Source organism: Drosophila grimshawi, unplaced genomic scaffold (assembly GCF_018153295.1).
Source record: "Drosophila grimshawi isolate 15287-2541.00 unplaced genomic scaffold, ASM1815329v1 contig_44, whole genome shotgun sequence".
Taxonomy (NCBI): Eukaryota; Metazoa; Arthropoda; class Insecta; order Diptera; family Drosophilidae; genus Drosophila; species Drosophila grimshawi.
In genome coordinates this window covers 10,984,721-11,128,899 of record NW_025063240.1, presented here as the reverse complement: position 1 = coordinate 11,128,899, position 144,179 = coordinate 10,984,721, and the positions used below count along the sequence as shown (strand labels likewise).

Sequence of the window (144,179 nt, the reverse complement as noted above, 5' to 3'; positions counted from 1 at the left end):
TTTTATGAGCGAATGCATGGACCATAAACATTAAACGCACAACAATAATAAAGAGGAATAAAAAAAAGCTGTAGTCACTGAGTTGACATGTTAGTTTGATGCACTTGTTGCGGCATTATGTTACTAACGATATTTGCATCTGCCTATCTATAGCAACAAGTTCAATCAGTCGCCTTGCTGAGTTTGATTTGCCAGCTTGTTAGCTGATGCTGTTGCTGTAGCTGTTGCTGTTGCTGTTGTTGCTGATGATGTTGATGTTGTGATTGCTGTTGCTGCCTGTTATGCAAGCGGCAAAATGTCAGCCACTTGGCAACATGCGGATCGCCAATGAATGTCAAACATATTGGACTATTGCAAATGTCAGCAATTGACAGCCGAAACACACACACACAGTTGTGTATAGTTCATTTGTTGTTGTTGCTGCTGCTGCACTTGTTTATGTTGTGTTTGCTGCGGCAACATGTTGCTGCTGCCGGCCTGATTGGCCTGGCAAGCGACAAATTAGGCGCACAATCGCTTGACTTTTACCGTAGCAATGTTTATGGCCCATTAACTCGGCTTAAGCAGAGTTCAAGTCTGGCCAGGGAGCCAACGCCTTTAATAATATACGACCAATCGCAAACTCATAGATTAAGAAATTTAATATACAAGCTATTCATTAATAAAGGGTAGGCGGGTATCATGAAATGTGAATCGCGTTTTCAAACTCAAATGTAATATTACTTTAGGTGTCAACACACCATCAAAACGCCCATGCTTTTGAATATCGCTTGACTTTTGACAAAGTTATGGCAGTGGAAAATTTGGAGCCGTCCTCAAGCGTGATTTTTATTTTATATTGAAAGCATTAAAATTCGTAAATATGTGTAATAGGCCAGGACAGCAATTTTGAGCCCATAAGATATATTTATTTTGTATCAGCCAATTCGATTAGGCCAAGTTCGCCGGTTTAAATACGTGTACGATTTAGTGTTGAGGGTATCGCCTAGTCGTGCTTTCTAGACTACAGCACTCCTACTTGCCTTTTCCAATTTTTGGTCAGCGGACACAATTTTATGATAGGCAATTAATTTTAATGCATATGGTTGTCTATGGCCAGGCATCGCACAGATACGCCCCAACCAACTGCTCAAGTGCTGCGAGGGTCAGAAATTTTTTGATTAACCCCGGTCACGCTAATAACTTGCCCATCGGCTCACCGATGAAACCATTATCACTGACCACTTTTTGACCACTGACCGATAACTTTCTCAAGAGCCATTTGCGGATCTTTTCCTTGTTGTTTTGACCCATTTAGGAAAATCTCTGGCATTAGTTGTGTGCGCCTGATTCGAAAATTGCAATGCTCCAACTGTCTCTTCCACTCCCTCAATCGATCGATTGTGAATTATTGTCTTTGGCACCGTCTGATGGTTGCGGCCATATAATTTATGGTGCCCCCAAAAAGTCAATTGATATGGCCAATGCGATAACAGAAATTTAAGTGTTTTTCTATACCCCTTTGGGCTATGAGTGCCGAAGTTTGTCTAACTTGCTGATTGACCGATGGCAGATGGAGTTCGTTGTCCAGTGTCCAGAGTGTCCGATTCCTTAGCATTTGCCTACACGGAGACTGTCTACATCTTGAGCAGTATGTCCATGACTCTGACTATGACTAAGTGGACTGTGTGATAAAGTTGTAGACGTTTGGGCAAATTGATTTTACGGCTACAGTTTCAACTCTGACTGCAAAATAACTCAACTATTGCTTTGGGGCATACTTAGACTTTAAACAGATCGTTGGGTTATGATTCGAGACGGTTGTTGGGAGCGGCGAAGGGGTGTTCACAATGATGTGGCGATAAGTAATGCTAGATGATTGTTATTTTAATGTTTTGGCCAGTTTTTATGTGGTTGTGGGTGTCGAATTGTGTGGGCGTTACTAACGAATTGACAAGGAGCAAGGAAGAATTGATAGACAATAACCTTTTGAATGTAAGCATATTAAAAGCGGACCAACTGAAGTTTTCTACAATAAAAAGTTTATTAAAACAACAAACAAATTACATATTATTATGTTATTTAATGTAGAATATTAAAGAACAAATATATTTGTAGGTATTCATTTTATGACGCATGGCCCCTGGACGCATTCATTTCACTTTTCAATTGAATCTTCATTATTTAAATTATATGGTGCTCTTCATCATAAATGCTGCTCAGAAGAATTTCTACCCACACACAAATACAAGTTGAGCCAACCCAGCAAACAGCCCACAGCAGTATTTAAATCTCTAATCTCCTAACCTTGCGCCGATTTCTCAGCAACAATAACCTATACAATTAAGTGCATTATTGACGGCAAAAAAAAAAATTATAAATTAAGTACTAATCATATAAAATGCAACAACAATAAAATCAACTCGACAGTTGAGCCAAAGCAAATCAAACGAAGCCGCCTCCAAAAAAAAAAAATAAATAAGTAGAAATACTGAAAAAAAATAGAAATACTTTGAGAGAACGTGTGCGGATTGCGACCACGCCCACTTAATGTTAACTGCGTGGGCGTTACGCTAATGAACAAAACTTTTGCATATTGCAATGCTTGGATGGAAGGTTTGATTGTTGTCGTTGTTGTTGGTATTGGAGTAACTGCAATTGTGGCTGTTGCGTCTTGAATGGGTGATAAATTATTTCCCGCCATTTGCATAAATGCTTTGAATCCATTAATTAAAGTCCAAAGCTTGCAACGCCCTCGTCACGCCTGCCCCCACACCCCACATCCAGTTGCACAGCCTGTTGCTGTTGCGTGCTGCTGCAGTTGTCGATTTAATCAATGGCAGTTTATTGTTGGCCAGGCCCATAGAGAACCCATAGAGAGGCCCATTAGCCATATGTGTGTGCTACACTTGTATGCCATATATGTATGCACTCGATATCTGTATAACTATCATCTATCTATCTATCTGTATCTGCGTATCTGTATCTCAATATATTCGCCTCTTTAAGTGGCTGCCGCCTAATTGTTCATAAAAGTCAACAGTCAATAGCTCTTTATGTTTGCCGTTGAAATTTATATTTATTTATCGTCATTTTCAAATACAATCGCACATTGTTGTTGCTTCTACTATTGCGTTTTTGTTGGTGTTGTTGTGTTTCTTTAGATTTGTGTAGCTTCATAATTTTGCAAGACATTTGCTTAGCAGTAGCCATTGGCTGACTGAGCTGTTGATTTGAATTCAAGGTCTGCCATTCTTTACAATTAGTGACAGAATTTATGAGCGATTTCAATTTTAAGTTGTTTGCAATCGTTGCTGTTGTTTGCTGCTATTGCTGCTGTCGGCTAACGAGTTTCAAACAGTGCAGCAGCAGCAACAAAAGAACCTCTGATCATATCAAGCATACCATTCTTCAAACCATTCAATAGTTTTACCAACACATTTTTATTACAGGTAAAACATAAACATGTTAAAGTGGCTCTATATAATGTTCAAAACTAATTATATTGATCTTTAAAATGCAAATTAAAATGTGCAGTCTAAAAATTGTAGCATAGTTATTGTAAAAGTGTCATCTAGCTTACATAATTACCGCATACATCAGCTCTGCGATTAGCGTTCATCCATTGAATAATATATGCTTTTGAACTATGCAAAATGAAAATGATCAAGTTAGAGACCTCTCTCAACTAGCAGATGCCCTGAGCACTTCCAAATATTGCATACACATTAAAGGCATATGCTGATTGTCACTTGAAACTATTTCTTACATTTTAATGCGTACATGGTATATATATGTGAGAGGTGATTCTTGGCAATGCGGTAGTTATGTTAGAGCAGAAATAGCCAGACCCGTGGTCAAGGTGCTATTTAGTAGATGTTCGATAAGTTCAAATTAACTTTTCTTTGACTGGGTGTTGCAGCAACAGGGCATGATTTTATCTAGGATTTAAATATGGACTTGGCGACTATATTGGCTAAGTGTTATTTGCGTTACACCTGCTTATAATCAGCTGAACACATATAAGCTTAACTGACGCCTCTCTTTCATGTGTAGTGTGCTTTGCTCGTGCTTTGAGTCAAGACTGTTCTCAGCTTAATTCCCTGTAAGGCCCTCTAAGGAACAGATTTCGTTTGTTTGGAGCTGAGTGTTTTAACGGTTTTTAAAGAGCAAATAATATAAGATTATAATGCATTCGATTTTGCGATTTTTCTTACTTCTTCAATATTTTGGACGTCATGCTATTAATTCAGAACAAACTAAATCTTCTGGACTATCACAAGTATTAACACAGCTCAACACTGCCTACAACATAAACCTCAATATACTTATAAACTTGGACTATAACTCTCCGGATGCATTAGAGATACTTCAAATGGATACGCCAAAAATTCAGCTTGAGCTTTCAGCTAACTTTTCTACAAATTTTTCTCTACTTGGCCGATTTACCGAAAAGACTTTAACGGTGGTTTATATAAGGACGACACCCCTGGATGCTACTGTAGCCAATTTACTGTCATCAATGTTGACTGAACTACATGCACTTCATATAGTGTTTATAACGGCCTCGCAACCCAGTGCCTGGCAACAGGATCTCTATGCTTACTGTTTTCGGGAGGGGTTCATCAATGTGCTGCTCATCCATAAACTTAATCAAACATTGTCACTTTATAGTTACAATCCGTATCCGGAAATACGCATCACAAAACTGGGACAAGTTGGAGATTACCTCAATAGATGGCACCAACTACGAGACCTTCAGCAATATCCAATTCGCATAATTTCCTTTGAAAGTATACCACGAACTTTTCGGTACGTGAATCGTCGTGGACAGTTGGTCCAATCAGGGTATATGCATCATGTATTCTTGGAATTTGCCCGACGTCACAATGGTACAGTCATGATCCTAAAGGAGCTAAAATTTTCGGAAATATACGAAAATTATTTGGTCTACTTGAAAAATAAGACCATTGACGTTATCTACAAACCAATGGAGTCGGAGTTGGGTACATCAGGCACCACGTCACTGTATTTACTCAAAATGCATATTATGGTGCCTCATGCTCGACCCATTGCCAGCTATATTTACCTCACACGCCCTTTCACTTGGACTGTTTGGCTGGCAGTGATTGGTTCAATAGGATACGGGATGCTTATGCTTTGTAGAACCAATGGCAATAGAGGCCCTGAGATTGGGAGGCATTTTTTGCATAGCTGGTGTCATATATTGTATGTGGCTCAGCCAATGATCAACATCGCGAATTGGCAACAGTATGCGATACACTTTATACTGATCAGCAGTGGACTTATTTTGACAACCTCTTATCTGGCGCAGCTATCAAGTATGCTTACAGCGGGTCTGTTTGAGCCACAGTACAATACTCTCGAGGACTTAGCTCGTGCACCATATAAGCTTATAATGTCCGAATACTTTGCGAATTATTTAATGCATTCGGATTCTGTGCCACCTGTAGTCCGGAATCATATTCAAACTGTACCTTCAAGTGTTGTGGAAAATGCTCGCCTATCTCTGAATACTAGCTTTATGTATATTGGCTATTCTGATCGCATTAGAGGTATTCTGTATCAACAGCACTTGCTGAAAGTTCCACGGTTCAAAATGATGACGCAGAGCTTGTGCGATGGTCTCATGTCCTTTCCAGTCGCCCCTGGTTTGCCCTACCTGAATATACTTAATATTTATATCAGACGCATTTTTGAGAGTGGCATATTGAAAAAGATGAGGAGCGATTCTTGGCGAGATGTAGTTAAAAGCGGCATAACTAAGCTAATGAGAGGTGATGGAGTGGAAGAAAAACACTATGATTTGGAGTTCTACTTCTATGTGTTTGCCTTATGGGCTATCGGCTTGGGATTGTCTGTACTGTGTTTCATTCTAGAGTTACTCAGAAAGCGAATGACACTACAAAATAGTCAGACGAACGAGGGTCATTTCAATTGAATACCATTATAAATGAATATTAATCTATTGTTAAAATATGCATATTTATATGAATTATATCAGTTTCAGCGATCTCATGCTAACTACCGTATGGAATTTATAAGCTAATAAATGTGAATGTGTTATAACATATATTTTATTATTGTTATTGACTTACAGATAGTTCTAAGTTCACTATTAATAAAACCTTGCTAAGAATCTGAAAATGCCATCTGGCTGACATAATTTTTCACATGAGAGTTAACGTACGTATTAAATCAATTGCATTATATTTCCTCTGAGCCAGAAATAACTATGACACTTGACTTTGGGGCGGTCACGTTAAAGCAAGCCGACCCAGCCCCACCAACAAATCATTATGTGGTTGTGGTCAAGGGGTCGTTTGGTAGATGGGTGATAAGACCAAGCTTAGTAAACTTAACTTAACTGACTGGGAGTGTAGCAGTCGCGCACGACAACAACTTTAATGTAAATGTGAAATAGGCAAATGTTCTAGGTGGGCGTAATTGTCGTTAAAACTGATAATAATCAGCGGGAGGCATACAACTAAATTGTCAGTTCTCCAATAGGCATAGTTGAGACTGTTTCTTGCGTACGCCTAGAGTACAACTACAACCATCAACTAATTTATCCAATTATTTTCGAGTAATTGTTAAACGAATCCAAAGGTATTTTATGCAGTCATTCAATTAGGAAATGTTTAAGGTGCAATTGAGTATTAACCAAGATGAATAGTGAGAAAAACCAAACATGTGATAGGGAGTTAAGCTTAACATACAATTACAATTGTTTTGTTAATTAAGCACTTGAGTGTGATGTCTTAATGATGGGTCCTTCCACTAAAATGTTAAGTATAAAAGCAGACCGCCAAGAGATTCCTGGCTTAAATAGCTCCAATGGACTTACTGTATATGAACGTGATACAGAATCTAACATTGCTGCCGGGCAGCTATGTCAGTCAATGTATTGATCAGCTTAATGCCTTGTATAAATTAGAGTTGAATGTCTACGTTGCGTTTGGCAACAAGACTCTTTTCGAAAGTCTAATACCGGCTAGAGAATCTGAGCTACCAACAGTCCGCGTAACCAATACGACGCTGCAGCTCGTAATGAGTGGCAATTATAGTGAGCGTGCTTTGACCGTCATCTATTTGGAGGATGTGCATACCAGCAGCATGGTTGATTACCTCACCACATGGTTATGGCGAGCACAGCAGCTGCACGTGTTGATCATATATCCTGAAGCAACGACGGCTAAATTGTTTCAGCTCTTTACGCATTGTTGGCGTCAGGGCATGGTTCACATTTTGGTTGTGTTGCCGTTTACACAGAAACTGTTTAGTTATATGCCGTATCCGGAAGTGCGACTGTTAAAAATGGAGAATACGTTGCAGTATTTTCATCGAACTCGCGACTTGCTCTGGGACTTTCATGGCTATAATATAACTTGTGGCATCCTGATAAGTGCACCGCCGACAGCCTTTGTATTCAAAAATCATCGGGATCGGAATATATACGCTGGCTATATGCTGCGCATGGTTTTGGATTTTATCCATCACTTCAAGGGCAGTATTCGAACTCGCAGAGTGGACACCTTGAGTGAAGCTAACCAAGTGCTGAGCACTCGGGACGTCGACTTCTTACCCTATCTGTTGGCAAAGACACCGAATTTTACGAACAGCGTTGTTCTCTGGCTTGAGAATAGATTTCTGATGGCTCCATCGGCCAGACTCCTGCCAAGATATTTGTATCTGGTGAAACCCTACACTTCTTACACCTGGTTAGTTTTACTGGCCATGTTGATGTACTGCAGCGGAGCACTGTTTCTGCTCTCTCGGGGACGTCTAAATTTAAGTGGAGCCTTTCTGCAAATTTTTCGTCTATCGCTTTTTCTGCCGCCAGGTAGAGATTTGGTTGCCCTGCCGGGCCCGCGTCGTCTTTTCCTCTATATTATGATGACCATTGCTGGATTAATGCTGACTAATCTTTACCTGGCGGTGCTTTCCAGCAATTTGGCTGCGGGTATCTATGACAAGCAGCTGAACAATTTCGATGACTTGGAGGGCACTGATTACCAGTTGCCGGAAGAGGAGATCACGTTGAAGTTCTTACTCCAGCTGCCAGACATACATCCGCAGTTGGCCAAGCGGCTGGTGCTCACACCGGAACATCTGGTGGAACGTTATCGACATGAGCTCAATACCAGCATGGTGTACAGCGCCTTGGAGGATAAAATCGACTTTACATTTTATCAGCAAAAGTTTCTGCGTGTTCCCTTGTTTCGCAAGCTACCGAAGATCATCTACCAGCAACCCTTCTTCATGCCTGCCGCTTATGGTCGCCCTTATCTGAAGATCTTCAATTGGTATGTGCGACGTATGTTTGAGGCCGGCATTCTGCTTAAGATGAAAAACGATGGATTTGGCCATGGAATACAGAGCGGACGTTTGCATTTCATTAACCGCGCCACACTACAGGAGGTGAATTCCAATGATCTCGAGTACTATTATGTGGCAGCTGTAGTTTGGTTAGGTGGCATGCTGCTAGCTACTGCATGTTTTGGCTACGAGTGCTGCATGGGCTCAAGGATGGCCCGACAGAATAGAGAATGATAGTCACAGAACTTAATTAATTATGAATTGTGTGAATTCTTGATGAAATTATATATACAATTTTCTGTTGTCAATTTTAAAAATGGGAAAGTCAAATTGTTAATAAAAATTATTCATGAAAATTATTATAATATTATATTATTATTATTATTATGTGCTAAGGATTATTCATAAAAGTCAATCTCCTCATTTGATTCACAATGAAAGTCTCCTTAGAATATGAATGACTAACGAGACTGTGTTTCTTCTTTATTAAGTGTAAATTTAGATGAATACCTCAGTTATCTAAATTAATTATCTTAAACTTTAAGGTGTTCTTGGTTGCTTTAGACGTATCTTAAATACCTTATTGTTAAACTTATTTGAAATCAAGTTTAGTTTAGCTACAACCGTTTTTTAGTTATGAAATTATCATGAAACTAGTCGAGTGCTGTGAACTGTTTTTGTTGATTAATGATCGTATGAGATCCCTTTCTCGTAATCCCTCTTCTTCCTTCCACATTAATCTTTCAACTGTAGCCAACAATTATAAATGCCTCATTTGCATGACCACCACCGGCGCATGGCGCACTTGTCAAATCGACTTAGACGGTACCACAGTCGACCTGGCGATCAGCAACTGCCAACTGGCAGTTGGCAATTGGCAACTGGCGGCGCTGAAGGTGTCTTCGGTTATTGGCAAACATTAATTATTCGCTCGCGCGCGGCTTTCGGCTGTGCCACCTTCTGTGCGCTGTGATTGTTTTTGTTGCTGGTGGCTGGTTGTTGTTTGTTGTTTTTGTGAAAGGCTCAGGCAAGTGGTTCAAATGTTTATTTTGTGGTGTATCTTTGATTGCAGACAGCAGACTGGCTGCACAGAAACAGACGCAAGCACAGACATAGTCCGCCAAAATTTGCGCAATGTGCTCAGGCTCGGTCAGGCCGAGCTTGGTCTCTTCGAGCCTTTACTATTTATTTTTTTGGCCAAAATTGCACATTTTCCCATGCTGCTGTGGCTGTTGCTGCTGTTGGCTGTTGTAGTTGTTGCTGTTGTTGCTGTTGTAGTTGTTGCTGTTGTTGTCGTTACCGCGTCGCGTCTAATCAAGGAGCGGAGTCGTTGCTGCAGCTGCCTCTGCCACGGCCTCTATTCTCCATGCTCTGTCACAGTCTGAGCCTGGCCGGGGCCGCCCGTTGCCATTTAGACCCCGAGGCAGCCAAAACGATGAATATTGATTTAATTGAAAGTCATTGAAGCGCACGTACTCATAGACACAAAGACACAAAGCCGCAGCGACACATCGACACACACGCTGCGGCGCAAGTTTCCATTTGGCGTGGCTCCAACTCGAACTCCAACGGCAAAGGCATCGCTTTAACTCCAACGCCAATAACGCTTGCTGCCCTCCCACATGCCACCAACATCATCCACATCGACACACTACGCCCCAACATTTTGTTGTTGATGTTGGCACATTGACACAGTTTCTATGCAGCGTCACAGCCGGGCAGATGTGTCTCTCGTTCGCCCCCTTCCCTGCTCCCCGTGTCGTTCCCCGTCCCTGCCACCATGTTGGAATTTTGTCGACTTGTTTTTCTTTTGGTTGGCGACGCTGCTGCCAAATGTCAAGAGGTTAATACGTGAATTAACAGCAAATTTCTTTGACTTGTGTGTGCCTGCATGTTTGGTGTTGTTGTTATTGTTGTTGTTGCTGCTGCTGCTGCTGATGTTGCTTTTCGTGCAGCTGCTGGCGCTTTCATTGGAATGCGGGCGTTGCTCATTTTATTTTTTTATTTTTTCTTATAGTCAGAAAAGTTGAAAATGCATTAGGCAGACCCAGGCAAAACAGCATGTGGTCGAAGATGTTAAGCGATGGATTTTTACTATGTTTTTAAAGATATTACATTAACATTTTTGAAGCTTTTAGTACGCATAAATAGCCGCCAATAAATCAAATGGATTTTCACTGAATCGAATACTTGGCATTCGTTACAAGCAAAAGACAACTATAAATACATCCACTCAATATACATATGTATTTTAAAGTATTTTTCACTTTAGTTGAAATATGTGGCTGCATACTGATTTTTGGTTTTGTTCTTTAATTAATCAAGTTTTCCATTTTCATGAATAGCGCTTGCCTTAACCTCTTATTGTAATGGATCAAAGTATCTTATAGTTGGAATCATTCAAATGGAACATTGAAAGGTTTATAATATAGATAATCTGGTGAATTTCAGCTCCGTTTTAACTGTTATATACGAGCATTTAGTGATACCAGTCAAAGCTCAAAGTTTCATTGTCCTTGCTGGCATAGCCAAGTCATCAACCCTGCATCCTTATCAGGTACGCACCCGATGCGCAAGGTGGCGCCACAATCAGAAACCGGTGTGAGCGCGTTATTCGAAATGCAAAAATATAAATTGTAGAACTTAATTTTTGAATTACAAATTCCATGGCACACGGTCGTTCAGTCGTTTGGTTGCTAGTCATATCTAACCCACATAGATGACCAAAGTGCGATTAAACAATTACAAATATAAACACACAGACATAGCGAAAATAGAGTCGTACGTCTATGCAAATTTTCAGTCCGCAATTGCCGGCAAGTGCATAACTTTTATTAAATTTTTATATATTTTTCTAATATTTTTTTTTTTATTTTTGTGGCGCTTGGTCAAACTGTGCGGGACCGACCGACCACGCCAAACAGTGACAATCTTGAGGAGATCAAAAAGCGCAAAGCCTACAGAAAAACAGTGGCTGCCCACTGGGAAACTGGAGAACTGTAAAACTGGAACTGACACTGAGTCTGTGGGGGTCTGTGCGGTTCTGTTTGTCTGGCGATAGCGCAAAAAAATGCAATTCAATTCATTAACAGCGCACAGTAACTGATTAAATCGCTCCACATCTATATTTTATGCGCTGACAGAGAGTATTGCAATTTTGTCACGTACTGTGTAACGCAAAAAACTCACTTTATAACAATATTTTTAAAATTGAAACCAGTTTTGGCAAACAATAAATATTGCACGTTTATTAGTTGATAGATTAGTTGTATATTATACTGAATCGCAAGTGTATTTAATCTTCGATAAATTAAAGATAATTATTCTTTATTATTATTTTTTTTAAATTTTGAGGCTAATGGGGCAGTAAAGTTGCACATACGCTGCGTTGGCCGGCATAATAATAATCTCCTGACAATTTATTGGCATTTTCATGTAAATTATGTTATTTCAATAAATATGCATTTTTCTTTTATTGCCACTCTATAGACTTAATCTTGTGTGAAAAGTGGTTCAATCGCGATAACTTCATCTCAGTCGGTCGAGGCAATACTATTAACAGCAACCACTGAGCGAACACTTTTTGATCGACTTTGCATTTTAATTGATTCTTAATGGAAAACTCTCTTATCACGATTCAGAATTTATGAAATGTTAATTATAAATCGCATACTTTATAAGTACAGCGCCGGTAATTTGAGTTTATATATTTTATATATTTTTGAAAGTTGTCAAACTTTAAATTATTGCCAACCGATATTGAGCACTAATTGAACAGTTTCAAATATCGCATTCAGCCAGCAGGTGGTCGTAACTCATTTCAAGGCATTTCTTAATTCAATTAAGTGTGGCAATTGCGATCTGAGATGATAGTAGTCAGTTGAGTACTAAGTTTCGCATTGAATTATGGTGGATTGGAGATATTTAAATGGTGTAGTTTCCATATCCATCTACAACGTAGACTACTTAAATGAAGTCATTTGGCTAATGGCTAATTATGATAGTGGCATACTTTGAGTGCATTTGTCAAAGAGTTATCGCTTATGAGTTTAGATAAATTATGTGGATAAAAATTCAAAAATTCAAAAAAGAACAGCTTCAAGTACAATTACTTCTATTTGTTTACATTAAGTTTTGATTATTTATTTCTTTGTGTGCACGCACACTGAAATAAGTTTTTCCATTTTTCCCAGTTGCCAAGAATTTTTCATTGGGATGGTCGCAATAAATTTAATTATATTGCTCATATAAATGCCAGCTGTTGTTAAGTTGCTGTAGGATCCATTTCACTTGACTAAATTAAATATCATTATTTCGCTTCTACGGCATTTTAATGCACTTGGCTGAAATACTTTTCCAGTTGTCTATTTTATTAATGTGTCTTCCTTTGGCGTCTCCAACCAAAACAGCTGTCCCACATGATGTAGTTTTTTGAATGCATGTTTCTCCATTTGTTGTTGATGTTGCTGTTTGCTGTTGTTGTTGTTGTTGCTGTGTCGCTGTTTTGACGCCATTGTTGCACTGCGACAGCGGCGGCGTCTGCGATAGCAACAAACAAAATGAATTTTCATATTTTCATATTGCACAACAACAAAACAAAAAAAATTATATATATATATAAATGTTTTTTTTTTTTAGAAGCGCCGCCTCTGCCTGAGAGACGTAGACTTCATTTAATATACTCCATTCCCGAGGCCGTTGGATGAGTAGGAGAATGAGGTTAGGAGACAGGGTGCTGGTGCAGGACAGTCGCAATCGCAGACCATGCCCAGCAGCAACGTCGCATCCTTTTGGTCTGTGAAATCCTTTTTGTCTGCTGCGCGTCGCATCTCGTTTTGGGGCGTTAATATAAAAATGCATGCAAAAATGCAAATGTGGCAAGTGGGAGTTAAAATGGCGACGGAGAGAGGGGAGAGAGAGAAGCTGCATATGAGAGCAAAGCTGGTTGGTTGGGTGCATCGCCGCTATAAGAAATGATGATACGTTTAATTACCAAGCAGCCGACTGATGTGCAGCACGTGACTCGCATCACCCCTCCACGTGCCCCCCCTCGACCAAGCCACATTTCAACTCGTTCATTAACAGCTGTCAGCTTTTGGCAACACTTGGCTCCGCGTCGTGGTTCGTGGCATTCCCGACGCGCCATTCGGCGCGTCTTACAATTTGCACCTTTTTAATTAACGTGATTGCAGCAGCACACACACACACACACACACACACACACACACACACAGATAAAAACACATGAATGTTGATCTATGCATTACGTGCTGAATGCATCTCTCAGCTGGGTCGGGTGATGTTCAGTTTGGGGGCTTAGTTACCTGCGAGCATGGAGGAGTTGTCGCCATGTCTCAAGTATGCACTTGCACCAGCCTCGACAGCATCGCCCAAAAAAAACCTACCTCTAACGCCGAGCCAGCTGCAAAAGCAGAAACAGAAGCCACAGCTAAATTGGAATTCGGTGATGGGAATGGGGATTGGGGATAGAGCTGGAGGCGTTGCTTTGTCTTTTGCATAAAGCGAAAGTCGTCACGGCTTTTTGGCGCTTTGCCGCGTCATCTTCCAGCTCAATGATGTCACACAATGTCACGTGCTGATTTGACAGCTGCTCCAGAGCCAGAGCTCTGGTTTGAGAGGGATGGGTCCAACTCTCGATGGGGCATGTTCCCCATCTGTCGAGCTCTGTATACTTAACATTTACGCACTTCAGCGCGTTTCTTGCGCAAAGACCAAATCAGTTGAGAGGTGGCAAGGGAGGCTGCTTGAAATGTCAACAGAGCTGACAGCTTTAAAGATATGGGCAAAAGTTTTGCATTCGTATTAGTCAAAGTTATAGAGTTTGTTATGCGAGACACGAATTCACGATGTGTAATTCGTGATATGTGAATTATGCATATAAGCCGAAAATTATGAAAAATGGTTTAGATGATCGGAAAGGTGAATCGCCTTCTCAAAATCACGCTTTTCAAACTTTACGCACAGATTATGTGATTAGTTTGTAGCAATTGTTTTTCTTTTTTTGTTGGATAAGGACTGTGGTCGTAATTAAAAAAATTAATGTAAGTTTTGCTTAACACTTTCGTCATCTTAAGAAAAATGTATTTCTCGTTAAACCAATCTTATTCTATTGGTTTCGCTTGCGCATATTAAAAACACACTTTCAAGTTGTACATAGTGTCGAATCTTTAACACTTAACCTTACAGCTGGTCTCTGCAATATTTTGGCAATATTCAAGAAACCGACTCAATTTATTATCTATGCAATCTTAATTGACTGTCCCTAACTCAACACGAACAGTCTGAAAGGCCTGTTTGCCATATCGCCAGCCCAGTCAGGCTTTCAGCGATATTCGTGCTTGAACCTCTTGTGAACCCTTTCACACCTGATCAAATTGCCAAAAAAAAAAATTATACAACCGATCTACGTTGGGTACAGTTTCTTTCGCCTGCCAGCTCTCACAGTCTTTATCTCTCTCTCTCTCAATGGGGTTGCACTCAAAACAATTTATAATTTCAACGCCTTGAGTTAACAAATAGCCCGACAGAGCGCACGATTCGACAATTAATCACCGCGTCGCGTTTTCCTGTTTTGTTGCCTCGTGTTACTTTTTCGGGCATAATTACGGCAAATGCCGCACGGCACAAAAATGTTCCTAGTTTAGGCCAGCTCCAACTGCCAAGACAGTTAAAAATGACGACCAAACAAAACCGAACTGAAATGACAAAAAAAATAACATAAAAAACCAAGCAAGTCTAGTCGAGCAAAGACTATAGTCGAATGCAGCGAAAAACATGGCCCAGATGATCGATTAGCAATCCAAATGCAGTCCAAGTCCGAGCTTGAGCGAGTCATGCAAAACAATTGCGGCCACAAATATTGAGACAGCGAAATATTGGCCATGCTTTTGCCAGGCATAATTTGGCAATTGAATTGATTTCTGTTCGGCGTTTTACCTCCATCTGTCTCACTGACTGTGTCGCTCAGTCTATCTGTCTGTCCGTCTCTCTGTTTGGCTGCTCTCTGGCCAAGCCCTAGAGCAAATTTGGTTACGCTCACGTTTGTGCAGGAAATCGGAATCGTTAGACTAAACTTTATGTTCATGAAAAAGGGTTTGGCTGTGTGATATTTCATGTTTGCCGCCAACGCCATCGACAAAATCGATGCCGCTGCCGCTGCTGCTGCTGCTGCTGCCGTGCATTGATTGATTGAGCGTCGGCTTCGGCGTCGACGGCGGCGCCTGCAGCGGCCCCTTGGACGACACGTACTCCTAATGGCTGCACAGCTGCACTCTCACCACCCCACCAACCCCGCCAAGACGTTGCGGTTCAAAGGTGCCACTGTTTTCTCCCATAATGAACGATCATTCGATATGCCGCCAAATATAGAGATACGATTTATGATCATGTTGTTGCTTTTATTATTATTATTCTTATCGTTGTTTAATGTGCATTTCCAAAAACTGTTGACGAATTTCAATTTCGCCTGCTGGCCAACTTAAAGCGACAAACATTTTGTATTATGCATTGTTGTTCTTACTGTTGTTGGTGTGGTTGTGTATTCGTATTGTTCGCCCAGCTGCGTCCCCATATTTGTTCCATGTGCAATTTTTGCATACTTCAGCAAACGCGTCATATTTTCGAGTGGTTTCGCTAACATGCAAAGGACACTTGAGAGCCCAGGCACACAAGTGGATCCTTAAAGAGCATTTCTTCTGCTGCCGAGTTCTTGTTGCTGCTGTTATGTTGTTGTTCTTGTTCTTGTTGTTGTTGTTGTTGCTGCCGGCCAGGGGCTTGAGTGTAGCTACATTTTGAATGGAAACAATCCCGGTACCCAGTGCCTGCCTGATGGGCACGAAGATGTGATGACGATGACGATGATGATGATGATGTTGGGATGAGCCTCATACAGATGTATGTAAGTATGTGATGTATATCGAATGACTGCTGCTGAAACAGCAAATGTACCAAGTGTATTGAATGAGGCATTTAAATAGGGTGGCAAAACGTAACAAATCACTTTTAGAAAATATTACTTTTATATCGACGCTATTATGTAAAAAGCATAATCGGTTTTCTTTTGTGATTTTAAGAAATATGTAACAATTGCATATCACCGAGTTGACTAATTATAGTTGTAGTTGGCACTAAAGTATCAGAGAAACCGTAATTGAACAAGTGGAATTCATTAGATTGTCCAGTAAGAATGCAGGTGAAATACTTTCGGGCGAATCTCAGAGCACAATGCACTCAAGCACTTTCGGCATGTAACATGCAAACGCACACAATGCTTGCCATTTCCGTTTCCTGTTTACAGTGCAGCACATTCACACTGACAGCGACATATCCTGTACATAATGTACATATCATTTACGGTGTCAATCAGGACAGCCGCAGTCACCCGGCCGCAAAAATCAACAGCAATGCACTGGACACACTTCAAACAGACACGAGTATTTATGCGTGTGTGTGTGTGTATATGTGTGTGTGTGTGCGTGTGTGTGTGTGTGCGTGTGTGTGTGTGCTGTGCGTCTGCCATATCCTGTGCGGAATGTCCTAGGCTTCATTCGACCATTAAATGTATTGCGGTCATTTTAATATAAAATAATTAATTTCAATGCAAATATTTATAGCAGCAAAAATATGCCGCATAATTGATTCGTTGGCAGCTATAAGCGCGAGGGAGATGCACATTTACTCAGATTCAGATTCAGATTCAGAAAGAGAAGCAGTGCCAGTTGGCATTCAATTCAATCACAACAATAAAATAAACATAATAAAATACAGTATAAATACATTAAATGCCTTTCCTGCCAAACAGTTGGCATTTTCATACAGTTCCATTGAAATTATCGATTACGATGCCAAATTCTGCAATAAGCGACGCATTTTGTATTTGTGTTTGCTCGTACGTCCGCATGTGCGGTTGGACTGTGCCAAAAGCCATTTTGCAATTAAAAGCTTTAGACTTTGCAATCAATATATGAAATAATTAAATAAAATGACGTTTAATTAAATTGTCACGACCTTTTACGCAACAACAACAACACTAACAGAAACAACAACAACAGCAGCAGCAACCACAAATATTGTCGCCATGCTGATGATGATGCAAATGATAAGCAGCCAAGAGGCACTGCAAACCAAATAAAAAACGAGAATAACAAACGCAAAACCGAGGAATGCGCTTAATTTGTGTGATGAGCTTGTTGCAGATAGATACACTTACTTCGCAAGGTACTATGAAATATAAGCAACCTTTTGTAAACTGGTCAATAGTAAATCTCACTTATAAAAAAAAAAACAGCAGATTTATATCTCTGGATCATAACAGTGACAGATTTATTTGTGCGTCTTTCAGTTACCAGCAATAAGACAAAGTATATTTCTTAAGTTAGGAAAGTGTATTTCATACTCATTTGTGTTCTTATACATTTTGTGTTCTTTTTTTTTGCTGTACTTTTGTAAATTGAGTTTCTCTTCGCGCTCGCATCACAAAAATGTGACAGCTAGTTAATGACCCGCACTCTGCACACCCCCGCATTCCTTGCAACACTTGGGCACTAACCACTTACTCAACTGGCCTCATGTCCGACCGCCTTCAATTAAATTCAATTGGGTTTTGTGCCGCTTAAAACGCCTGCGCGCGTGCTCCAATTTAGTTAGCGAGTTGTGAGTTGTTTTTTCTTTAGTAGAGAAGATCATCAGCCATATCCATTGCCAGCTAACAAAATGCACTTTGCGGCTGCTGCTTGCGAGGCGATAGGCAAATGAGTTTGCGCATTAGAAGACACTCAAGACGACAAAAAGGAAAGCGGGGATAAGAAGGGGGAATGGCCCGCTGTGCGCCGCCTGTCAGCATATCAACGCAATTTGTGCACTAGCCAATAGACGTCGGCAAATTATGGCCAGCGATGCTCGGCGACTGCGCAAAGTGCCTCATAAATTCACGTCGCTGATGCAGTGATAGTGAACCAGAGTCAGTGCCAGACTCAGAGCTGGTGGCAGGAGCAACTGCAGCAACAAAATCAGCAACGACAGCAGCAAGTAGCAGCAACATCTGCGTTTCACGGCAGCTCCAAGCTCGAGTCTACAGATTGTTTATGGCAGCGGCGAAATTTGCTCAATGGCCCAACTAATGTGCTGCAGATAATAAGCCGGGAAGTGCTTGCAGTGCATGGCAATTAGAAAGTACCTACAAATAGATTGACAAAATCCAATGATTAGTATAAATACGTTAGTCCGCTGCATTTTGTAAATACTTTGCATCAAGTATTAAATTTGAGCAGTTGCTTTTTGGTTGACACAGTTTGCGTTTGGCGTAGTTGTTCTATTAACAACCAGCATCATCCAAAGCTTAAAACACTTCCGCATCGTCATTGTTGTGTGGCGCTGACCTACGTCTGGGCAACAGATACCGTCTGGACACATTCAAGGACAATGCCGTGTAATTGAAAGTCCGCGACTAAGTCGTAAAGCAAATTTAAGGACTTGAAGTGGTTGACAACGCCAACAAGGACTACAAGGAACACAAGTACCAGGCAAAAATATGTCGTAATAAAAAAAACTAAAGCTCGGCAGTCAAATCTACCAAGACGCTGCCATAAGCACAAAAACAAACTCTAGATAAAAAATTCAATAAGCTGCCCCAAGAGCGAGACAGGATACTCGCGAGGAGGGGGGGCATGACACGAACCGTGACCGCTAAGCTGTGGCTACAGCGGCGGCTGCGACGGCGGCTGAGAAAGAGGCCAATAAATAAAATTAATAGAAACTCACTCGAACAGCTTGACCAGGCATCTGCAGGGCCCAGAAGCAGGAGCAGAATTGGCTGGGGCTTTGCTAGGGCTTTTTTTTATTATTATTTTGTTGACTTGTTGAATGAGCCAAGCGATGGCAACTGTTGAATGGTACTTGGCTGCCCTGTAGATGCAGCTGTGCCTGGCAAATATCTCACTCAAGGCTCTTTAATGTTTAATACTTACAAAGAAGCATGTGAGATTATTTCGCTACATTATATTTATTGGGTGAATTTAGTTTTTGTATTATAATTTTAATTATTTTCTATTAACTCCTTTGTTCTTTTATTCCATTTCAATCAACTTTGTCATCAATCAATTAGCCATTTTCCTGAAATGACCGAATTTATTTACCTAGTATAGCATTAACCAACAGTTCGGTTGCATCTGCCAGTCATTTCCAATGTGCAATTCATACCACGTTGCTGACCTCGCATTGAACTGCCATAAGAAATCACTCTGCCAGTCTCAAAATTGCTGATGTGGTGGCATGGGAGGCAAAATGTCTGCCAGGTGGCGTAACGCCCACTTTCAACACTTGCCACAACAATGGCGCGCAAATATTTGCGGAACCCAGAGTCAGAGTTAGAGTTGAAGCCAGACTCTGCAGTCAGGAGATCAATGAGCGACTGTCTGACTAGCTAGCTGCCTGGCAGCCTCAATTTGAAATCCAATAAAATTTAATTGGAAACTTCATCACGGGTGCGAAAATTCACACTTGGCCAGCTGAGGCAAGGCGAGTCAACGATAGACTGGGCCAGGGCAGCGAGCAGTCACGGGCACGACTTGGCTGCCGTTTGCCGTAAATCTCATGCACCTGGCGGCGACTGGCGACTTCGACTTCGACTTTAACTTCGACTCCGAATCCAACTACGATTCTCTCTGCAGCGCATCGCGATAAGAAAATATTTTTCATATGAAAAGCGTTGCGCTTGCGCCATTTCAATGCTCCGTTTCGTTTCGTTCCGTTATTGGCCATGGCTTCAATGCTTTATTTATGCTTTTCCTTTAGCCATGCCATATCTTGTGCAATTGTCGACATTAATCGCTTTGTTGCGCCAAAAAGTATAACATGAAATTGGATTGATTTATGTTATAATTACAAAAGCTGGCGCATATCGCCATAGCAAACGAAGCAAAAGTTTTGCAGACGGTAAACACCAGATCGAAACACAAACACAACAATCCTAATAATGATGGTGAGTGAGTTAGGAGCTTTAAAGACAGAGGCTGTGCTCTCTAAAGTGTCGGGGAAAAGTCATTAAGATGCCAAACTCAGTAGATTACTGCGAAAGGCTTTGCGAACCATCAAATCATTTATACGGTGTCTATCCTTGGTACAAACAGCAAATGAGTAAATGATTTGAGAGGCTGATTATCACCCTATTATCGGAAAATTGCCTGAAAGGGAAGGAAGAGTTTATTAACTTATATCAACTAACCGCTTTTTGCCAATATACAGACACATGGTGAATTAAATAGGGTATAGACTCTTACCCCTGTAGGGTATACACTCTTTGCCAACTCAAGAGCTCATTCACAAGTTCACATCGTTTTTTTTTGTGGGCAATAAAGCCCACATTCAACTAAAATTGATTGCATTTCCAAGTTGAACTATGCTTTGAAATAAAACACATCGTAATTCCTATTACAATATATAACTGTAGAATTTTGATAGCTCTGGCAGATTAACAACACTCTACCAGAGAGGAAGCCAAAAGCTTTTGTGCCATTTTAATAGGTCGTCGAAAAGACAGTCAATCAAATTTAAATTCTTCAGAGAAATGTTGGATTCTTTGTATGTTAGAGAAATGTTGGATTCTTTGCGTGTTAATCATGGGAAGATTGTCTGTATTGCTGCTTAGAAAACGGGAATGAGGTTCCATCTATTCCATGAAATCCCACCAGTCCTTTTCGTAGCCCTCACGAACATGGCATAGGAGAACGGTGCGACGCTTCCGACAGTAGTGCGTTAAGTCAAGGACCTTTTGCTTCACCTCGTAGAGATTCTGTACGGTTATTTCGCGTTCCAGAAACTCGGATATCTTCTCCGTGGCCATCTCCATGTCACGCTGATTGTCCTCGAAGATGATCTTCTGGTTGTTGTTGCGCAAATAGAAGGCAAATACATAGCTGTACAAAAGCGTTGCCCGACAATGGCATAACACATCGACGGCCTCCTTGAGGAACTGCACTTCGATCCAGCTCATATTCTCCTGCATATCAGTCATTTTGGCCTGGACGCTGGCATACAGTTTGTGCTCCGCGCGCATGCTCATCATGTGATTCATATGGCGATTGTAATAGTGCAAATATCGAGCCATAGATGATCGACAGCGCTCCTGTGCCTGCCTCGCCTGTCTGCCCTCGTCCTCATCGAAGCGATTGCAGCTGTACCAGGACGAGCCATGTGGCTCCCACGAGCCAAGGCACACCCAGCAGAAGTCATACAGGCAATGGACATTCTTGCACACCATATGATTGCAGCCGCCATCCTTCTCGATGGTCGCGTTACATTTGGGACACTCCTTGGTATGCTGCGCTATCCAATTTGAGGTTTCCGAATCTTCGGCGTTCTTCTTCAGCCAACGCTTCAGAAAGGCACAGCTCACAGGCTCGTGCCAATTTTCGCCACAGCCAAAGCAAAACTCATGTCCACAGGTGCATCGCACGGCACGCGACTCACAGTAGCTGGCCTTGATGGCATTGGTGCAGCTGGGGGCCGAGCACCAGCGCATCAGTGGATTGCACTCCACAAAGGTGTTGGTGATCAGCTGCTGGTAGCGGGCAATCACTTCCATATTATCAGCCAGCTTGACGAACGATACATCATCGACCAAGATATCACAGTCACTGGCGGGGCAAGTGATGCTGTGAGCTAATCCCTCACTGCATGTCTTATTGGCCAAATACTGCTTCCAGCAGGCGGAACAGAATGTGTGACCACAATCCAGGCCCTTCATATCATCACAGGGGCAGTAGCAAATACCGCAGAGATTTTCAATCACACTCACAGTCGACGGTGACTTAATGCATTGCGTTGAGGGCGTGGAGAACGGATTCACTGCATGGGCGCGCTGAAAAAACTCCTTTGGAGTGCTCTCAAAGTACTTCTCGAAGAGCGTCTCCTTGTCCCATTTGAAGTGATTCAATATGATGCGTGTGAGCTGCGGCGATAAATGCAGCACATTATTGACCTCGTCGATGATATTACGCTGGTCCTGGACAATCTGATCTGCCGTGAGGACTGTGTAGGCGAACTCATCCAACTCGTCGAAGCGCCTGAGTCGATCAGGTAAATCGATTTCTGTGCAGATGTCCTCATCGCTATCTACACAAGTCATGAACGACGATTGGCTGTATATGGAACGCTGCGAATCTCCGTGATCTTGATCCGAGTATTCGTCGTCAGAGCTCATATTCGAATTGAAATAAGAAAAGTTCAAATACTCATAAACACAATGTGCTACGCCTACTTGGATGCACTGTGAAGTGTGTCGCTTATCAACACTGCAACCAAACTTTTTACATACTAATTTTAATCTGTCGATAAGTTTTAATCGAACTTTCAGAAATTTTGTGGAGGAGCAGAAATATATTTTGCCTAAATGTGACATTTTGATGCAGCAATAGATCCTTATAAGTTCCACAAGAGCAAGACAAGATGAAAGAACATCTCAAAAAACATATTTATTAGTGTTTCTTATACATTTTATAGACAAATTGTTATATCCATGGCTTGTTAAGATTTGCGGTTGGGAGTTTCTGTAGACTTTGAAAATGCATGGAATTTACTCTTTCAATCGGCACTCAGAACACTAAAAAAAAAAAAGCGCCTAAAAGCTTTTGGCGTATTCCATAACCATAACCCCTTCTTTGTGGAACATAACAGAACAGACCAGAGCTGAAGCAGAACAAAGCAATGTCTCAAGTGGCAAGGGTAAGGCACAAAAATTGCGATAACAACAACGAAATGCGATATAAAAGTACAGTGCACCACACACAATCTACACAACCAAGCGAATGAGTATGCGAAATGAAAGTGAACGAGCGCACAAGGATAATGGCGAATGGCGGTGCGGGTAATGAGTGTGCATAATGCATATGCAGCAGGAGCAGCAGCATCAGCAGCAGCAGCAGTAGCAGAAGTAGTGGCAGTAACAACCAGTCCCATTGAACGCGGCGAATGCCGCGAATGGATTCAATCTGCCGTGTTCTGCATATGCATGTACACACAAACAAATACAAATACAAATAAAAATAAAAATACATATGTATTTATGTGCTCTCGTACTACGAGCTGCTTTTTAAAACAAAAGCTGCCTGCTAACCCGCCAGCAGCAGCAGCAGCAGCGGCCGCAGTCAGCAACAAAAAAGCATTACAAATAAAAATGCAAAGTCGCCAAAAAGCAGCAGCAGCAGCAGCAGCAGCCACAAATCCCTTTCATCAGCATTGAGTTTGAGAGTCTGGGGCAGCAGCAGCAGCCAACCCTTTCCAGCTGCTTTTCAAGTCTCAGCCAAATTACAAGAAATCCTTTCGTGCGCGTGAATGCTTTGGTAAAATACAAAAAAAAAAGAATGAAAATATAAAAAAAAAATGGATCGAAAAACGTACCAAAAGCCGAGCAAAGAAATACGGAAAAGGAAATAATTTGACCATTTGCAGCAAATGCAGAAAAACAGCCGGCAAATGACAACAAAAGGCAGTCAGCCACATTGCCCACAAGGGTACTATGAGGACCAGCAGGGGTAACAGGGAGTAAGGAGGGAAGGGTAGGGGGCTAGAGCGTGTCATGTCATGTGTGGGCGGGCGGCTTTTGGGTCGCTTGAGCATTGCAAAAATTTCTACGCTGCCAATGCAAATGAGGACGCGCCACTTGTTGGCCACGACTTTTTATCATTGACAATCGGGCTAAGGCTCTTGGCTCTTGGCTCTTGGCTCTGGCTCCAACTGTAGCTAAAGCACAAGCTCGGACCACGTCCGGCATTTGCTGATGGTCAGCAACGATGGCCAAGTTCATGGCCCTGACGTGACCACGCCATGCCACGCCAAATGGCCAGGCCTGCCTGACTGCCTTTATGATGATGATGATAATGATGATGATAATGATGATGATGATGATGCCACTTGGCTGATAGGCGAACTTCAGCGAACATTGTCGCATTTTTGTGCGCCTACTTTGGCACACAACTATTTGCGGTAAAATTTCTTGAGAAATATTTTTTGCTAGTGTCTCTGCCACAGCTGCGTCCAGTTAGCAATGTTCAGTTGAGTCACAGCCCAGAATCAACTCGGCGTCATAGCTTGCACCTAAGGATGTTCACTCGAATCTCATGTAAATTAGCAAGCTAATTACAAGACCTTGCACACTGTGTACACAACTGAACACAACAAAATTATAATAGAACAGAACAGAACAGAACCGAACCGAACTGAACGGATGTGTGCTGATCGTGGCGATAAATGCGCCGGCATCGCATTATAATTACTGTCCATTGTGTGTAGTTCGTTTTCGAAATAGTTTTTTATGTGGCTGCGCAAAATTAGCTAGAAATCAACGAGCATGAAGCGCCACACACAAACAGAAACACACACAGAGTGAAGAAAATCATCGCTTGGAACTAATTTGATTTTGATGAGACGTTTAAAATGATATAGATAGAAATAAGTATGACTTAGTTTTAAGTTGCCAACCAAGATGAGTTACTACATTAACGGTTTCTCTAGACAACAAAAATTAATCTACTATGGCTCCATTCCATTCCATCCCGTTCTGCTCAATTTTATTCGGTTTTATGTTCCATTCTGACCTTGAGGTTCGGCTTAGCGGGTTTCTGGTTCCGGTAGCGGTTGCTTAGGCTCCGCTTCATATAATTAAAAAATTCATTTTAAATTTTTAACATTATGGCAGAGATTTATTATGCATGTATATTTTTTTTTTTGTTTTTTTTTTTTCTTCATCTTTTGACTTAAATTGCAATTAGATGGGATACGATCATTTATCAAATTGCGTTAGGAATTAGGGGAATATACAATTTAATATGCTATAAAATACACATACTATTTATATATTAATGTATATCTTAAGTCCAGCTTAAAGAATGGTTATTTATGATTTTATGTGTGATGTGTTTTTATTTCAATTTCTCTGAATATGTTCAATTGTCAGCCCATTTGTGTCTTGATTTGGCTGCCTTTTGATGTCGAAGTCAAACCTTTGTCAAATTTGCTTTGATACATCGCCATTGCTTGCTACCCCACCCTGGGGCATTCAGACCGAAAGAAACTCAGCCCACCCTCACCGACACTTCCAATCAAATGCCAACAACACAAATAAAATGCTACCAAAAAGAGAAAAAAAAGATGAAGAGGAAAAAAATCAATGCGACAAACACACAAAAGCCTTTGGCGCGAAGAAAAGTGAAAGTGCCCCTTGGATCCAAAGCAACCCCCGAAACAGAAAAAATAACACACCCCACATATGATATGCTTGCCTATCTATGTCCATCTCCCTCTCTCCACCTTATCTACTCTCTCTTTATCAACATGTGTGTGTTTTGCTGGTTGCGCGGCTTTTTGCCTTTGATATTTAAGCATTTCCGCCATCTTGAAGATGGTATGGGCACAGAGAGGAGGCAGCGGTGCCCCATGCATGGTGCCTAAGAAAGTGCGTTAAGAGGCAAAACTACGCCACTTCAAAAGCGAACAGTTTTTCGTATGAAAAGGCAAATCGGTTTTCGACGGCTCAGTTAGTTTGGGCCAGACATCAAAGCGGGGTTTTACATTTCGCCAATATTCTCGCGCTTTTGCGGCTTCTTTCTGTTGCGGCGTCACTTCTGACTTCTTCTGCCACCGCTGGGACAATGACTTTGGCGTCAGTTGGACGACATTGCCAGTTGCCGCTTACCAGTTACCAGTTACCAGTTTCCATATGGAATTATTTTAGTTTATACCTTGAGCAGTGAAAGTTCTACACAGTGGAATTTTGCGTGTTTAGTTGACATTTAGCCGGCTTGACATGTTCACACTCACATCTGAGGGCGGCTACATTTTTATGTTCTCCGTAATTATGAAAAAGACCTTATTAAATAGGGTATTTTTATGTACATACATTTATATATATATATATATATATTTTTTGGTAATTCAGTAGAGGAGTGGCAGAGTTCATTAACTGCTTATCAAAATGAATAGCAGCTTTGTAAAAGTCCAGGTGAATTTCAATACATTTGGCAACATGCCATAAAAAAGTTAATATGCGTAATTATGGTTAACCACAAAATTATTACTTATTAGGAGCTATCAAAGTTATTACTTTCTTGTTGCCCAACTTTTATTTATAACATGTGCATTCTTACATTGATGATAAAAATTACTTTACAACATTGCAAAAGGGACAATCTTGGTTAAATAAACGTTTACGCCACTGATTATAAGAAATTTATTTGCCGCTTATTCTCAGCTTATTTTGAGTTTTTTTTTAAATATTTTTTTTATTCCTTTTTGACGGCCTTTAATTGTTTGTCGTTTTGTGTTTTCGTTAGGTTTTTTGTTTGGACTGTGGCTGTCGTCTGGCACGTCTTGGTTGCCTCTCCCATTGTGTATGTGTGTGTGTGTGTGAATTTATGTTAGTGTGTGTTTCTAATGCATGTCACGTGACAAAATTGTATAATTTCCAAACGGGCAGCGGGCCGCACGTCGCCCATTGTGACATTTCCGGTTAATTTGGCGCCAGCTCAGCCCGGACTGCCTCTTGCCTGTGACCGGGAAAGGGACCGGAGACCGGGACAGGGACAGGGACGGAGACCGAGACCGGGATTGGAGCCGGTGGCTGGTGGAGGAGGGTCTGGGAACGTAGATTGTGACAGCGGCTCTCAGGCTACCTCAGTTGTTGGCACTCACACACACACACACACAGAAACACAATTTTGACACTTGGCCAAGCAAATCACGAGCTAAAAAATAAAAAAAAAAACCTTTTCCTTTCCCTTTTGCTTGCTTCAAAATGCAATTACCTTTCCCTCTAGTTAGCAGTAAAGTAACTCGACAAAGTCGTAACTTACTTTTCCTTTCATTTTGTGCCCACAAGCGAACAGTAAAACGCAAAGATCAATGCCAGTCGCAGTCAGTTGGCTCGGATAGCCAGAAATTAGTAAGTGCAACTAAGCAACCAGGGCGCCCACTCACAAGCCACTCACCTGGTTGGTGGTGGTGGTGCTGATGGTGGCATTGGGGCAAGCTGTCCCTCTCTCCCTCTCTCACTCTCTCACACTCTCTATCTCTGTCTCGCTCTTCCACTGAGCAGCAGCAGCAGCAGCAGCAGCAGCACAAGAGCAGCAGCTATGCCATGAGTAACTGACATTAATTCAAATTGTTAATTCATGCCTGTCACGCTTTGGTACAGCGGCGGTATCCCCACAACATTTCCTATAGACCCGGCTACGACTCTGGCTGTGGTTCGGTTAGGTTTGGTTCGGTTTACTCTATGTGTGTGGTGATTGTGTTGACGGCTACAGCTTGTTGTTGTTCGCTGTCGCTGTTGCTGTTGCTGTCGCTGGTATTCTTGTTGTTGGTGTTGCTATTATTGCTGCTGCTAATCCAGATCAGTGACCAGTTCCACTTAGTAAGTACAACGTAGAGGGGGAACACTGTCGCCCTGCTCCAACACACTGGGCACTCTAAGTCAATAATTTAATTTAATTATGCGACTTTAACTTAATTACAAAGACGGCTCCATTACAATTCCCCACCTCTCCTCTCAGCTAATTTCATTTTCAATTGGAAAATTAAAAATTAAGCATTCTTTTGGACTTAGTTCGCTTTGAGCTACGTTAATCAACTGTTCGCTTTTGGCATTGGCATCGGCAACGGTATCGGCATCGGCATCGGCATCGCATTGGTATCGCCATTAGTATCGGTATCGGTTTCTATTCGAGACAAGTACGAAATGAAAGTTGTTTTTAGAAGTTGTTTCTCGTTTATTATTCTTACAACAACAATCAAATTGCAAGTGCTGTGATTTTTGTTGTAACGCAAAACTTAGTCTAGTGGTATTTTGGCAGCTGTTTGTGCTGTTGTTGTTGTCGTCACTGACTTGACGTCATTCCTATTTGATTACTTAAAAGCACACACACATACATTTGTACAGATTTCTAATTTATACATATGTACGTATGTGCATATATATGTATGTATATTTCTGTATTGATTGCTATTTGCAGCCAAGCAATTTATGTGTACAGCTTGACTTTTTTAATAACATTTTAAATGCCATGGCATTTATTACCATATTGTGCTAGTCATGTTTTTCATTTTATAACTTTATCAAGCCCGCGAAAAATATACTTTTATCCATACTTCTGTATGTATGTACATATGAATGCAGAGATAACTGTGTCAATGCATAGAATTTATAATTGCACCGTTTAGATACAATAACAAGAGCCAAATGACTCAATTTAGCCATGACCGTGGTGACATATGCTATAATGCATACATAAATATGTGTATATTTATTATTTTATCTAATCGGGAGATAAATGGTAATATTGAATATTTATTGTTGACAATGGTGTGCAAACAACCTCAACAACAATTGTTAGCTGTTATAATTTAAATGTTAAAAACTGGCAATTTAATAGAATACTTTTCAAAAACTAATCGGCCCATTTGTGCTAAAGTTTCCTGTACTACATTTATACAAAATATAGAGAATTGTATTGCCTATTCAAGCTTTGAGAAAGAGAAAGACAGAGATGAGCCAGTAAGCAATTAAATGTGCTTTGAAGTTCTTTTTTTTTAAAGGTATTCTTCCTGTCTACATGGTTCTGAACTCTTCGCATTAACATTGCATATAAGGTAACCATTTCATCCAAAACCAGTGTTTTTTCTACAACCTCCACTCAATTGTTTTCTTCTTTTGCCCATTTTGCTAATTAGCAACAAGGCACAGCCCCCAAAGCCAAATAGCAGCAGCCTCATCATTGCAATCAGTCAAGAAACTGAACGCTACTTGATAATGAGCATGAAGACTTGGCAGAAGGCTGCAGCAGAGAACAAAAACAAAAAAAATAAAAATAAAAGAAGAAAAAGAGAAGGGCAAAAGAAAAACACTTCAACCAATAAATGCAACGCTGCGCGCTGCAAGCTAAATGAAGTGTAGGCTCAAGTAAAATGCAAAAGAAGAAAAAAAAAAAATGAGAAACAGAAGAAATTGCATATATTTTTTAACCCAAACCCAAAGTGCAAAAATATGCACACACAAAAAGGATAACCAGGCGGCAGCCTGCCTCCTGATGATGACGCAGCGGGCCGGTCGCAGCTCGCAGCTCGCAGCTTCTGCCTGAATGAGACACAAGTACAGCAGGCAGCACTTGAAAATGAATTTCTGCTTCATGCATGATACATCATCATCAGCGGCAACAGCAGCAGCAGTAGCAGCAACAACAACAACAACATCCCCACCACATTTTGGTAATGGAATTGTATGGGGCCAGGCGCTTGAATGGCTGCCAGCAAGCACGCATGACGCCAGCCAACACAGGTTCACTCTCTCTCTCTCTCTCTCTCTCTTTATCTCTCTCTTACTCTCGCTTCCCTCTCTGCTGCTTGGCATGCTGCATTGTCATCATGAGTGTCGTGATATCCCTGGCAGAGTCACAGTCACAGGCTTTGGCTGGGGGTGCACTTGCAGCATGTAATGCCCTGGCCATAAGTGTTGCTACGTGCTCAAAAGCGTTTCATATTAATACGTCAGACAGCGATTGTTGATGGCATATTCCATGACTGCTGCGGCTGCTGCTACTGCAACTGCTGCTTCTGCTGCTACTGCCGATGTTCTATGGAGACTGTGCAAGCAATCAAGCCATGTGATCCCTCTATTTAAGCGAGGGTAGAAAGTGACTTTAGCGCTAGCCCGAAATAACAAACACTTGCACCCAGTACCAGTACCAGTAGCAAAGCACCCCAGCACCATAACCAGCACGAGTAACAACATCTTGGCAGTGCATTCATATTCATTGCATATTCATATGACAGCTTGGCACCCAGCTTCCACCTACCGCCCATCACCACCCAGTTCCCCCCTCAACTAAGCCCATCTCAATACTCTCGTTGCGTTCGCCAAGTTTGTTGACTTTTCATTTTGTTTGGCTGGCTGGAAAATTCATTGCGCCTTGTTTACTTTTAGCGCTTGGCATGCTCAAAACAAAACGCTTTTCACTTCCTCCATCGCATCCATGGCGTATGAATAATTTAGTGAGTCATTAAAACGAACGACGCGTCCTCACACAGCTGTGATTGTTATGACACTTTTCATTTCGCTCACTCAATGGCCGCATTGATATCGTCTATCGCATATGCAATCCCAGAGAAAGCTCAGCTGCCATTCCTACACATATTTGTTCCAAGCAAATATGAAAACTATGGCTTGAGATTTATGTTTTTGGCTTTGACTTTTCATTTACAGCCACATTTCCTTCAGCGCACCCACTCAAATAATCTCACTAATTGCAGTGGACTCCGCCACGCGGATGGTCAACTTTTAGCATTTTGGCATTTACTTTATAAATCTTTATAAATATTCGGCAAATATGGTGTTTGGATTTGGATATTTGATGGGAATAGTGATAAGAAACTAGAAACGATGAATTTTTATTAGACTTAACAGTTGGTTCGCTGCAAGCTAAATTTGCCGATTATTTAAGGCCCGTTTAATGACAAACAGTTGACCACAATTAGTTGCATAACATTAAAGAAAGGGCTTGACTGCAGAGCATATACCAAATTTATGTTGTTTAGCGCTACATCCTCAGGTATAACTCACCTGTCCCCCCGTAACTCATCTCACTGCCATGTTAAAACTGCACAAATTGCTGCCTGTGCCAGACTGCGATGAGAGCTGAAGGCAAGCAAAGGTGTTGCTTTGTTAGAAAATTTCATTATTTTAGCTTAAGCCACACACACACACACACACAGACACAGAAACACGTCGACAATGTATTTATGTGGTAGATATGTGCACACATGCCATTTATAGCCAGGGATTAAAAGTCAAATCCTTTTGTTTAAGTGCCAAAATTAATTTGCATTTGACATGCAATGGGCTAGGGCCAAAAACACGTTGCCAGACATTGCCCTCCTCCTCAACTCTATCCGCTTCATAGTCTGGTTCTCTGGCTTTCGTCTTGGGAGGCGTTGCGGCTTAAATGCATATAGCAATAGCGGCAAAGTTGCAAAAATATTTGGCTAGCCACAAAATGCAATTGAATGCAAAAATCTCACTAATCTGTTGATTGCACTTAATTGACTTGGCCATAAGCGGGCAGGCGGAACGCGCAACGTTCACCCAGAGCCAAATATAATCAAATACCAATTTAAATTAACTCAACAGCAATTTAAGCCAACAGCCTCAGCAGCAGCAACACCAACAACAATAACAGCAACTATAAACTATTGGCAGAAAAATTAAATTAGTGCAAAAATGTAAACATGTTGTATGCTGTATGTGCTGAATGTGGACAACGAGGAAGGCGACTTGGACATGTAAATGACGCCCGGCACCAGTCCCAAACTTGTTGACGGCATGTAAAGTGGCTTAGACCAAGCCACGACCAGTTCTGACCAAGCCGGACTAGACCCAGATTCAGAGGAGTCTCCAAGCTGACGGTTTATTAATTTTTTGTTTGTATACAAAGCGTATGCACTCGACTGACTTTGGTTTCCTATTGCAAGGAATTTGGACATCAGGGGTCTTGGCTCTCTCTTTCTCTTGCGGTTATTCCCCAATAAAGTATCGCATTACAATTGAGTCTGGTAACATTTTTGTGCCTAAATTCATGTTAGTTCCATGGAATTATGATATTTTCTGCGTAATTTGAAACGCTTTTAATTGGCGCCTATGCCGCCCACTTTACTCAACTCCTCGATCCAGTTGCTCTCACAGTTGTTCTGCTCTCGACCTCTCGCTCTGTCCCTCTTGCTGTGTGTAGATTTGCAGAGCATGCACGTAATTTGATGCTAAGCAAATTTGAAATTTTATACAAAAATGTACGCCATAAAAATCAGTTAATTTTTTGGCTTACCGCTACGATAGCGGGCAGAGGGAAGCGACAAGAAGTTGGTGCCGTACGGAGAAATAAAAAATAAAACCAAAAAACTTGGCAGACAGGAAACTTAAGTTTTTTGTTAACTACACTGACTTGTGATATGGCAAAGCCGGCTAACGGTATTACATATTTTTGTTTACCCTTCGAATCGTATGGATTAGCCCCGAGACCCCCTGGACAGGGAGAATAGTGTAGGCGCCGCATTCTTATCGCGACAAATTAATCAGCTTAATCCGTCGAAAACTTGCCAAGTTTTGCATGGGTGTAGAGCTTCCTTCATTCTCCAACCAAAGAAGTCGGCACTGCTTTCATAGATAAGCGAAATGTTCGCAAGTTATTGTTGAAACAGTACCTATGGTTTCTGTTATTGTTGTTGTTGTTACTACAACTATTGCTGTGTGCAACATGCAACGTTCAACGTTCACATGTTAGGTGCCCATGTAATAATGGTCTTGTTCTCGGTCCTTGCTTTTGTTCTTCAGCTTCAGTTCCTTAAAGTTGGCGTGTTCTTACGGATTAATGCGCACTGCTTGAGGGTGAAATGCATATAATCTAATAAGCAGGTGAAATTTGTAAGCGACCTGATGGATTTGTGGGGGGCCTGTAATGGGCAAAGTTTAAAATTGCATTAGAAGACTGTATAAATAACAAGCGTATAACAAGCCAAATAAAAGTGACTAAAACAAACATAGCGATTTGACTTAAGATATATTTTAGCAATATGAACAAAAAATCTACAACTGAGCAAAGATACTCCAATCGTTATTAAATATTAAATGCATGGACTTTATTGAAAAAATAAAGCATTAATTTATTAATTTCTTATGCGCTGCATTTGACATTTTTATGTAAATTAGCTAAACTTAAAGTCATTTATTAACTTAACCGATATAATTTGATTTATTTAAACTGCAATTACTCACAACCCAACAAAATTAGCTTGAAAAGCAAGACCTACTTGTTGTTATAAATATACCCTCATTTGATTCTCACCCCTTATTCAATTTTTACATTGTTCGTCTTTAAAGCTTTGTGCGAAATCAATTTTCATATGATATTTTCAAAAAGCACAGGCAAAAAGGAAAGGAAAAATACTCTTCCTGTGACTGTGTTCTGTCAGTAGCATTAAAATGCATTTCGGGTTTGACAAACGCAATTGAACGAAATAAGAGCGTGTTGGCTTACGGCTTGCGGGAGTTGGAGTGGGAGTGGGAGTGCGACTGAGAGTGGGTGTAAGCACAGCAGCCAGAGGGCTGCTATTCAATTGTTGCCACAGTCCGTGTCTCTGTTCACATTCAGCTTGGACCACCATACCCCAGGCAATCGGGCGAACACATAACCATCGACATTGGCATCGGTCTGATCGTCTCTTGGTCTCCTGGTCTGCTGGTCTGGCTGTGCATATACAAACATATTTGTGAAACTACTCAACATAATGGCCATGGAGTGCCATTCAGACGCACCAAACATGGGGCGCACAGCTCGGTTGAGGGACTGGCGCAGCGGTGGTCATGACTAACAATAAACAAAACATTAAACTAATAGCGGAACATTGGGATGGTTTGACCAGAGGAGCAGCCACAGCAACAGCGGGGGTAGCAGCGGTTTGGGGATTGGTGTGCAGCAAAATAGCGACAGCGGATTTCATTTTGAATACTAGTCAAAAGTTTTTATGCCCACTTGTTTGTAATATTTTAAACAACTAACGGTTACTACCACGACCAGCAGCCACAGCAGTACCACAGATATACTTAGGCTGAAGCTGAAGCAGCAGAGTCAACCATGAAACCGCTGGACAGTGTGGATCACATCAACAGCCATCGACATCAGCCATGCAGAGGCTCATCAATGGAGGCAAATAAATAATGCAAACGGCAATTTGAGCGCAGGACGACGATGCACATTGTGTGGGTCTAAAGGGGGGCACAGGCACAGGCTCAGGGGCCCCGAGAGTAGGAACAGAGGAGGGGGCAGCCAGGCTGCTGCTCACACATTTGCCTGCTTCTTTTAAGTCAAAGGAATGTGTTTCATGAATTTTAAATTGCATACGAAATTGCAAAAAGATTGATATCCAATCTCACGCAAGGCGGCCAACCCGCCAACCCGCCAGCCCGTCAGACAGACAGGCCGACAGACAGATGGGTAGGCACAGACCACAGACAGGTTGCTTTTCCAGTGGCCAGTGGCCAGTGGCTAGCGGCTAGTGTCTGATGCAGGTGGGAGGCACAGAGAGGCGCGCCCATGTCGACTACCACAGGCACAGCCAGATACAGAGCCAGACCCAAAGCCAGAGCCACTTGGCGACAACAAACATGCGACAACGCGTCCGTGTGCGCGTCTGTCCAGCCACTTCGTGACCATACGGGGACCAGACGAGGCAGGCCTCCATTGATTGGCATTGGCCCGATACCCAGTCAGCATCCCGCAGGCTATTTGCTGATCATCCTCCCCATCTCCCCCAAATCAAGCAGCCAACTGATGGCCTTCCGTGCAGAAGCTTGCGCACACATTTAAAATGTATGCCTTCCGTTTGCTCATTTCAAGCGTCGGAAAATTGTGATTTGTGACTTAATGTATTTATATAAGTCAATGTGGCGGACAGAGGACAGCGGCAACCACCAAATGCTTTGTGGGGTTGTATTTACGATGCCGATGCCGGTGCTGAATGCAGTTAGTGGCTAGCCAGTTGCCCACTTGTCCATCTGTCCAACTGTCTAACTGTCCAAATCGTCCATCTGCTGTTGCAGTTGTACAAACTAATTTCATATGTAAGTGGTGTAAATATAATTTTCTGGATGTGTCTGTCCCACTCTATGGACTGGATTGTCTATGTGTGTGTGCTTGCCATTGGCATTAATTTGTAAAGGTTTTTTTTATTCAGCATCAGCATCAGCATCAGCTTCCTTCATCTTCTTGTTTCTGTTGTTTTTCTGCAGTGATTTTGAAATGGACAAATGCCAATATGTTGGCGTTGATGGTTGTCGCGTTGAATGTGATGACTGTGGGAAAGTACGGATTGGAATGACTTATTGTGGCAGATAAAGTTGATTTGAGTGACATGTGTTCCAATTAAAAGTATATGGGAATTAGGATTGAGAGCGGTTTTATTTAATCAAAGTTTGCAATTAATTTGCAAGTTAGAAATACCGAATTGTAATTAATGTTAACCGTACTTTAGTTCACTCAGCAACTAAGCTAACAATTATTGCAGATTTGTAGCATATTCATTTATATTTAATTATTCTTATCAGTAGACTCGACATTAGCAAAAAATTATAATGAGAAGATCACTAGAATTATGAATTCTAAAAGCATAGCAAAATTTCACGCTTTAAAGGAACTTTTCCTTTTACAACAGCTGTCATCTAATGATGTGATATGTGCCATAAAAGCAAGCTAGCACTTTGCTTTTAGCCGCATTCCAAAAAAATAGATATATAAATAAATAAAAAACCGTTTTCCACTTGTCTAAGTACGACAGAAACTCAAACTCAATATGCATAATTGTGTCTGCCAGGCATTACTAATTGATGTCTCGTTCTGGTCATGTCCAAACGGCAAACAAAGCGCAAATCAATCAGCTAACAAGCCAAAGTAGTCAGCACAGCAAACAAACAAACAACAACAGCAATACGACAATAACAACAACCTCAAGCCAAAAGTAAACATTATCGCTGAAATGAATCTCAAAGTAAGACTTCGACTTGGACTTGCGAGTGGTAGCGAGGCCTACTTGTATTGGCCATCATATTAATTATGTTTATAATTTTCACAACGGTTAACACGCTCTATTAATTCCGGCTGCAGTCGGCTGAGTTGGCTTGTTGGCCTGAACTGGGCCTTGGGGCGCAGGTAAAGCGCTTCGTCCTCGTGGCCAGGGCGATAAGCGCTAGCCGCAATTTACACACTTTATTAACGTATTAACGCATCAAGCACAAAAGTTAACAGTTGTTGTTGTTGTTGTTGTTGGCCAAGTTTGCAAAAACGTTAAACCAACCACCGACCGGATGTGAACTGACGAGGGTGGCTGCAAGGGGTGGAGGGTAAAGCGGAGAGGAGAGGAGTTGGGCGTCGGAGTGCAGCGCACGCTTAAATGCACTTCACTTCCTTTCATTGTAATTGCATTGTAATTGCAAAATAACGGTGCTGCGAGTCGAACAAATACCACCCATTCCCTCGCCCTCCATCTCACGCTGTCCTCTCGCATACTTACATCCTCAGCAATTTGCTCAGGCGCCGTGTAATATACACATTTGCTTTATAATATATTATAATCATGATTATATATGCATTTCATGCGATCTGCCGCGCCATAAATCGCACCCGAGAAGCCAAAGCAACTCCCCCACTATCCGATTATACCACAAAGCGACTATCCGACTATTCGTATCTCGGCATGCATAATTCATTGCAGATCAATGGGTAGCGGCTGCGGCTGCGACTGCGACTGCGACTGCAGCTGCTGCCTGGCCACACAAAATGCTTGGCAAATATGTTCAAGGCTGGGGGCCAAAATGGCACAACTGGCTACCAAGTTTGGTTTGTTGTTTTGTTGTTGGCCGGTGAGCACTTGCAAGATCAGGCCGTAACAAAAACGTGCCAAGAACTATGCAAAAATTATGGCTCATAGCGCACTTCAATGGAGCATGAGGATGTTCGACGCTGTTGGCACGCCCCCTCGCTTCCTCTATCCCTCTCTCTCTCTCTCTCCCATTCTATATCACCCTCTCTCTCTCTCTTTCTTTCGCTGTTTGCCATGGCATTTAGCCACACTAAAGAGGTTTCAATTACGGCCACAACGGCTACCGGCTACCGGCTGCCAAAGGCTGCCCAAAGACGCGTTATGAAGTCGGCCCGAATGGCCATCAAAGCGCTGCTGCAAAAATTACTGTAATTCACATCACTTAGAGCGCATATTAATGGCCATCGAATCGACCATCGAATGCTGTATGGCAGCACTGAGCGAACTATCGAAGTATTGAAGTATTTGCAACGCCGCACCGTTGCAAGCAGAATTTTTGCATACATGCCTAGGCTTGTATGTAGGTATTTATGTATGTTCATACATACACGCTGCTAGACCAAACGCTGCCTGCGGGCCACTTAAATCGACTTAAAGTTCAGCTGCGGCTAGAGATGGTCACGTGATTGTTGTTGAGCTCACGATGTCTAAATACGCACTTGCCTTTAAAGCTCAGCCAGACAGATATAGCAGAAACAAATTCCACTTATTGCTAATAAAACTTTAGCAGGTAGGCAACTATTTTTGCCAAATGCGTTATCTGCTTTTTGGAAACATATGTTGTTCTATTGTGTCTTGATTTTACCATTTTTATTTTGTAACTCCATTCTGCTCATATTTCTAACGAATGGTAAGACATCAAAGCCAAGTTAAAGCCGCCGCCAGTCATTCCTAATATCGATTGCATTTGAGGTTTAATTGATTGGATTTTTATTCATTTATTTATTTTTTAATTTGTTAAAGGAAACAATTTTAATCAATGCCTCGTTGAATGTTTTACATTTTAGCATGTTGACATGCCACGGCTGTCAGCAGTTGACAGGACGGCAACAGCTTGCAACTTTAGTTGCAGATACAGCTTTTGATCTGGCTGCCTCCACTAGCGACTCATTATGGCCCGTTGACGATGACCAACTTGGGAAAACGGAATGAGCTGCATAGTCAATGCAGGCGATGGTCAGTCTTTGCCTCTGGCTCAGTCTTCGTCTAAGTTTCGGTCTGAAACTACGACTTAAAACTCCAGAGATAGCTATGGTGCGGTGCTCCATTGGCGATACAGAGCGTGTTTCAAACATTTGCTGCTGCTTGGAAATTCCTGGAAAATGTGCACATTTCATCATCATTTTGAGACATGTGCTCCATTTTGCGTTGCAGGCTACAGCCTTAACTGACTGACATAACTAAGTGAAGATGAATGCGAGTTGCCTGCAGCGCACAGATATCAATCATATTTGAGATACAGTAGCGTTAGATACACCACACTGGCTGTGTGTGGACCAGTTGTTGGCCATGGCCACAACCGTGCCATACCGTCTGCCATGGAGCTGTGCACCGGACCATAATTGTATTTATGTGGCATGAATTATTAGACCATATTGGAGCTTGGCTAATGCGTTTCTGGGAAATGCGCTCCGGCCATACAGAGAGACCGGAGAGGCCTGAAAATGATATTGCCTTAATGATGATAATGACTGCATCGGTGGCAGCTCCATGCTTGCTGCCTTCTCTCTCTCTCTGTCTCTGTCTATATATATATATATATATATATTTATATATATAACTGACATACATACATCTATCTATCGTTCCTTGGCCTTTTTGTAGCACGACTCGAGCCCAAAATTGGTCAATATAACGTTAATTAAATCAAAGTGTAACTTTTGTACAGTGAACGTCATCAGGGGCAAGCAGATGGATATGGAGTAGGGGGAATAGGAGGCCAGGCATGACAAATAGATACAAATGGCTATTGGCACGTACATGTCGTTTGCCATTAGCCAGCGCGTCTGTTTTGCGCCACACTTGACCATAGACCATAGACCATAGACCTGCTAGGAGCGCAGAGCTCAGACAGTTTTCCATCAGCTGACGGCTAAGCAAACAAACCGCGTTCAAGGGGAGGTGGTTGGGCACTGACTGTTGCGCTCCGCCCTCAAATTACATGGAGCCATGACGAAGAAGATGTAGTCATTTATGTCGGGGTCGGAGTTAAGCCGCACGCAAAAAGCAAAGAGCAGAATTTGCATGAATCGTGATAATGACAAGAGTCTCGACTTCTACTTCGCCTCAAGCTTTGACTGCAGCTCCGTTAGGCATAATTAGATGCGTGTTGCATGCGTTATATGTGCGTGGCATGCGCAACAATCTAACGCAATATGAATGAAAATGATTATACGAATACGATTCTAGACACCAAATGGTGTTATAATTACCGTGCTGGCCTATGCCACAGGAGAAGAAAAAAATAAGTGCAAAAAGTTGTGCATACTGCCACAGTAACAAGGTTCAATATATATAGCAACCGAACTTATGCGGTTAAGGCTTCACAGACCAAGAAAATGTATAAAACAATGGAGAACATGTGTTTAGGAGTAAACGTGCCTATAACTCATGTTGCTCAATATTCCTCAGCGTTTCCTTGTGTGTTGCTGATACTGCAATGTAGAGATATACTTATTTTTATATCACTCACTCCACCTGCCACATAGTTGAAGGGTATTAAGAAAGATGCATCTCTGCTACATAAATGCACCTAGGCAACAATTTCACCTGTCAAGTTGCCAGACGGCTCGCTCGCTCGCTGTTGCGGGCCGCAGCTCGACCTCTCCCAGCCAGCAATCAGTACCAACAAATATGGCATGGTAGCATGGAAAATATTTATAAAATCCAACAATGCATTATAAAGCGGAAGTGCAATTATTCAACGTGCAACATTTTGCCGCAAACTGGGCAACGTTGCCACTGCCACTGCAGTTACATTTGCTGCTGCGTATAAAACCAGCAATTTCTAGCGTCAGCAGCAATCGCAAGAACAAAAACAACAACAACAACAGCAACATCAACAGGCCAAGGCTCTAATTAGTTTTGCAATTTCTACGCGTTCGCTGCAATTGCAAGCGTCCGATTGTTGCCGCGGACAGAGTCCGCTCCAAACTTTGCCCAAGCTTTAGCTACTTAGCGTCAGCAACAGTTGAGCAACTCCTGGGGACCCTAGACAAATATGCAATTAACAGCAGCGCTGCATAGCTGGTGCTTTGTTTTTGCACCATTTGTATTGAGGAAATCAAGGATTGAAATGCGGCAACAGCAGCCAATCGAGCAATCATGAAAGCAGACCAGCAATCTGCCAGTTGGCTACGTTGATTGCTAGTTACCAAAAGTGCCGGGCAAATATTTAAACATATAATTTGTGGGCGTTGCCAGCTGCATGAAGTCATTGTACTACTTATACTGCTATGCTACCCTAGCAAAAGAATTGCGACTTCAATTGCTATGTAAACTACTCAAATGTAACTGACAACAGCAGCGGCAGGCATAAAAGGTGCGTTTGCATTTCTAATGAACATGCTACGCACTTCCGCTTGCCGGCACCCCAAGAATGATGGTAGTCGTAGTCATAGGCCCAGCCCTGGTTGGTGTCAGCCCCAGCCCGAGTCCCAGTTCCAGTTCCACAGTTTGGCTCGCCTTATCTGTCATATTTTGCAATACCATAATTTTGACTTTTTGTTGGTTATGCGTGGCTGCAGATGACAATCGGTAGGGTAACGGGATCCCGAACTCTATCGTTAAGTACATGTTGCGAGCACAATTTTATTGCATAAATCTTTCAATCTAATTGCCCAAAATGTTAACCCACACCATACAAACTCTCAACTCTTCATCTGGCCGTAATCAATTATCAGCATAATTAAAGAGACAGAAGTCGCGACGTCTCTTTCTATGGTTGCCACCCTCATTCAAATTAATAAGCAGCAAAGCATGTTGCGATTACGGCAACAATTTACAAATTAGTGCCACATGAGGCACAGACAACAACGGGGCGAATAGAAACCGTCCCAGCAATTAGGCGCCACTTAATTTCTGGTGTCGCATGGCCCTTCCTCCCTCCCCAGCTCCCTTTCCCTCTCCCTCTCCCCACTCCTATTCGGGCCGGGCAACTCGATGACCCCCCAAACAGTCGGCAGCCGCATAAATAAGGCGTCGGCATTAGCGCCGACAGCGACGCTTAGCTGACCCCTTTAAATGCTCTCTGTTCGCCTTATATAGAGTCTGTTAGTTATGTCAATAAGAATGCGACTAGCACGATGCACATCAAATACTTCGATCTTAACAGGCGTAGATTAACACTTTCACAACATTTGAAAACTTCTCTTATAAAATGCATTAGATAAATTTACCAAGCACATAACCAAAACAAAAACTGAAAGCATTTTTATAGATTATCAGTAGTGGATAGATACATCGTTTTCTGAGTCATTAAACTGACTTTTCCATTTTAACGATGGCACACCAATCAAATTTTAAATTGCTAACTGAAGCTATTCACATAAAGACGACGGGCGTATGGAATTAAAAGTCGACTGTAAAGGCTCTCAACACTTTCATAAAAAGACACTCACACAGAAAACACATTTACACATGTCATTGACATTGGCTGGGAACGAAGCGCATTACAATAATTTTTAATAGCTCATAAAATGTCATTGTCTAAAATGGATAAGAGCAACAACAAAATGCAATATTTGTCAGCAATTAGGCGCGAAATCAACAAAATAAAATTTATATCATGTAATTTGTAGAATTTATTAGGGTGCTGGGATTGGGTACTGGGATTTTGGCTTCCGCGCATCTGAGTTTCGGCTTACTGCTATTTGGTCTGGTCTGGTTGTTGTAGGCGTTCATTGCGTTTAATTGTGGGTTCAGTAACCTTTCAAGAACAGCGGGAGAGCACTGTTTTTTAAGACCCAGTTCCATGGCAAAGCCAAAGCCTAGGGTCGTTTGGTCAACCCTCATCATGTGGCCGGCCACTCTCTTGCAACATGCGAAATCCCAACCGGGGCCCAAACAAGCGTTCATGTCATGCCTATGGCCAATATGTAGGAGTGGGAAGGGAGCAGAGAGGAGCGACCAGTTCTACTGACCAGCGGGCCGCGTCTAATGCGGAATGTCAAATGTCAAAATATATGGTGAAAATGTGTCAACTTTCTTATCTGATTTGGTCACGCTGCTACTTTATAACGCCAAATGTACGATTGTGTGTCAGTGTTGTTCTTGCTGCCGTTGCTCGTGCTGTTATTGTTGTTGCTGCTGCTGCTGGTGATGTTGTTGTTGCTGTGCGTGCTTCAGCGCACAATGAGCGATGGTGCAGATGGTGGTGGTCGGCGGTTGGTGGGTGATGGAGGGGCTATAGGTAGGAGGGGGACCCAGAGGCGTTGGCGGAGACCTGTTTAGAATTCAATTTTTATACAAACTAACCAACCACAGCACTGTTACACGTTACACGTTACCCGCTCCACAATCCGATTCTCATTCTCATTCCCAATCCGAAAAACCCACTCCCATTCCTTGTCCCAGTCGGAGCAGCTATATTGTGAGTACTTTGGCCTCGGATATAAGCACGCTTTAAGTTAGTAACACAAAAGGCTATAGAGAAGGTAAAAACTAACGACAGGAAGAGACGCACAAGTCTACGAAATTGAAATACTCTTTAAGTTTGGATTATTAATTGAACCATTATTCGTTAATTATATGATTATATGCTTGTAACAAAAAGGTTCGAGACGACATTGTAAAATTCTTCTTATTTCAAAAAAGAGTTGGCACTTTATTAGCTTTTTATTTGGTTTGAAAGTAAGTGCAACATTATTGACAATGTTGCTATTGCCTACGAAAAGTGTATACAAAACGCATTTGTTCCCAGTACAAGGCGGTTGGTCGACTGCAAATTAGAATATTTTTATGGGCGGCATTTGGTGGGGCGTTAAATTTATGTACGCAAGTGTTTTTCATTAACTGAAGAGCGACTTGGAACCGGGTGTTAGTGGTTGGCGGTCCATGCTTTGATCTTCGATGCCGTAAGCCAACCATACAATAAGTACTTCATGATAAAAACCTGTCCTTTCCAATGTACAACCTGGGGAGGGAATTAAAAAATTTGCTGTGTCTTGTTTAATGGCAATTAAAAGCAAAAATAATTGACAATAAATCTCTTTATTTTAAGCGTACTTCTGCAAGCAACTTAATCTATAGACAACATCAATTCAATTTCACCAAAAGATCAACGGGCAATGTTTCCATGGATTTAATATCTCGTTAGGTTGGCCAATGCCAATCACTCACTTCAGTTGACTGCTGGCGGCTGCCAAATTATGTAGTACCAAATGCGAGCTACTTACCAGAGATTGCCCAGCAATAGTATGGCTACAGTTCAGGCCACAGTTCAAGTTAAAGTCTCTGTCAGAGTCGAAGTTGCAGTTGCAGTCACAGATACTTGGGCATGCGCAACACGCGCCGCATCGGGGATAAACGTCAGAACTGCAACGGCGACATCGACCCAAATGAACTTTGCTTTAACCCCAAAACGTTTGACAAACAAAAACAGAGATCTCCGGCATCTAAAGCTGACAATCTGTACAACTGAGTCGGAGTTCGAGTTAGATTTAGATTCAGAGTCGAAGTTGGAGTTGGAGTTGGAGTCTGTGAGCCACTTTGTAAAATGATGTGAACCAGTTAAAGTGGCTGCTATCTGTGGTGGAGAAACCGCTAGCTGAGACAGACAACAGTCGAAACGACCATTTAAAGTATATTTTATCATTCATTCAGCTGCATCTGACTTGGACTTGGTCGAGCAGCTCATTATCATACAATGACATTTTGCTGTGGCAACTGTAAAAAACCGAACCCGAACTAACTGCAGACTTGCTTGCAGTGCTATCCATTTGTTTGTTTTGTTTGTTTCTTGGTGTTGTTGTTACTGTTGTTTTTGTTATTGTTGCTGGTGCCTGCAACTAAATTCCTTGCTAGCCGTTGCTGCTGCCATTTCCTAGTTAGGTTGTGTTTTGACTGCTTTTAAGTATCTGCAAAAATTTCGTATGCATCTGATGGACAGTAACCAGCAACAGTGCAAACGGGGCCAGCCAAAAGATCAGAGCGGTTTCTCTATAGCTAAGTATTTTTTTGTATTTGTATTTTCCCCATGGCTTTCCAGTTTCTCTAGAGTCGATCGCATGTGTGTGCCTCTGTGCGAGTACTTCTGCAAGTGCAAGCATTTGAAGCCCTTTTGAACCTTTGCATTGGCACGTAAGTAGCCGCAACAATCGCATACAGAGCAGCACAAATCGATTGTCATGTTGCTGGCGTCGTCGCCATCGTTGCTGGTACTTACATATATACCCTCATATACCTAGGGTATATCAGCAGTATTAAGTTGTTGCCTTTACTGAACTTGTTCTTGTTCATATATAATACATTTCGATCACCAAAATTAGAAAAAATATACATTAAAATCATCAATTAGAATTTGTATTTGATTCCATTCGATAATCCAATGAACATCTTAAGACGTTTGGGCTTGGCACAAACAACGTTCTCTGTTTGATTGCCAGATATAGCTGGCTGGTTGTCATATCGTCTTAAAGACTTTGTTTTTTAATAAGTTTGGCAAGCGAATAAAAGATTCGACTTGCCAAATATAGTTTGTGTTCGTTGGCTTGTTGTTGGACCAACGACATATCTGTCGTAGAGCGCTTTACAAATGATCAACACAGATACTGACTGACTGGCCGGCTGCTACTGGAACGGCAATGGCAACGGCAACGGCAAAGGCAAAAGCAGCTGTTACTGCCACAGGCAACACACAACAGCAACGTTGCAAGCGTGCAATATGCTAGCTGCTGCTGCTGCTGTTGCTGTTGCTGTTGTTATTGCTGTGGCTGTTGCTGTGGCTGTTGCAGTTGCTGCTCTTGGTGTGTTGCATTCGCTTTTCCCAGCGTAGCGTTGCTTCTTTTTCTGCAACGCGCGGATCTTAAGTAGTTCGTGAGTTGAATAACTATCAATTGAATTGTAAAGTAAACATTGTACGTCTCGGACACACCCCAGCAACAGGCAGCCGGCCAGCCTTTTGTTTTGCCCACAATTCCAGAAAGAAGAGCAGCACTGTCCGATAAAGAGAGAGATACACAAAGAGAGAGAGAGAGAGAGAGAGTGATAGTGAGTGCAAGAGAAGTGGACGAGTGGTGGGAGGCTGGAACATCGTGCTGGGACAAACAATTTAAGGATTGACCCATGTGTGTACGTTTACCCCATTTGGTCGTCCGTCTGAACGTCTTCTGGTTCGGCGGCAATCGTTTAATTGTCATGCATTTGGTGCATTTCTCAGTTGCCCGCATGCAACTTGCGTGAAACTTAATATGGTCTCAGCAATTTTGATAAGCATAAAATGCAAAACCTGCTGCATAAATATCGAATTTCAGCGCCGTCGTTCCGTCGCGACGACGATTGTCAATTGAACGCAGCCAGTTGCATAAACATGGCAAAGAAATTGTCATGATCAAAATGTGATATTAAACGTGGCGATACAAAGTAGGAGCTTACTGGCAACTGGTCACCTCATATCCCCCGCCCTCCATCGAGTGTATTTATATTTGATTTTATTTGCCTAGAAATTATCGTTGACTGTGTCGGTTCGCTTTGGGAATTGTTGTCAGTCTGTCTGTGGCCGACAGCCTGTCGCATAAATAGCAATTTTCTGGCATTTCATTTGACATTTAATTGAGATCGTAAAACTTTGTAAAGCTCTTTGTTGGACATTAACTGTCCCTGGCCAATGTTAGATCTTTTGCTGCTTATCAATGCTCTCGACTATAACAAATTTGTTTGTCTCTGGACTGAACCGGTCTCAATCCTATCCTCCTTTTCGCCGTGTCCTCCTTGGGGCGCCCTTGCTCATCAGTTGCCCATATTGAAAGCCGTATGGACTTTTACAAGAGTAAGTGGCTCACAGTAGCAACCACGCATCTGCGTGGACGTGGACGTGAACGAAAACAACAACAACAACAGCAAGAGCAACAAGTTGAAATAATGTTGATGTTGATGTGGTGTTCAGTGTTCCACAGTTGCCGCTTCGGCCCACACATCCATCGAAAGCGCCACAAGGCATAAACGTTTTGTTGTTTTTAATAGAGCCAAGCGATTACAGGCAGCAGCAAAGGCAACCTCAACGGCAGCAGCACCAATTGCCTCGGCCTTTTGCCTAGAACGCGACGAGCGCGCGTAATCAATAAATCTAAAAATAATTCTACCAATACATGTCAAAGCCGTAATAGGGAAACCATAAATTCTTTGTTGTGTCCAGCTAAAAATGTCCAAGGCACGACAGTAGCAGCCTGTTGCATGTTGCTGCCGAGCGGCTGCAACTATTACCAATTGTTGTTTTGCTGGCAACATGCTACGTATTGGCCATAAGTAACGCTGATTTGGCAGTTAAATGCCGCCGTTGTTGTTTCTCTTACTTGGTACTGTTGTTGTTGTTGTTGTTGCTGCTGTGGGCAGCCGGATATGCAGCGGCAAAATGTTGCTGGCAGCCAAAACTGTTAAATGTGACACTAATATCCGGCTGTGTTAGCCATTTGAAAATAGAGGCCACTCATAATGAGCAAATGTTGCTGCGGGTGCAACGACAGCAGCTTTAGTTGCAGGAAAATGCCACATTTATGCTAGCATTAAAAACACAGCAGCAACAGCAACTAGTAAAAATCTGTTCACAAAATCTCATAAAACGGTCTTTATCCAATTCTGCAAGAGCAACTAGTTCAACAGCAACATGTGGCACAGTGGCTGAACTTTACGTAGCCCTCAAGCTCAGCTTCAGCTTCAGCTGCTTGGACATTATCGGTTCTGATATCTGTAGAGCTGGGCCACATGTTGCCCACAAGTAGCAATCATTTGTCCCTTTGTTTGTCCTTAACAACTGCTCCGCATGGTTGCTGTTGTTGTTGTTGTTGCTGCTGCTGCTGTTGCGGCTGCTGGTCGAGCATGGCAGTTGCAATTGCAACACAATGACATTATTGGCAACTCCTACTGCTCTCCGTTTGGCTGGTCAGTTGGCTACATGCAAAGCGCCACACGGCGCTTGTTTTTCATGCCACGGCTGCCAATCCAGCAACACACAACGGCAACTGGCAACAAACAGCAAGCAGCATGCACATCCGAGTCTTAGTTTGGTTGTTGGTTCGTTGTTGATCTTGATACTGTGTCATGATTTATTTTTAATAGTTTGCGCTTAATATGCGCCAGCATCCGCCAGAGACGGAGTCTCTCTCTGCAACACAGCCTGCCTACCTATGGAAGTCATCGTCGACGTCGTCTAGTTGTAAACAACAACTGGCGTTGCAGCAACAACTTGGCCAACATTGCTTTTTGTCTTCATCTGTGAGGGAGCAGGCAGGCAGCCAGCCAGCCAGCCAGCCAGTCAGCCAGCCGTGTGCAAAGTAATTGTTGGTAACACCTGCTTCTTCGCGTCGGCGTTGGTGGCTAGGCCAACCAGGCTGATGTTGCGGCTGAAGCTGAGGCTGTGGCAGCCATTGAGCCAGAGCCGGCAGCAACCTTGGCACAGACAGGATGCATGTTTAATGCGCCGTCTGTTTTTTTTTAAATGTTTTTTTTTTTTGTATTTCAGCTAGTGCTGCTAACTGCTGCTTTGGAGCTGAGATACTCCACAGCGTGGTAGTTACATTGATTCGTTGTCAGCATGCCATTGTTTTTATGAAAGGTTGCACAGTTGCTTCAGCTTTAGAGTCAGAGCTGTAGCATTTGTGCTTTAAGAGATCTGTGGCTTACAGACAGAGCAGCTATGCCATTATTTTTCCATTATATTGACATCAATTTCTGTTGCTGTTGCTATTGCTATTGTTGTTGTTGTTATTGTTGTGTTGCTAGTGTTTTCGTTAATTGTTTCATAGACGTTAAGTTATGTTTAGTAGCTAAAGAACTGACGCTGTTATTTTTGCTGCCGCTGCCGCTGCTGCTGGTAATTTCAATAATAAAACTACAAAACGAAAAGCAGACAGTAACAGCAACAGCAACAACAATCACAACTGCAACACAGAGTAACGACAATTGCCTTGCATGGAGTGAAAGGCTTCAATCAAAGCGAGCAACACAATCAGACAGAGACGTAGACGGAGCGATTGCTGCTTGTGCTGCTTGTGTTGCTGCTGCTGAAAGCGGACGAAGCTGTACCGCTTTTATATACATTTATTTTTCTGCTGCTTTTTCGGCAGACAATGGCAATCAGTAATAGCAACTAGAACGGCCGGCAACAACAGCAACAGCAAACGGGCAATTGCACATAATAATGCCCAAGCGAGCAACAGCAACAACATCTGCAACAACAACAACAACAGCAACAACATCAGTCGCGTCATGTCATAGTCACGTCAGTTCAGTTTGTGTTAGTTGTTGGCCAAAGCCAAAACTCGGGCCGCATTTTGAGGCTGTGCAGGAAATCACAGCATGAATCATTCGCACAGCGCGAGCTCAACGAAAATAATAAAAATAAAATGCAAAAAATATATACAAACCAAAATAATCACACGATACTCAAACGGGAGTGTGCCCAACCACAACAGAAAACCTAACAACCAAAAGAGGGCGATCCAAGCTTTGACTGACTGACTGACTGAGTCTGTATGTGTTCGAGAGGGACGGATGTCTATTTGCCTTGTTCTGTGCTGTTTTTGCTTTCGATTATTTTGTTTTTTGGCGGCTCGCGCCGAGTGCAAAAGTCAGGCGCATGTCACGCGTATTTAAATCAATTTTTATTTGCAAAATTGGAGCTGTAGTGCCATATTATTAGAATGGCAAAATACATTTTTATTAAAATATTATAAAGAAAAATTCAAATCGTTTTTTAACTATTACAATCAGAGCCAAGAAATTGTAGAGAGGCAGTTGACTCGTTTTGAGTTTAGTTTTTAGTGGATTAATACCATATTAACCAGTGCTTCAGTTGCTTCAGTTATAAGAAAGTAATGGAATACCTATATATAAACAACTATTAGGGATCTTGAATGGCAAACTGTTGAAAATGTATACTTTACATACCTGGTAAGCAAAGTATATTTAATTGCGAAACGGAAAGATCTCAACTCGCATACAAATATGTGTACAGGAAGTCTTAGTTGTCCATATAATAAGATGTTTAATACTGTAGGTGAGTGTGTATTTCAGCAATTCGATTTTGCACATTTTGTGAGAAAAAGCAACAACGTTTTTGAGTTTTGCATGTTGATCTTGCTGTTGCTGTTGCCCGCCCGCATCCAAAAGGGGCAGAAGCGTTTCGTTTTTTTCCATTGCCCGTGGGTGTTTTTCTTGCATTAATCAACTTAATACGAATCAACTAAATGCGAAATGTTGTTGTTTTTTTTGGGCTACCTTCTTTGTTGTGAGTTGCTGCCGGTGTTGTTGTTAAAACAGCAATTAAATGGCCAAAAGCCAAACCCCTGCACGCCCGCACCTCAGCTAGCCAGAGCCATGCGAGCCAGCTCAGCCTGTGCATGGCAAATGAGTTGCAGCTAAAATTCAATTAGCTAACAAAATTCCATTTAGGACCACAACATGGACACAGTCAAAGCCGCAACAACAACAGCAACAACATCGGTAGCAATAACAACATTGGTTAAAAACTTATAAACACTTTGGTCTAGAGTGAAACGTCCTCTTCTCTCCGCCATCGCCAAGCAACCCCTTCCGGCCAGCAACGCATCAACGCAGTTTGGTCAACAGAATTTTGGGTTTTGAAAATTGAATTAGATGCAGCAGACCATGTGGCAGACAAACAGACAGAAAGAGACACAGACAGACAGACAGGCAGAATGATAGACAGGGGCTGACGGAGACAGAGACGTCATTCGAGCATTTCATCAAGCTTGTCAAACTTGCCAACTCCCACGCAGCATTACTTCTTCCTCTCCATCTCTCCATCTCCCTTACTCTCTTATTCTCTTACACTCACTCATACACTGATGCGACAGGCCGTCAATATTAACTGCATTATTGAGCATTGCGGCCTGCCACAAACATGTAATTGAATTGCAACCATCCGTCCACTCGTCCAATCGTCCGTTAGTCATCGCCCATCGTTCCCCAATCTGTTGTTGTATTTGGGGTTAACCCTTTTCGGGCTGTGGTGTGATGGGGTGGGTTTTGATGGCAATGGGGTGATAAGCCAGCCTTCGGGTGGCTGCTTGATTTGTGCTGCTGCGTTTTTGGGTTGCGGCAGTCGAAATGATTTGGTTATGCTTACGTTTGGCTCCCGCTTTTTACAGTCCCCAACCCGTTCTCTTCCACACAAAAATTAAATTGCTCATCGCAAAATTGTGCGGTTATAACGCTAAATTTAGAAATACTTTCGCGTAAATTGCACAGGCTAGCATAAATTTGAAGCAAAAGTTTTACAATTCCATTGCAGCTGCGTAAAGAAATTGCTATGAATTTTATGATACATATCTTATCTTGAGCTACACCAATAAACCGACTTTTATTCAATTTTGTACTTAAGTTCGTGGTAAAGAGATAAACACCAGCTAAAACCAGTTTCAAATATGATTTAAACTATTAAAAATATCATCAAACCGGTACTCTAAACGGGTACACATTCAATAGCTTTTGCAATCCATAAACTTTCCTATTCAAATATCTTAGTAATTTTATGAAGTTTGCATTTGGCTTTCTATTATAATAACTTTCGATTCTAGTAACATATTATCCACAAAATAAATATTTATAGTAAACAATATCACTAAATAAACAGAAACATGCATTACAGTGTTCACTTTTCGGCACAAATATTCCATTCACAATTGTGTTCATGAAAGTTTCTGTGTGCATGTGTTTCTCTATCTGTGTATGTGTTTTGGTATTCTGTGCCACTGCCACTGCCACAAATATGATATCGTATTTATGGCAATATTAAGCCAATTGTATTTGATGCATTTACCAAAAAACTAATTTCATTGTTGATTTATTGTTGGCTTGTTTGTTCTTGTTTTGTTTTGTGGATTTTGTTGGGCTCTTAGAGCCATTGGACGGCTGCTGTTTTCCATACGCTTTTATTTTGGCCAATGAAAATGTTTACGCCATTCAATTATTGTGGTTGTTGTTGCGGTTGATGCTGCTGTTGTTGGCTCAATTACGAAATACTCATATCAGAGTGTGGGCTGCAGAATTCCAGCTCCTCATTTAGTGCGTTGTTGTAATAATTCCTCATTGCTGGTGTTGTTTAATGATTGCAATTGTGACAACAATGAAATCATTTCAGTTTGCCATTAAGTCATCAATTCAAATAAATAGAAATTAAAATGAATAAATATTGTGTTCTGTGTGCGAGTGTTACTCGTTATTCTCAAATGTGACACGAACAATGCACCGCAATATTGATAAGCACGTGTTGGGGTTCAAGTTGTGGGGTCAACGAGGAAGCGAATGGGGCCCCCGGCTAATTCTATTGTTTAATGGCATTCAACTGATAAAAGTCTAAAGATTATTAAACACGTTCTTCGATAAGGCAAATGGCTACAACTAAGAATGACATTTCGTTAAAGATTAAGCATGACAAAAGCGCAGTTTAATTAAATACTTCCTTAATAAATTGCATACATTCCTTCAAAATACGTAACACATTATCCGACAAATAGAAAAAATATTGTTTTATATCAATTTTGATAGGGAAGCAGTTCGTTCTTATGTATATTGATATATGTATGCTTACATCTCAATTCATATAAGATATAATAGATTAACCAATGTAGTAGATTTTAGAAAAATATTCAAGATCAGTGTGCATTTTGATCTGGAAGTGAATACTTTAAAGTCCTGCCCAGCTACACAACTGGAAATTTATTGGGAAGCTTGTTTAGTTAACAGTGAAAAAAGGTTTGTTGAGTATCTGACTTAATTGACGGCTTCATGCACATATTAATTGGCCTTGCCAGGCTCTGCCGACTGTCAGACTTAATGACTTAATTTTAATTTGCAGCGGCAAATAATCAATTTGAAACTGTTTGTCCACAGTCTGACGCTTGATGACATGATGGCATTGCAGTGTTCACTGTCAGTCTCCAGTTGCCAGTGTCCAATGTCCACACGGGACACACATATGTCCACATATCCATCGCACATATCCCTCCGTACTCTGTGCTCGTAGAATTTATCAACTCTGCAACTCATCCGCTGACTATTTGCGGATATAAAAAAAAAGTGAATTGAACGTAGTACAACAAATGTTACTCAAGTAAAATGTTTGTTTTTGCATTCATTCTAAGTGCAGAGCACCATCACAGTCACATTTATGGGCACGAGTATGGGTGTGGGTTCGAGTACATTCACAGTCATGGGCATTCGAGGCAACTGTACTCAACTGATAGCGTAGGCTCATCGATAACACCAATCGCTGCTGCGGACCATTGGGGGCATTGGACTGGGACTGGGAATGGGAATGGGAATGGGACTGGGAGTGGGAGTGCAGACTGGGCACTCGGGATTGTGGAAATGTGGCGCAGGCCGCTGTCGTTCCACTGATAACATTTGGCAAACGCAAATGCAAACGCGTATTAAAAATGCCCAAAGAGGCGGCATCAACGGTTCGTAATGGCGATGGCATTGCAGGGTGCAATGCCCTCTGGCCATTGACTGACCAGCGGCAACCAACATCAGCAACAGCAACAGCATCAGCAGCAGCAGCAGCAGCAGCAGCAGCAGAAGAAGCAGCAACAGCAGCAGCAGCAGTTGGCGCTGTTTCTTCGTTCTCGGCCATTCATTTGGCCCGGCAAACATTTGCATTGGCCATTCTCGGTCAATATAGACAGATTTCCATGCAAATTTAATACGCAAACATTCGGGGCGGCCCTATCCAAATTGAAAATCTCATCTGTGCAAAGTGGCCGGCGGTCGGGGCTTGGGGGATTGGCTCTCGCTCACCTGCTTCCAATTGCCAACTGCCGTTTGCCGACTGCCGCTTGCCGCTTGCGCATTTTGAGCAGCTGCCTAACGGTAAGGCAATCAATTATTGGCCCGTAAGCGCGATTCGTGGACCTCACACTGCATCCACATCCACATCCACATCGACATCGACATCGACATTCACACTTACATCCACATTCGCATATATCGCATCTATCGCTTGGCGTTTCGCACCGGCGGATGTGCTAAGCGCGCTGCCAATTTAAAATACAAACAACATGGTCCAGAGAGACGCGTCAATAGTAGTGGGAATCGACTTCTCGACTGACTGCATCCGTTTCCGCCAAAAAGGCTTAAAGCTTCAACTCTCCAAGCAGTGGGTGCATCGATTGTGGGTGGGCTGACGTTGGTTGGTTCTAGAGCTGCCATTGCCCTTGGACTTGTGTCACTGTTTGCTGCTAAATTTGCATTCGCACTTAGAAAGGGGTTTCCATTCGCGAACTGCAGTTGAAACAGCAACTGAAATGAACTCGTAATTGCCACATAATTGGCGGTCTTGGAGAACGAAATTGATTTTATATGCAAGCTGATTTAACTTACTTTTTACAACTGACACATAATATTTTAATTAATCGGTTTTTTGACATCTTAGCTCCAGACAAATTCAAGCATTTACTGCAGCTGAAACAAGTAAGCTGCATGGTTACTTTTTACTTATTGTATAAGTCAAACTTACTCTTATCCTTATGGCCTTTAGGGGCCAATTGCATTAAGCCAACTGACAACAGCCTTGGGCGGGCATCAACGCTATTAGGCAACTGTTTTAACCCCTGACCTGTGCGACAGTTTCCCATACCCGAAAAATATACAAAAATCAATTAACGCATTTCATTGCCACTGCCTCAACTCCTTTCCTCACTCTCTCTCTCTCTCTCTCTCTCTCTCTCTCTCTCTCTCTCTCTCTCTCTCTCTCTCTCTTTCTCTTTCTCTCAGAGTCTCTCTCGTTTTGTCTGCAGCACTGCTGAAAACTTTTGCTGCCTACTCAAGCGCTATGCATTTAAATATGTTTCGTGTGAACACCAAAACGGTTACAGGACAGCCCCTACTTGACACCAGACGCAGACGCTGACGCTGACGCTGACGCTGACGCTGAAGCTGAAGCAGACGCTGAAGCAGACGCGACCCAGGGACCAACCACAATCAACAACAAGAACGATAACGACAACGACAACGACAACTTCCGGACTTCCTCTTTCTCGTCTTTGGTCGCGTACTCTACAAATTAAATGCAATGACAAATGCACTCCGTCAAATTGAAAAGGGATTTCTCTTATTAATTATGACGCCGCCGCAGCCAGGACCCCAGCAGTAAAAGGGTTGATGACGATGACAACATGTCGTATGAAGGACAGGGACAGGGGCAGGGAACGGCAACGGGACCGGGACCGGGACCGGGACTGGAACTGGGAATACGGCCAGCCAGCCAACTGTCGATTTTTTATAGCGAGAGGCATCTGTGTGTTAATTTCTGTATGTGGTTGTGTTTGTGTGTAATGCACATTTAAATAATAACTCTGCGGTCGGCCGCAGCATGGCCGCCTTTTGTTTTTTTCTGCCTTTTATGCATTTTTTATTATATATTTCCTTTATTTTTCTGTATATATTTTTTAAATACAATAAATGACATCAGCTGTAAGCGCCTGCGCAAATTGCTTGCCCAGTCTTAATCCTTTATTGCCATCCTATCGTTTTCAATTATTTAAAATGAATTGCCAGCAGAGGGGCTACTGCTCCTCTCCTCATATATGTGTACATATCAATATATATATATACATATGTACATATGTATGCATGTATATGCATAAAAAACGATTTTAATTCGAATTGACATTCATAGCCAACGGCTGGGAAACGCCTTCAAACAATTTTGCGTATGCTTTGCATTAAAGTCATTATTCAATAAAAAGACGAGTTCGCAACAGCTAAAAAGCTCTTGAATTGTTTGTAGTTGCTATATGATTGAAGCTGTTTTGTTAAATGCATTTGAATGCCACTCGAATATTGCTCCATCATTTGGATTATTCGCCCTCCGTCAACCTGTCATGTCAAATGTAATTAAGCGATTAAAAGTATATTCGTATTTTTCTTACTACTTCTTAACATGGGACTCATATCTTGCGTGCCGGTGAAAGACGAAAGTCTTTTTAAGGCCTCTGTGACAGCATAATTAAGCCCGATGTTGTGGATACTGTTTATGCTGTTGTTGCTGGTGTAGCTGTCTGTTTGCTACATTTTCTATTTAAGCGTTGAAAATGCTTTTAACAAATTTCTTCACCATATTATGCAGATGAGTAAAAGTTGTCGACAATGTTGCCGCTGGTCAAGTCGCATGTGGAGAAAGAAACTAAACACATTTGTTTGATAATTACACTGAAAACTATCATAATGTACAAAATCCATTCTAATCTAACTGAAAATTGTTTGCGATTGGCGCGTTGTTCAGTTCTTATACTCAGTATTTATTTTATGGCGTTGATAAGTGAAATTGTTGTACAAAAATATTTATCTATAAATATTTTCTGTGAAATCTCGTGAATAAATTCGCATTCAAATAAAAATTGACAACATGAGCGCACATAAAAGAAATATATGTAAATACAAATTGAAATGGCTATAAATATGAGGTTATAAAAACTAATAACTTAATAGCGCGATGTCGAATATTTTTAGAAATAAATATAATTACGACATGCCTCAAATGGAGGCCGGAATTTTCTATCTAAGCAATTCACACCAAAGATAAAATTTTGCAAATGAAATTATACAATATAAGAACTTAAGCAATTTTATTTACAACTCAAAATTTTAACACTCAAGCATTCCGATTGCTGTGTGAGCTTTTTGACTCCTTTAACTACTGTAAAATTTTGGCCAGTGCATAATTGCTATATTAACTGTGGCTGTCAGCGCCGCTTCCCCGGCACTTAATACCCGACTATACAAAATTTGCCTAATCCGCACTGTCCCCTACTGTTGCTGAATTTATTGTTGTGGTTGTTGCTATTGCTGTTGCTGTTACTGCTGTTCTGCGGTAGTCAACACGCCGACAGCTTTGGCTGTTGGTGTTGCCGTTGCTGTTGTTATTGGGCCGATGTCGTGATCAGGCAGCCAGTTACGAGTGTACTCATAGTCATTCACTCAGGCGAGTCAGCGAACAACGGCCAACGAACGACACAATTTTTGGGTGTCAAATTGATAATCGCGTGAGTTTTTATCACAACAACGTCCACAAACACAAACACACAAACACACACACACACACACACACACATCCACAGCAAGCGTATGTTGTGAAAAATGCATTAGCTGTCCGTCGCCACATTTTAATGCAATTTACAAGACGAGGGGTTGCTCAGTTTGGACACATTAGCGGCAAGTTGCCAAGTTGCCAAGTTGCGTGTATGTGTGTTGGCTTTTGTTATATCCCAAATATTGCATTATTGTGAAGTATAAAGAAAATGTACCGTTTGTTCGCATAATTTGCTATCGCTGCCCGTAAATCGCTGGACATGGCCAAAGCCCATTGAAGCGCGCTCGAGCCAAAAAAAAAAATAAAAAAATACTACAATCTAAAGCCGCCTTCTGACTGCCAATGGGTTTACTGGCAACTAGTGACTGGTTACTCTTTACCGGTTACTGTGGTCAGTTTTTACATTGTGCCACAAGGGGTTGGCCAAAATGCTATTGTTTAAGGGCGCTTTGCGTTAAGCGCGTTTGTTTGCTCACATGTCCGGATGAAAGGTGCAGATAAAACGCAATTACATGCGATTATCACGAAATATGTTGCGAAAATTATGAAATGTATAATTTACAGTTACAGAGCTGCTGCTGCTGCTGCTGCTACTGCTGCATGTGAGCATGCATGTCTGTCAGCCAGTCAGTCAGTCGGAGTGTCTGTGTGTCAGGTCTCTCCGTATGTCTGCCTGTCTCTCGCCTACCGATGCACTTTTCAAACATCGACAATTTTGCAGTTGTTGTTGTCTTTTGGCTTAGGGTGTGTGCCAAACCATAAAAATGTTGTTAAACACACGGCAAATGGGTAAACGGGCAACCAGGCCCGTACTCACCTTATGTGTATCTATAGATATGTTGCTGGGGAGAAAAGTGGCCGTGCGTGTGTCGCAGTTGTCGGTGTTCCTGTTGTTCCTGTTGTTGTTGTTGTGTATTGTGTGTTGTGTGCATTAAAAGTAAACAAAATTGATTTGAAAATTGCAGTGAACTTAAACCACAAGCCACGGGCCAAAACGGGCCAACAACAATAGCAACAGTAATGCACACATTATGATGACGACAGCAACAGCAACAACAGCAACAACAGCAACAGCAACAACAGCAAGAGCAACAATTTCAATACAAACATAAGAACAAGCGCAAACACTAACTCGAATACAAATACAAATATAAATACAAACACAAACACAAATACAAACAAACAAACATGTAAAGCATGCAGGCAACACACTAAAAATGTGAAACATACTCGAAAATGACTAGTTGCAAATTTCTTCATAGTGCCAACGATCGCCCAGTTACAATTCCAGCTCCAATCCCAGCACAGTACTACTTACACACACGCATAAGTATATACCATACGTGCCCATTTCCGTGTCCATGTCCGTGTCGTTCTGTTTTTTCCACGCTCGACATGTTTATTTTGGCTTAAATGTTTTGGGTGTTGTTAAAACGCAAAGTAATGTGCAAATAACGGTGACCGTGCCCTCGGCGCGCAATCTATCAAGTGTTAATAAGCGGGCCTCAGCTCCAGATAGTAGGTACTTGAGCGTAATGCATATGTTAACCAACCGGTTGTTAATATTATGCACTTGGTAGTACGAGTACATGAAAAATGTGCAACCGCCTCAAGTTGATGTCGTAGCAAAATAGATGTATGGCATTGGAGGAAATTGTTAAAAGCACAAAGTGTGCTTAAAGAATTTGCTTGAATACGCATTTATGTTAATTTAAATACGATATTTAAATAATCTAATAGCTCCGAATACACTTTAAGCTGTCTTTTTACAAGTTAACGTAAATCTTGGTTGAAGTTGAATCATCGGTTTATGAATTAGTTGTTGATTTTGCGATAAGGAATATTTGTTAGATGGAAGAGGCACTCCTTCAGTTTATTTAGCTGATTTCTTGATCTCTCACAGAATCACATGAGATAATTACAGCACTTCACTTGCTTTTTCGCATTCCTCTAGACACATTAATCTGTGTCGCCTGACCGCAATTAAATGTTAATTGCAACAACGTTTGCTGTTCTATTTTAAGAACTCAACTGATTTTATTGATATACGATAACATTGTCATGGCAGGGCCAATATATTTCATGGATCCACTTGGTATAGGGCATTAGCTATTTGGTATAGAATGTGCGCTTGTCTCCGCTAATCAGCTTAAGGGCAGGCAAATGAGAATTCGGAGTAACCCCTCGTCCAAGTCCAACTAGTGCAATGCGCTCAGCCGACTGCTAAATGGATTTGGCCGTTTTAATTAGCAAGAAAATGCGGCAAATGCAGAATAACATGGATTGGTATGCTAACTGACAGCATTGGCTTACAACATTCTCCTGTTAACGGTTCGGCCTGAAGCCAAATGACAGAAACATAAGCATTTCGGTAACTAATAATAGAGCTGATGGAAATCCATTCATGACTGCGTTTTATAATTTTTGGCTGGCAGTGTTTTTTTTTTCTTGTGCATTCTCCTTTTGGCAGTGTTGTCTCTCAAATAAATCAAGTTTTTGTCATGCAAATTCGCTAAATAAAATGCGACAGAGAATTTCGAAACATTTATGAACGGCATAGCATTGACCTCTGGCTCATAAATCACTTTGATTATGATTTAAGTTAAACCAAACAAAATGAAAAATTTAGTTGCTCTTTGCTTATCAGCACCAGCAGCTGCACAAGGTTTGATTTCAATATATGCACACATATATATACACTATATATAAATATATATATATATACATATGTCTATACATACATATATTACTATTATAAGTGTCATAAATATATGCAAACAGAAAGTAACAGCTGCAACCGATTTTCTTTAAATTTTTCTAATAAAACATAAGGCGGTCAAATTTGAGGAATGCTCTTGACTGTGGCGCTCTTTACCGCTAGACATATTCAATAAAGAGTGTCATAAAAACCGTTGGCTATTAAATAAAATAAACTATAAAAAAATCTTAAAAAATCACAAATAATTATGCATAGGGGAATCATTAACTATAAGGCAAATTTTTAAAAATAACTTGCATCTCTATCGCATGTTTTCTCTTATGCGATAAAAATATATGGTTGAAGTGAGTACTATTTGTTATAATTATTTATGTTCCATGAAATTTGTGGTTTTTTTTGCTGAATTTATAGATATTTCTTTATTTCTTTTGGAATGTCAAGTAATTTGAACTTGACCTTCATGATTTCAGCGTCTCATTTGTCGCTTGCTTGTAAAATGGTCTATTAAATATACATTATAAAGTACAAATACAAATGTATGTACATTCGCGGGGGGTTGCATCAAAAGTTTGCCAAAGTTGGATAAACGGCAGTTGAAAGATGCCAAGGCGAATGCCTTGAACACGCCACTAAAAAAAAATTTAAACCAAATGACTAATTTTTTATGATTGATGTCTAACATTATATATATATATATATATATTTATTGCTCCGTGTGCTGATAAAGCGTGTGTTGGTGTACAATCAAACACACAAACACTCACACAGAGGGAAAATCTAATCGTAGCGATTGGTCAGTATGAAAAAATGAGGATTTCCAATGTGCAAACTTATAGGCTATATGCCACTACATATGTATATGTATTAATTTATAGATCGCCTAAATGTGCCACACAGACATACTGTAATGCACACACACACACACTATATATAAATTATAAATCATAACTGTATGAATCTTAAACAGTCAGCTGGGAGCTTCATAATTTGCAATCAGTTTGTTTTCCAAGCAGATTTTTTTCTAAGAGGAATCGCAACAGCAACAGCAACAGCTCCCTTGTCAGCTTGTCGTCCAATGGATATGTGCGAATAATTTTTTTTATTTTATTTATAATATATAATATGTATATGTGTATTTCTAAAATATTTTTCCGCAGTTTTTATAGACGTTTAAATGAATAATGTTTGCGTTTGTTTCGCTGTCGTTTTTTTAATTTATTTTTTTTTCAGTGGGTTTTTTTTTTTTTTTGGTTTTTTCATTTTTAATTTTTGTTTTATTTCTTGCCTGGTTAATTTTGTTGAAGTGTTCATTTTGTTGTCATGTTGTTTCTATGCGCCGCGCTAAGGTGATTTAGTGCGCTCTGATGGCAAATCTTCCGCCTGCTCTGCCACTTATACTAAAGGTATCAAAGCGACAGAAATAAATTTATACAATAAACGTTCAGCTATGGAAGAGTTACAATTCTATATATAACATAATTGAAAGACCTTCTTCGAAATTATCAAAGTCGTGGTGCTTTTAATTGTATCAAATAAAACAATGTAAAAGTATCAGATGATTTATCTTTTCAGCTTCTTTTTAAATAGCCAATAACCTTTTTAAATCAGTATCTCATCGCATTACTTAACTAGTCACAATTTGCGAAATTCTCAATCTTTTTTCTTTCGATGACTATAATCTATAATCTCTTGAAATTTATGGCTGGGACCTTTTCACATTTAAAATCAAGATTCAATAGCCGCTTCCTCCATATGTGCTGTTCCCATGCCAAGATCGAACGCATCATCGAATTGGCCAACTCATTTTGTTTAGCACAACGCCAGCCATAAATAAAATTAATTAACAAACACAGTCAAGGAACGACAAATTCACAGATACAAATGAAAACAACATTGACTGCGACTTGCAGTTTTTAAAATCTATTTATTTAAATATCAATTTTTCAAACGTCTTCATAATAAAACGTTATCTGATTAAACAATTAATTAGCATGGCTTTGTATTGGATGTATCGCATTTATATATGACAAAACCACCATTTAGACTCGGCTGCAGCTGACAGCGTTTGACAAAAAAAAAAGCAGATACAGTCTTACTTTATTACAGTCAATACAAATACAAATCTGCATAGATAGCGATCAGCAGCATTAAACATTAAAAATGGCGTGATGATGTGGACAAGCGACACTTCATCATATCGCAGACAACTCTCAATCACAGTTTGAAAAATATGCCAAGATTCGCATCTATTTATTTATTTGTGATTTTGATATGTACAGGAGCCACGTTGAAGATGGAACTGGAACTATAAATAGCCGCTGGGGCACACATAAAAGAACCGTTGAACAGTTTTGACTAAACAAAACAAGACCCGCTTTTTGGAATCTAAGTGGTTCAGCGAGTTGACAATTTGACAATTTTATATGAATTTCAATAAAATCAAATTAAATACGCGACAAAAATGCTAATTACATGTGCGATGAGAGGAGCGTCCAAGTTATCTTCCACATAAACTGTCAAAGACGCACATTGGATGTAGTAGGTAGAGACTAAAAAACCTACTAACGAAATGATAAAAAAGCAACAAAAAAAAATTAATAATAATAATAAGCGACAAACTTGGTAGTAGGCGCAAAAAGAAAAAAAATTGTAGTTAGGTGTGGCATTTTAAATGGTTCGACGCCTCGAAAGTGACGCGGGTCTCTATTGTTGTTGTTGGCTGTTTGCCCGCAGTAGACCCAGTCCCCAGTCCCCAGTCCCAGTTCAAGTTGCTGGTTGCCCGCTAGGGAGAGATAGAGAAAGACCGCGAGTGAGACAGAGAGAGAGAGAGAGGGAGCGAGAGACTTCAACTTAAGGAAAGACTTGGATTATGAACGACTGAAATATGCAAATTTATCTACAAGTCTCACATATGAACTTATAAATACATATATGTACATATTAATATATATTTATACATGCATATATTGTAGACTCACATATGTATAAATTTATACAACTTCGTGTTTTTGTGGCGCTTGTTGTTGTTGCTGTTGCTGTTGCTGTTGTTGGTGTTGGTATTGTTGCTGTTGCTGTTCTTGTGTATATTTTTCACTCGTATTTTTTCTAAATTGCTTGAAAGCCGCATTTGCATAAAAGGGGTTGAGTAACTGAAGATTAACTGGCAGCAACAACAACAAAAACACACACAACCTACGACTACAAACACAAAAAATCGACAAGCGCCAACAACAACAGCAACAACAACAGAAGTAACCAGCTTCGGGCGAGGCTTCTTTTAATAGGGTGGGGCCCCAGGTGCTAGACGCAAAGTCCCCAGTGCATGAAAAGAACTGAAGCTTATTTGAGCAATCAGCATTTGATGAAATTAATAAATAAATTCAAACTAATAATGGAAGTGTTCCTTAACATTCATTTACCAACATTTGTATTCAATAGTTATCACACTCTTTCCAGATTAATGCATTGTTACCCAATATAATAGCAAAAAGCTGCTTATGGCATATAAATATGCTGAGTATTCAAAATATTTGGTATTTATGGTAAATTAAATAGTTAGCTCAAGATCTTTATTTGATATCTATACATAATTATGCAACAAATTCATCTACTGTTTGATTATAAATTCTGCATGCTTGAAAGGCTTGTGCCCGTTTTGTATTGTGAAATATTTACATATAAATTTAATATTTACTTTATTATGCAGATAAGCAATCACAATATTTATAGTGCAATCGCATCCACACACACACACACACACACACACACACACACACACACACTAGGATGCATTCAAGACCACTCAACAAAAGCGATAAATTTCTGTGCTAATGAAATCATCATTGGCGCCTGGCTAAAGTGCTTCTATTGATAAATAATGCATTGAGAGATTAATATAGGAGACGCAGACATAAATGCCGGACACCTGTTGTATTCGATGGCATTTGGTAGAACTTTGCTTCCTGGTTATGGGTTGTTGATTCTCGGTTGGTCGGCTTGAGTTCATTGGCACTGGTAAGCACGAATTTAGTCACATGTGGCGCACGTCCTGTGAGCTGCTGGCTGTCATCTGTTGCCAGCTAAAGACAAAAGGACGTTGTCAAAAGGTTGATGACACCAGCAACGAGGTAAGCGTTTTGCCAATTGCGTTTACAGTTGCTTGAACTAGTTCCCTTTTCAGGGCGGAGTCACAGTCAGCCAAAAGGGGCGCAAACATTTGTTGGCTGATTGCATAAGACTGGCAGCTGGCCAGCTAGCAGTTTGTTTCTTTGTTTTTTTCTTTTCTTATTCGACTGCTGTTGTTGTTGCTGCCTTGGCAAATCATAAAAATATTTATGTAAATTAATCATTTAACCCAAATGGACCGACAACTATTCGATGCCTGCTTGGAAATGCGCAACACGCGCTCTGCACGCTAAAAACTTACACACAAAAAAAAAAAGCAAAAAATAAATAAATAAATAAAATAAAAGAAAAGAAAAACAACAAAATAATAAACACACATACATACTACTCTTCAGCCTGGCCTGCCAGCAGTACAACAAAACAAATTATGGCGCACGGATTAGCATAAATTGTGAACAGGCCCAGGCTGAGGCCAACTCGGACACCAACTCGAAACCAGGTTCAGCCATAGGTTGTTTGACTTGCTGGTGTGTGTTTTATATTTGCTGACCTGCCAAGTGGTCGTCAGTTTGGCTGCCAATCCAGCTAGCTATCGGATCGATCCGATTGCGATCGACTATATATGGACCCGGCCTGATAAGCTCTCAATGCGCTCGCTATGCGCCCCAAACTTGGCACGAAATTCCAACTCATATTTATGTCAAAATCCATCAAAGCTTATGTCGCCGCTGCTGAACGGCAGACATATAGACATAGATGTAGACCGTTAGGCATATATGTAAAATTTGTTGTTACTGTTGTTGTTGTTGTTGTTGCCACATACGTGTATACGAGTATTTTGGTCTGCTACAGTTCTCGTGTGTGGCTTAAAATCGGCTTAGGTCGACGATGCCAAACAATGCGCAGCTTTGGCTGGCCAAATCCGACAGTGAAATAGTACAAGTCACATGTGAGACAACAAGATACAAATGTTTCTCTGGCGCGTGTAACAATGTGGCAAACATTCGATATAAGCACATTTTAATGAATTACAAAAGAGTTAAATGATTTCTTTGTGGCCCACATGTAGGCGTTCGCGCAACATTCGAGAAATATTCAGTTCACAATGCAGCCCAGATAATTTGCTTGTTTTTTCCACAATCTAAAGTTAGGTAAAGTCAAGTCGCTGCTGCTGCTGCTGGAGCTGCTGCTGCTGCTGCTGAGTCAACTTCCGACGTGACAGCCGGCAAGTTGCCGCAGGGGCTCTCGACTTACAACAGCGTCTAGTATATAATAATTGTATATAAATAAGTATATGTATTTACTTGTAAAACTGATAGATTGAAAATTGATTCTTGTATATAATTGCCGTGTCTGACGTCAGCGTTAATTACATATAAAATCTCTGTGGGACCAGCACGACTGCCAACTTGGAATTAAATTTGAGCTCGGACTGAATCACTCACTTGCACGTGGCTGATTTATTATAAGCCAAACACAAAATATGCACAATATACGAGTATATAGTGGCATGTGTGGATTGTGAGTGTGTTTTGAGTGTCGGCATCGTTTTGCGTTGACCATTTTGCACAGCTTTTGCCCAATAGCCTTGACCGTCGACACTCTTGTCGTTCACCGACTAACTGAATAACTGAACAACTGAACAACTGAACAACTGACTAACTGGCCGACTGCGCAGTGAACTAACCCAACTAACTGGGCCCCATTGGTAATTAGCATATTTTGTGCTGATATGGGTCAGCATTTGTGCTGAAACTGGGCTGGGCTGGCCTGGAGAATGGGAACGGGTATTGAATACAATACAACACAACACAACTCAACTTAACTTAACTCAACTCAGCTAAGAAGAATTGAATGCCTTGGGGGCATGAAATGAAACTTTATTGGAATGTAGGTATGCATGGGATGCTCTTAAATGGATTACATTGAATATTTCATTATCCTTCAAATAACTATAACAATTCCTGGCCCATTTTTGTAGTGTGGTTATTTTTTTAAATTAAAACAGTATTTAGTTTGGTTAGACATAGATAATATTTAATATTTATTTCGCTCTGCTAATAAAAATGATTACAATTAAGCTTATTAGTTAAATAATTAAGTCTCTATGCGTAAATGGATTTCTTGCAGTGTTCATTCTTAAACTATATCTCTCATGTGTTTGACCAGCCAGCACGTCTAGTATACATGGCTATGAGCGATACGCAAGTACGTTTGCCTATGTATATATATATATATTTTGTGTAGTTTGTTTGCTTTATAGAAGTTTACCGACGGCCATCGCCATCGCCATCAATATGACCATCGTCATCCGCTTCGAGTCACTGTCACTCTGTCCACTTACGATTGAAAGTGGACTTAGTCAGCATTTTGGTCGTGTCAACGATTAACATTTAACGAGTTTCGAGTATCGACTCTCAGTTCTCATTGTGCTCAGCCAGCGCCCCAATGCGCAATCAAAGGGTTAACAATTTGGCATCGAGAACACACCCAGTAAATATATATGTACACATGTGTGTGTGTGTGTGTGTTTCTGTGGGTGTATGTGTGTATATGTATATATATATATATAAGTTAGTTGCTGCCCAGCAATCTATCCAGTAGTTGTCATTTAGTTTACTATTTACTGTCACGCTCTCAAGTGCGCTTCAAGCGCCCGCTTGCGATGGGCATAAATAGCTGGGCTGGGCTGGGCCCACATGTGGGCTGGGCCAAACAAACCAGCCAGATCAATTGCTCAGCCATTGTGGCTGTTGTTCTTGTTGTTGTTGCTGTTTTTGCTTTTACTGTTGCCATGCAATTAGTCCAACAAAGAGTCTTCTATTTATCGAATTTACTTTGGCAATAAATTGAAAGCAAACTGAGAGTAAAATAGATTGCTATAAATCAACAGCATAAGCTGATAAATTTTTGTTCAGATTTAAATAGATTCAATGATAAATTTAACAAGTGTGAAATTTATGTAGATCTAAATTTGGTGTATTGTAGTCTCATCAAATTAATATTCGATCAAATTTGCTTCTAGTTAGTTACTTTAAGTTGACACCTTTCTATCTCTCTCTCTCTCTCTCTCGCTCTCTCTCTCTCTCTCTCTGTTTAAAAGATATCCATGCTCAGCTTTGAAATGCAGCTGCCTGCAATTTGTGAGTTTGCCAGCTGACCAACTTAAGCTGCAGAGTTTCAGCTCGTTTTATTTTTGGCTTTTGCCGTGGCTATTGTTTGTCAAACGTCAAGCGGCTGTAAAGTTGACAAACTTAACAGTTCCAGCCCCCAGTTCAGTCAGTATTCAGTTCCAAAACGAGGAGCAAAAAAAGAGCAGAACGAAATATTGTCTCGGCCTGGTGTGTGAGGCTGGCGACAAAAACGCCGCGTCAAAAGCAAACATTTTGCGCGGCACAGTTTTGATTTATGAGCTGAAATTAAATTAACTGCACCAGCAACAACAACAACAGCAACAGCAGCAGCAGCAACGACAACCAGAAGAATTTCCAAGCGTTGAAATGGACAACAAAATACAATGCCTCAAGTCCAAGTTGGTTGTCCAGTTCCAGTTGCTCCAACTGACAGCAAGAGAAGAAAAAGGAAAAAAACAACAAAAACAAAAACAAAATTACGAAAATAAAAAGAAAATAGCAGAAATTGTTATTATTTCTTGCCGTTTGTCGTTTGTCGTTTGCTGACGAGGCTGCTGCGAAAAATTGCAAGCGGCAACATTTTTGGGAACCACAAGGAAACCAATTCACATTGCCATTCTCATTCCCATTCCCATTCCCATTTCGTATACGATAAACTAAAGTATAGATAAAGTATCGTGAGTGTGTGTGTGTGCTCTTTGAGTGTATCTGTGTATTTCGCTGTTATTACTTATATTTTAGTGCGCCTGCTTATCGGCATGGCGCACAAAATAAAGTTGTATGCATTTTGCTTGCTTCATATCAGCAGCAGCAGCAGCAGCAGCAACAGCAGCAACAGCAGCAACAGCAACAGCAATAGCAACAACAACAGCTGCTCAACAGAGCCCCGTTCAACTTGAGGCGTATCTATAAAATGTATATCTTTGCTTATGTTTTTGGTTTAATTCTCTTTTTTATTATTATTTTTTTGTTTTTTTTTTTTTGGTTTGTTGTCGCTTTCTGCGGCAGCACATGTGCGATACACTGCACGCTCTCCGAGCCCACTCAAAGCCCCGAAAGCTGCAGAGTAAAAAAAAATGTGCGTGTGCAATTGCTGGGGACTGTCTCTCTGGCACTTGATGATGTTGTTGTTGTGGCTGCTGCAGTTGCTGAAGTTGAGGTTTCTGGAGTTTGTGAAACTGCTGCTGCTGCTGCTGCTGTTGTTGTTGTTGTGGTTGTTGTTGTGGTTGTTGTTGTTGTTGTTGTGCCCTGTGCCTGACTTCAGTTTTGCAGTTTTATTGTTGGGCCATTATCTTGAAACTGCGCTTGGGCATTGGCGCGTTGCACTTTTTGAAAGTCTCGCACTCGTATACAGCAATTTTTGCAGCATTTTTCTTATATGCTACAATTTATTTTTATTTTCCTCTTCTTTTTTTTTGTTCCTTTTTCATTTTGTCAAGCTGCCGCCTGCCTGACGACGCTGTGCCGAACCGAACGGTTTTTGACATTGCAACGTTCGAAGGTCTTTCGAATGGTATACAACAAATAGCAGCAACCGCAACATGCAGCACTCGTTGAGAATTGGGGAATGGATTTCTAGCAGCAAATTACTTTTTGAATTACTCTAAATGTTTGACAAGTAACGCAACAATTTTTCGTTGAAATATACAAATAAATGTATATCGGCTACTCAAATAGTTCTTCTTATCACGGTTCAATTGATAGCCACAACAAGATACTGTTACTTTTGACAATTGGTTTTTATTACATACATGTACGTATTGGCTTATCAGATACCAAATATCTTTTGAGCTTAACTAGCTGAAAGTCATTGCGTACTAGCAAGCTCTTATATATATAATTCTCTCCCTAACTTTTAACAGTGTTTGTATTAGATTCGCTCAGTCTCTTTCCCACTCGCTTAGTATATCTCTGTCTCTGTCTGTGTCGCTGTCTCCATATACTTAATTGAGAATGTAACCGTTGAGTGTAATTAAATAATTCTCTTGTTAATCAACCTTTCCCATTAACTGTTGTTTTTGCTGCTGCTGCTGCTGGTGTTGCTTCTGCTACTATAATAAATACTCTGCACGGCAACAGTCAACAAGCAGAGTGCTTTATGTACTAACTAAATAATATGATTTCGGCCACAAATTACACAATTCAAGCGTAGACAAATAACCCCAAAAGCGAAGTTTCTCTGACTCGCTGTGATCATTTCCAAGAAACTTTTTTGTTAGAATTCAGTTTTTTACTCCATACAGATATTCGCTCAAGTGTTTCTCTTTTATTCAACCCAAAGTTATCTCTTTCTATTATTCGGAACTCTATTTTTATTTTTATTTATTCTTTTTTTGCTTATTTTGATTAGCTTGTTCATTAATAAATTCATACTGAATTGCTAGGTAAGTTTTTTTTTTTTGTTGAAAAATAATGTAACTTTGCTGTGCTGATTGTGATTAGTCAAAATTGGGCAAATGAATTAAAATAGCATCAATTTTAGCTAAATGGCCATTATTTCTTTCTATGAAAATCACAATTTCATTTTTTTTTCGAGTTTTTCAACAGTTATTGGGTTTTTTTTTTGCCTATTTTGCTAGTGGCCCTTCCGTAAAACAGTCAACTTTTATTAATGATAATTCTTCACCATTTCAAACAAAACATATCATTTTTTGCCAATCTCCAGCTAAAGAACTTCTGGCGTTCTGTTTGCCAGTTTGAAGTTGAGCATTTTAGGTGTGTTGCACGAGTTGGAAAGTGTTTTAATGGTCGTTTAGCACTTGTTATTGGCACGTAATTTTATGATTTGCCAGCTATTTTGTGGCGATTTTGCACATCTCACGTATTTTTCGTAGTTTTCTGAATGCAAAAGAGTCGCTGGTGTTTCAAGTGCGTATTTGTTGATCGCATTCCGCTTAAGGTTGGGTTTCTTTGTTGTGTTTTGGTCTTCCAAGAGCACGGTATGAAGTTCCTATGAGTATTTAAATTTAACGTAGGAACTCTATACCTCGCTGATGGCAAAAACCAGGTAGCATATTTTTGAATTCTTCTTTTTGAGCAACATTTCCTCTTTTTTCCATCAAATCAAATAACAGCGTAAAAAAATCCAACTTTTTTTTGTTGCGTTTTTTCTTCTTTTTTTTTTTTGCTTTTTGGGCTCTTCTGCGCTTAGGGGAATTTCTGATGATGATCTTGCACTGCTTTTCGGCGTCCTTCTCCTTTTTTTTTTTTGGGTTGCTGTTACTTTTTTTCAGCATCGTGATATTGAAATTAATTTAATATTTTCGATGCGAAATATACGTTAAAAAGTTTATGAGTTAAAACTTCTTTAAAAATTGTACAAAAATTTATGAGGGAAAAATTTCATCATTTTATTAGCATATTTTTATGACTTTTTCAGAGTCTTTAATAGATTGTTGTTGAATTTTAATAGTTTTCTTTTCTTGTGGGCTTAATGGCATTTAATGGCTTTGAGCAAATGTTTGTGGAATTTATGAAAATGCATTAAATATTAATTAGACAATGTGTTTCATTGATTTTGGCGGCGTGTGTTGGATAAATTAGTCGTTTTTATTTTTATTTAATTTCTTTTGCTTTCCGTTTTCTGAGTCATAATTTAATTTTTTTTTGTTTTAAGCACACACGTCAGTTTATTTAAAAGTATGTTTTGCACTGCAAAAAGTTTTTAAATATATTTCAGTTTGATTTTGCCAATGGCAATGGAAATATTTGTATTTTATTTTTTAACTTAGATTTTGAAGCGAAATATTAAGAAAACACGCAAAACAAAGCGTCACGTCGGCAACACGGAGCGATTTGTAAACGTTTAGTGGCAGCTCCAAAAGCGAACTGAGACAAACATCACACAGTCGCACAGAAAATAACTCGTACAGCACGGCGTCGACTGCGGCTGCGCGGCGGCGTCGCTGTCGCTACTATGGCCGCGGGATCGCCATAAGTGTGTGTGTGTGTGTGTATATATATTAGTGTTTGCTGCCGTTGCAGCGGAGAGGTTGCTTATCTGGCTCTGTTGGTGCTGCTGCTGCTGCTGCTGTCGCTATCAATCGATAATCGTCAGATTAGAAAACGTCGACGTTCAGTTGGGCACGTAAGCAGAAGCAGTAGCAGCAGCAGCAGCGGGCCCCCAATCGCAGTCAACAGCAAACAGCAATAGCAGCGCTACAAGTGCAACTCACTCACACAAACGCACATACAGAATAACACACAGACACACACACACACACACGAAAGTGCGAGCGAACGAACGAACGATCAAGAAATTCCAGTTAAGCAGCAACAAACAATGTGCAGCAGTAGAGTACCGTTTTACCGTTAACACAACTGAACGCACTCGCCGTCAAAAAGCGACTGAGGCCACAAAGCTACAAAAAAAACCCGAAGCCTCAGCCGCTTGTCGGTTTGTCGCTCCCGCTGGTTGGTTGGTTGCTGCTGCTGCTGCGTCGCTGCGCTGCTACAGCTGCTGCTGCTGCTGCTGCTGCGACTGCGGCTCGTTTTTGTTGCTGCTGCTTCAGTTGCTGTTTGGTGGTGGTTTGTTGCCCTCAAAGAGTGTGTTGAGTTTGTTGCTGCTGCAGCGGCAGCAACATGCCGATGCAGCGGCTTCGTGTGCTTTGTAGCTTTGTCGCTCACGCAAACGCAAACGCAAATATGACGCAAGCGAAGGCAAACGGTGAAAGCTGTTTTTGGTTGTCGTTTTGAAGTTGGTGCTGCTGTTGCTGCTGCTGCTGCTGCTGCAGTCGCTGCCACTGCTGCCGTTTTGCGTGGGCGCCGCACGCTTTGCCAACTTAATTAATAGCAAAAAAACCAACAAAAAAAATAAATAAAGCAACTCTTAATTAATGAAAATGAAATGGTGACCAAAAATTAAAAAGCGCACACTTTTCAAGGCCAATCGCAGTAGCAGCAGCAGTAGGCTCAGTCGCAGTCGCAGCCGCTGCCGAGAAAGAGCAGCAACAACAAAAATGCTTTTGCGAAGGGAGTTCGATGATCTGTTTACGATTATTTTGCGCGGCATCTCGATTTCTTGCTGCTGCTGCTGCTGTTGTAGTTGTTGTTGTTGTTATTGGTCGTTGTCTTCACGAGCAGCCGCAGCAGCAGCAGCAGCAGCGTATGGCTACAAGAAGCTCGCCGCGCAGTCAACGTTCGCTGCCAGCGTTGCGTATGTACAGTAGCAGGCCTCAAGTGTATTTTCACACAGATAAGCACGCACACACTTGCGCACAAGCATATGTGTAACTGTATATGTGTAACTGTATGTGTGTGTGTGTGTGTGTAGTCATAGATATTTATCTAGATACGCGCGCGCGTTTGTCTGCGCCTTTTGGCGCTTTATTTTGTTTCGCTGTCGCCGCTAAAAAACAATTTTGTGGCGCCTTTTTTGTTTCTCTACGGCCGCTGATTAACACCTCAAAGCCGTTACTTTTTGATGATGTTGTTGTTGTTGTTGTTATACGCCTGGTCATTAGCAAATTTGGCACGTGTGCGTTGCAGGTGAGTGCAAAATATACATATATATATATGTATATATATGTATATATTTATCGACAGACTCTCCTTAAACCGATTTGCCGGAAAATATCTTTTGGGAAAAGGTGCATGTTTACACATGTTTATTTCTTTCTAGATATTTCTCTATTATGTCCGTAAGACACCCGCCAGCAGTCGGCGTGGGGAAAGCGTCCCGCCCTCCCCCTGCAAAAGTAAACACGCCCATTACGCACACCAGCTTCAAAGTTGCAACTACAGCTATAACGGATAAGAATTTAGTGCGACAATTCCACAAAAATAAACAACAAAAAAAAGGGGAAAAAAAATGTTTGGCGCCTTTTTTCAACTCGAGATTGTTGCTTTGCATTTATGAGTCTATTATTTAGCGAATTTGTCACGTGTGCGTTGCATTTATCGCTTTTGCTTAATACTCGAGAGGTGCAGCAATAAATCTTGTGAACTAATGTGTGAATAATACTTTGAAAAAGAAAAAAAAAAAACCATCAAATCAGTAATCTTTTGAAAGTCTATTTTATGGCTAAGTTGAGTGGAGCCGATTGTTCTCAAACATGAAAATTGGGAACCCTAGAGAATTACTTTCCCATACATCAGACAACGATTTCAAAATTGTAAGCTCATAGATATAGTTATTCAAAAGCTATTTTGAGGTTTGCATAAGGGGTATTTTGTGTGTTCAGCACGACCGAGGCTAAGAAAAACTGTATCTTTTGATGACATCACACACGTCACACACATCACACACATCACACACATCACACACACATTGCACAATTATTTTTAAGATTGTACAGAAATAATCATTCAAATTTAATTCAAATTAAAGTGCAATCACATTGTGTGTATCTTTTGTTTTCTACATGTTTGAGATACATATATTCGAGAATAGTATTGGCGCGGATTTGAGTCTCTTTGTTTGTTTCACTGCCTCTGTGTCACTTATGTGACTGTGTGTGTGTGCATGTGTGTGTGTGTGTATGTGTGTGCCGCTGTGTGCGTGTGTGTGCGAAAGTTTGCGTAGCTCTCAACTGTGAAAAAGCATAATGAAATAAATGTTAACAATAACACAAAAACTGACACAGACAACAACCTGTTTCCGAGCGAACAGCATCTATGGTATAATGTATGGACACACACTCACACACACACACTCTCACACTCGGACACTCACTCACACATTCATAAATTTATTTTTGTTGGGGTTTGATTTTCGCTTGGTTGAGTTGCTTTGTTGTTTTTGTAATTGTTGTTTGATTTCTGTGCGTTTTTGAAGGTCAATTTTTTTTTGTATTTCGTTTTTTTTTTCATTCTTTTTTTTTTTGTTGCTTTTTTCGGTTGTGTGTTTTTTTTTCAGTTTTGTCTGTGAGTTTAATGAGGCGTTTGCGTGGATAGGTGGGTTGAGTGTGTGAGAATTGGGCTCTCTCTGATGACTTGGCTAGTTAATGGTTATGTAACGGTCACTCTAGCCGCTAAATGAAAAACCTTTAGTCCACAAAGAATACCCAGAAATACCTGTCCTCTCTCTCTCTCACACACACACACACTCATTGACAGAACAAACTGTTGCAAATGTATTAGATTTAGCTGCGAAAGCTCATCACATGTTGCATGTTGCTGCCGCACAAAGTAATTAATTCTTTGAAATATATGTGGTGTCAGGCAATATTTTCGCATGGGGAAAAGTGTGTTTTGCTGGCTCTGACACAGAGACAAAGACAAATATGACTTGTCAACGTCTACAAGAGCACCGATTAGCGACAATTTTTGCCAAGTCATAACAGTGTGTGTGTGTGTGTGTGTGTGACTCTGAAGGGTTGGTGAGGGGGCCACAATGCCTCTAAATCCAATGAAATTAACGCCATAAGCGGGCCAATGTGTCAGTCGAAATGACGCAACTATCGCCGCACCATTTAATTGAAATTATTCGATTTTATGGCCAACGAAAACCCCTCTATCTTCATATATATATATATACATTTATAAATTTATACATATATATTTATATATATATATATAAATGTGTACATATAGCGAGCATTTTCTTTGTGCTTTTGTGCTTTGACCGAAAAGATGAACATAAATTTGAAATTTATGGCTGACACTTCAGCGCACACCTTGACGGGGTCCCATAGATTTATGATTATGCCCAAACGGTCGCATACTATTCATACATCAACAGTTCTTTTCATAATCTATGGACAGGTTTGTATTTATTATTATTAATATTATTATTTATACATAATATGCCTGCTCTTTCGACTCTTGCCCAGTAACAAAATCTAAAAAAAAAACAACAACTATATACATATCATATATAATATATATATATATATATATATGCATGTATAACATAAATTACAATTTGTTTTTTATGCTAAAGTGTAGGGCGTGATTATTATATATATATACATATGCTCTGTTGATTGTTTCCCCCATATATATATATATATATATATATATACATACATATATAAATCTTAAGCAACGCGTAGGTGCAGCCAAAGCCAAAACCAAAAGCCAAAGCCAAAGCCACAGCGGCCACACATTTTCATTGGTCGTAACACGCCCCGTTTTGGACGGTTTTCAATACCCTCTACAGACTGCAACTGATGGGTATGAACAACAATAAATAATGTGGCACCTACTGAAGGTATTTGAACAATGCTCTCCTTCTTTTGAGTACTATTTTTTCTTAATGCCTGAGAGCCTCAACTCTTCGATATTCGACTATAGTTTAGTACAGGGTATGTGTTTAGTTTGGCATGCTATGGCGATGTCATACTGACTTCATTTCATTTTTGAAAATTTGTTGTGTGCGTGGCTATTATGTTTTCACTTTGAGTATAATTCTTGTTGATCACTCATGAATTTCAATGGAACTTACGACATAAATCAGCTGTGAGGAATCCTACGCACAACCTAATGGCTTCTTTATGCAGATAGATTGTTTGGACTAGCGACTGAGGACTGAGGAGTGGGGCTGGGGCTGGTTATCAGTTATCAGTTATCAGCAACTGCACCATTCATTGCCGTCTGTAAGATGACATCATTTGAATTTCGCAATTGCTTCTCAATTGCTTATCGGGCTGCGTAGATGTGTGTGTGTGTGTGTGTGTGTGTGTTGTACGAGTGCCGATAAGATTGAAGCTCTCTGAACCGCGCTAAATATAAGTAACCCGCTAAAGTTGCGTTTACGATAAACCCCCAAACTGTGTGTGTAGAACATGTGCACATGTGTAACTGCTTAGCCAAAGAGTTTTTGTGTGCCAGTGGTTGTTGCCAAGTTCTTGGCCAAGTTTTTGGCACAGTTTTGTGTTTCTTTTTTCTTTTCTTCTTTTTTTTTGTTTTTTGCTATATGTGCAAGCGAGACGGCCACACGGTGACGCCTACAAATACGTGCATGTGTGCAAGGGGACAGAAACACAAATATGGCAGTTCAAGCAGTGAGTCCTTAGCTCTGGGCCAAAAGAAACCACCACAAACAGCCACGATAAAAAGTCACAAAAGTTATGAACTACCCACAAAAGTACACACACACGCACACACACACACACACACCCACACATGTATCCTGTGGTGGTGGGAATCACACATGCTCAACACACACACATCACACACACACACACACATCACACACACCACACGCATACAAATTCTTTGACGACTTTGCTCGTTTTTCTCCTTTTTTTTTTGTTGCTGTTGGTTTGTGCCCACATATGCAGTATTTTAGCTGTTCTTGTTCGGTTTTGGCCTATTGATTATTGTCTTCCATTAGCTGTGTGTGGCACAAATGCGTTGGAGCGAGCAAAGAAGCAAGTTGCCTTGACCTTATCGTTATCCTTTTCTAGCCTGCCAACCCTCCCCGTCTTCACTTCGGTTCGATTTGTGCTGCGTTTGCGTTGCGTGACTATTAAATATTCAGCTCTTGTTGTCATTGCTGCTTATTTTGGGGGGAAATGTCTCATAAAAATGATTTATGGCTAATTGCGTGTTTTTTTCTTTTTTTTTTTGGGCTTATTAAAGTCTTGCAACTATGCTTGAATAGTGCTGCCAAATGGCGGCTCAATGACACTAGTCAAAAGTGCGACTTATGCAAACCGATTTCAATTGAGAAACGGTTAAGCAAATAAAATGAGCTAGTTAGTCTAGATTCGGAGTTGTGACTTAAAATCGATTTAAATGGTTTAAGTGTCGAGTGTTAATTTCAGCCAGTCATTAAGCCACAACTTGAGACGCGGTAAGATGGAAGCCAACACGCCTTTTGTCCACTCGCCCATTGAGACAAGCGTGTGCACACTTCACATTCATAAATTTTATATCGCTGCCAAGTGCAATATTAACAAATTATGTTTTATTGGCAAATCTTTGAAAGAGCCGTATAAAAAGGCGCACAAAAATTGCAAAATAAACACTTGGCAGCCGCAAAGCTTCCACTTCCACTCCCAGGCGATCAATTGATCAGGCAACATGAGCATGTCAATCATATACATATCTATCTATATATATATATATATGAGCACTTGGAAATCAACATATCATATTCAAATGTACATACATCCAGGCCAAGCAGCAGCAGCAGCAGCAGCAACAGCAACAAAAGCAAAGCAACAACGATTTTCAAATAAATTCAGCTGCTTTTGTTTTGTTTTCTGTTTTTTGCTTTGTTTTTTTGCTGCTTTGTGTTGTGTTTGTTTTGCAATTGAAAGTCAATTGAGCGACATGGTAGTGACAAGGGAAGGGCGTTTGTGGGTTAGGGTGATACGGGGGAGGTGGTGGTGAGGCTGCATGGAACTTCTTGCTGCCATTAAGCGGGTTTGGCTTTCGGGGTTTGGGTTTGAGTTTATTTCATGTAAATGCAAATTCACGCTGCGCTGGCGGGCAAAAATGCCTTTTGAACTGATGGTCAGACTCAGAGAAAGGTGCACGGAGTGAGTGACTCCGAGAGAGAGAGAGAGAGAGAGAGAGAGAGAGAGAGAGAGATGAAGAGTGAGGGGGAGATGTGAGGAGCAGCTGCCTTCCTACGGTTTTGCTGTCATGCGTTTTAGCAATTTGCAAATTTACAAGTTCTACATACTGAGACGCATGTTTAATATCAAATTATGAAACGGCAGCCTCGCCAGCTGCTGCTGCTGTTGCTGCTGTTGCTGCTGCTGTTGTTGCTGTTGTTGTGCTCCGGTTGGGGGGACTTTGACGGCCTTTGCCTGCTTTCCTTCAGTGATTGCGATTGCAGTTTCATGTGCCGCACGGCAACATTTGTATGCAAATTGCTTGGGCGAGTGCACGAGTGCAACATGTTGCTGCTGTACAAGTTGCTGTTGTTGTTGTTGCTGTTGATATTGTTGCTGCTGCTTACTGTTGTCGTCGTAGTCGTTGCCTCAACTTTTGCTTGCGGTCGCCTGCAAATAAAGAACGCATGGAGTTTTTATTAGTTTTTGATGATGCTCATAAAACGACGATGATAAAAATCTGTTTGCTTAAGTAAAGTGAGGCATTTAAAGAAGGCACAGTCAGAGACAGAATCACACTTGGCACTCACAGAGACTGAGACTGAGACAGAGACTGAGACGGAGACAGAGACGGAGACTGAGACGGAGACAGAGACTCGTTCGAGTTGAATTGAATGACTCAATTGGTGGGGGGTAAGCGGCCTTGATTGTAAAATGTAACTAACCGTTGCTAAATGCAATAAAACGACGCAAGTGTTGAGTTCTTTTTTTTTTAAGTGCTTGACTTTTACGGCCAATGCCTGATTGTTGACTGTTGACTGTTGTCGTCTCGCCGTCCGTCCGTCCGTCTGGCTGTCGCTGACAAGCGAGAACATGTGGTGGGCAGTCAAAGAGTTATGATCATTTGCATTTCACACTCTTCAGCTCACGACTTTGGCTTTAATATATGCAAGCTGGCCAAGTCTACCCAATCTCTGCCATAATCTATAATATATTATATTCATATGAAAATGCATTACACAATCTAAAAATCTCTTTGCGTTTCGCTGTCGTTTAATGTTCTAAATAATCAATTAAGTAAACCACTTGCATAACTATCATATTCATATCAACAAAATCAGTTACAGAAGCTTACCACCACCATTCCTTGAGCCGCGTAATGATGATGACTGCTGCATGTCACACAACATAATAGTTACAACTATACAATTGTTATTGTTGAAGGTGTAAAAGTGCCCAATCAAGTGCAAGGCAAACAGAGACACAGACATAGCGAGAGAGAGAGAGATAGAGAGAGAGAGAGAGCGTACAGGCTGTCTTATAAACAATTACGTTAATAGTAGCAGGCTGGCAATGCAATAAGAACTAAGCATTAAATGGACTTTTAGCTAAATTAACAAACCAACATGCAACCAAAGAGAAATGGAGAGGGGCCGCTAAGGGAGAGGGAGAGAGGAAGAGAGACACAGGCTAATCGCAGGCAGTGACGACCTCAGCTAGACGTGCCCCTCTCAAATGTATATCAGTGAGTATTTGTATCTGTATCTGTATTTGTATCTGTATCTGTATCTGTATTTGTATCTGTATCTGTATTTGTATCTGTATCTCTATTTGTATCTGTATCTGTATTTGTATCTGTATCTGTATTTGTATCTGTATCTGTATCTGTATTTGTATCTGTATCTGTATTTGTATCTGTATCTGTATTTGTATCTGTATCTGTATTTGTGGCTGTATCTCTATTTGTATCTGTGTCTGGCGCTGTCGCTGTAGTTGTGTGTTTGTGTTCCGTTTTGCTCGTCTGATGACACATTTCATTAAAAGTAATTTCTTTAAACATTTGACGTATTACGTCCAATTGGCATTTCTAATGGCAAAGTCACACACACATTGATAGACGTTGCATAGAAATACACGTATTCATAATGGCAATAATCGTCAAATATGTATTTAGTATTGTTGGCGCGCTTGTTACACATTTGTATTTGTTATTGTTGTTTTTTTTTGTTTTTCTTCTATCTTATTGTTGTTGCATGAATGTAGTTTATTTTGTGTTACGTTGTTTTGGGGGCCTTTTTGTTTGGTATTGGTCTTATCAGTTTGTATCGCTGTTAAAACGTTTTTAATTTCCTATCGCCGGCCAACAATCATTTAATTATAGTGCTTGAAACGTATTTAGTTAGCTGCAACAAACACACACATGGGCGTCGAGTACGGGGGCACACAAATTGAGTGAAGCCTGCCAGCCTGGCTGACTCACAAATACAAGAATGATAAAGTGTGGAAACAGCTAAATTTGTTAGCTAACAAGTTAAAGTTACCCCTTTTGGCGACTAAGCCACTGGCATCTTATTGAGCTTTTTTTCAGTTGACTTTATTGTGTCCAGTGCCTGAGGGGAGACAGCGCTTGGACCAATATGTGATTCAAAATTGATTTTATTGTAGATCGCTATCTAATTGTGAGCTCATGTTTTCCCACTGATTAAATGGGCCACTCACACTGACACAATTGAAAACCAGTTGAAAAACTCTGGCTTGTTGGAACGGCGGCAAACTTCATGTAATTTAAACAAATATTGGAGCTCCATTAGACCATTCAGCATCATTCAGCAGACTTTAGTCGCGGCTGATTTTATTAAATGTCATCAGCATGCACCTCAGACCGAGAGAGAGAGAGAGAGAGAGAGAGGGAGAGAAACTGCAGCTAGCTCAAAAGGAGACATAAAGATACATTACTGCGGCCAGTTTGTTTGCTTATGCAGACGGCAGAGACATTATGGGCACCAAAGCATATACTATATAGATACTGAAATTTTACTATTTGCTGTCAATCAATGTCAGTGCAAATGCCGAGCCATAAACAATATCGGATTTCTGGCCACAGAATACTAATTAAATTACGCAAAAAAGGCAAAAGGCAGCTAGCTTCAACCAGCAGCAGCAGCAGCAGCAGCAACCAAGCTAAAAGTGAAGTGAAAAGCAAATGCGAGATTTTCAATGTTCAGATAAGCATACAATAACAACACACAAGTACAGCAACACCAACACAGACACAGACACGCACTCATGGAAAGGAAATGCTGTGAATGTATCTGTCAGATACAGCAACAGTTGCTGCTGCTGTTGCTGCTGTTGTTGCTGTAATGCTCATGTTGCTAATAATAATAATAATGATGTTGTTGCTGCTGTTGTTGCTGCTGTTGTTGCTGCTGTTGCTGCTGCTGCAGTTGGCAGTTGCAGTTGCTAATTTTAAATGGCAACAACAACTTTTGGACTGAAGTTTCTCTGCTGTGCTCTGCACTTGTTGTTTTGTTGCTTGTAATATATTTTAATTTATGCTTGGTTGGCAGTACTTTTGGCCAGCAACGCAACATTTCAGGCACGCTGTAAAATTGCGCGTAAATAAACATTAATTTTAATTTAATGAATTAAACACACATTCACATCGATGCATACACTCATATATATATATATATATCGTAATCAACACGCTGCACTTGCTGACCAATGGATAAAGACATCAGCAGTGGAATTTTTGCCTACCCACACCTACCACCGATGCCCCCTCAACCCATAAGATAGTACCACTCTCCCGGCTTGCTGAGTCACTCGCTCGTCGCCTTGGCACAATATATTACATGTGTACATTTATCTGCCCAACTACATATACATATATATATACATATATATGATATATGAAAAAGTTTTGTATGTTTGCCTTTACTTTTTCCTATTTTTGTGGTTTTTGGTCTATTATGCGAAATGTTTGCATTATTGTTCAGTCATACTATGTATATATTTATATATATTTGAGTGCGACTCGTCATTCATAGGAACCGCATTGCCCTACAAATGCGAAAGGAACTCATTGAGAAATGCACAAGCGATTGCTGAGTCTATAAAATAATTTATTACACTCTTAACAAGATGTTGACTTTACGCTGGCAACAATAATTCTCAACTGAAAATTGCATTACATCTTTGTTGTGTCTGGTTGTGAACATTTTGATTATTCACTTAAAATAGATTACTAGATATAAAAGATAATTACCTGAATGTGTGGACATACATATTATCTGCCTGTGCCAACAAACACACTTCAAATACCAACTGATTATTAGCCAAGGCTTTGATATGCATCACACAATAACAGCAACAACCACATGATAATAATAATAATAATAATAATCAACTGTCATCATGTTAACAACACAATTAAATATGCAACCAAAAACGATGTACAATTAAATTAGTCGGCGTTGGTATTTTTGTTGCAACTAGAAAGAGCGAGAGAGAGAGAGAGAGAGAGAGGGGGAACGTGTTGCCAGTCGAACAGTGGCTGTTTTTGGCAGCGGCTTTGGCTTTATCAGCCCATGCATCGCCAGTTGCCACATTGTCAGGTTGCCAGTTTGCCTGTCGGTTGCTTGTAGCTATTTCCTGTCAGATTTTGCATAAATAATTTTTGATAATCAGAGCTGTGCGACGGGCACATAAATTTAATTAGCAGCATATGCTGCATTTAATTAGCAGTTAGCTCATGACTCTCAGTGCGTCTAACTGTTGCAACAGTAATAGCAACAACAGCAACAGCAACAGCAGCAACAATTGCAACTGCAACTGCAACTACAACAACAGTTACCCACACTGCCTGCTGCAGTTTGCAGGTTTAATTGAAATTCACACGATGCGAATGTTGCCTCTCATTTGGTACGCCGTCTGCGTGATATTATTGTTGCTGTTTATGTTTTTCATTATTTTGTTGAAGCATTGTTATTATTATTATAATTCCTTTCTATTTTGTTGTAGTTGCACTTCTTGTTGTTGCTGTTGTTGTTGTTGTTGCATAAACAGCGAAGCCAACTGGCAGCCTGTTTGCCGCTGCTGTCGCTTCTAACGCAAAAGGAGGAGTGGGGAAGGGGTACAGGGTATCTGCTGCCTGTTGGCTCGCTGCCTCTGCATATGTGGCATGCATAATTAGCAGGCTAGAGTTGAGTCGCAGTCGAGTGGCGAGATATAAAGAATTTTCATTTTCATTTTTATTCATATTACCAACAATAAATTTGTAATCAAAACACAGATACTCACTGTGCGCTCATCTAAGTGTGTGTGCGTGTGTGTGTGTGTGTGTGTGCGTGTGTGTGTGTATGTGCCCCACTTGCTGGCTGTTTGGTTTTATCTGCTTCTTCTTCTTTTTATTTTATTCTTTTTAATGAGCCATTAAGCTTTAGATTTCTCTGCTTAGATACGCCCGAAGTTTGTCTATCTCGGCCTGAGGCAGAGCTACTGTGGCAATGTGTGGAAAATGCTTATGTGATATTGAATGCGTTTCCACGAAACGAATTAAGTTATTAGATACGCCTGAGCTGCAAAACTGTGTGGCAGCCCATAGAATCAATTTGTGAGATTATGCATATATATATATGCCTACAATGTACTCAGCAAGTTGTTAAAATGATAGATGATCTCTGGAATGGGGCACAGGCACGACGACTGCAACATGTTGCACTGATATCGCTAATGAGCCAAGAATGTTGCCGATTTTTCACATGGCATGCGCAAAAGGTAACTCATTCTTAAATAACTAACTCTTCGCCATGCTGTCTGCCAGTCAGTCAGTCAGTCAGTCAGTCAGTCCGTCAGATAGACAACTGGCAATGTCAACAGCAAGCGACTGTCGTTTTGACACAACAGACAGTTGAAAACTTTATTAAAATATTGCCCACAATTAGTACGGCCAGGCAACAACAGCAACAATAACAACATTTCGAGCCAGCAACAACAGCAACAATAACAAAAATGTGGCGGTTTTTATGTGTTGATTTCCAACTGTCAAAAGTTTGTTTATTTGTATTTACTATCTTTTATTTTTGTCATTTTTTTCTGGTTCTGGATACTCAAATATATATGTTGATTTAAGCTAATGTTATATATTGAAATGTGCAGGCCTTGTTTATAGAAAGACAGAGTGAGAGCCAAAGACAAAGAGACAGAAAGTTAGAGAGAGAGAGAGAGAGAGAGCGGGAGAGTAGCCAGTAGTGAAATTGGTTTTGTGGTTCGCATTGCATGTGAAAATTTGTTCAAATAATAATAAAAAATAATCAACAACACAAATATAACAACGAATCGTATTACAAAAGCAGTTAGACAAATAAACAAACAGAAGAAAAAAAAAAAAAAACACTGATAGGAGAGTGCAATTCACAGAGATAGAGAGAATGTGTGCGAGAGAGAGAGGGAGAGAGACAGAGAGAATATGTGACTCAGGCAGACGGCCTGACGACAACTGACGCTGAATTATGGAGCCGTGCATGAAAGTCATGCAAACTGACGGGCAGCTAGACAGACAGAGAGACAAAGCTGTCTATATTAGAGCGAGTGAAAAGGGCTGAAGAGTGGGTGTGGGCTAGAAAGGGGTGCGGGGTGTGGCAGGGCTCAGCACAACACAGCACAGCACAGCACAGCCAGACAAACAAATGGTAATAAAATAATAATTGTTTGTCAACATTCGTTTAGCATGTGCGTCGCTCATATGTCTGAATGATGTAAGTATGTTTGTACATGCATACATACATACATACATACAGTGTGTATGTACAATCTATCTATGCATCTATATGACTATCTATCTATATAGAATCGCACTCAAGTGCTTGCCAGTTGCGCTGGATAGCTGCTGCAAAAAGGGGTGTTTGATAGTTGTGCTGTTGCCGTTGCAGCCACAATTGACAATTGTCCACATTTTGGCATGAAATGTCAGACAATTGTAACAGTTACAAATATATATATATATATGATATATGTATAGCAGAGCGATTCCCATTTAAACTGCGTTTTGCGGTCTCCCGGCTGAGGTGAATGCCACACGGCAAGTATGTTAAAAAAAAAAGAAAAAAAAAAACACAACCAGAGAACTGTTTCAACTGGCATTCAGCACGTCATTTGCTTATTCAATTTCATGACACGATGTTGTCGCCACACACAACACACACACACAACGAGTTAGTCTCGCGTGCGTCACATAGCATAGTACAAAAATTTCTCAGCCAGGCAACAACTACAAGAACAACAATAACAACAACGACAGTACTGCGATAATTGATGATAAATGTTGTATAATTTGACAAAAACACCAGCTGAAGAACAAACGAACCTGAAAAGAAAAATGTGGAATTCAACGGAGCTCAAAAAAAAAAAAAAAAAATACAAAAAAAAAATATAACACAAAAAAATAGAAACAGAAACGGAAAAAAAAGTGGCACCCGCAATTATCGCTAGAAAGCATTTCCAAATAATTACAACACGTTTCCAACAATACACGTCACGTGATAATAGAGTATATGCAGTTTATAAAATATTATTCTTTCAAATATTTAGTGGGGCGTAACTGCGTAATTATGTAGCCAGTAATGGGCATATGAATACTATATGAATCCACCGATATGCATATGGGATGGCACACAAGAAACTGAACAGTTGGACGCGCGTGTTCACTGAGGAATTGTGTGAAAGACCGACCGATAGGTAAATAATATATACACTTAATTAGTTGTAGCACTGCAGACAACTATTTCGAATATTTAATCCGAACAATTACCAAAATATGTAATGCAAGTAATGCAGCAAATAGTACGTATACGACGAGTGTAGGCAGCAAACCTTTTGACTACATTGTGCTCAAAATCAAATAAAACAAATCAAAGGCAAAGTCTAAACAGAAACAACATATTCTATATACGTATATATATATTCAATATATATATATACTTTTTTAAGAGTGTTCATTGTTGTAATTGTTGTTGCTGCTGCATGGTGTCGATGAGTAATTGCCTCATAAAAATTATGTAGAAATTAACTTTTAGTGTGCTTGCTGTGCACGCTGCCTATCGTCACCGTTAGCGCTACTCGCCCGTGCTATTTATAAATATGAAGGAAAAAAAAAAACAAAAAAATTAACAACAAGAAATAAAAGCAAACGAGCAACAAAATATCGAAATTTGAATGCATTTGGGGCCGTTCCCGCCACCGACTTTGGGGCACTTGTCGTGGTTCCACCTGCCAAAAATTCAAAAATACACTCGCTATGCCGTCGCTTGACACTTTTGCCATGCACACCAGCCCCACCAACACTCCCCCTCCAATCCACCCCACTCCACACGGCTCACAGTCATTGCATTCGTGTGTTGGCTTTCTTTCTTGTTCATTTCACTTTGCGGCTATTTTTGGATTGATGCGCCTTCAAAGCCCGCGTGTTACGTATTAAAATTAGTATGCAATATTTTTGTTTCACAAAAAAAAAATACGAGAGAAAAACAACAAAAAGAAATTCATGTTGCGCTTTTTTTCACTCTCATGTTTATTTTTGATGCGTTGAAAATAAACCGTAAATAATCGCGTTGGACGGTCGGCCAGTTTTACAATCAATTCACTTGCATATATATACATATATATATATATGTATATATATATATATATACGTATATAGGTATTTCGATCTGTGGTTATATTTATAACGAGTTGCCTGCTTGCAATCGTCGCAACAAATTTAAAAATTATTGGTAATAAAAATCCACCTTCTCTCGGCTGCCTGACGTTGCCGGACGCCTTCCTCCCATGCCCCACCGCTGCCCCCCTTCAATGCCCCTCAGCTCGCATGATGCATCACAAAATCTTGATATTTAATATAGTATGTTTTGAGAGCTGTCTCTGCATCTGCGTTTACCGCACTCACCGCTTGTGTGATTTTAAATATTTAAAAATGAATTATATAAATATGCATAAGTTTAAGTTTAAGTGGGCACAGCTGACATTTAGGTGCTTGTTGGGGCTTTTGCTGCTGCTGTTGTTGTTCTTGTTGTTGTTGTTCTTATTATTATGGCAGTTTTTTTCTTTTTGGTTTTTGTTTCCATTTTTGGCTCTCTATATTGATGCAGACGGAAATTGTGTGGCGAACTCGCAGCAAGGGGCCCTCGCATTATAGAAAGACCACACATAGTGGTCCGGCAAATGCCATAGATGGTTTTTATATTCATGCAATTAGGCTTTCATTAAGCCACCCAAGATCTGCAGCGGTTAACAAAAAAAGTTAATGCATTAAAGATTACGCATACATGGGCAATAACAATTTGTGAAGTAGTTTCTCATACATACATTATTCTGGTTCTTCTATTTTGGTCATGGAAATATGATTACTTATCTCTCTCGTCAAGTAGATATTTCATTTTTGTTTTCTTCTGATTCATTCAACGTTATTATATTTGCAGCACAACTGAACCTTACATTTTAAACATATAATTTATTTTCGTACTCATTCTGCCCACTCATTCTATGCCAAGTGAGCGAGGTCTTTTATTAATTTAAAATATAGGACTACACATTGCATTTCTCTCTTTTTCTGTGTTTTTGATGACAAATTGTCACGAGTGCATTGATGCAAAAAACTTAAATGAAGCGACATGCTGTTGAAATGTGTGCACTGCCTTAATTCAGTACCCGCCCTCTCTTTGTCGGCCACCCCGCATCTGCCCCTATGCCCTGCGCCGGCCCTTTGCCCTCGGCTGTTTGTACTGCCCAAAGTTGGTTGCATGCATGTAGTAGAAGATACAAAACAAAGCACATTGCGTGCACTTGCAGATACTTGAGCGTCAGCGTCCATTGTCAAATTTTGGGCTCGTCTTTTCCAGCCATTTCAACTTGTTGTTGCTGTTGTTGCTGCTGTTGTTGCTGCTGTTGCTGCTGTTGTTGCTGCTGCTGTTGTTGCTGCTGCCAGTTGTTGGATGTTGTTTTGTTCTTTCGTGTTCGGTGGCTCATCATAATGAACAATGTGAATGTGAAGACTTGAAAACTAATATGCCGGGCCATGAAAGGAGCACCATCAGTCCAAGTAACGAGCAAACAACTGAGTGACTAAGCCCGCAGACCCCAGGCCCAGACCCAAACCCAGACCCAAACCCAGCCCCAAGCACCAAACAGCAACAACGACAATGGTTAGGTTATCTGGCTACCTCTTTAAGTTCTTGTTGTTATTGTAGTTCTGCCTGCTCTCGGATTACATCCCGAAAAAAAAGAACATGCGAGCGTCGCTGCTGCAATTGAAAACTGAGCTTGACATTTGTTGTTGTTGTTGCTGCTGCTGCTGCTGTTGCTGTTGCTGCTGTTGTTTTCGTGCTGTTTTTCTGGTTTATGGATTGCCCGAAAAATTGAACTTCGACTGGTTGGGGCTCCGGTTCTAGCAGGCTTTAGCTGGTTACCGTTAGAAGGCGGCATATCCTAAGTTTTCTCTCACTGTCTGAATTTGTTTTTTTTTTTCGTTGTTGTTTTTTTGTCGAGTCTGTGGCATTTTTAGGTCTTCCTGGAAACGTAAGCAATATGTCGCTGCGGGTGCGGATTCCGATTCGGTTCTAAATTTCTGCTCGTATCGAGAGAGGTAGTGGTCGAGGTAGAGGACAGTAAGAGGAAGAGTAGTGACCATTGAACGTGCTGGTTGTAATACAAGAAAACAAGACGTAGCGAAATCGAAATGAATTGAAAGCCATCGAAGCGAGTGTACTGCGGCAATAACTCAATTAGCAGTGTTTCGTTTCATAAAAGTATTAGTTGATTTTTTTTTAATTAATGTGCAGCTATCATGCAATCCGATTAAGAGGCGACTCCACACCACACCACACTACGCCATTCCACTCCACTCCACTCCACTCCAATTTATTCAATTCGACTCGAGTCGAGTCAAGTCGCCTCTGTTGTTCTCGTAATTGCAATGTGTTTGTTATTTGTAGTCCGAGCGAGCCAGCTAGTTGTTGCAGTCGTTGTTTGTTATCTGCCAAGAATGCTAATTATAAGATTAGTGGAGAGACCGAACTGTGAGGCATGAAGTAGCCATTATCTCTGCATCTCTAACTTGGCTGATAGCGCACACGCACGAGACAAAAGGCGGCGGCAAACTGTTGACAACAATGCTGAGTTTGACTTTGCATACCAGTCACCAGCTACAGAAACACAAAACCAACACAAACAGCATTAGCAATAGCAACAGTATCGGCAACAGCCACAGATACAGATACAGATACTGCTACAGATACAGCTACAGATACATGTACTTATGCGGCTAAGATTGCCCACTGAGTGGTCGAACGATTTAGTTTTGATTCGCATTTCGCATTTCGCTTTTCTCTGTTGATCTTGCAATATTTATTTCGTATTCGAATTCGAATTCGCGTTTTGTTTTATGCATGAAAATGCTTGGTGTGGAAATGCAATGTTTATTTAAGAAATATGTGCGCAATGTGTTAGATAATATGTTTGGTAACACGCTACAAATGAGTGTGTGTGTGTGTGTGTGTGTGTCTGTGTGTGTATCGAGTAACTAATGCGGTTGTCAGACAGCTTATAATTTATAGAGTTTGCCATTTTGAGATTGTCGATGGTGAATCAATAGAACTTTACGCCTGAAACCGGAAAGCTTTTCGATTTTATCCAACTATATTTAAATTACCAAATATAATTAATCTTGCCTTCAGCTTTTAAATGCTATTAATTTGGAAGTAATCTATTTAACCAGTTTAGTTTTAGACAAAAAGCAATAGGCTAATGAAGAGTATTTTAAAGGTTAATTTAAACAGTTATGAAAACAATCTTGTTAAAGCCATTTTTTTTTGTTGAACTCGCCTTTTCTCTCTTTCACATCGACCATAATTGAATAACAGTTTATTGCGGTTGGATTTTTTCGAATATTCTTTTTGGATTTCGATTGTTTCCCAGCGACTGCAATTCTATCTGAAATATTTATTATGCTTTTTTTTCTGTTACTGTGCCTGCAACAACAAGAACATCTTGGCACATATCAGCATCATCATCATCATCAGCCGGCGAAAGACCGCAGCAGCCGCAACAATAACAACAGCTTGTACTACTTCACCCAATGCAGCATGCAGTGCTCATGTGTGTGTGTGCGTGCATGTGAGTATGTGTGTTTGCCCCAACTGCCACGCCTCTATTATATAGCATCATATAAAGTTTTCAGTTTTCTCTCTGGCTGCTTCTTTTCGTATGTCTCTCTGGTATCTGTCGTGTGCATCTCTTGAACTATCAATTTAAATGTCAGTTTAAATTGTAGAATTTTTCATTTCGTGGACTTCGTGCATGAAAACTATAAAATGGATTTTATTGTTTTACGATTTTGTTATTTTTGTATTTTTTTTTTGTTTTGTTTTTTTTTTTTTTTCATTTCGAAAAGTTAGCTTAGAGAGTTTAAGAACGAGGCGAGGCTACAAGAATGTGTATAAATATACAGAAATGTATATACATACGTACATACATACATACATATGGATATACATATAGAGATGTTTCGCTGATATGAGATGGGTGAGAGGAACTTTGGGGGCACTTTAGGCCATGGCTGACACTGACTTGTTTTAGATTTCTGTATGTTTCTGTGCATAGTGTATGGGGCTGGCTGGCTGGCTGGCTGGCTGGCTTTCAACATTTGACAGCAGCTGTCAAAAAAAACTTGAAAGAGTTTTGCCGAGACGTAGAGCGAGTCCAAGACTTGCGACTTGGCTCTGAGCGTCCAAGAGCCAAAGCAAAACTTGCGATATATTTGTTCTCTTTGTTATTGCCACTTGGGGCGTTTGCCCCTTTTTTTTGGGCAAGTTACCAAGTTGTAATTTTGTCTTACCTTTTTGGTATATTCTATGGAGAGCGAGAGAGAGAGGGATAGATAGAGACATGCCAGTCAGCTGAAATGTAATCAAAACGAAAAAATGTTGTAAGAAATATGCATGTTATAAAGTATTTTATATGAATTTTGAGAAGAGCGAACAGATTTTAAATAAGACTTTGAGCAAACTTTACTGTTTTACACAATGTTTCAAATTTAAATATTATTTTAGTTCATTTAAAAATCGTATCATTTTAAACAAAGTTATGGCTGTGGGAATATTTTACAGATTCCAACAATCTCTTTAATGTTCACATAGTTAGCTTTGACTGTTGCTTAGTATAACTTTAACATTAAAAACGATCCAGAATCGCGTTTCCAACTTTGAATGCAGTGTTAAATTATGTCAAATCGCAGTATTTGAAAATCAGATCATTTTTGACAAAGTTATGACTATGGAAAATTTAGATCCGTTCCTCCAATATAACTATACAATTTTAATATGAATTTCGACAGCAAATTTAATTTTCAACTATAAATTTATTGATTGTGGGTCAAGCCATGCTCAAAAATCCCCGGCATTTCATTTTTGACAAAGTTATGGCAATGAAAATATTTGACCAATCGTGTTTTCATCTTTGAATATAGTATTGATCAAGAGGTCAAAGATTAAGCCGTTGCTTACATACACAATAGACGTGTATCTGTCATGGCTTGAAGTAATCTTCAACAAACTTATCGAGAGAGCGAATAAAAACAAATAAACACTATGAAATGCTAGACAAATCGATTTCATTTGCCAACAAGACGTGGGCTATTAATTTATCTGTTGTGTTAAAGTTTCTGATTTTTTTTTCCCCCGTTTTTAGCCCCGCAGCACCGGAAAAAACCAACAACCACAGCAACGGACAGTAAAGTCTCAATATGTGAGGCCAAAGTTTCAATTGGATTCCCTAATGGACAAGCGAGCTCCATTCGAATGGAAATTTTTTGCTTGCTTTGTGAATCAAAAATGTTTCTCATGATTGCAATTGAGAATCTTTGAAGCACTATTTATGGCTCAAATTGAAACCATGTCTGTATAATTTTTGTTTATGGATCATTTCATCATAATACGGTTCGTTTTAGTCTATGCAATGCATTTTTTTTGTTTTTTATAATTTCTGTGGATCTTTTGTTTGGTCGTTAAATGGCCGACACTAATTGCTGCCACCGTGCAGACAATAACAATATGGCAAAACACAAAACAAACACATTTATTTTTTTTTGGCAATTGCTGACCGTGAAGTCAACAAGTTATCATATTTGGCATTGATTGGAATTAGTTTTGACTGGCGGTTCAAAAATAACCACAATGAATTAATTAACTTGTTGTGTGCAATTAAAACGTCATTAAGCTATTATCGACTTGGCATTATGAGAGGTTTGTTGCCAAAATGCAATGCGCCCTTGACATAAACCGATTTACACACACACATTTTTCGCGACGAGGGTAAATGGGACGACGAGGGCAATGTGCCAAAGTCAAGCATTCAAACAATCAAACAGTGAAAGAGTCAAAAGCAACCCCGGGACACACGTAGCGCCTTTGTATGTTGTCTGTTGTCTGCTATTCTTGTTGTTGTCTCTTGTTGCTGTTGTTGCCATTTCAAATTGGCAATTATCGATGAATTTGCAAAAATACAAACAGACAGACAGAAAGGGGCGCGCCTGTTGGCAGCTTAAGCGGCTCACAGTCCTGTGCCCAGGACGCTTGCCTTGACCTGCCTGTCAATATTTTGCTAGTTGGTTTTTGGGTAGGGCTGAAAGAGCTGCCGGTTAGGGTTAGCTATCCCTACGTCCCGACCACCACAATACCGTCTCTGTCCTCGTCCATTTACTGAATGCTAGAATTATGCAAATCAAATGGCACATATCGATGTCAGTTGCAATATTATTGCTGCAATTCAGCATTTTGCCATTGAAGCAATCAACGTTTGCCAGCAGGGCGAACGCAGTAAAGGGGGCGTGGCTCTGCGTGTACAAGGACTTGGGCGTTGTCTCCTTTGAAAGGATATACAAAGCCGTATCAATTTGCTTGCAAAGAAATGCCAACAAAATGTTCTCCATCGTTTCATAAACGTTACAAATGACTAGTTTCTATTTTTTTTGAATATTTTTGTTTTCAGTAAATTTGACGAAATCTTGAGAAATTATTAATTGAAATCTGAACTAGACTGCAGCTGCTTTTTGGGCCACACCCTTTCTTCGGCTAGCCTTCTTCGGTTCTTTCTCAAGCATATATTTACATGAGACTGCGTCTGTCAAAAACTTTTAAGAAATACGAAAAAAAAAGGGTTTGCTTTTAATAGAGAAACCTAAGCAAACAGCAGCAAAGGAAAGGGTTTGCTTCTGCGATTTCCTTTACAAATCAATGTACAGAAAATGGAAAAGAAATGAAAATAAGAGTTGAAATTAATTCAGCAGTAAATACAATTTCAGACAGGCATAACCGAAGCAGCAACGCAAACAGGCTCCTGTCGCGACAGCGGCTGCTATTTAAAATTCAAATTACAAATCCTTAAGCTGTAGGGACCGGCAATAAGAGCAGGACCTGAATCTGGCAGACAGCCCTTTAATATTTGGTTGGTTTTAGTTGAAACTCGGCGCACTGACACAAATCGACCCCCTGTAAGCCCTCCGCCTGCTCTACTCGTTGACTTCATGCGCTCGAGCTGAACCCCTCGAACCTTGAGCTGATGTCATTGTCCTGGGCATGGGATGATGCGGCTGCCGCTTCTAATTTGAACATGTTTGTATCTCTGTGCGTGAGAAAATCGTCAGCATATTGATTCGATGATTATTAACAGTTATGCGCATATTTAATTGCTGTCTCTCTGCGTTATGTCAGTTATCTCAGTTGTTCCCAGTTGCATTTGTATTAAGTTGAAGTGCAAATATGCCAACGGCCGCAGAATTTGACAAATATTTGCACAGCACCCAAAATCCCCGAACTGATTGACAGGCAACAATGAAATGGTATTTAACTATTGCTCAGCTCACCCTCGCGTCACAGCTGCCGCGACCAATGCGCAACAGCAACTTCATTTACATGTCGCGCAGCTGACCCTTGTCCTCACTGGGGTCGGGGGTCAGTACTGCTGCTGCTGCTGCTGCTGTCACTGCTTCTGCTGCTGCTGCTGCTGCTGCTGCTGCTGCTGATTAGCTCAAAATAGAGGCGTAATTAGGCGACTGGCACAGCTCAGAAAAAAGGTCGACACACACACGCATAAAGACACTGAGGCGGTGCCGGTGAGCACAAAGGATCAAATGGCTTTTATAGCTACTATGCTCTCTACTATCTAATTTAACCTTGCCGCCTTTTATATGCTTTCCATACCCACACCAAATTTTCCTACCTATTTCCAATTCCATTTCCATTCGATGTCTATGGCTGGCTGGCTGCCCTGCTGTGCATTTGGCAGCGTTGGCAGCGTTGGCAGCGCACAGTTGCCGAGTCTTGTTTTGCATTTAGAGGGAATTTGTTGACGCCAGCGCTGATGAATGCCCCGCCATGGCAGTGAACGCAACTAGAACACACTAACTCCCAAACGCGTAAGCCAAATCCCCGAACCAAAGCCAGTGCCAGAACCAAAAAAACCAAACCAAAAACCTTCGAGCTGCTTAAATTCCAAACCAAGCCATCTGAATAAAAGTTGTTTTTGTGTTGGTGTTGCATGTGGCATGTTTGCTTGTTGCCTCTTTGGCTGCGGCATTAATCAGCCGGCTAGCCCTGTGTTGGGGGCTGGGTGCTTGGTGCTGGGGTTGGTGTCTGGGGTCTGGGGTCTGGGGTCGAGAGTTGGGCATAGACATGGGCCTTGCCTGTCTGTCTGGCTGCCAAACTATGCGCTATGCACATGAGCAGCTCGAGCTCCCATCTATCTCTATGCTGTTGCTGGTGGTGCTGCTGTTGCTGTTGCTTTTGCCTTATTATTTCACTGTAATTAATAAAGATTAAGCGTTGTGACACAGCCAGCAGCAGTGAAGGAGTAAACGGATAGCGGGGCAAGTTGGGGAAGACAAGTCAACAAAGTATAAGTAGACGAGAAGCAGCCAAGTTTTTGCTTGCAGTTCGGGTTAAATATTTCAAACATTTATATATAGTTGCCCTGTAATTTTGGCGTTGACTTGATGCTATTGTTGTTGTTGCTGTTGCTGTTGCTGCTGCTGTTGTATTGATGGTGTTGTTGGGTAGATGATTATGCACTTGACAGTTTCAATATTTAAAACATAACAAGCAACAAGAGAAAAGTAAGAAGATTAATGAAGCAAAGTTGCTAGCAGGCAGTCACAAAAGTATATATAAATGAAAGAAAAAAGTTCATTTATAAATATATTTTTACATATATGCATATATATATATATATATATATATATATATATATATATATATTCTGGTTGAAAAGTTAATTCATATATTTATCATTTATGATAGCCCTCAATATAAATCTATAAAATGTTCACAGCACAATTCATTTATGCTACTTCTGAATGTTGACAACTGAATATTATTCTTGTATCCAATGTGATTTTTTATTTACTTGTTAAAAATTTATAGCTGAATGAATCTTTAAATAGATTGCATTTCACTAATCACATCGATACCTTAAACTTAATGCTATATCATAAAAATGACATAAAATCGTATATAGTCAACATTAATCTCTATAACTAATTTTTTTTCGTTGTAAGTCATCGTGTTGCTATCGTGTTGCACATTTTGTATAAAACTAGATATCCACACGGCCATAACATGTGGGTAATAAACATAAACTAAGATTAATGCATTCATATATCACTCAATATAAGACTAAATGAACCATTAAAAGCGAAAGAAAAAAAACGTCGAGTTCTTAACGAGTGACTTACAAACAAAATTCGCTTTAATAACTGAAAGAAACTTATGAAAAATTCAAATTGGGTCACAAAGTGCACTTCGCCTTTGTATCTATGAGATGTGTGTACATACATACATACATATGTATGTATGTAGCTGTAGCTTCATTTAACCAAAATCGAAAACGAGGCGTCGTCTTCGTAGTTGTCGCCTTGTGGGCGCCCCGGTTCATCTGCTGTGCGTGTGTGTGTGTTTGTGTGCTGGTGCTGGTGTACTTATAGTTAATTGCACTGGTAATTAATAATGTTATTTATTAGACATACACACACAAACACAAATACAAACGCACACAGACACGGAAAGATAGACAAACGCTTTTATAGAGCGACGATGACCTCACCCAAATGTGCGCCGACTCGTGCCCATCTTTGAGATACATTTCGCTGGCTCGCTCTCTGCTCTGTTTGTGTGTCATTAAGTAAATTAAGTAAATAAACATATGCCAGCCACTGGCCCAACACTGAGCCATAATTAATTGCCAGTCAGCCGGTGCTCGTATTAGCTGGAACTTACCCCCAGCAAAGCTGACTCTGCCACACAGTGGCCAGCTGCCCCTTCACACTCGCTCATCTGCACCTCAAGCGCGTTAGTTCTTGCGCCCTTTAAGCTGGCACAAAACGCCTCAACTTTCGTGTCAGTCCCTTTTTTAGTATGTATGGTCGAGGCTTTTGATGTTGTTGTGCATTTCAACGCCTTCATTTGCATGCGTTTTATGGCTTAATAGGTGCAAGGACCAAAAGCCAACAAGAGAAAGACAGATAGTAGCCGCTGCTTGTTATCTGTTCAACATTTTCGGACAATAGATTGCTGATAAGCCGCCAAGTAACAACAAGCATTTGCATTGCATTGACGCCCAAGAAAGGGTCTGTGTTTTTGTGTTTTTATTTATTTTTTTGTTTTTTTTAGCCCTTGAGGCCGCCAAACCAACAAAGAGTAGAAAGTTGGCTTTTCGTTTTTCGGTATTTTTTTCTTAATTTTTTTTTTTTTTGGTTCACCAGAGCAGCTTCCACGTAATTGCGTGAAGAGCTCAAGTTGTTGTTCGGCTGCTTGTTCCTCCTTGGGCCACGTTCGCGCACTTAACTTACGCATATTGCGGCACCTCATCAGATCTGGCCACTGGCATTTGGGCACTCTGACCGGTCCGGCAAATTGAGACACAACTCGACAGAAGCGGCAGCCGAGGCAACCAAACCGTTTAATTTACTTTTATTGTACTTGCACGATTTATTGAAATTGCTTATCGATTGTTGTTGCTGTGCGACCTGCGAGTCATAAACTGAACTGAATACTCTTTATTGGTGCATAAATGCTACGAAAAGAGAAAGTCTTACTTTCGACTCATTGAATTGGTATTCTTGATCACCATTTAGACTCCTTTGCATATATTAAGCACTATGTCATTTATCTTAACGAATTTTAGCATTGAATATAGTATAGGGTATTTGAAAGTCGAGTACTTCTGCCGGGTGATCTTTTCAGCTTAATGCATCGAAATGACTTAGACTTGTGGTAAGGCCTTAGATTAAAAACTGTTTTGACTTTAATGGACACTTTGTTTAGTTAATGATTTGGCATTCGACAGCGAAATTCGAATACATAATAATACTTATTTATGATCGTATTGTATAGAAGTTTATTGACATGTTTATGATCTGAATTGCCGTTAGAATAAATGCTTAGTGAATATGATATTTATGATAATATCGATTTCTTTTTATTTATTTTTTGTTCTCTTTATTTTTGGTCTGATTTGTTAACCTGATTGCAGAACCGGCTGTTAGGATCAAATCATGTTCTATATTATAATTTTTTAGTTGACACAGACGGTATTGCATGATAATATATTTTATTAGAGCCAATATACGCTAACCTTTAGTTTTTATGGCTTTCGTGGCATTTGAAAATGATTTCCAATTATGCAAATCATACAATTAAGTAGCCTGCCAACTCATTATTTGGGAATCATATAAGCCACATATGGATGTGCACACACACACACACACACACACACACACACTGTGGCGCCCTCTGGCAAGTGTCTGGTCTGCCATTTAGCTAAACACGTCAGCATAGTTGTCAGCTAAATGTCGACGCTCGTGCCGGCTCCACAAAACTGTATATCAATAACAAAAATTGCCAATAGATAGGCGAGTGTTATAAAATCGGCGATATCTGCTCTGATCGAGGTATTGCATTGCATTGAACACTCGCCCGTTTGTAATCTGAACTATTTGCATATTTATAAGTATTTGCTCTTGTGTGTTGCAGCATGGTAGATACGTCAGTACGTTTATCCACTCCACTCCGTCCGTCTGTCCGTTGGTCCAATTTTATGTTAATTGCATGGAGCTATGAAATTAATACTTTTTATCGCTTGCTCAATCGCCGCGAACTTGTAACTCACATGTTAGCTGTAAATTAAGTTGACAACTTGGCGCTGCCGCTGACACAGCTTTCAAGCTGCTCAAAACTGATCAACTGGCGAACTGCTCAGCATGGCCCCAAAGCCGTTGGACGTCCAAGTCTTGTTTCAAGTTGTTTGGCTTCAAGTCGTTCAGGCGCACAATTGAAATTAGATTGTTGCACAGATAAATCAGTTAGTTCCACGCTAGTGTTATATGCTGCTCTCTTGTAAGCCTCAATTATGATTTTATTTACATGCATGTACATTGTACAATGTACATTGCTGAACCAACCAAGTTGTAGCCGTTGTTGAAGCCTGGCAAAGGGCTCATATCAATGGCTCCAACAAAATGAAAAGCTCATAAAACATTAAAGTGTCTATTGACTGGGCACGAATAACAAAACTCTTGTATCTGTCGCTTTCAGCTGACCGGTGTAAAATGTACAGCGATGATGATGATGATGATGATGATGACGGCGACGATCACGATGATGACGAAGACTTCAATTGACGTTGCCAACTCGCATCAAGTGCTTGACAGTATGTGTGTGCGAGTGTGTGTGTGTATTTGACAGGCGTCATTTCGTCAGTTGGGTACACTTTGCTACGCAAATAGTAGCCGCTATTTAAACGGCAAAAGCAACTGCCATTAGCTATGAGCCAGGGGCATAGAGTCTTGGCCAGTGTCTGTGCCTGTGTCTGTGTCTGGGCCTGGGCCTGGGCCAATGTTTGTCTTCGCTTGACTGCGTTCGAGGTTTGGGCCTGGGCCAAGCCTTTTGCCACCGGTTCGCCTCCGTTTGCTGCTGCTGTCTTCTCTATTATTTAGCAAATATTTAGAATATTTGATCAACAGCTCCAACGGCTCCGACACTTGCCCACTTGGCTACCGCTCGCGCTTAAGCAAACAAATCGTGGGCATTTGAGGAGGTGGGGATCGAACTGGCAAACTACACGTCAAAGTTTTTCTCACTTTTTGTTTTATTTCTTGTTTAAATATTTAAGAGCGCGAGCTTTTGTTTAGTTTGTGCGTCTATGTATCTGTGTGTGTTTGTGTGTGTGGTTGTGCATAATGCACGCGTCTTGGCCAAAAACAAAAACTACAAAATAAAATACATGAAAAAAAAAACTTTCTATAAATATGGATAGGAACCTGAAAGCCACCTGCTGTTGCCATTCCAAGCTGCCCGGCTGTCTGGCTGCCGTAATGGCCTTTAACCTCTTTGGACTGGTCAGGCGCAGGCTTGAAGTGCACAGTGAGTTCGTAAGTTTTGGTATCTGCATCTGCATATTGGCCAGACGATGGCTTGTTAACAAGCTTGTTAATAAATTACAAACAAAATGGCCATAAAAAGTGCCAGGCATAAATCAATGACGCCTCCTCTGCCGCGTGGGCAACGAACGCTCCTTGGCCCCCCCAGGTCTGTTCCCCCCGGCCCCTCACTTCGACCTCAGCTGGCAGTTTAACCAGCCAACAGTTAAAAAGGCCGCTGCTCTTTGCTCATGCATAAATAAATAAATAATAGCAAGTGTGGACACAAATCAGACAACGCCGCCGAAACTTATAATGTGCCATCATTGAAATTGATAGAGCAAAAAACGAAAATTATGCTATGGCAACCAATATCGAATCTAAATAAATTCAAATTAATCAAATGGAATCGCTGCTCAGCAACCAAATCAGAGAAAATACTTCATTAAAATGCGCGACATGCATAAATCAATTCAATTAGTTGGCATTATACTAGTCTATATCTTTATCTTCCACCTTTCTTTCCTCCTTGCCCATAGATGTTAGTTGAATAGATGGAAGATCAATTTGGCAAGGTTTTTGAATGCCGGCTCACTAGTTATACCAGGAAGTGTCAAGTATTATGGTTAAAAGGTTACTGCGATAGGGTCAATAATCGCATGATGGCTGCTTCCAGCTTTCAACTGAGTCGTATTAATATGAAAGAATGTTTTGGACGATACATATGTATATTGAGGCGTTCAATTGTTGATCCAAAATTGCCCTGAAGTCAGTAAATATGCTGCTCCTTTTCATTTTTATGGGAGATGTCAACTGTTATTGCAGTTCAGTGCCCGACAATGCAAATGCCATTTACAGAATTCAACTGGCCGCAAGGCACATCGCCAGTTGGCTCAATTTTATGGCCCTGCTCATTTCGTGTCATAAAAAAACATATTCAACACATATTTTTTTTTAACGACAAGTCACTATAAAAGTGCTTGGCAACAGCAACAGCAACAGCAACAGCAGCAGCAGCAGCAACAACAACACATTAAAGCAACGTGAAGACAACAATAATGAAAACTTACCAGGCATTTGCAGCTTGTGGCCCAAAGGCGTTGGCGTTGCTTCTGCGATGGCGACTGCAATAAACAGAGTGGAGAGCACAATGTACAAATTATAATAATGATATGTATTCGCTTATATTTAAGCTATATAAGTAGTAATATATGTATATGGTTGGGGTGCCGCATGTTTGAATTTTAGTTTTCTGTATTAAATTAGTTAAAATTATATTAAATTTATAAAGTCATGTCAGAAGCACACACACACACACACACAAACAATGTCATGTCAGATTATTAAGAAAATATGGTCAAAAATGTTTCAATTAAAAAACGAAACTAGACGAAGGCACTAAAAACATAAACTCACACACACACACAAACACACACACACACACACACAAGTACACACACGGGGAGAACTGAATGAAAACTGATTGTAGGCGGACAAGTTTGCCATAAATTGTGTAGGCTACTTTACTGTCAAGTCATTAACAGCAACAACCACAATAATAGGAACAACGGCAACAATAGCAACAATAGTGTGGCAAGTGAATCATTAACAACAAAGGCAGGCATAAAGCGAAAGAGTGTTTTCTGTTTTATCTGCCGTCGCACACATAAATAGTTATATTTTCGTAATATCTAAACATCTGAATTTGTTTATGACAGGTTTTTAGCTGCATTGAATCTTCAAAAGCTTTTCATGTGGTTTTCTTTTCTTTTTTTTTTTTAATGGGATGCACATACGTTGTCAGCTTATGTTTTTTATTTTAGAGCAAAAAAAAAAAAGAGAAGAGATTTTATAAAATATAAAATTTGATTTAGATTTCTCGATTGCTGTGATTTGTATTTGGCAAATTTGTTGTACAATTTGTGACACGTGCCCAGGCGGCTGATGCAAATTATTTTATGGTCAATAACATTTGTTGCGGCTTTGAATTAAAAAGTGGTTTTTATATCTTTGAGCTAGTCGTAAAAAATAGACAAACATACAAACAATGTGGCTTAGTTTGTGCGCGCCTTTGAGTGGCTCTTGTTTTTTAATGACAGGTGCAATAAATTGTTGCGGATTTGTGTGATGTGTGCTACTCAATTTCTCAGTTTGGCAGCTTTTTTTTTCTCTCCTATTCCGTCAGTTGGTGTTAATCAATTTTATGCATTGGATACCGGCCGAAACAAAACACGTTGGGTTAGCAGCTGATTTTGATACTAAAAACTGAAATTTTATTGATGTGAAAACTAACAGCATTCGCAGCGGCCTTAAAACGCGTTTGAAACGCTCCCAATCAGCAAGACTGTTTAAGACTACGGCACTTAACAGACCCAACTAATTGAAACGCGATGTAAATACTTGAAGTAAAATGAAAACCGATTAAAAATGACGCATTTTTGCATGCGAACGTCTCGTATATTTAAGCCATAAAAATCACAGTTAAAAGTTGACAGCCCATAAAAAATAAAACGTGTGTGAAAACACAACGAATCGATTGTTTGGCAATTTAAATATTAAGACTTTGAAAACGCTTTTCAATGTATAAGCGATTAAGAATTTAAATTTGAATTTGATAGCAACAACGACAAAATGAAATGATGTTAAGAATTATATGCTAAGGTTTGATACTAATGCAAACCGAAATTGAAAATCATCGTTTCTGAAAAGAGCGAAACTTTGTTATTGGTTTGTTTCATTTTTATTTATTTTTTTGTGCACGTCATGGCCCAATGGCTTGTGTCAAGGCGCAGACACCCACAATGATGTCGATGTCGGCACACTATAATGGAAAAATAAATCTTCAGCATGGTAAAAACAGCAAAAGCAACAGCAACAACAACACCACCACCACCAAAAAAAGTTAAAAGCCATGTAGCTAACAAAGTTTTGAAAAGGCGTTAGATTCGTTGCGGGATCGCGCGTCGCGCGTCTCGCGCGCGTTTTTCAGTTGCGCACATCAAAGCGTTAAAAGCCGCTAAGCAAAATGCCCACACTTGGCAGTGTATATCGAGTGTGTGTGTGTGTGTGTGTAACAACAATACAACAAATGCCTAATTGTCTTGGCGGCACTCGTAAAACCTACAAAATTATTACGGCTGCAAAGAAAAAAAAAACACACACAGAAAATAACGCGCCACTTCACATGTTGAGATCGTTTGGATCGGGTTCGCAACTCAAAGAGCGTAGGGGGCGACGGGCGACAAAGGTGCCAAAGGGTAAACTAATGACAGTTTAATTTACTCCCATTGCGATGAAGTGTAACGACTCTCAAAACTCAATTAGACCCGGCCGAGCAGGTAGCAGGTAGCTGAGCCAAAGCTGAATGGCCAACGATGGCGATTGGTACGAATTGCCGCTTTTGGCCAAATGCGGCTCTAATGCGACACTGGCAGCGACTGCGACTGTGACTGCGACTGCGGCTGCAGCGACTATGTTGCAGGTGCAACATTCAACTTGAAAATGCATAATTTGTTGACTTTATGAGCCGTACGCAAAGGGATCGCTGAGTTCGCTGGGTTTGCTGGGTTTGCTGGGTATTGCTGGTCTCATGTGCATCATCTACCCTCTTGGCCATCTCAGTTAATTCGCCTATTTTATGTTTATGTCGCTGCTCGACGCATATTTCTGGGCCATAAGTTTCGATAAGAACGGCAACTCCTTTTACATAATGAACTTTTACGCAATGCGTGTATCTCACGGATAGAAAACGGCATACAAAGACGAGCTACGATTATGTGTACGAGTATAGTTAATCTATGCAAAAGGTTATGACCATCACCGTTTCTCTTCGCGTTCCCAACTCCGGTTTTGACTTGTCTTCTGTGAAATTTATGTTATTAGGCTCGTAATTTTCAACAATATTATTGCATTTATGTATCGTAGGCGATGCGCCTAATGAGTTTTCAGTTTCGTCTCCTTCAGCGCTCTTTGTGGCTCGAAATTTATGCATTGCATTGTTTATAAGGCCTTACGGGTGGGCGGTTGTTTTTCTTTTGCCAGTTGCCAGTTGCCAGTTGCCAGTTGCCAGTTAGCTGGTTGTATTTTGAAGCTATTAAATTACTAGATGTGTTTTGAACTGCTTAGGGTTTGAGCATTTTTTATAGCAATGCCGCAAAATGATGTTATTGTTATTGTTATTGCTGTTATTGTTGTCGCTGGTTGGTTGCAACGCCCATGCGGTTGCTCTGAGAGTCGTTGCCTGGCTTTTGTGTAGGCGTTGGCAAGTGGCTCAAGTTGCCGTCGAGCGCGAAAGGATCTCGGCAACGAGTTGGCCATTTAACAGTAAAGACAGAGTCATCATCTTGCAAAGGCTTAATGACAGAGCTAAGTGCAGTTTTACTCAAAGTTTATGGACACTCTAGTTGAGAGTACTTAAGATCTAACACATGCAGCTGCTTAGCCAAATCGCTTTGTGGACCAACTAATTGCCAGGCACTCATGCCATTTGTAACAAAGTATCTTTCACTTTTCACTTGGAACAACAACAACAACAACAACACCAGAGACAACAACACGGCCCGCATATCGCTGCCATCAACAGCCATCATGCATCAGCAAGCATCAAAGTCAACCACAATGCAACACCTATCCATCACGAGCCGAAAAACTACAACTCGAAACTCCACTTGAGCGGAGCTGTCATGCTCCAATTTTGAATGCTTTTCAGTGCCTGTTTAGAGTGTGGTGCATTTCCTTATCGATATCGTTGCAGAGTTGCCGCGTGGCCGCGTGGCCTTTCACAGCACGTCAGAAGACAATGCGACGCTGTTGCGCCAACTAAATTCAATTAGAAAATACAAAAGAAACCAAAAAAAAAAATATATATAAAAAGACATGAACTGATGGACGGACTCTCACGGACAGACAAAAAGGCATTCTAACTAAATAGCATTCACCTGTCCAGCAAAATAACTTCACACACACACACACACACACAGCCACAGCAGACAGACACACGTTCACTCACACATGTACAGCTGTCAATATGTTGGCGCCAAACGAGTATTTTTGTTCGAGTCAAAGATCCATGGCCATCCATTAAATGCCTACCGCCAAATCATAATTCATTTTTTTCCCTCTTCCACTTCCTCTTCATCAGCTTCAGCTTCAACTTCTACTTCTACTTCGACTCTGCCCTCTGCTTTTATACTGTGTATTCTTTAGCTATTAGGCACGGCCACTCCTAGGCACGCAGACCCATAAACCAGGCAGGCAGCTGTGGGCACAGGTAGGGCCGGCCAATCTATGCAGCCAGTTTGCACCTTGCACAACTACTATGAATATAAAATAAGAAATGAAGAAAACGAAGAAGAAGAAGAAGAACAAGAACAAGAAGAAGAAGACGAAACCCTAACGAAAGCAGCAGCGATAAACGATGCTCACTTATTCGGTTGCATCGCCCGCGGCGCAAGGCAGGTTCATTGATACTCTGTGGCAATAGCAACAGCAACAGCAACAGCAGCAGCAGCAGCACCAGCACCAACTCAGGTGCTCAATCAAAGGCAATTAATGGGCTATCGGAATTTCATAAAGAGCCAAAGGGAGATACAAAGTTGAGGATGCAGATGCGGGCCCCAAGCGTCCAGTTAGCTGCATGCAGCGGATATGTCCCCTCTGTTGCTATTTTTTGTAAACAGTTTTTTTTTTTTTTTGCGCTCAGGTTTTTTACTATTGAAATGTCAGCTTTTCATATGTGTGTGATTGCCTTGGCTAATTTGCTATTCGGCCGGCATGCAATTTGCAGATACAGATACATTTGCAAAACCAGCGCCTGCCAGATGCGGCCACAGATACAGCAACTAGTGCATTAGGCAACTTTGTTGCCGTCTTGCGATTCGACTTCCCAAATGCCAAATAGCGTATAGCAAATAGCCAAATAGCAAATGCCAAAAAGCAAAATCAAAAGCAAAAAGGCGACACGAAACTTTATTAGCCCGTTGACGCAAATTAACGGTGACCGCTTCCATTTCGCATTTCAAAGCGTCAAACGGCCCCAACTGGTGCCAATGGTGGCTTGCTGCTTGGATACGATCGTTGGGTATGCGGAGTGCGGAGAGCGGAGAGAGTGGACTGACTGTACCACTAGCACCACCAGGCACCCCACGGCTGCTGCCAGCAAAATAATTTGTAAATGTCAGTGCATTTTGACAGTTTGCGGTGATGTTTTTCAAATTACAATTTACAACAGCAGCAAAGAAAAACTCAAACATAAACGAAAACAATTTTCGCAAAATGTAAAACGACACACAAAAAAAAAAAATAAATAATCATAATGAAAACACAATTTTTAATTTTTGTTTTTATTAATACCTTTGCATTTGCAATGCAGTTTTTGGCACTGAGAGTCTTTATCAAAAATGTTAAGCATTTGGAATATAAATGGATCTGAAAAATTGAATTTGAAGTGTGACAAGATTACATAAAGATGCCAGTAGAATCCAATATATTATGGCGAGGCACATTTGTATTGATATATGTCTAAATTTGATCTATTATTTGAAGAGTAACAGTTATATACGAGTTGAATAGATTACCTATAGATACAATAAATGCTCATGTATATATTTTAATTATAACATTTCTGTAAACTATAAAAAAATGTATATAAAAGATATCTTAATTGCAATGTTCCCATAAGCTGGGCATGAGATTAGTATTATATTTTATTTTTATAGCCGCAAAACTGAAAGAAACCTCTTAACTTTTTATGGTCTCATGCTGCTGCAGAGAGATGTATGCAGTACTTAAGCCTCAACTCGGATAACCAATCTGAGACGATTGTGAAAGGCCTGGGTGGTCACATGGGATGCCACTTTCACCTGGCAAATAACCCCCAGTGCCAGTGCTGTGCTGCGGTCCAAACTGTTGGTCAAGGCAACGCTTTTGGGTTGCTTGACTTAATTTAATTAGGTAATGAAAGCTGCACACTGGCTAATAAAATAGCAGTAACAGAAAGCCATGGAAAGAGAACGAACAATAAAATGGGTTAATAAACTTTGGGTGTGGTTAAGTTGCAATTGAGACCGAGTCTGGCTTGGAAAAGCTTACAAGGCACGCGGGAAAATTAGGTTCAAGTTGTTTTAGAGCAGATTACAAGACACCGGGAAGAACAGGGAACAGGGAAGAGGGAACAGGGAAGAGGGAACAGGGATAGACAGGAGGGTGCAGCGGCCAAATGCCAAACAAATGCGATAATAGTTGGTAAAGTCAATGGCTAGACAGTTAAACCAACAGCAACAGCAACAGCAAACACAACAACAACAACAAGAACAACACCAACAAGAACAACAAGAAAAACATTGCCAGCAGCAGCAACAATAACACCAACAGACTGAAAACAACAGCAATGAAATTGAAGAAAATTATACTAAATTGGCTTCAATTATTGTATTAATTTGGGTTCCGTGTTGCTTTCCGGCTTATCCCTTTTTTCCACATTGTTGTTGTTGCTATTGCTGTTGTAGTTTCTGTTGTCTCGTTTTTTTTTAGTTTTGTTTGGCGCTCTGACGACTGAATGAGATGACCGCCTAGCGGCTGGCAACGTTGGATTGCAATCATTTTGTTTCTAACTTGGTTTTGGCATTTCAATGTGCCACTTGGCCAAGTATCGGACTTCATTCTCTGTGCAGAGCCGACGCTTAGTTGAGTTATTTCAAAATTATATTAGACAGCAGCCTACATGAAGACATGCCAACTGCAGCTCTAGCATTAGTTATTGTAGCTGTTGTTGTTATTGTTATTGTTGCTGTTCCTGCTGCTGATGCTCTTGTTGTTGCCCTCAGTGTCGTGCAGGAAACATCGCCATGGCGCTGGTCAAAAGGAAGCTGACGATTACGTCTCGTATAAGCCATGTACATATGTGTATGTGATTACTGGCTTAGGTATGATTGCCAACTTGCTATTCTCTGAGGCTGACTCTGAATCTGGTTCTGACTTTGGCTCTGGGTCTTCGTCGGGGTCGGGGCCGGGGCCGGGGACGTGGTGTCTTTTTTGCGCATGTGTGAAGCGACTTGGAATCAAGTCAAGACTAACCACAACCGGAAGAACTTGTCCGCTGGAAATTTAGCTCGGAACTGATTTTTAGACAGCTGGCAAGCACCGAAATGGCTTTGAATGGTCAAATAATACAATTCTTAAGCAACAACTTTTGCTCTTTAGACTGACTTATTTTATTTAATGCAAAGACAGATATTAATTAATTCAGTATTATCATCGAAATGCATATTGCAGAAAAATCTCACTAGTTTTAATTTTTATAATATTTTGTTAATCATTTTCAAATATTTATATTTATTATTTTGAAAGTCGTTGCATATAACATAAAAAAATATAATTGTTTAGACTTTATTAGATTTGAATAGATCTGATCATATCTGTTTATAATGTATCTGTGAATTTTTAAATTCAATAAATGATTTAATTCAACTATTGAAATTCACGGACCTTAGGACTAAGTGTGCACTGTATTTCATCTGTAGAACAAACTCACCAATTGACTGTCAGTCGCTGCCAAGTTCTACATTCAAGTTCAAAATTTAAGAAGTAGACACACGAAAAGTTCGCTGAGCCAAAAATCGACATCGACATCGACATCGACAAAATGCAGAAATGCAAAAGTCGAAAGTGCAAAATGTAAAATGCAATTTCCTCTCGAAATGTTTCCGTAAAAAGGTCACAAAAACTTTTGCCGTCGCCAATTGGCAAGCAGCACATTTACAACAATTTATGCAGTTTAGCGTAGTCGTTGTTCACAATTGTTGTTTCCAATTGTTTCAGTTAATACAGAAACACACATACTCACACTCACACACACACACACACGTACACACACACACGCACACACACACACAGAAACAGAAACACACGCATAGCAAATAGTACGTAATATTTTATAGACTAGGATACGCCACAATCGTGTGTTGCGAGAGTACGCGTGCAAAAGTTCTGGAGTTAATACACTGGTTTTGGCTGCCGCGCGGCACGACAGCCGAAAAGCGAATGCGGCAACGACAAACTGGGTTGCTAAAAAAGCGACTCGGACTCGCAATCGCAATCGGCATCGACGTCAAACGGCAATGGCAACGGCTACGTCAGCTTTGGTCTTATAGGCCTTACGGAACAATTTGCAGTCGCTGCTGCTGTCGCTGCTGCTGCTGCTGCTGTCGCTGCTGGCGTCGTGAAGCGAGTCGAGACCAATACAAGCTCCCCTCAGCAGTGTTTGTGTGCGTGTTTGCGAAATTGCAATTTTGCCAGCAGCTGCAGCGACAGCAAACAGCAACTGCAACATGTTGCCCGAACTTTTGTTGTCTTGCAGCTTTGTCGCCCACTGAACTCACCACAGTCGCTGCTCTTGCTGTTGCTGTAGCTGTAGCTGTTGCACGTGTTTTGGCTCAGGATTAGCCCTAGAACACAGCAACATCAATTGCTGTTGTTGTTATTGTTGTTGCTATTGCTGTTGCTGTTTGTGGGCTTGTCCCCTGACTGACATTTCCTTTTGACTTGGATGCACCTACGTGTCGCAGCAACAACGGGGCGGGCAGGTTCCATTCGCTGCTGCTGCCGTTGTTGCTGATCGAAGGTGACATTTGCCAGGCGCTCAAAGCTCAAAAACTGCCATGGAAGTGAACCCCATCAAGCCAGCGACTCGATTTGTGCGCATGACGGCACACAATGAGGGGAAAACTGTTGAGCAATTGCTTGAGTGAGTTGATGAGTTGATGAGTCGATGAGTGAGTGTGTGAATGTGTGAGTGAGTGCCCGAGTGAGTGTTTCTCATTTCGCACATCAGTTGCCAATTGGCAATTGCATTGTTTTCCTATTTGGTGTGCGACTCCCACTTAACAGCAGTCGCCACAAAAACTACAATTATCATGGGTGGGTGTTGCTGCGAGGTATCTCTGCTGCATGCAAATGTTACACTAAACAAAGAATTCCAGATTTCAGATTTATGTGAGACCTGAGACTCGTTTTCAAATTGTGTTGGCTGTTAATTAAATGCCAAATGTATGCACTTAGATAAATATGGTAACTTCACTTACAAATCTTCTATGACAGCTTTCAAGATAGATTAATGGTCTACAACAAATATTTATTTTAGTATCATTTTGTTTTATTTGTTTGATTTTTACAGGTTGTTCAAAATGTTTTAAGACAATCTTAGACTTTTTTTCGCTTTTATAATAATATAGGGGGCAGTTTCTCAAAAAACATTTAATTTATAATCAATAAATTTAGATAATTCATTGAAGCTAGCAAGCAACCATTACGCAAACTAAGGCAACTCTATCACGAACACTGCGAGCAACAACAGGTGCACATGTGTGCCAGACAACACGGCGTATGCGCTCCCTGGCCAAAAAAAAAAGAAAAATAAAACTTTTCTGAGTGCTTGTCACAATTTGTGTGGTAATTTGTTTGCAATTTTTTTGGTTTCATAGCGAACCCCAGATAGACAACGGGTGGGGAGCTCTGAAAGTAATACCCACAATTTTGTGGTCTACTTTTGCAAGCACACACAACTGACAAAACAGGCAAAAGTTTTGCAGCTCCAGAAGCCATTAGAATTCATGGCAGATAAACTATGAGGCAAGCACCGATTTAGTCAAGGACCACAAAAAGGTTTCAGAAACAAACTGATGTACCTCAAATTGCTGCATGACTGGAACTGAAACTCAAATTGTGCACATATTCGGGGTGTGTACGCCCACATAACTCTCAGCAGCAGGTAATATTTTCTTGGCTAATTGCAAGAGACACGCCCAGCAGCAACACTTGTTTGAGTTTCAGTTCCTCTTTGCTTATCTTTATTACATAATCTTGGTGGCAACGTCTGTGACTTTTTGTGGAGATGCAGACGGAGATGGAGATGGAGATGGAGCTGACCACAAAATAGACAAGAATTTATTTGCTCACTAATCAACAGATTTTCAACGACTATTTATGGCACTTCCCTTCTGCTGCTGGGGAAGCAGCAACCACATATGTTCCCATTTTCACATGCGGGCACAAGAAACAACAAAACAACAAACGACAAACAAGAAACAAGGGACAGCAACAGGGATAGGGATAGCGATAGGGATAGGGATCTGCAGACAAAGGGTCGCATATATTTATTACATCATACGAAGCCAAAAAGGAAGCACAAGGCGCAATAAGCAATCACAGACAGCTAAACCCACGCGGCTCTGAATGAAAAAAAAAAAAAACAAAAACTGAAAGTGCCACGGTAGCCTATAGACCTACTTACAGACCAGACCCCAGACCCAAACAGAAGACAGTTGTTGGCTTAAGAACAGGGGCTCGTTCCTGATGCCGACTGTGCTGGCCATTGTTTCGCTTTCATTGCCTCCGCATCGGCATCGGCATCGGCAGAGGCAGCGGCAGCGGAAAGAGGGCAGCGACAATAAATCAAAGACATAAAGTTGAATGCACCAGCGAGCGAACGTAAAACGGATGCAAAAGTCGTCGCTTGGGAACCTGAAGCTGATGCTCTTGCTGATGCTGATGCTGCTGATGCTGCTGATGTTGATGTTAACCCTTGCCTACCTCAATGCCAACTCCAAGTCCGAATCTTGAAACGCAAATCTGAGAAGCAGTAGGAAATACGTGAGTATAACATTAAAGATGAAGAAGATGAAGGAGAAGAGCGAGCAGAAGTTGGCAGGAAAAGCAGTCAAGGAAGGCAGACGGCCAAGTGACGCAGGCGTCGGATGAGAAACGTCAGCTGAGCGATTGTGATGGCCACAAAGGGTTCAACGACAACGACAACAACAACAACAACAGCAACAACTGGGGGCAGAATCCAGGGGCCGGGGCACTCGTCAGCCAACAAGATGAAATGATGATAATCCCCCTTTAATTTGCTTGTCTGTGCTGCAAGGACGAAAGGGTCTTAAGCAGCCGTTAAAGTTGGAATCGGAGTTTGGTGTTGTTATTATTATTGGACAAGCCAAATGCCGCAGAGCGATGCTGCTTTGCATTTGAAGATAAATTCCTGAGGCGAGCGCAAAGCGCAGCGAATTGCCAGCCAAAGGAAAAGCATTTGCTCGATTAAAAGCAAGTACGCATATACCCAAAAAGGGTTCGGTCAGCTCTTAAGAACACACAAAAAAAAAACGGCATAATTTGCTTAAGAAAAGTTTTCCAATTTATAAATGACAAACAAAGCGACAAAAACTCGGCATAATGAGCAAAACTTGGAGACAACTTGCAGTGGGGTGCTGCTACCAAATGAACGACATTTTTCTTACTCCCCTTACAGAAAACGGAGTTTTTCTAATTAAAGTGCCGGCCATTTGCATAAGGGAGACGAGACAAGAAAAAATCTACAAAAAGGAGCAGCCGCTTAAGCATTAATCAAAAAATCAGCTGAAAATTAAAAGCATAGCAACACAAAGCAAAAGGTGGAGCGTAAATGAAACTTGCTGATGTAGACCAAAAAGAAAAAGGATTATTGATATAAAGAGTGGGATGGAAATGAAAGGAGCCATCATTTGGGGTGGAATTAATTGATAAAGCGCCGAAAAGATGAAATAAATTTGAGGAGTTGCTGCTGATGATAAGACGAAGCTTAAGTTTGTAATTAGTTGAGACTTGAAAAATCTATTAATATTAATGTTAACTTGACTTTACATCAGTTACTCATATTTTCCTCTGTATGCCATTTGATATTTCTTTTCTTTTCTTTTCTTTTCACTTTTCGATTTACTTATTGCTGAAAGTCAACAGTATCACAGCTTAAAGAACTTGGCGGGGCAGCATCATCAAAATTTTAAATGGGTCACCATCACCTGATGCATACAATAAATTAATGCGCATATACACAGATACACACACGCATATATATATATATATATATATATATATATATATGATAAGTGCACGCACCTTTATTTACGCAGTTAACAATCACACACACTCACAGAGCGCCAGATAAACCGGGAAGAGACCCATCGTCATCATCATCATCATCATCATCATAAATATATAAACACATTTTACTTGCTATTATTTTTGCTGTGCTCTCGTTGTTTATATACGAAGTGAACATTATTCTTTTTCTTTTTTTTTTTTTTGGGCTCTTCTCGCTGACTTTTAATGACGAAACATTTCATTGCCATTGACTGGCACCGACTCCTCGCATGGCCTCGCATTCCCATTCCCATTCCCCAAATGTTGCTGTCAGTCCAGTTCTTAATGCTTGGCCCCTCCCCTCGATCCTCTAGCATGAAATTGCAGGCTCACCAGCACCACCCAAAAATAACTGAACGAGCTCCACTATACAAGTCAGTGGCTGGGAAGCTGGGGCGGATTTTAAGTGGTCCTTGATGAGCGGCTGGCCATCGTGTTGCGAATGCCTTAATGCGCTTACCAAAGTACATACACAGTAAATATGTGTTCTCTGCTCTGCCCTGATTGTTGTTGATTTTTTTATTATTTTATTTTTTGGTTCGAACGTTAATTTTAAGGCAAACTTTTGGCTCTGTCCATCTGATGGAATATTAACATTAAGGCAACCAAAAAAAAAAATAAAATAATAAAATAAAAAACATTGAAAGAAAACAAAAATAAAACCAATTTAATTCGATATTCGTTGTCCCGTTGTGATGGGAATGGCGTTAAAAGTGCCACTGATTTAATTTATTGAAAGCGTTCAGGTGCTCGCCAATATGCAGTTTCCATTAAGAAATTAAAATTGTTGCTAACTTGTTGACATTTATAGCTGAGAAGGGTCTCGACTGGATTAAGTAATTAATAAATGCAAACAATGTCCAAGACACGAAATGCGAGACAGTCGCGTTTAAAACTTAAAAGCTTCAAATGCCATTTCAATAAAATAGATTTATATTTATAAACAATCGCTTCAGCGATTAAAAAACTTGTTATTGGTTCATAAGTAAAAACATAACAATAAATAAATTTTATAGTCTCAAAACAACAAATTTAAAGAGCGCTATAATTAATAACAAATATCTTGAGTCGATGAAGACATAATTTATTTAAAAAAGACAATGGCAATAAATGCACATTTTAAATGCGTGTCAAATCAATATTATTAACTATTTATATGATAATTATACATATGATAATAAATCAGGAATTCTTCTTTAAGATTCTTGTTTTCGGTCAAATTTAATTGAAATAATAATTTATATGAAATAAACGCAAAATTTCATAAATTAATATCCACATATCAAAGTAGTAATTAATTATTTTAAACGCTTCAATTGGTAAATGTTAAATTAAAAATGAATATAACTATCACAAAAAGAGAGTTTCAAAGTTGATGTCTACACGTGTTATTATGCAGATTAATTAAAACTTACTTGTTGACCAGTTTCTGCAATTGCCTTCCTCACCGGTTGTCGATGTGTGCGTCTGTGTATATTTGGACCAAGCAAAACTTGTCACTTGCTTTGTTAAAATGATGATTTTGTTCGCAGTTTGCGCGCCATAAAATTTATTACGATTTTCTGTACATAGTTGCACACCATATTCATTTTATTTGTTTGTGAAATGAAAACTACCTTCTGCTCTCTCTCTCTCTCTCTCTCGCTCTTCCATCAACCCCTTAGCTCTGTCAATGTCACAGCAGCAACAGCAACAGCAACAGCAGCAGCAGCAGCAACAGCAGCAATAACAGCAGCAACAACAGCAGAAACAACAACAACACGCGCACAATTCACCAACACATACGCACTTTTTACAGTTACAGCTACAGCTAGTGGCTAACAAGTTGAAACTGACCAGACACCAAACACCAGACAGCCAAGTGGTTCACGTTCCAGTCCCGAACCAGACAATAAAATTTGCGCCATAAATCAATTTCAAGTTGCAAAGTCGCTCATTCGGCTCGGCTGCTGCAAGTGTCAGTTGGCCGTCTGGTCTGGCTTACTGGGGGCTTACTGTGCAACTGACTGTCTGACTGGCTGGCAGGCTGGCTGGCTGGCTGACTGCTTGACTGGCTGGTTGGCTGTCGGGCTAACTGGCCAGTCTGCTGTTGACTATGACTAAGATTTATTTGTCGCGCTCTGTGGCAACTGGGAACTGGCAACAGCGGCTGCTGTTGTCATACTGCACAAGGCCAAATGGCAGGATAAACCACGGAGCCTGGGCCCGAACTTGTAGCCGGCGCACGATCCGCGCGATTCGCAACGCGGCGACGTCGACGTCGAGGCCAGCGTCCATAAGGGGGTGGCATTGGCCATGGCCCTGCTTCTCCACGGTTACATTGTTGTTGGTGGTTGCGCAAACCACCAAAAAGAAAGAAGGACAGACTAAAAAAAGAGTCCACACCAACGCTCAATACTCAAACACACACACACGCAGACACACACACACACACAGACATACACTCATGCATATGCAAATTAACGGCTGTTGAAAATAAAAATGGAGCAGCCGTAGCAGCAGCGGCAGCGGCAGCGCCGTCAATGGCAGGACAGTGCAAGGCACTGCTGGCGTCAACAGCGCTGCCAGCGATTTTTTCTAATGAAGCGATTTTTGAGTTGAACTCAACACTCAAAAGCAAAAGCGGGGAAAGTCCACAAAAAGTAGCTACAAGTGCATGATGAGTGCAAAAAATCGAAAGAAAACCAAACAAAATGTACAAAATGGCCAAGTCCGGCTAAAGTAAAGGTAAGGTGGCCAAGTGCAGAAGACTGAGCGATTATGTAGCTAGTGAGCCAAAAGATACATCAATACAAAGAAATACGCAAACTCAAAACACACAAACACAGATACAAACACATCTAAGCACCAACTAAATCAAAGCCACGAGGGAAGGCGTCAAGCGAATAAAAATCCATACATACACAAATACTAATGTATATACCAATAAGTGAGTGTGTGTGTGTTTGAATGTGTGTGTGTGTATATTCACCTAGCAACAGCGAGCGACCCAAACTCTCCGCTCACCAATACCAGTAGCAGCAGCCATCAATACACGTGCCGCACTCTATATACAAAAAAGTATGTGCAAACGCCATGGAAAAAAAATGTATACAAAATAAATATAAGGGAAAAAATATTTGCCACCCTGCCACAAATTGAGGGTGACTCGCCGTCAACCACCCACAGAAACCACCGGCATTTGAGTCACAGTCACAGTCAGGCACAAAAAAAAAAAAAAAAAATTGAAAAAAAGAAGAGGAAAAAAAAAACAGAAAACAGAAGAACAGCAGCAAAATATACTAAAAATCCAATATGGCTACAATTTGCCAAAGCGGCCGAGAGCAAAGGCGACGGCGTCGCGAGAGCGCGCACAATAATAACAACAACAACAACAAGAATGAGAACGTTGAGAAAAATTGTACATGGAAGTTGTATTTGCCCTGGCAATGGCAGCAGAAGGGCGCGCGTCATTGAGGGGTGGTGGTGGTGGGTGGGCGTAAAGTGGCGCGCAGAATTTATATCTAAAAAGCAAAAAAAAAAAAACTCCGCCCCCTTTTTTAAGACAAGCGTCTGCGCGAAGGTAGCAACGCTGGCGCAACGCCAGCAGCACAAACAACGACAGTATAAGCAGCAGCAGCAGAGGCAGCGGCGACATCAGCAGTAGCAGCAGCAGAGGGCAGCGACAGCGACTGAGAGTGTCATCGCCATATCGTTGAGCTGTTGCTGCTGCTGTTGCTCTCTCGCTCGCTCTCGCTCGCACGCTCTGAGTAATTAAATGCTTATTAACGGTTCGCTGAGTCTGTGCGCCATCTAAAAACTCGTTAGCCTCGATATAATTAAACTCAGTTGCTTTGCACTCTGCAGCTCTCGCCGCTGAGTGTGATGAGAGAGTGCAACGCTAGCAGCAGCAAAGCCAGCAGCAATAGCAGCAGCAGCAGCAGCAGCAGCTCAGCAACCCCTGTAACTCACACTCGCTGGCTGTGCACCTCTGCGCCTCTGCACCCCTGCAACCCCACCCCTTTGCTGCCATGCAAGCCCTCCCTCTACTGTGGCCAACTACGTAATGCAAGTTTTTTTCCCTCCTGCTGCTGTTGTTGCTGGCGTATTTCTTTTTGCGGTTCTGCAATTCTCTGTTTTATTTTTTATTCGTGTATTGCACTTTTGACGCCATTTTGAAAATGTAATTGTGTGCATTTTAGCAAGTGATTGCCATAGGCAGCAAAGCTACAACAACAACAAAAACAACAATAATGCGAACAGCTAGATTCGCTATCTGGTATATCCATAACTTATGTGGGGAAGTACAGATGTCACCAAGTATTCCATCTTCTGCTGCAGTCTCCAATTAACTGATGACGTTTATTTAATTAGCCACAGCCATTTGTGAGGGAACTTTTGCGTGCATCGAAAGTTAAATGTTTCCCATAAGTACAGCTTATAGACATGACTATTGTTTATACGATCATTCATCTTGTACAGCTGCTCATAAGACCAGTGGATGGGCCGACCGTTCTAGCCTAGTTTCGCCTTTTTTGGTCATGCACATTGGCCCTCATTTAGAATAAATTAAAAAAAAATTAAATAAAAAAAAGAAATTAATAATCATCTGACAGGGCCTAAATAGTATTCGTATTCTTGGTAGCAATTAAAATACACTAATATCGCATGAAAAATTTGCAGCAATCTATCCGCAGAGCAACTTGAATAGCAACACCGATATTAGCAACAAAATACACAAACATATTTTTAATTATTTTAATTAATTTCAGTCTAAATCGGCGCTTATTTGGTGGCCCATTAAAATGTCATTAAAAGCGACAATCGGGTTTCGTTTGCCGTATTTTTCTTTTCGTTGACTGGAAACTATATATATGTGTTTATATATTATTCATTATCTGCTTTTAGGTTTTGTCTAACATGTTAAAAGGTTCTTATATATTGTTTTCCTGCAAGTTAATAGTTTAATTATAGTTTATTATTGAATTGCCAGTTCTCTATTATTACATTTAAGTAATTAGAAAATTATTTTGTGCAGCGTTTATAATTTTTGATCTCACAAAATGGAAGTAACTAATTAAAAACACATGCAATTGAATTGTGTAACTGTGAAATTGAATTCTTATTTATTGGATTGCTTTATTTACCATAGCTTAAGCTGCTCATTAAACATTATTGCTCACTTTATATCCATTCAATGATAAAGTCCTTCAAAATGTTTAGAATGGCTCATTTCAATTGTACTTCGACTCTTTGAATATTCATTGAATATTTCAGGCAATTTAACGCTAAATAAAATGACGCACTTTTATTTTTAAGCGTTGTCAATGAAATTATTCACGAACATAAACACACACGTAGAAAATTTGAACTCTTTTTAAAGTGAACCCTTTCGACACGCACTCGACAGCCCCAGCGGACCCGGACCCTTTGGGGTTTCTCTGTTCGACGCGAGCGACGCCGGCAAACTGGCGGTGTCGAAAAGTTGCCGCCGTCGCGGAAAAACGCATCAATTTGACCGGCACTTGAGAAAAGAAGACAAAAGCAAAAGCTGCGTGCCCATTGTTGTTGTTGTTGTTATTCTCCTGGTTGTTTGTGCCACGCTCAAACCTTGTTCGATTTTGGGCACACACACACATTCACACTCGAAAGGGTTGAGTCCACAGTTAGGCATTATTAGGGGTTGGGGATTCAGTGGTGGGGGTTGTATTCGAAAAACAAAACACAAACAAACGCAACGCAACGCAACGACGCACGCACTAAAAACAACTCAGCTATTGAATATGGCTGTGGCAACACGGAGAGGGAAATGGATGTAGCACTGGGTGCTATCGCTTTTCCTGCTTTCTGCTGGCCGCTTATCCTTTTGCAAAACGTTGGCCCGGCAAAAGCAGAACGCATTGTATATGTCTCATTGAGCATCTCCCGCTCTCTGAGGCATGTGGAATGTGTGGTCAGCACAAAAGTGTCAACGTTTAAGGGTTAGCCAAAGGGTTGGGTTCCGTTGTCGTTAGTTTCGGTATCGTGGAGTGTGGTGTGTCAGGGGTGGCTTTGCCACATATACCAAAGCCACTCAACGTCCGAGCGAAAACCACTCGTTGTGAGGGGAAAATAAATGTGCTGGCGTTTCACTCGTCGGCGATGTTTTGCGATGTTTTTCTGCTTGGCTCGCCGCTCGCAGCTGCTGCTGCTGCGCTGCTCACTCGCGTGTGTCGAGCGCTCCGCCTACTTTTTCGTATTGTGTTTGTGTTTTGTCTCGCTTCGGTAGTGAGTTGCTCGCTCTGAGTGAAATCGCTTGGCGGGGGACTGGCTATGATTTTGCTGCGTTGAGCTCGCGATGTTTTTCTATGCGCTCGTCGCAAACTGTTCCCAGGTCCTTAGAAAACATCGCACCGAAACCTGGCTAAGGAGTGTCTGTGATTTTGTGGTGCGTGACTTTGCTAAGGATGAAATAATTCGCTGAGTGAATTTTTTGTAATTCGTTGTTGTGTTTGCTTTGTGCGTGTGTGGATTATTGTGATATATGGTGCAACTAGTCGAAAATTGATTAAATTTTGTTGTTCAAGCATTTATCTTTATTAGCGGCGAACAATTTGAATTTCATTAGCCACTCCATAAAAATGTCTTAAAATCAATGCTCTCTGCTTTGACAGTCTCGCTTGGGCGCATAGTTTAATTTAAAAACTGCTTGTAATTGCTGCGACAAATTAACATAATTGACGTGCACGCCAGACACAAGTAAAGCCAAGATTACTGTCACTGCCATCCCCTGCTCGTCCCCAGTCCTGCTGCTCTGGTCTGCGAACAAAATGCGCAGCAGGTGGCCGCCAGTTGAACACAGAAGCAGAAGCAGAATCATAAGAGAGCAGCCCCATCGATTTTCATTTTGCCATTTCATTGGATGGCTACACAAATGCTGTCACAGCTACTCATGTCCCGTTTGTTTCGTTCTATGTAATTTTGTTTTGCCAAATGCCAAATCTAATAAACATTGAAAATCGCATGCTGGCCATTATTTTCATTACTGCAAAATGCTAACGCAACAAACTTGCAACCTCATTGCATGTTAATTGATTTTTATGTGCAGCGGGTTTTTCGCTTTCCGCTGGATGGCACTCTGACTCTGTGCCACAAGGGGCGAAGAGTACAGAGTGCTACAGTAAACAGAATAGAAAAACAAGCATTGATTCGAATCGCTGTCTCCCAGTGACAAGTTTGCGAGCTGACGCCATCTAGAGGCAGAAAGTGGAAGTGCTCAAAGTCCTGGCGGTCGAATCTGTATGTAAAATCTGTTTGAAGGGCATTAGAAATGTGGTGTGAAACTTCTCTAAGGCAACAGTGGTACAAAAATTTGCAGTTACTTGTGGATTTAAAGGGCGAGTTCTTCAAATGTTATCATTTATTAATTTTTATTTAAAAATATGTTTAATTAATTTTTATATTTAAGTCCAACTACAAGTAAGTTTTAACTTAAGATAATAGTTTCCAGACTTAGATAATTCATATACAATTTTAGAGCAGAACATCTATTTCTTTTCAGTTTCGCTATCAATAGCAATTTTTTATTCTAACAAATCTCCATCTAAAGTGTAATATTCTTTGAATGTTAAGCTTCAAATAGTCATCCATTAGCCTGGCAATCGTATCTGTATCTTTTTTCTTAGAACAGAACATATATTTGTCTCTCTATTGAAATTAATAGAATATCATTCTTTGATCGTTTATATATTTTCATTATCGTCACACGGATTCGGAAGCAGCATCTGTCTCTGAAGTGTAATCTTCTTTAAGTGTTAAGTTTAAAATCGTCCTTCAAATGCCAGCCAATAGTTTATGTATATATTTAGCACTGTAACCGCATTGAATGCCCTACAGCTACCCTATGAATATTCATAACTTAACGCATCGGTGTCACAAAACTCATCAAAATCGAACGGGATATTTGTAATTTTTTGTTAACGGCAGAACAAACGCAGGACAAATTCCGTTGGCTTAGTTTACCGTTAATCAAGTGAATACGCAGCGCAAATCCGCTGCACCGGCCAAATGAACCGTTATCAATTACTGAACGGGTGCGTGAAACGCATCCTTCGAACTCCGCAACCATTTCCCAATTAAACGTTGTAATGCAAATGCCAGCAGATAAAGTGCATGCGATAGGAGTCCTCGACATCGAATTCCAATCGCATAGGGTCGAAGGCGACGGCGAAGGCGAATGCGAAGGGGTTGCAGTTCGATAAAGTTGCCCCTAAGCGGTGGGCAAAGGTTGATGAACTGCCAAGAAGTTTTCCATCAATGTATCTCCTCTTTGTGCTATTCTGACTGAAGATATATTGCGCTGAAAATAATCGAATAGAAACCCTTCTCAAAGTAACGCATAGGTCAGGATTGCAACATTTGATATGCTGCGTGCTGAAAATTCCAAAAATATGCAGCTTGAGCAATCGACAAAGAAAAACACAGTGAGAAAATGATAGATGTATAATTTGTTTTATTGATGCTAAATGTGTAAAAAGGAGTCTTGCTCAATAAGCAAAGGTTTAAGATTATTATTACTCATCTGAGAAATAAGGTTTTATTTACCAGCTTAAGTCGATATTGTAAACTTAAAGTTATCACATAAATTGCATAATAATATATCACTTTGCAGCACATTTGTAACGTTTTGCTTCACTTAGTCACTTAATTGTTTTGATCAATGCTGGTCGACAGCCCTCCAAGAGCACGGTATTAAGTTCCTACGATTATTGCAATTTGCACGTAGGAACTCTATACCTCGCTAATGGTAAATAGACTTCGTTATCTTTCGGTTTTGAGATTTGAGTTTCACTTGTGCACAATGCAGCTCACATGTCTACTTACCCAATGGTAATGCTTAAGCTTCTCCCACTTAGTTGTTTGACTTGTCAGTTTTAAGCCGCAATTAAAGCCATAAACGGATTATAGACAACATTTTTTTCCATCCAGATATTGGTATTGGCTTCATGGCGAAATTGATTCAATATTTGCCAAAGTCGCCTGTCTGTCTGGGCACTCCAAAAAATGAAAGATACAGTAGCTTAAAGATATGTGTGTGCGTGTACATGTATGTAAACGTGTGTGGATATTTTAGGTCTGGTCTTAAAATTTTATACTTGCCCATTAGCCGCCGGCTGCCTGGGCAAAAAAAAAAATGAGCTGAGCGAAAGGATGAGGTAAAGAGCGCTGTAAGCACTTATGTCTTATGCACATTAGCCATAAAAAGATGGAAAGTAGAAGATACAGCTACTCTGAAGCTGCTGCTAAGTAAAACTAAGAGAAAAAACCAAAATTAAATGTATCTTAAGGCATTAGACCACAATGTTGTGTGGCACCAGTTGTGGCTAACTGCAATGCACTTAATAAATTGCCAATTCAAACGTCGACACTTGAAATTAAAACAATTCCGTTTGTTGATTTCTAACCTTGAATTATCTCTATAATTTTCCACCCGCTTGACAAACAGACATTTGAACTGACTGACTGACTGACATACAGTCACAGCCATATAGTGCAACTCACACCCGCCTGAGCCGGGCCACGCTAATTACCCACTGCAATACAAAAAACTAATCAATTTGATTGATTTATCTGACAGTACTGCACAATTTGACATTTTGAAAAGGCAGCAGCAGCAACAGCAACAGCACCCGACACAGCGGCAACAGCTCTTTAACGCCCACAGCAACAACAACAACAACAACACAAACAACAGCAAACAACAATCAGCAATGGCCACAATAACAATCTGCATATACAAAAACACTTTGTTGCACACAAATTATCATTTCAATTATATGCAAAATAAATGCATTTGATTGTCAAGTTACTTTGGCTATGCGCGCCGTGGCCACAAGTATCTGTTAGATACATTCGCTTAAAGTGTTAACCGCTTTCGAGCCACACAACAACCGTGATTAGCATTTAGTTGCTGCCTTTTCGGATTTTTGCAAGTCGTTTTTGTTTTCTTTTGTTTTTTTTTTAAATATTTTATTTGTGGTTCACTTTTGCCATTCGGTAGCTATGAAAATCGCCCGCCTGCTGTGCTAAAGCGATTTTTCACCGGGGGCATGCCAATTGTTGACATGTGTGTGTCATGTCACGAGAGAGTTAGGAGTCAGCCAAAGACGCTGCTCTCTGATGCAGCTGCTTAGCGTCACATAATGGCGCCATAACTTGTGGCAGGCGAGCCAAGTCCAGGTTGAGTACATAAACTGGCGAACGCTGATTAGCATCGGGCTGGCAGTCAGGCAGTCAGGCAGGCTTGAACCATTCAGCGACTGCCTTTGATTGACAGTTTGCATACAAAGCGTCAAGCAAAACCAAAACCAAAACAAAACGAAAGAAAACCAAAACCGAAAGCAAAACAAACAAAACAAACCAAACGAAACGAAATTCGCACATAAATCGCCTGAATGCACGTTGCGATACATCTGAAAGATACTTGAGAAGCTTACGACAATTGCTGTGCTGGCAAACGACGCACAGATGTTGCCATTGACTGTCTAACTGAATGACGAACTGTCGGTGCTTGAGTTGCCTGAGTTGCCAGAGTTTTTATCGCCAGCCGTTAAGTGTTGACGTTTGGGCTGCTGATTAGCCGTCTGCTTTATGGGCTGGCCAAAAGCGTTAGGGTCAAGAGTTGTGCAGCTGCTTTGGCTAGCTTTTAGTTTTGTCAACGGTGGGCAACGGCAACAAGCAGCATCATCAGGATCTTTGGCTTTGAGAAAACTCAATTTCGAATGTGATGCCTCTCACATTTGCAGATCAAGCTGACAAGCGACCCATTTCACTTTGACAGACTAACCGACACACAGACGACAGAGAGTCATGCAATCTTTCACTTAGAAAGAATTAATTAAAACGCCAAATTGCAAGCAGCAGCAGCAACAGCAGCAGCCAGAGCAAAAAGCAGCAGAACAGAAAGTCCACAGAGTCATGGTTTAAAGCGTTGAAAAAAATTAATTAAGCCAAGTAAATTAAAATGTATCAGACCTGGCTACGTTGCCTGATGCACGGCCACGCCCAGCCAGCGGCAAATGTGCAACGCCTCCAAACGGTAAAACGTGCTCTGAAATTATGATAAAGTTATATATTTTTTTTTCTTTTTGCTTGTTTTGCTCTTTTGGTTTTTCGATTCGACCCTCTGGGGAGAAAAAGAGAACAAATTATTCCGTGTCCGTCGTGGCATTTAATGTTTATATTATTTAATTACTGCTGAGTTCCTTTCTTACTGTAGCATGTTGTTTCTGACCAGGCTCTGTTCTCGTTTGTAGCTCATTTGTAGGCAGTTGCTTGCCGTTTGCCATTTTGATGAGCTTACTGGCTTTGGCAGGCGACTGCAAATTGTTGATGTGCGACTGCAATAGGTAAAAAAGAGATAGACTTAGAAACGGATGAATTTGAGCAAAAACATTTCAATTTTATATTAAAATGGTTTAGTCAAAGTGTTGGACACGTTGAATGTCCGGCGCCAGACGATTGCCAAGCTTGTCATAACGCAAAAGTGAAGGTTCGGCCATGAAGAGTGGGCAGCTCAGCTTAATTCACCTGCTGTGCTGTATGTGGTGTGTGTGTGTGTTGTGTGTGTTGTGTGTGTGTGTGTAGACTACTGCTATTAGTGTAAACGTTCAATTTTATGTTATTGCAAATTGCCGTTGACAGAGCGTGGAGCGCAAAGAGCATATAAGATCCGATACTCTGTATTGGCAGTCCAATCTGGTCTTCGGTCAGATTGACTTGGTAAATGTCTAGCACGTAGGAGTCGAGATACTTTCCTTACTTGACAACTTATTTGAGATCCAATTGATTCCTTCAAATTGCAACTTTCATATGTTCAAATTAGAATCATTTATCTCGCATCTGCATCAAGTTTAATATATGCATGTTATTTCATTTACAATCTATCTATCTATTGGATACAATTGCCTTGTTAGCCTCATCTCTGTATCTACTCATCAGTATTGGTGTTTACTGTTTGTGTATCTATGCATTCAGTCGATAAGGTCTGTTCGTTTTCATTATGTGGTCACTATTATTATTTCGTTCAATTTCATTGCTTTATAATCGCATTTTAATTTTTGCCTTTCGCCAGCGACCACAAAAAAGATAAACAAATAAAATAAAAATGGATATATGGATGTGGCTCACAGCTAGCTACGCAGCGGTGTCATCTTGATGATGATCAACAGGCTGCCAACTGTCGGACGTGCTCGTGGACATGGATGAGGCAACGTCAGCGGCAACGGCAACGGCAACGGCGAGCCTCTCTGGTGTTGTGGCGACGACAAAGTTGTACGTTTTCCATGTGCCATGTCCGTTGTCAACAATGTCTGTCCGCTGTCCACCGACATACTCTGCTGGCCACGTTACATGTCTTTTGTGAAAGGCAACCAAATTACGAGCACACATCAACGGATACACATGGCGCATACTGAACTATAAGTCTATAGAGGCGATACATTGCAGTTTCATTGATACAAGCTGAAAGTCATATTTAGGAATTAGACTTTGTCTGCTTGGAGACTTGGTTTATGGATCGATGGTATCAATCCAACATGTCTAACTCTGTCTGTTTTACGCTGGCATTTCTTTTTAGTTGCTTTTAAGGATTATTTTTGTGTTTGGCAGTCAGCCTTCAGCTGGTGTCATTTATCATTTTAGTGTCTGTAATGGTTAGAAAGTATAGATCTGCTGGATTGGCTCAATTACTAGTGTATTTTGTGGTATGTATGTTATGAAGTCATAGATTTGTAATTATTTTTGCACTGACAATTTAGTGCGGCTGGCCTTTGACGCTGATTGATTGCGCTTGTAACTAATCTGTACATTTATTGAGTTATCTGCCTAGCATTTATAATTTGAGCATAGAGTCGGAGCTTGCCATTCCATACCAAAAGCTGACCAATTAAAAGCAAACGGTTTTCGAAACGCAATTAAACGCCATTTAACGGCAACGTCGACAACGATGATGGCGATGTCGATGGCGATGGCGAAAAGCTGTGCATGCAAAAATCGCTTCCTCATTGGCAGGCAACGCACATTAAAATTCCAGCGGACCAACATAAATTTTCGCACTGATTTCTTTGGCATAGGCTGTTGCGGTGGTCAGAGGGCGAGTGTGTGTGTTTGGCTAACATGTGTGTGTGTGTGTGTGTGTGTCTGTATGTGTTTGACCAGTTCCAGAACATGTTGTGCCAGCATTTGGACATTGAACATGGCCACGCAGCACGCAGCTTATCAATCGTGCCACTGCATTCAGATGCTGAGTTCGATGCCGCAGCCGATGCCGATGTTGATGTTGATGCAGATGCAGATGCAGGTACCGTCGAGTCCCTCCCAACAGGTTACAAGCAGTCAGCTACAAGTTTGCTATTAATTTGGCCGCGCTTCACGTCCCTCCCCCTCTCGTCTGGGGTTGGCAGTTGGTTTTCAGCAGTTGCCTTGTTGAGTTGTCAGCTGGGCTGCGAAGGCAACAGCGACTGCAAACTTGCAGCCTGGCGCGTGGTTATTAATGAAGTCAATCAGCAATTTTGACAGAAATTTATCTATAAACGTCTGCATTCTGCCAGGCAACATGTTGCACAGTCACACAGTTACACATCAGAGGCACTGGCACACGCACACTTTGCTGCAAGTTGCTAATTTTGCGCGGCGTTGAAACATGTTTACAGGCAACTTGGCAACCAGGTGAGCTGGCAACCTGGCAACCAGGCAACCTGGCTAACTGACAGCCTGGCACTCAGTTCCGAGCCTAGCACTTTTATTTATTTAATTTTCTTTTATGTTAATTTGAAACCTGTTTAATTACCAAGTGGCTTTCGTGGTAAGTACAACTGTTGCCTTTTGCTTTTGCTTTTGCTTCAATAAAATTGCAGACAAGCGTTGCATTCAACTGAATGCGCTACAAGCCGCACTAAGGATACCTGAACTTGAAGAGATGCATTGCTATAAATAGTATTCAATGACGAAATTTGCATGGAATAATTATAAAATAATTAATAACTTAATACATTTTGAAAATAATCAACAACTAGATATAAAATTGCCTTTGCTATATATTTACAGCTCATTTCCATTGGCGTCCCAGCCTATTTACTGACTATATGTACATGGTACACATGCCAGGCCATCATACTTGCAACTGTTTGCAGCCCAGTTTAGCTGCAAGAAATATAAATATTTGTGTGCTACCTGTACAACTAGGCAAAGACGAACGGTATATTTAATTATCACAATTTTTTTAATTTGCAAATATTTTCGATTGGTCTTTGCCCCTCCCCGTTGCCGATTCTGTTTAATGGCTTTAATCAATTTTCGTTTTACGTTGACCAAATGAAAACAGATACGAGTTTGGGTCTCATGTGCCGGGCCGGGCAAGTTGAATAATTATTGAAGCTGTGGACAGTTGGCATACGAATTGCAACGTTGTCTGAGCCAATTAACTGCAAAGAGATGCATAAATAAAAAGCGGAATAGATTTTTATACAATAATAATTATTGATTATTTGCTGAAGTAGATTTGAGTTAGTAAAATTAAGGAAACTCGTGTTGATTAATGAGAACAAAATATTTAGCTCGTACTGCAAATGTGAGCTGCAAAGGAAAGCGTAAACAAAAAGGTTAATTAGATTTTATACAATAATAATTATTGATTAATTTGCTGAAGAGGATATGATTTAGTAAAATAAAGGCAACTTGTGTTGATTAATGAGTAGTAAAGCTTTCTGCTTTCGAAAGCAAGCAACAGGCTGTATTCGAATCCAAATACCAATTCCTATTTCAATTATTTACTTTTCTTCATTTGTTTTGATTATTTCCATTGTCTCTTCTGCATTGCTCAACTCCATACATATTGTAACCCAATTTGCCGGCAAATTCCTTATTGTTTCTTTAAAACGTGGCTTCGTTTTTTATTTTTTGTATTTTTTGTTGTTTTGAAGACCTCTGCTTTGGCATTGCCTGCCGCATTTTAATTTCACTTTTCGCGGCAAATTTTTCTTTGCTTTTCCTTGCCGTTTTCTTTTATTTCTCCCAACGTCGACGATGACGACGTAGCCGGCAAACTTTTTAATGTCGCGCGGCTGCTGCAGCTAATTTAGCTGGCGGTTGGATGGGTGGGTGTCTGGCGGGGCTGGGAGGGATGGTGTTTTTATAGGGAGCCATTTCCTTGGCATGGGTGGGGTGGGCGTGTGCCTCGACTTGGAGCACAGACTTTGCCAGGCAGTATCTTTTGGTTTTGGCTTCATTTGCCAGCCAAGTCAAGGCAAGTCAAGGCAAGGCATTCTCTTGTTCTGCTCTTTCGTCCTTGTCGCTGTTCGTTCATTTTCTTGCAATGAAATTAAAAACAGCAAGGTGTCGTTGCACACACACACACACACATATATATATATATATATATATATACAGTCGGAGCCAGGCAATGACACAGGCATGCCTTGGCAGAAGTTCGGGCGCCGCCTGCAACTTCCAACTTTGCGTGGTGGTGCGGCTTCCCACCGCCCCCAGTACTAAATGAAAATGAGTAAAGTTTGCGTTTTTCGCACTCACAGGAAAGCTGAACGAGGAGAGGCCAGCAGGCAGCCAGCCAGGCAGTCAAGACTGGCGAGGCAGCCAGGCAAGGCAGCCTTGAACAGCGCCTCTTTGTTGATTATGCACTTCTACAGCAGTGTTGTCGTCGTCGTCGTCGTCGTCGTCATCATCATCAGCAGTGCTATCATCATTATCATTGTCCTCGTTTGCTTATTAACCCAGTTTCAGTCTTTCGTCTTGGATGCTGCCGGCAATATCCTGCTCGCTCTCTCTATCTCCATCTTTATCTCTGTCTCTGTCTCTTTCTGCTCTGCTCTGCTCTGCTCTGCTCATTTGTGTGGGTGGTGGTGTTTATTTTTTGTGTCCTTGTTTTAATTTTAATTTTTGTTTGGTCTACGGTTCGTTTTTTGCTGCTGCCTTCTTGGGCTTTTTTTTTTGCTGGCAATTTGGTGACGTCGTCGCTGGTTGTTCTCTCTTCTTTTGCATCATCTTATGCTTCCTTGTTGCCCTGGTTTATGTCGTCATCATTTGCCTGCCTCCCTTTGTTTCTAGGTCAAGAACTTTTGCCGGCTTTGTGACTTGTGCAGTGCCTGCTATTTACAGCCCTGATTTGTTGTTGTTTTATTAACTGATGACATTGAAATTTCTCATTTGTTTGTGACTGAGAGTTGGTAAGAGGACGAAAAACACCACAATGACAATTAGTGGGTGTTATTAGAAGCACTTGTTTATAAGTCGACACATGACGTATTCGTAATATTTCAAATTGATTGCGAATTACTTACGCAGGAAAGAAACGGTGACGTTTAGCTTTACATATCTAAGCAAATTGCTGTACACAAATGGCATTTGTCCAGCCCTTCGATGCATAGGCAAGCAAGTAAATACATATATAGAATAGATAGGATAGCTATTTTCTGCTACTGTTGTCGCTCTTGATGGGCAACTGCCAAATGCAAATGACATCACGCACTATAGTCATCAATTTTGCTGAACTCGGCAAGATGTTAGCTGAAGCCAAATCCCCTCCGAAAAAAACCCTTACCAGAAAGCATAAAAAATTCAAGCAAAAATGAAATCCTCCCACCGAAAGCTTAAGCAGAGACTTTGACATCGTGTGTTTGAGTTTGAAATATTCGCAATTGCGAATCCTCTCTTATTTGTCACAGGACGCACACACATACTTAAATACATGTATATATATATATATATACATATATATAGACTCGTATTTAGATTGAAGTGTTCGCCAAGCAAGACATTATTATGATGGAATCCTATTTGTTACAAGGCAAATGGCAAAGCGAACGTAGCTGCCAGTGCCAATGACAGACGAGACGTGGCGTGGGGATAAAGGATGGCGGTTGTCGGGTGATGGGCGGTGGTGTGAGGGGTGTATGCCATTCTGAATAGCAGGATTGTGATAAATGGAAGGAGATGAGCTCCAAAGTTTCGATGCGAGCAGAGTAAATTATGCTAATGTCTAAATAATGCATATTCGATGTGGGGTCTGCGATGTGGGAGCATCGACTATATATAGTATATACATATATGCAAATATGTGTGTATATATATATATATATATGTGCGTATTTAACTAAGGAAAAGTTCGAAACTTGTTAATTTTAATTTTCAGATTGATTTTTAGTGCGTGGCTACAATGAGTATATATAAATCACATTTATGTTCGGCTTCAAGTGCCGCAACTAATGATGGAAATAAATTTACGGTTGCCAGCAGTCTGAAGAAGAACTAGAGGACGACAATGCTGACTTTCAGCTGCCAACTGTCAGACGCAGCCAAAAAAATATGTACATTTATATTGTAAGCAACTTGTAGTTGGGCATGAAAATGGGGCTGTGTGTTGACTGCGCGAGGTGGGCGGGCGGTGGGTGGTTGGGGAGGTCAAACGCGACTCACTCGACTGTGCCGCGCAATTTTTGGCTGCTTTTGACGCCAGGCCAATATGCAGTAAATCTGCCAGAATGTGCCTTTTAGATTTGGCAACACAGCAGTAGCAGCAGCAGCAGCAGCAGCAGCTGAAACAGCAGTTGAAGGGATCCCTTCTCGTTTACTTGGCCGCTCTTTGAAATGGGTTACATATTTTATGCTTAATATTTTGCATTTTATTTCGCTGATGCGCGAGGGCAAAATGGCAAATGGAGGATGCCCAGGCAAAAAGGCAAAATGGCAAAGGCAAACGGCCTTTATGGCATCTAGAGAAAAGGAAACTGTTAACTGCCAACTGTACTTCAGCCTCAATTGTAGTTGTTGTATTTGTGTGTGTGCTGAAAGCAACGGAAATTGAAAATTTGTTCAAGCCAACAACGACTGTTTGTTGTAGTTAGTTTGAAATGAAAGCAGAGCACGCAGATAAAACTTAATTGTAGCTGAATCTCTTCAGTTGTGAAAGCTGCACTTGAGAATTGAGATGGGTTCCTCAGAAATGTAATGGAAATGCTCTCAGAATGTTGGTTTCACTTACTAACAGTTGACAGTTTCACAATTCTGCAATAATTTGCTAGGCTCACACTTGCAACACGCAAAGTTCTCAGCTCTAACCTCAACATAAAATCGATAACAAGAATTTTTTGCGTACACGATTTGCTTATCAAGCTGGCTGTGCAACCCTCATCCCTCAACACTACAAAATAACGTAGATTGGATGGGAGGAGGGGTTGGGCTGTGGGGTATAGACTTGCACACTCGTTTGCTGGATTTCAATAAAACGCAAAACGCAACTTGAAGTTAATTTGCATATTTGCCAGCTCTGCGAGCACTCCGAACACGCACATTGCAAAATTTCGAATGCAAAACTAATAAAAATTTGTACATAGGTGACAGAAAAACTGTGGAAAGTGCCAGGCGAGCTGGCAGGGTGTCCTGTGGCCTGTATCCTATACCCTATGCCCGGTGCCCGCTATCTAACTGACGACTGTGGCGTTAGCAAAAATTTATGCAAATATTTGCGATCGAACACACGCGACAGGACACAGACCTCGATCGAACTGGCTGGGGCTTGTTATTGATTTGCAACAGCAGCAGCAGTAGCAGAATACAAAAAAAAATAAAAAGGTATACCCTGTTAATTTGCATAATCGGCAGGACGAGCGATTTCGCAGCCTGTTTGCAGTCTGGCTTGTTAAAGGATTTGCAAAAATACGATTTTACTTTCTCCAGTTCTCTCTAATAAGCAAATTGATTGCATTGTTGACTTGCTGTGCTTGTGTGTGTGTGTGTGTGTGTGTGTGTAAGACTGTGTGCTTATGTGTGTATGCATTTGGTTAAATAAATATTTTGCCATTGAGTAGCCTGACAGCAACTGACAGCAGCAGTCAGAGTCAGACAAGCAGTTGGCAAAGAAAACCTAAGTGAAAATATTTGAAAATTGGTTTTGGCGGCGTACCTGACAAAGGAAAACAGCAACGAAATCCATGCAAATACAAATACAGACAATTTGCCACAGCAGTGAGTCGAATATCGAATGCTCTACTTGCATATCACAGTTGGGGATAAAGACAGTTTTGCCATCGGTTGTGCAGTCATAACTATTTGACTTTTGCAAGGGCAACGCTTGAGAGGAATTCATGTATGCACAGATATAAATTCAATTCACTTCAAGATGCACGACAGCAAGACGACAGCTGCATAGGATGTGGGCAGATTGTGGAGAGTGGAGTCGAGTGGAGTGGAGTGGAGGAGCACTTGGCAATCCTGTCAGGCATTCTCTACATTTTGATATGTACTCGTATTTTTCGTTTGCCTGCTAAAAAGGATTACGCTAACACAAAGCAGTCGCGCAGACAGAGACGGCAAACGGGCAAACGGGCAAAAGAAGCTGGGACAGACACTGGGAGGGGGACAGAGACAGGCAGACAGACACAGTGCTGAGATAGAATACACACACACACACACACACACACACATTTATATATATATATATAGAATATTTGGATTTTTGCACATGCCAATATGAAATGCAGACCCACCCAGTTAGAACCACACCCGCCCTCCAACCCCAAACGCTCGTCTTGGATTTTCATGTGTGTGCCACGCTTTTGTCGCATTTTTCTCCTCTTTTTGTTGTTGTTGCTTTTGTCGTCGTCGTCGCTTTTCGCTTTGTTCGCCAACGCAATCACCCCCGCCATGCGAGTGTGTGTGTGTGTATTTACATACATATTTATGTTTGACAGTGTGTGCGTGTGCGGTTGTTGTTTGTATTTGTACAGCAACCATCAAACATTTGCTCATGTCTCTTGTACAAGAAATACGTTAAACTGTAAGCTCGTGTGAGTGTAAATGTGTGTATCCGTGTGTCTGTGTGTGTGTGTGTGTGTGTGGGCAACAAATTTGCAAAAGTCAAAAGAAAATGGTTGGTTGTTGTCGAGTGGTTGTCGGGGGAGGGGTGGCAAATGGGTGGCAATTTCCACTTTAGTTAGCGGGTTGAAACGTTTTAGATTGAACTATGGCTGTCATAAATGGCTTTGCATCGCATATCTAAAACGGCTCAAGTGCAGATTGATGGCAGCGTACAAAGAGGCAATAAATAAATACAGCCAGGGTGAAAAATAGAGAGCGAGAGAGACGCAAATAAAAGTATAGAAATATGCACGAGACGCTATTGATTTTCTTTACACAAACGTTGAATCTCAAATCTTCATAATGAAAGAGTGTGCAAACACTGTGATTATCGCCTGTGATCCATTATCGATATCAGTTGTAATTTAGTATAATTTCTATCCCTGAATCTATCTATCTGTTATATTGTTAGTAAACCCTTAAAGCCCATAATTGCCAGCGGATATTTGCTCGCTAGACAAGCACTCAAGTCCTCGTTCACAAACCAACATTGTGCAAAAATCCCAATCGATAATTGACAGCAGAGTCGCGCCGAGAACATGATTTGCAAATAATGCACTCGAATTTGCATAGGGTTTGCAAAAAAAATCGTCGAAATTTATGCAAATTAGCTGGAACTTTGTGCAATTAAATCTGTGAAACCCAATTCATGCACAGCTGTGCTGTCAGTCAAGGGGCACAACAAAAAAATACAACTACAAGAAAAAAATATGTATATACATACTAGTCAGAGCCGTATTCTACTCAGGTAGACAAAAAAGCTCATTTGCATAAGAACCGAAAAAATAAAAAAGCGAGAGTGCATAGAAAGTGAAAGGGGTAGCTGGCTAGGGGTAAGCTTACCCCCTGAACCCTGACCCAGCAGCCGCTCATTAACATAAAATTAAACAAAACAGCCAAAAAAAAAACGAAGAGAAAAGAAAAAAAAAACCGAATCCAATCCGAAACGGGAAATTCTGATGCTGTCTGACAGCAGCTGCCCGCATCCTCGCATTCTTGTTGCCGCAACATCACATTCAGAGCCGCCAAGTTCAACGAACTGCGCCAAGTTGTCTCACTAACCCAAATTAAAATTATGTTAATGAACGCCGAGAGAGAGAGCCGGCACTCAAATCACGGCCAAGGACGACGGCAACGTTGTTCGTCCTGTGCTTTTCATTTTGCCTAATGAGCGAGCGACTGCGACGCGGCGTCGTTGTGCTGCCGTTGGCTCTGGTTTTGGCTTTGTCCCTGACTGCCGCCTGCTCCTGTTACCGATGACGACGACGTCGTCGCTCATTAATTTGGCCGTCGCTTTTTCGCATATTTTTGCTTTGCCCTCCATTTCCGCAACAAATTTCTCCTCTTGTTTAATTTTCGTTTCATTTTTCATTTTGTACCGCGCTCGTTTGGTGACGTCACAACAACACACACACACACACTCTCTCTCTTCCTCTATTTCTCTGCTGCCATCTCTGTCAGAGGCTCGGCTTCTCTCTCTGCCTCTGCCTCAACTTCGCTGCCGCTGCCTCTGTCTCTGCCGCCGGCAGCGGCGACTGCCTTCGCATAATTAAGATTTTAATTTATGCAATTATTTTGCCGGCTGTGTGAGTCCTTTTTACTCAAATGTAGGCCAGACGGCTTTGCCATGTTTTGGTTTCTTTTTTTTTTTTAGATGTGAAGTTATTTTCGTGCGTTGATTCGTTGGGAGCGGTTGTGTTTTATTGCTCTTCAGAGATTTTATAATAAAATCGAAACAGTGTAAAAATAATAACAATTCGTTTTAAGTTCTAAGACTTCCATAAAATAGTATGTAAAAGTGAGTGAGAAACTTGAACGATTTTATGCAATTGCCACATAGTTTAAGTTTAATAAAATCATTGAACAATTATTTTGAAAATCACTTCTTATAGTTTCTGTTAAATATCAAAGAAAATACACCAACTGCACAATCACTATATCAAACCAAAAATGTAAATCTTAACAATTTATAAAAAACTCGTCATGAAATTTAGTGAAACCGAAAAAAATAAATTCAAATTAATAATCTAATGAAATACTCTGAGATCAATTGTTCACTAAATCGTTCATTCACTTTCGAAATGTTTTGTGATTCGTTTTAAAAGTTTTGAAAATATTCTTTCAACACTTATGCACCTTCCATTATTTCGCAATAGTTTCAAGCGACTCGACTTACCTGAAGAAATCGTAATTATTTATTAAACTACATTTATAAAGTTCGAAGAATATTCAAAGTTTCAGATGAAAATATTGAAATTTGTTTTAAATATATGTAAATAGTTTTTTTTTTTACAAAAATTCAGCTGAGATATTACTGACTGAAGTTCACTTTGAATCACTGTGTAGTAAATAAGTATCTTGTATTATCCTTGGCACAAGTAACTTGCTTAGTAACAACGAACACAACCGAACCGATACGCGTCGCATTAAGGAATGATTTCGACTTTGACTCTAAAAAAGTGCTTTGGCGCTCAGTTGAGTTGTTGAGTTTAGCGGGCGTCTCGCGTTTCGCATTCTTATCACAAGCACACGAATTGGAATTGGAGTAATCGCGCCAGAAGCAGGCGTTCATGGAGCAGACGTCGTCGTCGTCGTCGTCGTCGGCAGCGGCGTCGCTGCCAAAGATGAAACTCAAGCGTAGTCGCAGACACAAAGCCGCCAAACCTTGAGCGAGTGTCTTTGACTGTGAGCCGTAGTCTGAACCGGTGCCGGACTCAAAAGATGACAGCAAAGGACCGGCCAGACTGGGGCAGGCCAGGAGAGGACAAGACAGGACAGGACAGGACAAGACGCACCAGTCGGGCGCAAGGCCCAACTGCTACTGCCCACAGCATTGCTGCCTAGCATTTGTTTTCGACGTGGACGACGACGGCGACGTAGCCGCTGGAAGCACTCGAGCAGTCAAATTACCACCCCCGAATTGCCGTCAAGTGCTGCGCTGCCGGCAGCGTCGGCCATCAACTTTGAGTTCTGCGCAGGCGCACTTGCTGCCACTGCTCTTGCGCTCTCTCTGCAGCAGTGGCAGTGGCAGTGGCAGCAGCAGCAGCGACAACGGCAGCTACCCCCTCAGGTGGATATTTCTCCTCTGTACTGCGAAGAAGCATTAAAAAAACTGCAGCATGCTTCCAGGCGTCGTCTTCAATCCAAAATCCAAAGCCATGGAAAACGCAGTGCGTGGTGCGTGGTGCTTGCTGCTTGCTACCCCTCTGGACGTCGTGGACCAGGCGAATCTGCCACAGTATTGAAATGAAGTTGGCGACTATTCGTTGTCGTTGCTGTTGTCGTTCTGGAGCTGTTGAAGTTGCGCAACCGAAGCAGCTTTAAGGAGCAGTCAGGCCCATCAATAGTTAGAAGAGCTGGCTCCTTATCAGGCAGCTGCCAGGCCACGCATTTTGTCATTTTTTGGTTTTGCGCACGCAACAAAGGCAAACAGAAGCACCACGATGAGGCCAAAACGGGGCCAACGCCACAATGGGCTGAGCCATGGTTATGGCAATGGGTACGGGTATCGGCATGGGTACGGGTATAGGCATGGGCACAGGATGAGGCGACGCTAAACTGAGCAGCTGAAGTAGAAATGCTTATACGCTGGGGATTTGAGCTTTACAAGCGTAACAAAATATGTAAAAAGAAATAAAGAAAAGCCCCGGCATGAGAGCACACACAAATACACACGCACACAATTGAGTATCTCTATCTGTGTGTGTGTGTGTGTGTGTAGCTCGCGTATCTATGAAGTTCCTTCCGTTTGCCGCAGACATTTGCGCCAAGTGTTCGCTGCCGTTGATGAATGATAGATGGATTATGATTTTGTTTGGCGTAAATTGAATTTCGCATATTTTTTACGCTCTTTCAACTACCCCTCCCCGCTATCCTAATCCCTACTAGCAGAGCCCCCAAATATTTAGACAGTATAAACATTTAAGATATAAAAATAAAAACTAAAATTTAAAGTTGGGCTACGAATGTTAAGGGCTTTCAGGCGCTTCAAGCTGTCAACTTTTTCGATGGCTGCATTCGTTTGCCAACGGAAATCAAGTTAACGAAGTAAAAATGTAAAATGCAACAGCAGCAGCAGCAATAACAACAAAAAAAAGAACGACTACAGTATTCAACATGCCAGGAGCAGCAGCAGCAACAGGAATATCAAGGAACAGCCTCAAATCGATGTTGGAGGCTGGTACAGGACCAAAAATAAATACTTGCAGTTTGTAAAGCAAAATCAGTTGATGCTTTAATAAACTGATTTGTTCGGTTTAAAATGGAATTTAAGCAATTCAAACATATTCGATTGTAGACATCTGCTGATAACCATACTAAAACCGACAAAGGAACTGATGCCTTATTTTAGAAATTCCATTGCAAATGCCTTTTCTTTCAGTCTTGTATTATGGAGTCCTGCTTCAATTGCTAATTGAAGTCATCGTAATATTTAATATTATTTTTTAATCTTCCGAAATTTACGTCTCTTTACATTTGAAAATTAAAGCAGACTCTGATGTGGTAAATATTTTGTTTTTTTCTTTTTTTCCGAAGCCTTACCGAATATTTGACTTGTCGATGACCTTCAGTTAAATCTGCACCTTGCCTTGACCTTGAAAATGACTCAATTATGAAACTCTTTGAACAGCATTGCTAATTGCAATCATTGAAAAAATCATGTAGTTGACTTTGCTCGACTATTTCGGTGCTTTATACTTGTACATCATAGTAGTTTCCATGTTCCATGCTGTATTCAGTCCACCAACTCAATTTGTTGCATGCCCTACGTCTTATGAGGCACTCTGGCAACTACTCGTAAGTAGGAGCACTCGTGCAATGCTTTTGTGTGGCTGCTGTTGTTGTTGTGCTGCATGCAAAATACTTTTATGGATCAGCTGCAACTTCAATCCAAAACAAGTCCGGCCCGCCGAGGGGTAGGTTTAACTTTGAGTTCTGATTTGCCCAGTGAACGCTGCTCGTTCTCATGCCACAGTCAATGCCAAAGGCGAAGCTTTTGTTGTTAACACACAAACACACATGCATACAGATATAGACTTTATAGCTATTTATACCCGGACTGTGTGTAGTTGTCGACTCTTATAAGCAGAAAATTTTTATTTCTTTCTCATACTCTTTCTTACAACTCGCATGCGTCATAACTCAATAACCAGCCAGCAAAGGCAGCCATCAAAAGCAGCAGCAGCAGGAGCAGAGCTAACTGTAATCCTAATGAAACTACAACACATATTACGTATATTGCACTAAAGTCTGCTGCTTTCGTAGCAACATTTGCATGCAACAATTTGGCCAACAAAAAAAAAAATGAAATAAAATAAGAAAGAAAGAGAAAAACGTCAGGCAACTTCTGGCGCAACTACTCATCAGAACTCGGTTTGCACATATGGAAACGAATATGAGGAGCCTCTCATCATCATCATCTTGTTGGCCGTTGTGGAATTTATTATAAGATCCCTTTTCTTTCCTTTATGTGAATGCAGAAACTTGTAGTTGTTGCCTCTCTGTGAAGATTTTCTACAACATTAAAAAGGCATTTCAAGTTATTTGGCTTACAAAATTTTGTATTATAATTTGTGTATAGTCAGGCTCGTACGTAAAAGAGGTGGGGGAGGTGGGGTATAGGGAGGGTTAGGAGAGAGAGACGGAGGCGGCATAAGTGGGGCAGCCACAATACTCCATCCAACTAGTTGGCGATTTTGTGTACTCAACTTTGGCATCCAATAAACCAAATTCCTGAGCAGCGACTAATGACCGTAAAGCCGCTGGCAAAAGCTAATCAGACGTGGTTTGGGCAACCAGAATTTCTACTGTATGAGTGAGTGTGTGTGTGTTTGTGTGTGATGGCAGGCAAATTGCGTTTTTAGTATCATTAATCTGCCACACTCGACGCAGACGTCAGCGTCAGGCATCGACTCACTTACAGAGAGAAATGATATGCTACCCAGTCCACAAAAGGGCACATTAATTTCCTCTGCCTGCCGATAGAGGCATATTACCTAGGCAGCGATTTTCCAAACCCGATAGCTTTAGCTGATTGCACAAATGAATCTGCTGTGCAGCTGCAGAAGCCGCTCCCCAAAATAAAGAAAAAATACTCGAGTATTTTGGGCCAAAAGTTTAAAACGTTTACACCAAATGCGTTGAAATACGATTATGTGACATCCTTTTTAAGACACACTCAGAGAGAGAGAGAGAGAGAGAGAGGGGAAGGCTTTTGCTTAGGCAGGTCATAAAGAATTGGCTGCTAAGTGTGCTTTGCTCAGTCTCCACATTACGCATACGCAGCGTGTCACGTTATGGCTGTTTGATGTTAACAGCGGGTTGGAGTATATAGGGGAGCATGTGTGTGTGTGCTTCTGTGTGTGTGTGTGTGTCGTTTTTATGATGACATACCAAACATTTATGGAAAATGCTAATTTAAAGCCAAGTCTTAGATATTATAAGCGCTGAAGAGCAAAGCGAAATTGTCCTTGTTATTGGCATGTGGTTAACTAAGCAGCAGCACAATATCAAGCGAATGTTGCTGAAATGTAGTTTATAAACTTTTATTTTGAAGCTTTTACTTATCTTACTTAATGTTGTTAAGTGTTGACTCTCCAGTCAATGTAGTTTTGCATACTTGATAATGGCATTCATGCCACTGTGCCGCCAAGTGAACGCCTCCTCATCAGCATAACTCGTCATGCATAACTCTGGGGCGCATGTTCTATAAATGTCCCATAGGCTGGCTGGTTGGCTGGCTACTTGACTGACTGACTGAATGACTCAATGGCTGAGTGACTGGCTGACTGACTGGCTACAATTGAATACTTGATACTGGGTAGCTGAAACTGGTCTGTCATTTGCTTGCCACGCCTTTAATGCATGACGCTGCCATTTTGATGTGCGCTCAACTTCATTACACGAAATATTGAAAATGGCTTAACAGGAAATTAAGCAGAAACAGCAGGCAGCTAGAACCAAAGCAGATAGACGGGAGATGGATGCAGACAGGCAGCCGGCAGGCAGACTATGGGCTGATCTCTATCTAAATCTGAATGGATATCTATGTGGCGCAAATCTTAAAGGGAAATTAGCTACGAGAATGCTTAACGAATGCAAAATGCGAATACGAATGCGAAATTCGAGGAATATTCTAAAGTCCTCTCACTCTCTCACTCTCTTAACTACCCCCACCAGTGGCTCTGCGTGGCATTGTTGTTGCAAAATGTTTATTGTAATTCGCCAAGTATTTGTGGAATATGAATTGCGAGTATTTGCATAAATGAAATGTGTATGTAAATGGCAACTCGTAATGCCAATCAATCACCCCAAAAAGACCGGGCACACACTCTCTCTCACACACACTCACACACATGATTCAGCTCCTCCCACAATCACACACAAAACCAATAAACTAAATTCGCATGAAAAAATGTGTTGGGCAAACGAACGAAACGAAAAAAAAAAAACAAACAGAAAGAATGAAAGAAAGAAAACCAAACGTAGCAGAAATCGTCAACAACACAAAACCCATACATGATGAGAAGGAATATATGAGTGTGCGACTAGGTGTGTGTGTGTGTGTCTGTGTGTGTGTGTGTGTGTGTGCGGGGTGTATTCCAACCCTTATCCTTGGCAGGATATTACATGCTTCAACAATGTTGTAGCATTCCCAATAACAACAGCAACAATAACAACAACAAGAACAGAAACATCGCCTTAGCATTCCTGCCGAAAATGAAATTCTGTTTTGCATTTTATGTCGACGACTCCGAAGCCAAAAGCATAAAGATGAACAAAACGAGGAACGGGACGAGGACCATGAGCAGCACCAGAATGAGTGCGAGAACCAAACCAGTAAAAACATGACGAGCGCAGGAGGCGACTCGAACGATGGCGAAGAAGCAGAAGATGTTGCAGAAAGAAAGCAAAAAAAAAAAATATATATAAAAAAAATACGAAAGAAATGAAATCTAAACAAAATGCGTTCGAGCGTGTGTGTTCAATTACAATGTGTGTGATTGCTGGAGCCGGCACGGGGTCAGGGGACAGGGAACCGCCCACACACACACAGAGGCACACACAAGCTGACATAAAAATTTACAATGCGAAATAAGCGAGCGAAACGCGTTTTGCTTGCCGCTGCTGGTGCTACTGCTGCTGCCGATGCTTCTGCCGCTGGTCCTTGCCCAGGACACAGAACTCGAACTCGAGCTCGAGCTCGAACCCAAAGCGGGACCCGGACTCGGCCATCCTTATGCAAATAACAGCGAGGGCACATAAAAATAAAATAATAACAATACAATATTTTTTGATGACAGCCGCCAACACAACGATGTTGGCCAGCCCCCTTTACGGCGTTCCCGCCGCCCCCTCTCTCTCTATACCACCACGCTTTGGTTTCAGGCTCTCGACAAAGGCGTACTCCAAAAAGACAGCGCATAAAAGAAAGGTTTAATCGACGCGCATTTCACGATTTGGGTGGCTTTTGGGAGGCTAGGAAGTGGCAATGGTGGATGGTGGAGGGGGAGTTGTAAGGGCCCTGGCAACACTTTAAATGGGTTTTAGTGGAAATTGTGAAAATTTTCTTATGACACCATCATGATGCGTCATCAATTTGGATTTTATGTCGGAGCTGTATGGATTTTTGAAGGGACCCATAAACAGCTGCGGGACGTACTTGCAACAGTTGCCCGAAAAGGCAATGACTAAATTCGTCAGACAAATAAATCTGTGGCAAGACTGCGATTTCTTTAAGGAGAACATTTTTAAGAACATTCTACTGCACAGTACGAGAAATATTCAATTCATTTGCTGAGAAATTTATTTAGTTATAGTTTTTATGGCTGTGGATTCTTAAAAGAAAACCTATAAATACGGAATATATATATTAATTCTATGAAACATATGAATTCCTGCTCGGAACATTTTCTTATACATTTTTGACAATGTATAAGCATTCCTTAAAGTTTAATTTTGTTCATGTATTCAAAGGTCAAAGGACCCAGATCAAGCCACACCTGCCGCATCACCTACAACGCCTACATAACGCCTCAGCTAACACACATGCAACTCAAACTCCAACTTAAATCGCAAGTTGAATTCCTCGCATGCCGAATGCAACAATCTAAATAATTATTTTTGAATACAAAATGTTAAACAAACAACATGAGCCAGGTACTCAGAGGTTAGGAAAGGGGAGCAATGACAAGAACGGGAAAGGGAACAGGAACGGGAACGTGAACAAGAAACGAGGTGGGTAAAGGATGCGAGGATATGCCTGACAAGGACAATCATAATAAAAGAAAATAACTGAACACAGAAATCACATTTGAATAACAATCATGCCGCATGCAAGTTATTTCGATTGCAGGGAGCAATGCCAGAGAGGAACGGAAGCGTTGAAGAGATATTGAAAATATGAAAAGAAATAAGAGACGGACAAAAAGAAAAAAACACACGCGAAATCACAAAGAATTCATAATAAGCGTCATTGTCATGCGAGAAATGAATAAAAATCAAACGACAACAACGACTGAAGCTCGTTGAAAAGGTGAAAGGGGTACATGAATGGGGGGAGCGGGCAGAGCTCTGTAGGATACGCATAGGGAATGTTGAATTGAATGTGTCGCACAGGATGCGTGTTTCGCTTTTAAGTGGGTGTATGTGTGTATGAGTGTGTGTGAGTGTGTATATATGTAAGTATTTCCAAGGCTGGATCGTCAACAAACATCATCTGCATATGTGAGAGAAGTAAGAGGCTGGCGGCGTGGGTTGCATGAATTTTAAATGCCATGGCAACAAAAGCTACAGCAAGGAGCAGCTGAACAGGCTACGGCTATTGTGTGTCAGCGTATGCGCAACGGAACATTCCACTTGAGCCAGGATGTGCCCAAAAACCCAAATGCCCCCATTCCTCAGCCACCCGGTCAGGTTGTGAACGCAGTGAACCAATCTCTGCAATGATGTTGTGCCTTTTGTGCGTTGACAAATTGTTGCCAGTCGCTTGTGGCATTTAATTTTCATCACACGCCTCGCCAACGGTTGCTGTCATAATTGATTTCATTAAACGTACCCCAGTGAACTGACAGCTACTGGCAACAAGTGGCTGGCAGACGCCCTCGAAACTTTCAGCTGAAAGTAAAAACAAATTAAGCTGCAAATAAATGAGCCGGCGTCGCAGTCGACGTCGACGGCGACAGCAGAAATAATTGAGGGAATTCCCACGAACACGCCAGACACCCAATAGGACGAAGATGAAGACGCAGGCAAAGCAGAAGAAGGAGCTGGCAGCGCCAGACACTTTGACATAATTTCCCAGCCAGTCAGCCAGCCAGACGACTACGCCCGCACAAGGACACGACCATAACCAGCCCCAACAAAGTTTTAATTAATTGCGCTCAACTCCCACACACACACACAAACTCATACACACATATATACACCGCACACAGTTGCAAAGACAGCAGCAGCAGCGAGTGGTAAATGAAAATGAGCGAAAGCACAAAAAAGTTGAGGGCAAATTTTCATTTTCACGTACACAAAGCACTGAAATGTTTTTTTTTTTGGGTAGCTGGCTTCAGATTGTGTGGCATAAGACACAACAACCGCGACGCTGACTGGGGCAGCGGTACTCAAATGAGCGTCGTGTCGGGCTTAATTTAATTTGGTTCCTGCCTGACATTTGCTAGATACATTTTGCTTTTATTTTCTAGCCGCATTATATGATTCCATAAATGGGAGGAGTAAAGGACAACGAGTGCAGATATTCCTTTCTAATATTTATATATATACTGTATATATATTCTTAGAATGTTCTAATCGACAACCTTTTTTTTTGTTTGATTTCATTTATTCACAGCTGACTAACAGTTGTCCTTTTCAAGTTGCAAAAGTTTTTCTTTTCGCTTCGAAAGTTTCTGGTACCCTAACACAACAACAGCAACAACAACAACAAAGGAAGAGAACCAGTAAAGTTTCAAATTTATTTGCCACAGCTCAATGACAACCCAAGCGCCATGAAGAAGCTGCATGAAATTATTAAAAAAAATAAAGCATAAAATCCTCAATCAAATTCATGATGCGTGAACGCAAAGACAATACGGCTCAGGTAGCAAAGAGACTAATATGATATACCGATTGAAATAGGGGCATTTCGATATGCAGATGATTTTTGGCCATATGCAAAGAATTTGATGGCCCGTCACACATCCCACATCAGCAGTTCGACCATGAAATCTACATCGAAACTTTCGATTTACTATCTCTGCGTTTGCTGTTTATAAAACTCTAATTAAGTACAACCACAGACACTCGAGTCTATGTTCAATGTTTGTTTGTGAGTAGCGAGCGGTGGAAAGTCAGGTACCCTATGCCCATAACTACATTGTGTTACCCCTTTGGCAACTCATTCAACGGCAAAACCAACAAGCACACGCACAACAGAAAGGATGCTCTTGAAACCCTTTTGTCTGGCCCATTGTCTGCTGTGCCATCCGAAGGCGATTTATTGCCGATTTGCGCCGAAAATCGAAAGTGCCTCGTGCGCATTTATCGATAGGCAAAGGGTTTGCGATCAGTACGCATCTGTGGCAGGGGGTGCGGTTGTGCATCGCATTATTGTAAATTTGCCTTTTAATTTACGTTACGCCGATTTTAAACAATGCCGAATCAAAAATCGACCTATGAATATTCATAATGCCCCCTGCCAACTGACAATTGTTAATGGGCGAGCATATGTTGAGCCAATGCCAGGAATTGATTCAGCGGCAGCCGTAGCAACCCGGATACTGCCACAGACCCTGCGTTGTTATCTCTGCAATTGCTGAACCGAAAATTGTTGATTTATGCGCGCTACTTTGAATTTTATGCCAATTTTTCTTTATGTACCGCGCACATTTAACAAAACATTTACATGTTAGTTTTTTCTTTCGTTTTATTATAGTGGTAATATATTTTGATGTCATGGGTATTGTTTGCAATCATATTGAGTGTTTAAAGGGTTGAGCGTAGATTGGCCATGATGTACTTAAAGTGTTGCTTTTGCCTGGACATGTGTTTTAAATATAATATCATCGAAATTTGCATCTTAAAACTATCAATACATATCATTAGCCCATCGCTTGTAGAACCCATCATCAGAATAAAATCCTATGGCTTAAGTTCTATCGCTAATACCGCCGAAAAATAAACGCCCGCTCATCAATCAAATGTCAGCGACTTAACCAAAACGCACGGAAATTTGTCAGCTGATAAGCCGACCAGAAGGACGACGCCTCTAGAGGCAGCCAGGACAATTCCGAGGCCTCCTCCATTGGCCATTCAAATTCGCTACGCAACGATTGATGTGGGCTTTACGTGACCTGCCAGCGGCAGTAGTTAAAGTCGATACTGTCAAAGGGGTTTCGTTTTATTTACTACCTTTTGCCAATTTGGCGTAATTTATGCGCCTGCGTAAACGCCTCAAAAGAGACAAGCAGACGGAAGCTGCAAACGAGTCTGGGCCTGTCTACCTGGCCAACCTGGCCAACCCCTTGACGATGAGCTCGCAGCGGGCTCTATTGCATAAATTACAATTTATTGCGATTTGCATCACTGAAACGCGTACGCTCATCGCACAGCTGCAAATCCTGCCCAGCTAACCCAGCAGGGCTGACACTGTCTCTGGCCCGTTCAGTTAGTGCGTGAATTCTGTGAGTGTTAGTTGAGGTTTTCGGACTCACGATCCGCTGTTGGCACTTATAAATTAAAACTGGAATTGTAATGTAATTATTAAAGGCGCCACGCATGCGTAAACTTTACGGTCAAGTGCCATTGCGATTGGCAGTAGCACTTGGCCCCTATAGAAGTAGGGGATAGGGCGACATAAATTTTATGGCGGCTCTTCAGCTCCTTTGGGCTCTTTTCGGCTCTTTGGGCCCTTCACATGTGAGTCTCGCACACTCGAGTCAAGTTAATAATATGAAAGAAATCACTTTGCCGCTTTGTGCATTGTTAAAAGTTTTTAAGCCGCGCCTCAAACAGACTCAGACTCGTTGCATACATGAAGATATAGGGAGAAAAGGAGCTCGCATATGGAGGCAAACAAAGTTGTTTGTGGTAGCGCTTTTGTAGCGCCTCCCCTCCTCAGTTTCTGTTCACAAGGTGGGTAGTTGGGCGCCAGTAAACTTTGCTGTTTACAAAGTTTTTTTTTACAATTTTTGTTGTTGTTGTTAGCCACAGCAGTAGCAGCATCAGTTTTTTGCACCATTTCTTTGTTGGACGAAGAACGAAGGAGCAGCCGCTGCGTAAAACTTTTCACTTTGACTCCACTTTATTGTATTTCTAATACTTTGCCTTTCAGCCAAGTTGGTCGCAACGGCAGCATGTGAACAATGTAAGCGGCCAACGCGTTGCCAAACTGAGTAAGCAGCTATGAAAATGTGCTGGCGATTGCAGCAGCTCAGTCTCTGGATTGGCTGCTTGGAGTTCGAGTTCGAGTTCGCACACAAATTGTAGACAATTGAAAATTTTTACATTTTATGACGCTGCGCAATTTGGTAGCTGAGGTTGCATTTTATTTTCTTACTTCTTTTTCTTCCAACTTTTCGGTGGCGCACACACTTTGGCAAATTGTTCGTTCAGGTTGGTGAGTAAGCGTGGCCAGGTAGCTGGAATCTGATAAAAATAACTTCGA

At 40.9% G+C, this 144,179-nt stretch overlaps 4 protein-coding genes across 4 annotated transcripts; 2 read left to right on the top strand and 2 right to left on the bottom strand.

The window, feature by feature from the left end:
• Nucleotides 1-4,501: 4,501 nt before the first annotated feature.
• Nucleotides 4,502-5,941, top strand: LOC6557759. Its single transcript, XM_001984552.2, has one exon. The coding sequence runs from the start codon at nt 4,502-4,504 to the stop codon at nt 5,939-5,941; it is 1,440 nt and encodes a 479-aa protein (XP_001984588.2).
• An 896-nt stretch (nt 5,942-6,837) lies between these two features.
• LOC6557741 lies at nt 6,838-8,553 on the top strand. The gene has a single exon (XM_001984553.1). The coding sequence runs from the start codon at nt 6,838-6,840 to the stop codon at nt 8,551-8,553; it is 1,716 nt and encodes a 571-aa protein (XP_001984589.1).
• Nucleotides 8,554-20,760: 12,207 nt separating this feature from the next.
• LOC6558693 (E3 ubiquitin-protein ligase ariadne-1) lies at nt 20,761-22,576 on the bottom strand. Its single transcript, XM_001984554.2, has one exon. It carries the CDS (start codon nt 22,535-22,537, stop codon nt 21,005-21,007), a length of 1,533 nt encoding a protein of 510 aa, XP_001984590.1. The 5' UTR covers nt 22,538-22,576; the 3' UTR covers nt 20,761-21,004.
• A 49,942-nt stretch (nt 22,577-72,518) lies between these two features.
• On the bottom strand, nt 72,519-106,753 carry LOC116806513. Its single transcript, XM_043215359.1, has 4 exons — nt 106,215-106,753; nt 98,755-98,808; nt 76,777-76,890; nt 72,519-72,522 (listed from the first exon to the last, which is right to left on the bottom strand). The coding sequence occupies exons 1-4, from the start codon at nt 106,436-106,438 to the stop codon at nt 72,519-72,521; spliced, it is 396 nt and encodes a 131-aa protein (XP_043071294.1). The 5' UTR covers nt 106,439-106,753.
• Between the last annotated feature and the right edge of the window lie 37,426 nt (nt 106,754-144,179).

What these genes read in the sequence shown, in the direction of transcription:
- LOC6557759 (XM_001984552.2), top strand. Translation starts at nt 4,502, where the DNA reads ATGTTGACTGAACTACATGCACTTCATATAGTGTTTATAACGGCCTCG.
- LOC6557741 (XM_001984553.1), top strand. Translation starts at nt 6,838, where the DNA reads ATGGACTTACTGTATATGAACGTGATACAGAATCTAACATTGCTGCCG.
- LOC6558693 (XM_001984554.2), bottom strand. Translation starts at nt 22,537, where the DNA reads ATGAGCTCTGACGACGAATACTCGGATCAAGATCACGGAGATTCGCAG.
- LOC116806513 (XM_043215359.1), bottom strand. Translation starts at nt 106,438, where the DNA reads ATGTGCTGCTTGCCAATTGGCGACGGCAAAAGTTTTTGTGACCTTTTT. An exon ending in CAGCGACTGACAGTCAATTG is followed by an intron (nt 98,809 to 106,214) that starts GTGAGTTTGTTC and finishes TGTTTATTGCAG; the next exon opens with TCGCCATCGCAGAAGCAACG. An exon ending in CCACAAGCTGCAAATGCCTG is followed by an intron (nt 76,891 to 98,754) that starts GTAAGTTTTCAT and finishes CTTTATTTGCAG; the next exon opens with GCGACCGCAAGCAAAAGTTG.